This window comes from Tachysurus fulvidraco, chromosome 9 (assembly GCF_022655615.1).
Source record: "Tachysurus fulvidraco isolate hzauxx_2018 chromosome 9, HZAU_PFXX_2.0, whole genome shotgun sequence".
Taxonomy (NCBI): Eukaryota; Metazoa; Chordata; class Actinopteri; order Siluriformes; family Bagridae; genus Tachysurus; species Tachysurus fulvidraco.
In genome coordinates, this window is record NC_062526.1 from 5,571,722 (window position 1) to 5,693,617 (window position 121,896).

At 38.0% G+C, this 121,896-nt stretch overlaps 5 protein-coding genes and 1 pseudogene across 13 annotated transcripts in view; 3 read left to right on the forward strand and 3 right to left on the reverse strand.

Annotated features, from left to right (window-relative positions):
- Positions 1-1,486, forward strand: part of tncb (tenascin Cb) — a 41,100-nt gene extending 39,614 nt beyond the window's left edge. For all 5 annotated transcript variants that reach the window (XM_047818678.1, XM_047818680.1, XM_047818677.1 and 2 more), the window contains one exon: positions 329-1,486. In XM_047818678.1, coding sequence (XP_047674634.1) covers positions 329-439 — 111 coding nt within the window. In that variant the 3' untranslated portion in view covers positions 440-1,486. The remainder of the gene's footprint in view (positions 1-328) is intronic.
- Positions 1,487-3,385: 1,899 nt separating this feature from the next.
- b3galt8 (beta-1,3-galactosyltransferase 8) lies at positions 3,386-6,554 on the forward strand. The gene has a single exon (XM_047818858.1). It carries the CDS (start codon positions 3,957-3,959, stop codon positions 4,950-4,952), a length of 996 nt encoding a protein of 331 aa, XP_047674814.1. The 5' UTR covers positions 3,386-3,956; the 3' UTR covers positions 4,953-6,554.
- Positions 6,555-6,692: 138 nt separating this feature from the next.
- On the forward strand, positions 6,693-34,400 carry zgc:162952 (PKc_LIMK_like_unk domain-containing protein). 3 transcript variants are annotated; one of them, XM_027162902.2, is made up of 10 exons: positions 6,703-6,835; positions 8,243-8,335; positions 19,577-19,770; positions 20,644-20,765; positions 22,849-22,897; positions 24,083-24,232; positions 31,158-31,325; positions 31,437-31,520; positions 31,809-31,895; positions 32,618-34,400. In XM_027162902.2, the coding sequence occupies exons 2-10, from the start codon at positions 8,305-8,307 to the stop codon at positions 32,720-32,722; spliced, it is 990 nt and encodes a 329-aa protein (XP_027018703.1). In that variant the 5' UTR covers positions 6,703-6,835; positions 8,243-8,304; the 3' UTR covers positions 32,723-34,400. The 3 variants fall into 3 exon arrangements, with proteins under 3 accessions (XP_027018704.1, XP_027018703.1, XP_047674815.1); XM_027162903.2 differs by lacking the exon at positions 8,243-8,335 and having other exon boundaries at positions 6,693-6,835; XM_047818859.1 differs by lacking the exons at positions 6,703-6,835; positions 8,243-8,335 and adding an exon at positions 17,893-18,348.
- Positions 34,401-55,863: 21,463 nt separating this feature from the next.
- Positions 55,864-107,694, reverse strand: nsmfb (NMDA receptor synaptonuclear signaling and neuronal migration factor b). 3 transcript variants are annotated; one of them, XM_027162707.2, is made up of 16 exons: positions 107,129-107,694; positions 91,581-91,637; positions 90,524-91,144; positions 89,822-89,894; positions 89,117-89,122; positions 87,584-87,652; positions 77,066-77,118; positions 74,788-74,877; positions 74,055-74,182; positions 72,866-72,949; positions 72,513-72,546; positions 72,218-72,288; positions 71,820-71,899; positions 70,079-70,181; positions 63,542-63,617; positions 55,864-62,922 (listed from the first exon to the last, which is right to left on the reverse strand). In XM_027162707.2, exons 1-16 carry the CDS (start codon positions 107,157-107,159, stop codon positions 62,825-62,827), a joined length of 1,674 nt encoding a protein of 557 aa, XP_027018508.1. In that variant the 5' UTR covers positions 107,160-107,694; the 3' UTR covers positions 55,864-62,824. The 3 variants fall into 3 exon arrangements, with proteins under 3 accessions (XP_027018508.1, XP_027018506.1, XP_027018509.1); XM_027162705.2 differs by having other exon boundaries at positions 91,581-91,642; XM_027162708.2 differs by lacking the exon at positions 87,584-87,652 and having other exon boundaries at positions 91,581-91,642.
- A 5,414-nt stretch (positions 107,695-113,108) lies between these two features.
- On the reverse strand, positions 113,109-115,112 carry LOC113653366 (leukotriene B4 receptor 1-like). The gene has a single exon (XM_027162928.2). The coding sequence runs from the start codon at positions 114,731-114,733 to the stop codon at positions 113,909-113,911; it is 825 nt and encodes a 274-aa protein (XP_027018729.2). The 5' UTR covers positions 114,734-115,112; the 3' UTR covers positions 113,109-113,908.
- A 4,851-nt stretch (positions 115,113-119,963) lies between these two features.
- Positions 119,964-121,398, reverse strand: LOC113653253 (annotated as a pseudogene).
- Between the last annotated feature and the right edge of the window lie 498 nt (positions 121,399-121,896).

Sequence of the window (121,896 nt, forward strand, 5' to 3'; positions counted from 1 at the left end):
TGGCAACTGACATATGCTTATGTAAGCCTACATTCCTTCAAACATTTCAGACATAAAAAAAAGACATTTGAAGCCAACATTCATTTATCATTATAGCAGTGATTATAATATTTTATATGCGTTGCTAATGAGTTGGTAAAGATTCCCCCAACAATGCTTCATAAAACTGCAATAATGTTATATATACTGTATATTTCATTACAGCATTCTGTTTAGAGCATTAAATCTATTCTATTTATTAGAATTATAAGAACAGTTATAATGACTTATGAATATATATGATATATTGATAGAAAGTTAACACCTATAACTTTTTCCCCTTCTCCAGGGTGTCAACTGGTTCCACTGGAAGGGTCATGAGCACTCCATCGAGTTTGCTGAAATGAAGCTCAGACCGTCCAACTTCAGAAACTTTGAGGGAAGAAGAAAGCGATCGTAAAAGATTCATTAAAAAAGAAAGCAAATCAAATGCCCTCCTTTTTGCCATTCTGCCCTTACTGCATCAGTTCAACATTTTCCGCTACCAAAGCAGAAGCTTAGCCGTATCTTCCTCATCTCTCCTCTCTCTCTCTCTCTCTCTCTCTCTCTCTCTCTCTCTCTCTCTCTCTCTTTCTCTCTCTCTCTCTCTCTCTCTCTCTCTCTCTCTCTCTCTCTCTCTCTTTCTCTTCCTCATTTAATAACCCAGTTATAATTGACATCTACAGTATGAGTCCTTGTTCCAGACTAGAGCTCGGCATTGATCGTGTACGGCACCAGTAGCTTAAGTGCCAGTCTACAGCTTCACTCACACTCACAAGCCTATACGTGAAAAGTTCTCTTTCTTTCTCTCTCTCTCTCTCTCTCTCTCACACACACACACACACACACACACACACACACACACACACACACACACACACACACACACACCAAAGACCGCAAGCTCGAGCTAATAAATCTTTCAGAAAGCACACTGTACTCCTCCTGAGTGACTCTGAAAAGCTTTTCAATTTACAAAAATAACATATCAGTTTCTGTACCCACCTGGCCATGTTAATTCAAGTACGGTTTGCGTTCCAAGGGTAGAACGTTTGTTTGTTTGTTTGTTTGTTTGTGTGTGGGTGAGTGAGAGTATGTGTGTGTGAATGTGTTCTTTTTTTAGTGTTTGTTGCCTCTTACTGTTTTAAGCGCCTCATGTAAAACTGTCATGCATCCAGTGGAGAAGTTGAAACCCATTTTGTGAATATTAGCCTCAGTGTGACACAATAAACATCCCCCTGTCCTTCCACCATCATTCTAGCTGTCCAGACAGAAAGGATGGAACGTCATCACGTCATCATGTTTGCACCGGACATACCACACACAAGTCTGTCAGCCTGAAAACTGAGACACTGCTCCATCATCATCATCATCATCATCATCACTATCATCACTATGCACAGTGTGGTGTGTTTCTTTTTAAAACCTATTGCATGCTACATTAAAATGACTGGTGCTGAATCTTTCACTTGATGGCCTGATGATTTTGCAGTGTCACTTCCACTGGGACGCACAACTAGGTATTTCATTTGGTTTTTAGCAACTGTGTCTGCTCCGAAGTAAAGGCAGGACCTATATCAGTACATCACTGATGTAAGCAAGTTCAAACAGGCAGATTAGGAGTGAATATGATCATGAACAAAAGCCATAAATTTAATGTTGTGCAGCAGATAGATACTTAAGAAAGGCCACTTTCATTTTGTAATCAACATTGTACATTTATATAAAAGGTATTGTACACAAAATTAATTAATATACAGAGTGAGTCCTCGTGTCCTCCCCACTGTCCTTCCTTCCCTTCCTTGACTCTGACACCTTTCCTGCTATAGACTAAACCACTGACCCTATAAAATACCTGTGTAAATTAAAGTCTCTTGTTTGGTATTCGAATATGATTTGTTTGTTCGTTTGTTCGTTTTTTAATTGGGTGAACAACAGGTGTTTCTCTGTAACCCATATTACAATAAAATGGATTTTGTTTTTAAAAAAAAAAAGTATGTCATAGTAATTATTTCATCTTGAGTGTACACACGAAGGCTTAATGCTAAGCGAATTAGAGTTATTAGGTATATAAAAGTAAGCAAAACCACAACGTTTGAATTTGATGGCAAAATGGTGGCTATTCAAATTTCTCGTTTTGTGTTTGTGTAATTTAACATCATTGAAACACAAGTCTGACTGAGGTGTGTGAAAAGGTTATGAAGTAACTAAACGATCTTGACTGTAACTTAGCAAACTAGTTCAATATGGAGAATAACTAAAAGTTTATAATGAATCATGTTCGCTGCAGGCTGTTAGCTAAAACCTGGCTAAGGAGCTGAGATGTACACGTTATCAGGGCTGTCAGGTGTCACACATTGAGAGTGACAGTCACGCATTTAGGTTTTTTTGTCACGCTCTCCCGCCACACATCGTATTTCTCACACAGAAATTTTTTTGACTATTTATCATATATTTAATATGCCGCAGCGGCCAAAATGTATCAGTCCGCACCGCTGTCTCTATAGAAACGGGCAGGAATCAAGTGCGTCTCAGTTCTTAGTCGAGCCTGACACTTATCAGCCAATCAAAAAAAAAAAAGAGGCTACACAATAGCCAATCAGAAAATAGCACTATCTGGGTAAGATTTAACGCAACAACCAATGAAAAAACATATTCATTAGAGAGGGTATTTTGAGGGATTGAACAAAACCTCAACACGAAACAGCTTGTCTCTGGACGGGACATTGTCCTCAATCATGACCCTAAAAATGGCTGGGCTTGAGCCGAACTTTAAATGGGAACAACATTACAAATTATAAAGGAGTCCAAAAAGGCAACAAACACTTACAATCAACAACACCGGTCATAATCTCTCTCTCTCTCTCTCTCTCTCTCTCTCTCTCTCTCTCTCTCTCTCTCTCTCTCTCTCTCTCTCTCTCTCTTTTATTATTTTTTTTACAAACACACAAATTAATAAATGGAAATTAAACAAATGGGGGGGACACACAAGACTAATACAAAATGACTCACTAAAATAAGTAATGAATGCTAAAATGAAAATAAAAATATCTCAAAACTACTTTTGTACTCTTTTCTTTCTAGAGATTTTATTTTAACTGTTTTCATAACAATAAAGGGCACGTTCAGAATACATATCAGAATATAATTCATATCTGCAGTTCTGTCAGCCATGTTGAGTAGGGCAATGACAGGTCACTGAGTAGTGACGCTCGAGCTAACGAATTTGGTACTGTATGTCAGCCATGTTGGGTAGGTCAATAAATATTCAAGCGGTTCAGAGGTCATATCACTCAAAGGTCCAGCTGACCAATTGACGTTAACTTTGCCGGTCTTCTTCATTTAAGCCCCGCCTACCAGTGGGGAAATAAAAGTACCTTAGACGGAGATATAGAGCAGATGACGTTTTCCCGTTTTATTAACATGTCTAAAATGACTTTTTTCAAGATTATTTTATTTTGTGCTTGTGGATAATATACTTTTGTAAATATTTAACTTGAGTACCTCACATCCGCTTACGGTGTAAAGGTTGTTATGGGGAAAAACAATTCAGCAGGATATTTTCCTAACGTGTTTATTGCCTATTCATGCAAGTTAAATGATGTGGGAAGGCTTTCAAAGTAAAGCCGCACCCATAAGCTGTGTGTTCATAGTCTTTGCCATGAAAGACAGTCATTTGCGCTTGCACGCGCGTGTCAGGGGTTAGACAGGCGCGTGCAGTTGTTTTTATATGAAGCTTTCTGAGCAGGAGAGTATTTTTGTTTGTTTGTTCTGTAGTATTTGCTAACTGGAGTGGAAACGCAACTGTTTTCGGTTAAATACGGACTGTTTATGGATGAAAAGTGAGCTAATATGAGGTTTGGGAAGCCATGTGAAGAAAGTCTTGAGTGTCCTCAACCTCATCTTCGTCCTCAACCTCGCGCGTGCGTTTTGTTGTAATGGCTTCTGTACGAAGAACCTGGGCAGAAATGTCTCTGAGGTCCAGGCTGCTGAAATGCTTCGTCCTGGCAGTTGTGATTGCACTTTTACTGCATGTTTATAATAAACACAGTGGTTCTTTACCACATAAACGGTATCAGCTTCTACCAGCGGATTTCTACAAGCAGATCTCACCTTTAACTTATACATATCTCATTAACCAGCCTGACTTATGCCACAACAGGAAGCCTCTTCTGGTTCTCATGATCCCTGTGACGAGTCTGGACTTTGAATCCAGAACAGCCATCAGAAAAACATGGGGTCAAGAGAACCTTCTCCCAAATGTGGACATTGCCAGGGTGTTCTTTGTCGGAGAATCTAGTCAACATGATCCAAAACTTCAAGACAACCTCCAGGGAGAAAGTTTGGCATACAGAGACATCATACAAATGAACTTCATGGACACTTATCAAAATCTCACTATCAAAACAATGATGATCATGAACTGGGTGGCGGTCTATTGTCGTTCCGCCCGGTATGTCATGAAGATCGATGCAGACATCTTTCTCAACGTGCCTTATCTTGTAGAGTACCTCCAAAACAAGCCTACGTATAACTACATCACGGGGTCAGTCATCAACGATGGCCGGCCTCGCAGGAACCCGAACAGCAAGTGGTACCTTTCAAATGATGTGTACCCAGAGAGCTTGTTTCCGCCTTACTTGTCCGGTGCTGGATATGTCTTTTCCGTTAACCTGGCCAAGAAGATCTCGATGGCCTCCAGGTTTGTGCGTCCAGTCCCAATGGAGGACGTTTATGTAGGGACGTGTCTTCATTTCTTACAAGTTCAACCCGAGTTTGCATGGACACTGTTGCCTTACAGGAACCTATTCGAGATTCGTCATTTGAACTACGACCGATGCACCTTTGCAAAGCGCATCATAGTTACTGGTTTTAGTCCCACGGATATCATAAACATGTGGGCTGATTTCCAGGGTAGTGGGTATTCATGCTGATGATCCAGAACTTTTAGAGTTTGATGATGCACTAAAATATATAACCAAAGACATCAGAAGAGATCAATTAGCGAACAGTGGCCTTTACAAAGAATATATCCTTTACTTGTTGATCATAGCACTGTGATGTCATGGAAAAATGCCATGCTCTTACCAGAATATCAGGATACATTATTGATCACTTATTAACACTGTACTCTTAATGAATATTTGATGTGCCTTTTTAAGTCTAAAAATTATTTTAAAAACTGCACTACAGATTATAGATTTTATTATTATTATTATTATTTATTTTATTTTTTTATCTTTTTTTTAATTATTATTTTTATTATTTAACAGATGAGGGCGCCCTTTCCCTTTATAATTCCACAGTTTATATGATACTGTTTACTGGAGTGAAATGCAGTCACACTGAATAAACATCATTCATTTTTATGTATTTAGAAACTCTAAAAAAAAGTTCTCTCCGAATGATCTTTTTATTTATTTATTTATTTATTTATTTATTTTTGAACCATTAGTTCAACTGATTCAACTTGGTTCCAGGGAAATTAATATAAAATACAATAAACAAAACCCAAACAATTACTGAATTATTATTATTATTATTATTATTATTATTATTATTATTATATTGTATTTTCTGTTAATTTGTTTTTATTTATTTATTTGTTTGTTTGTTTGTTTATTTATTTTACTTTGCTAATTTTCTGTTCTATCCTTCTGATTTTGGATTGTTACTCTAAATCATTACGCTTACTACTACTGCAAATAATATTCTAAATATTGTTCCATCTGACTATGGCACTTTCACAAAGTCTCTCCAAGACCTGGACATAGAGGTTAGCTTCTTGCGGAATATAAAGACTGAGACGATCACAATTGTCATCCAAACACTGGGAGTTGAGACGAGAGGACTGAAAAAATACACAGCCTGCATTTCAGGAAACATCAACATCCACATACTATTGACAGTCATGCTCTTCAGGATGGGTGACATTCTCTGTATCTATTATAGCTATCAATCATCACATAGATCATCATCATCATCATATCATTCCCCATGATTTGGATCCAGCGCTGATGGACGTAAACAACCAAAAGTAAAGGAAGACTACTGATAAGAAAAGTACTGCTATTATTTATTATTATTATTATTATTATTATTATTATTATTAAGAACCCTGCTGTAACCTACCGTAAACGTTTACAGTTATTCCTGATAAACACGTGTTGAATACACACATGTGTATGAATACACATGTTCTTCACAGTTCTGCTCGAAATACTCAGGCAAGATTGTAACGGTGTGTTAGTAAGTCTCATCCATGCTCTTGCTTGGTGAAGGTACAAACAGCAGAAATAGCATGATGAATCATTAGCACTGCAGTGTATGTGTCGATCTGAACAGGTGGCTATAAGACTGATGCATCACAGTGAAGGAGCACGAGCCAAAAAGTGAACGTGCTATTTAGGCACTGGCAATCATTTATTTATGGGGATTTTTTAAATAATATTAATGTTATTACATTTAATAACATTTTTTGTTGTTGTGTGTTTTTATGTACACATCTGTAGCAGGAATAAATACATTTTAGAAAAGAAAATACTGAATAAAATGAGTCTCTTGGTGAGTCTTAACAGCCACTGGTTTCTATGACAACTGATCAAAAGTGTATAGTCATTAGCATATTTGTTCCTGCCCACGCAGTGGTTTGTGTGTGTGTGTGTGTGTGTGAGAGAGAGAGCGAGAGAAAGAGAGAGGAAGGAAGAAAGACAGTCAGAGTCGATGTGTACTTGTGGTCGTGCTGAAGCAATGCTGCTCTAATCACACTCCATCTTTCATCTAAACACTGCACTTCACACTGAACCTGCACTTCACGGTAAGTGAATGCTTTCTCTCTTCAACCCATTCCATCCAAAATCACTTGATCACTTAGGAAACAAAATTAAAGGTTGTCCAGTTGAACAATTATACTGAATTGTTCATACTGAAAAAGTGCATTCTCTGCCATATGAACAGGGAATGACTTAAAGGTTAATTCTGACATTAAGATGCCTCATGGATATTTCACAAGAATGATTTTTAAAAGTATGAGGTATCATTGAATTAAAAAACAAACAAAGCTTTGGAACAGGAATAATTTTAAATCAAACAGAATTCAAATTAGACTGAATCGTTTGGAAATGCGATACGATGTTATAGGGAGGAAAACACATCAGTTAAAAGTGTGGAAACTGTTTCTAGCTGTTTAAAAGTCATTTATAACAGAAATGTGACTTTCGTGAGAACTCCACAACATTAAAAGTGACTACTGATGGGTAAAATGAATGCCATCCTTTTTTTTTTCTTTTTATAGGAAATGTAAATGCATTGAAAAAAAAGTATCATTTATAACGGACATAAAATTGTTTTAAAAAGGCTTTAAGGTCAGTTCCACAACATTCAACTTAACTATAAAATGAAAAAAAAACAAAACAAACAGAACTAGACATGATTAAAACAATGTAGTCGTACTTTAATAAGTGAAATTCGACAGTTCGTTTGTAGTAAAAGCGCACAAGCGAAACCAAAAGTCGGTTAAACACTTACTCAACTGTCTAAATATGGTTAAAGCCACACAGTAAAATTAATCATTTTTCTTTAAACTGTGAATAATTTGTGATAGTAGAAGTTTGACGTAAGACTAACACTAAAGTAAGTGTAGCATGAATAAACAGGATTATCAATCTATCTGTGTGTCTGTCTGTATCTATCTATCTATCTATCTATCTATCTATCTATCTATCTATCTATCTATCTATCTATCTATCTATCTATCTATCTATCTGTCTGTCTGTCTGTCTGTCTCTGTCTGTCTATCTATCTATTTGTCTGTCTGTCTGTCTGTCTATCTATCTGTCTGTCTGTCTGTCTGTCTCTGTCTGTCTATCTATCTATTTGTCTGTCTATCTATCTATCTATCTATCTATCTATCTATCTATCTATCTATCTATCTATCTATCTATCTATCTATCTATCTATCTATCTATCTATCCTTAATTAGGTTCAGGTTTAAGGCCCAATGTGTCCCCCAGAAAAAGTCTTCAACTTCAGCACTAGGTTGATGTTCTTGTGTTAGTCACTTCTTCATGTTCAACACTGTGCTCAGCTTTCATCCTCCATCAGTTTCTTCACTGTGCTCTTCTGTGTTTTGGTGTGGTGGACAGTTGCTTTGCTTGTACACGGGGTGTGTGTGTGTGTTCATTGTTGCATATGTGTCTGTTTTTCCTCTGCGCTCTTTCATCAGATCTCCATCAGCTGTCCTACACTGTAATGCTCTGACAGACCGTTTCTACATCCAGCCTCAAGATGAATGTGAATAGCTTATTAAACAAATGGAGTAAGTAATTTATACCTGAACTGTGATAATAAAATTAACTGCTATTCTAACACACATTATACTAAAACCAATACTTCTCCAAATATCATTAAAGACTTGACCACTCTCTAATATATTACATACAGTATACATAATAGCAGGATAATCAAAGTATAATAACTTGTCCCTGTACCACAGCACTATTAAATTCTCTATTCTGATTGGACAGAAAGTGTTGAATACGTTCCTATAACAGCGGTTCGGACAGTAGCATGGTTTATATCAATGCACTGGTTTCTATAGTAACCATTTGTTATAGAAAAATAGTTAAGGATGAAGGAGAGGGAGCATCTTGATTTTTACAAATACAATACAAATACATTTTTAATTTCGCTTAGAACAGTGCAAGACAAAAGATAAAATTATATATGAACATGTTGTAGTTTTATATTATCTGTTTATATTTACATTTACATTTTAAATAAAAAAAAGGTCAAAATCTATTTTTTATTTCACAAATACACAACCATACGCCATACGGCATGCAAAGAAATGCTCTATCGACGGTTTGCGTCGTGAAATATAGTAAAATCAATTAAAATGACATAAAAAAATTAAACAAAAGCATAAAAATATACTAATAGAATTTTAGTACAATTACAATAAACATATTATTGACTATATTATATCTTTGGACATTGTTCATACTATTTAGTATACTTTTAGGATACTGTATGTTGTGTGTGTGTGTGTGTGTGTGTGTGTGTGTGTGTGTGTGTGTGTGTGTGTGTGTGTGTGTGTGTGTGTGTGTATAGTCTAGGTGTCTTTCTTGCATAGTGCAGGTAAGCACGCAGTCAGCATTGCTTTCTTCTTATGTTACACAGAAGTGTTGGCTCAGTAGGTTTGCAGGTATCATTTCCTGTGTGTGGTTCATCACACTTAAAGGGCCAGAAAGCACATCACTGTCTGTTGACGTTGCTGTTGATTTTTTTATACTATTTAGTTATTGACACACAGCTACAGTAGAAGGTTAAAGGAGCAGGTGATTTCGCTGTAGTGAAGAATATAAAACAGAAGTGATGGAAAAACACCTTCATTACAAGGACTATAACGAGTCTCTGTATAATCCTTCATTATTTGTGTGTGCTTCCTAGTCATGCACATATTAAACCATTAATATAATTCATCTCTAAGTTTGGTTTAGTTGTGCTGTTGAGCTTTTGATACTGATTGGTCATTACTGTTTCTATAGCAACAGCTCATTTACATGGATTTGGATGTCTGAAATTCCAAATAACCTAAACCTAATAATAAACCCAAATAATTTAATATCCATGATTATACAACCAAGTAAAACTCTGAAATTGTTGATATGGTAAAGAGATGTTTATTAACTGTTAGAGCTGTCTTATTAACTTCAGGAGAGAGCGAAAGTATGGCTTTTTATTGCTGCTATAGATAAAGAGATAACAGGAACTACCTTCTTTCATGGACATTCCGCAATATATAATGCAACTATATTATAAGTTATTAGCAACTATATTATTATATATTATATAATAATAATAATATAGATTATTATTATATATTATGTTATATATTATGTTTTTATAGCAATATACCTGATATATTTTTTTTATTATTATTATTATCAGGTTCAATCTGGAACCTGATTGGTCCATTTTATGACATCACAACTCTCACTATACAATAGTTCTTTACAATAGTAGAGAGAAAATACTATGCAAAAATATGACTCTTGCTCTGTGATGACAGATTTGACCCCCAAAAAAACAACAACAAATCAGCCAATAAAGTCATAATAAAAATCATTAAAATTAGTCTGTTAAATATTTGAGAAGATCAAAGTATTTATTAAAATGATGGCACTGATTCTTTAACACTCTCTTTGATATTAATGTCCAGAAGCCAGGAGAATTTTCTCTCGTCACTAACACCAAGCTAATGACGACCTTCAGAGAGTGACAGTGATCCTGTAGCCTACCGTGAGCAGTGACCCTCACATTTCTCAATCATTTCTCACTCCTTCTCTCAGTCCTTCTCTATATCTGTATATTTGTTTGTTCTAGCTCTTAATTAATGAAGGCAAGTTCCTGCATGGAGTAAGAAGTATTTCACTCGTCGGTGTGCGAGAACCTCCCAGTCTGTATCCTGGACAACCTTTCCCTGTACTTTAGCATTAGGCAGGAAAACATACTGTCCTGCATCCTATTTCCTCACATCTCACCACACACACACACACACACATACGACCACATATCTGTATCGCTGTATGAGTTCTGACCTCTAAAGCATTTCGTGTTCATTCTGTCACGGTTGAATTCTTGTCAAGGTTTAGCAAATACACCTTTCATTACATTACAATATCAGTGCTAACATGCGATAAGGCTGTGCTTGAGCTCTTGTATTCATTTTAAAACATGGTCCAAAACACTATCCACTACATTACACAGTTTTTTTTAATGTAATTCTTAATGATGAAGAGATTTATCATTCTTTCCAAGATGGTAGCAATTGAATTCAGTTTATTGCATCATCATGAATAATAACTGAAGCACAACACAAGGTGTACAAAGAGGATTAAAAAAAAACTGATATTTTTTGACTTCTGATAGTAAGAGGAAGACTCAAAAGTTCCTACTGTTACCGCTTCACTTTTTTTGGTTCTTGTTTCTATTTCTCTACCTCTCATTCGTAAGCAAGTGTAAGTCTAACACCATTCAGGTATGTAGCAAACGCACGTCATTGGCCGACCTTTCTCCACCTTCTGCCTCGTTCCAACTGCACTGATGCAGTCTGACTCTCAGGAGTGGAACAAATGCATTTAGCACACCATTGAGCCCAAAGTGAGGACCTTTGGCTGCTCATGCTGTTGGTAACAGTACTGGCAGTTTTAAAAAGGAGGCTTTGTGAGAATGAGCTAAATGCTTTAGGGTGTTGTAAAGAGTGGTGAAGTAAGAGCTGGTTGCTGTAAATCTCTCCGCAGATAAGAGCGTATTGAGGAAGTGCATGACGTGCGAGTGTGTTAATCAAGTAGACGTTGGGGGAAGATGCAGGAATTTTTGCAATTCGGGTTATAGAGATAGCAAACGGTACCTGATATGAGATTTGTTCATAAAACGGAAATGGTCTTAAATACTTTCACACTGAAATATGTAGCTTAATTTTATTGATTTCTCCTCCATGATTGCTAATTCTGATCCCATGAAATGTGTCATATTATATCACAGCCAGTGGGTTTAAGCTAACGAATTTGTTGTTGAACAAATAGCTAGCTTAGCTAATTCCTTTTCAGCAAGTCCCTTAATCATGGTCAGGATCTGACCTTATCCCAGGAATGTGGGTGTGAGAAAGGAACATGCCCAAGATGAGAAGAAAATTAATGACAAGGAACCAGATCCATATACACAAATGGACCTGGGATTTGAACTCACATTCTTCCGATTGGTAATCCAATGCCTTAACAACTAAACTACACTACCACATCCCTATATTGTCGTTACAATAACCTTCACTCTCCTGAGTAGGCCATGTCTTCATGACTGTACTTTATACACAGGGGCATTGTCATGCTAGAACAGATTTGGGCCTCTTAGTTCCAGTGAAGGGAAATTGTACTTCTACAAATACATCATATACAATTGTTTGCTTCTAACCATGTGGTAACGGTTTGTGGAAGAATCACATATTGGTGTGATGGTCAGGTGTCAACGATATTTTTATATATATATTTATAGACATGGCACACTCAGATTTTTTTGACTGTAGTACCTCTTTACCTTGTCTGTTCATATTTAACCCAAAAGTTATGTCTCTGTAGTTAAAAATCATGAGATCATGTCATGAGAAAATGCACATGGTTTTCAGTTGAAGCCCTGGTCTAGGAGCATCTGATGGATGTAAACATACCCTGAAAAACAGAGAGATTGCGACAGTTGGTGGGAATGTCATGTTCCCTACTGTTGCCCTTTTGTGTAGAGCTGAAGTGGGAGAGAATGTGAGGGGGAGAGAACTGAATCCTCTGCCAAAGCTTTCTCAAACATGTGTGGACCAAACCATGTCACACAAGCTGATCTCTAACTGTAAATGAACTCTGTAAGCTCTCAGGTTATTATTCATTCATTCATTCATTCATTCATTCATTCATTCAATCCTTAGAAACAGTTTTCCCAATATAAATTCCCCCAAAATAAAAGAATTAAATGATACAAATAAGCAGAACAAAAATATTATTATTAAGGCTCTGGGTTGTTGATCAGAGGATCAGTGTTCAAGCCACAGCACTGCCAAGCTGCCACTGTTGGGCCCTTGAGCAAGGCCCTTAACCCTGTCTGCTACAGGGTCACTGTACTGTATAATGGCTGACCATGCGTTACCCCAACTATCAAGGTTGGGATATCTGATGAAAGAATTTCATTGTGCTTTAATGTATATAAAATAAAGGTTTTTATCCATGTAAAATAGAAAAGAATACAAATGTCTTCCCACTTAATTTACAAACAATTTTTTGCATCAAGTGCTATTTTTTTATTTAATTTAAAGTAACAAGTGTAGTTAAGTGATCAATATAACTAGGATTATTCATGTAGTGATATACTGGCAGTATAGTATAATATATATATTTTATATTTTTATATTTTTTTTATACTATATTATATATATATATATTAGTATAGACTCCTATTAGATGTTTATTCCAATGCATGCCATCTTCTCTTTCACATATTATGTATTAGTTTTTTTTATTTTAGAATTTGTAAATTGTCTTGTATTATCTCGTATTATTGCAAGAGTAAATAAACAAAAGAACAAAGACTAAAAGAAAAAAGATAATATAAATAAGTGGTATGTAAAGTTATTAGTATTGCTATAAAACAATCAATAAAATCCCCTTAAATCATCCTACATGGAAGTTCATATAATATACAGTTGAAGCACAATCAGCTAAATCGCTAAAACGACAAAGAGCAAAACGTTATTAATTAATGAAGATTTGCAGTTTGTGAGATTTTCATACACATGTAATGTGTAAGCAATTATTTCAAGCTAATACGTGTCTTTAGGAGAAACATACAGTATGTCGCTTGAGCTGGAGGAGAAACGACGCCGTCATCGCTGACGCAGTCGTTTCTGTCTTCTCATAGCACAAGTTACTGGAATGTCCGTGTTGTGTACAGATGCTTTACTGCCTCTCGGGTACCTGTGAAATCGGCACATCTTTCTCATGACTCCACACTTTTACATGACTGGACTCAGTCTGCATGTCTGCTGTCATCTGTTCACTCGTTTCTTTCTTCAGTTGTCCCTCAGTGACGATGTTATTTTGCACCCAGTGTAGAAATGAAATGATCACAAACAAACGAGGTGGACTGACGAGGCCTGCCATGAGATGAATAGCATGTCCTTAAGTATTATACAAGAACAAATTCAGCATGTTTGTAATTAAAGAACATCACACCATACATTTGACCTGTTCTAAACATCCATTCCCTCTTTTTTACTATCTATTCAAGTTAATAATTTACATTTAGATTACATTTAGCCTTAAATGTTATATGAATATGGGACCTGGAGCACAGGTTTTATCAGCTGACTGTCTTTTGTTGCTTACAATAAATTGGAATGTTGATAACACATAAGCAGTCTTTAATAATGCTCTCAATTACATGTAGATGCATATTTTATGCATTAGTGATTGTGGTGGTGCCTATGGGGTGTCGCTCTAGGATGGTTGCATATGAGGCTGGGGGGGGATCACAGTATACTCACTACAAAAAACTAGACTACACCACTGAGTTTTCCTCTGAATATTAAGTACTGACCCTGGAAACTCCTTCCAAAAACATTCACAATACTGTAGCACCAATTACACATGATAATTTGTGGTGTCTTTTATTTTATCTTCGTTGAGCCTTTATATCTCAATTTTGACTTGTTTACTGATTGACAGCCTTTAGCTTTTCCTTTTCTTGTTTTTGACCCTCTTGTCTTGATTCTTTTGCCTGGTTTTACACAGTTGAGGAGGAGTTCCCTTTTACAGCCTGGTTTCTCTCAGGCTTTCTTCCTCGTATCATCTCAGGGAGATTTTCCGTGCCACCATTACCACAAGCTCTCTCATTAGGGATAAATATACATTTCTATTTAAAATTTTATCATTTATATTCTGTACTTTTATCTTTTATATTTCTGGAAAGTTGCTGTGCCACAGCGTCCACAGTTAAAAACACTGTAGAAATAAAATGTCTTAATTCAACTGAATTTCCTGAGAGACTGCATAAATCCAGACAACACAGTCCCACCCGTTCTCACACCATCTATCACACTTCACAATGAGGGACGTTTATCTGTACAAAAGAACAAGCTTGTAGCTATCACACATCTACAGATCATCATATCAGCAACCCTTCATGAAGAAGTCGATATTTAGTTAGTAAACTGTGGTTTCAGAGCAGAAGCTAATGACTCACTGTGCAGGAATTTTACTCACTTGTGTGCAAATTCTGGGTGTTGTAAAGTCTTTGCCCTTGCCCTGTAGAAGGGTGAAGGATCAGGACCGAGTTAAAAACCAATTGTAAAACATAATGCTGTATAACGTCTTTGCGGACGGATGACGGTAACGTCATGTCTTAATGTAATAACTTGTCTTGTCTTGGTAGTTGTATTTACGTGTCCTTTCTGAAAAGGTGTTAGATCTTGCATGGCGTTGGGATAATAATGTGCCCATGCACACAAAACTCATCATCCGGTATATAGACAGAGAAAATACTGTACAGAAAACATTAGTGCAGCAGAGAACAAGGGACGCCTTGTCTGTTTATTAGCTTATTATTAGCTGCGCTTTGTTTTTTCTAACACTTCTGCCATGTGGGTCTGTGGGTGGGTTTGTGGCTGGGAAAAGAGAGAGAGAGAGTGTGTGTGTGTGTGTGTGTGTGTGTGCGTGTGTGTGTGTGTTTGTGTGTGTGTGTGTGTGTGTGTGTGAGAGAGAGAGAGAGAGAGAGAGAGAGAGAGAGAGAGAGAGAGAGAGAGAGAAAGAAGCAAAAGAGACAGTGAGAGAAACACAGATACTGAGATAGATGAATAGAGAGCAGAGAGAGAGAGATGGACAAAGAGAAAGAGCAAGAGGAATGGGGTAGACAGAGGTGGAGAGAGTGAGAGAAATAAAAGAAAAGAGAAAGAGACAAGTAGAAAGAAAACCGAGAGAGACAGAGGCAGCCAGATTGAGAATGAGTATGTGTGTTTGTGTGTGTGTCTGTTTCTGAGTGTGTGTGAGTGAGTTGTCTACAGAGATCCTGTGCAGCTGTGATTGTGTGTGTGTGTGTGTGTGTGTGTGTGTGTGTGTGTGTGTGTGTGTGTGTGTGTGTGTGTGTGTGTGTGTGTGTGTGCAACCTACTGTCATGATGAATGGCACTCGATAATTTGTCTAAAACAATAATATCAGTTCTCTTGTGTGAGAGTGACAGTGTGTACTGTATGTAGCAGCTGTTAGCGTCTCACTGTACTGTTCCCTCTGATGCTAATGTCTCCAACCATGTGGAATCATATCACCTGCAGGATAAACACATGTTTGAACTCAAGCATTATCCTGGCTAGCAATGTGTGTAACATTGAGCATGCTTAATTGTAGTGGGAAGATTGTCCACATGCTCAAAGAAACATGCTGTGGGACCATATGGAGTGAGTGGATTTAACGCTTGTTACCAAAAGTCTACTTTACACTATTTTTCCTTTAGTGGAAACAACATAAAAAATAAGTGATCATTTACAGTATTTGATAGACATCTTATCCAGAGTGACATACAAAAGTGCTTTTAAGTCTGTTTATGTCTGTCTTAAGTCTATGAATACATTAACACCGTTTCACTAGGTTACAGACTTAGGACACCATAAACCTAAAAGTTTCAGGTATTAATACACACATAAAACAAACAGGGAAAGTAAGTGCTAGTGTGGTGTCTCAGGAAGAAGTAGGTCTTCACCCATCGTTTGAAGACTCAGGTGTTCGGACATCTAGCGGAAGTTTGTTCCACCACCTCGGCGCCAGAACAGAGAAGAATCGTGCTGTGTATCTACATCTTACCCTGAGAGATGGGACCAGTCGAGCAGTGGTCAGAGGGACCTGTTCCATTTTTGTCTTTGTAGGCAAGCGTCAGTGTTTTGAATCTCCCAGAAGTCAGTGGAGGAGTCCAGCAGTGTGGTGGTGTGGGAGAGCTTAGGCAGAAAGTCGTGCAGAAGTAAGAAGAAAGTGTTTTAAAGGACGGATTCGTTATATATGCTTGGTGACATCTGACTTGCTACATTTGTAAACTTGGCAAATTTTGTACTTTTATTGACCATTGTGATCTTTAGACTTGGCAACCATGGTGCCACTTGGACTCTTGTTAATTATTGCTAATTATTAAAGCCACACTGAAAATGATGCATATTAACTTTTATAATAACCCGATCTTCCCTGGCATCCAAAAACTCCAGAGTCATTAGTGTGAGATTAATCTTCTTTCAACACGCTTTCTTTTCACTTTGATTTAAATTTCTAAATGACTTTGTCGACCTGCTAAAATCAAGCCTTGCTTCATCTCCACCCAAAGACATTGATGCAGCAGTGCATTAGTCCTTTAGTCTAGTCTAAGTGAGTACACTGGATGATGATCTGCTTCTAAAGCTGATCTACTGTAACTTATAATACCTGCTTGGAGTTCAAAGTTTGCGGCAATTACTTCCAAACCTCTATATCGGATTTCTCATGTTGAACGTTGCAAGACAATTGTACGTGAAAAAATAAGCTTTTGTGCTGTTGTTTTTATAAGCTAACAGCAAAATCTGTTGGCAGCACTATTTACCTAGAGTTAGCTCCACTTTTTACCTGGAGTTATCTCCACTTTTTACCTGGAGTTAGCTCCACTTTTTACCTGGAGTTAGCTCCACTTTTTACCTGGAGTTAGCTCCACTTTTTACCTGGAGTTAGCTCCACTTTTTACTTGGAGTAAGCAGCACTCTTTACTTGGAGTTAGCTCCACTTTTTACCTGGAGTTAGCTCTACTTTTTACCTGGAGTTAGCTCCACTTTTTACCTGGAGTTATCTCCACTTTTTACCTGGAGTTAGCTCCACTTTTTACTTGGAGTAAGCTCCACTATTTACCTAGAGTTAGCTCCACTTTTTACCTGGAGTTATCTCCACTTTTTACCTGGAGTTATCTCCACTTTTTACCTGGAGTTAGCTCCACTTTTTACTTGGAGTAAGCAGCACCCTTTACTTGGAGTTAGCTCCACTTTTTACCTGGAGTTAGCTCCACTTTTTACCTGGAGTTAGCTCCACTTTTTACCTGGAGTTAGCTCCACTTTTTACCTGGAGTTAGCTCCACTTTTTACTTGGAGTAAGCTCCACTTTTTACCTGGAGTTAGCTCCACTTTTTACTTGGAGTAAGCTCCACTTTTTACCTGGAGTTAGCTCCACGTTTTACCTGGAGTTAGCTCCACTTTTTACCCGGTGTTAGCTCCACTTTTTACATGGAGTTAGCTCCACTATTTAGCTGGTGTTAGCGCCACTATTTACCTGGAGTTAGCTCCACTATTTACCTGGTGTTAGCAGCACTTTTTACCTGGTGTTAGCAGCACTTTTTACCTGGAGTTAATAGCACTTTTTACCTGGATTTAGCTTTTGAAATTATCGTTAGCAATCATGCCAAATATAAAATAAACATCTAAATCAGAACAGCTTGGACTTTTGCTCGGACTGGAGTGATTGAAAGCCAATTGAGGCTGAATCATTTGAGCTCTGTTCAATACCATGTCAAAATTTCACTCAGTTCAGTCCTCCAGCACTTTGTTCCTCGCAGCTCTGATTAAAAAGAATAGTAATAATAAAATAAATAAATAAATAAAATGAAGCTAATTGGGCACTCCTGACATCAAAATCAGGCTTTTGTGTAAGCTCACTTTCATCTGCCCACACTTCCACCTACATGAGTGAAATGTCTGTGTGTCGCTTATGATGAACTGTTCAGACCAAGCTTAAGGTTTGTTTTATTAATCTGCTGCATATTCAGGTCTTTTTTTATTATGTAAAAGTGGTTTGGATGTGGGGGGCACGGTGGCTTAGTGGTTAGCACGTTTGCCTCACACCTCCAGCGTCGGGGTTCGATTCCCACCTCAGCTTTGTGTGTGCGGAGTTTGCATGTTCTCCCTGTGCCTCGGGGGTTTCCTCCGGGTACTCCGGTTTCTTCCCCGGTCCAAAGACATGCATGGTAGGTTGATTGGCATCTCTGGAAAATTGTCCGTAGTGTGTGAGTGAATGAGTGTGTGTGCGCGCTGCGATGGGTTGGCACTCCATCCAGGGTGTATCCTGCCTTGATGCCTGAGATAGGCACAGGCTCCCTGTTCGGATAAGCGGTAGAAAATGAGTGAGTGAGTGAGTGATTTGGATGTTACAGAGCAGTGAGGGACAAGTTTAGTAGTTTAGTAAAAGCTCAAATATTAGCTGAACATATAGGTTTCGACTTTAATCCTAATCACAAACTAGATCACTGTTCAATCACTTGATCGATTTTAGCATTTACTTAATTTTATTTTAATACACAACAGACTGCCTTAAATTGTAAAGTCTGATTTCCTGAAGTGAATTATCAATGATGTGGTGATATGATACAGAGCTGTGTTCCAGTTGATTGATTTACAATAACAGCATATCCTGAAGTGTTATATTTTTCTTTCGGTACAAGTAATTTGTCCTTGATCACGATATTATATCGTAACCCCTTCCACACTGTCCCCAGTACCAGGGGTGAGCCAGGACAGGAATTATACATCCTTTTCTTAATCATACAAATCCTGAATCTATCTACACATGCAAAAAATTTCCAACACCAAGCAACAAATCTGACACAAGCGATCGACCGTTACAACACGGTACAAACACAACCAGATCCTGCAAATTCCAACGGTATAACGATGAACACTGACAGAACCATAAGCAAAAAAAAAACAACACTTTTTTATTAACCACAGTTTAATGGTAATATATGTGTCCCTAAAGTGAGAGTTACAGGAATCTCTGGCAATATATATGATTTTGAATGGAAATATATTGATCGATTTTTCTGTAGGTTTCTGTTAAATTGTGTTATAAGATGAAAAACTCAATTCGGTTAAATCCTGCACACACATAACCAGGTACTTTTAGTCTTGTGTTTGCATCATGTACAAAGGAGTTTAAAGACTTCAACAAAACATCTGTGTCCACAACAGCTCAGATCCACAGGATGTGTGAAGTGGACGTGACGTCTGAACCGAGCAGTCCGACGCTGTACAGCGAGTCGTCAGACGCTTACTATCACGTGGACCGTTGGCAGAAGCTGCGCACAGCCGTGAGGAAACTCGAGTTCTGGGAGAACTTCAGTCATGAACTTATTGGAAGCGGCTTCTTCTCCAAAGTCTATAAGGTGAGAAAAGGATATGCTGTGTGGTATAGATGTTGGGACTTTTGGTGGGTTTGGTGGTTTCTCTCAGATAGTTTCCACTTACGTTTTTTTTTTTTTTTTGGCTAAATTCTTTTCTTGTTTAATAAATGAATGTAATATTTCTACTATTGCTTTATGGCCAGCCCTAGAAAACAATTCGATAAGCATATTTTGACATTTTATCAAAAATATACTATAGACTTCCTTGAATTGCAGTATGTTTTTTTTTTTTTGTAAGCAGAAGTAAAGTTCTAGCGTTTTAAAGTTCGGAATAATTTCTGAAAGATTACATTCAAATTGAGCAGAAGACCTGAACGCACAGTCTAAAAGCAAACACCATTAGTGAAGCATGATATACATAGTGGAGTGCTGGAATAGAAAAATAATCAATGACAGGGTGGTTAGAAATGGCCTGATATGAAGCAGAATTTCAGTGAAATATTAACTACACCCCAGTAACTTGCAATCTTGATTGCAATCATTTATTAAATGTTTGTGTATTTGTTTGTTTATATGTATGTATGTTTTTGGTTTATTTGTTTATCTGTCCGTCAGTCTGTCTGTGTATTTTTTTTTATTTGTTTCTATGCATGTTTGTTTGGTTTATCTGTCTGTCTGTCTGTTTATTTATAGGTATAGTATATATAGGTGTGCTTATTTGTTTGGTTAATCTATCTATCTATCTATCTATCTATCTATCTATCTATCTATCTATCTATCTATCTATCTATCTATCTATCTATCTATCTATCCATCTATCTATCTATCTATCTATCTATCTATCTATCTATCTATCTATCTCACAAGAACAATTTAACACTTGCACATATTAACTGAACTATCCCCTGTTACTAGGTGATGCACAACAACACGCGCAAGGTAATGGTGGTGAAGATTTATAAAAATGACGTGGATCAGGACAGCATCGTCAGAGAAATCAGCCTTTTACAGAAACTTTCTCACCCCCACATAGTCAGGTACAGTAAGTGTTCTTCTATAAATGTGGTAACTCTGCCCTGAATGTTTCATAAGCAAGCCGATCCGATCCGAAGCTATGAGACCTCTCCTGATTTCATCACGACTGCTTTATAACAATACACTCTAAATTTTCTTTTCCTTATCTTAATCATTATCCAGTATAGAGGGACACAATAATGTTTTTTTTTCCTTCTGACTTCATTGTCTCTGAGTTACTGATACATGTGAACAAACAGAGCCTGTGACGCTTAGCACTGCCGCTACCGAGTCGGAGGTCGCATGACATCATGGAGCATTTAATTTGTCTAAGCAATCTGAAAGTGTCCTGTTCTTATCTAACTGTATTGTGGCTCTACGGTTACCTGGGACCAGAAGTACTTTGCCCATGATTTATCAGCCTGGAATGCATTTAATATTAACAGATAATACTGCTTTAAGGCCTTGAGATTGAGATACTAGCTCAAGAAAATAAGACAAGAACAATAATTTCAGCATTTTATTATTTCATTCCTAAACATAATAGTTTTAATATCTCCTTTAGCAGCTTGTGGGAAGAAGACTTAGTAGTAGTCCTAATAATGGAGACTAACAGAGGGCATTGAAACACACCAGCAGTATATTTATTTACAGTAATGCAAGGGTAAAGCATTTGTTTATTTGTTTGCTTGTTTTGTGTCTTCATCTATCTATCTATCTATCTATCTATCTATCTATCTATCTATCTATCTATCTATCTATCTATCTATCTGTCTGTCTGTCTGTCTGTCTGTCTGTCTGTCTGTCTGTCTGTCTGTCTGTCTGTCTGTCTGTTTGTCTGTCTGTCTGTCTGTCTGTCTGTCTATTACGTTTTTATTTGTGTGACATTTTTCATTGTGCTTTATTTACTGTAATAAATAAATGATGATGATGATGACGATGATGATGATGATGATGATGATATCTCCAGCCATTTTAACTGTACAACTGTTCAATCATGTCATTATCACATCAGCCAGTCATGTGGCAGCAGCACAATGCATAAACCCACGCAAAGATTATACCCAGTGACCTTGACCATGCCATGGTTTTCTGGTGCCAGACAGGCTGGTGTGAGGATTTCAGAAACTGCTGATCTCCAGAGATTTCCACACAACATTATCTCAGCTTCACACTGAGGAGTGTGAAAAAAATCCACTCAGCATCAGTTCTGTGGGTTGTTGAAGACTGGAAATAGACCAGGCGATTCTTCACCTGACCAGGCAGATACCTGATCCTGGCTGACAGGACTGAAGATCTTTAGTTTAACTTGTGCATTCTGAGATACCTTTTCTTCTCATTATGCTTCTAAAGAGTGTTTATTTGTCACAAAGTGATGCAAAATTCAAGTCAAGCAGTTTTAATAAACACAAGGTACAGATTCCTGATACAAATTGGCAGCCAAACACAGTAAACAGGCAGTGGTTAGGGCATTGGCTAAGAATGTGAACAAGGACAGGCAGGAATTTATTTAGGAAACAAGTGAGAATCAGCAGCTTGGTGAGTGTGTGTGTGTGTGTGTGTGTGTGTGTGTGTGTGTGTGTGTGTGTGTGTGTGTGTGTGTGTGTTCATCGATAGAGACTTCAAAGCACTTTTGTATCTTGGATCAGTAAATGTAAATGTGTGTGCGTGTTTGTGCGTGTGTGTGTATTTGTGTGTATGTGTGTGTACAGTATGTGTGAGAGTGTGTGTTTTGGTGGCCATGTCTTTAGGCCGCAGTGTACGCTATGAAATGGAGTTCAGGATAATTACCCTGAATAACCTGGTGAGAAAACTGTACCATACGTTATAATAGAAATCTTATGAATGCTTCATTTTGCCATATTATTAACATTGCCCTAAAATATCTTTAGAACACTTTCACTGAAGTGGACTAAAATAATGTGTTAGTCACATGAATTGGGATTCTGATTGGTTGATTCTGCTTCATGACGTGACATCATTTGAGTCATTTTGTTACCGCAGCTTTCCTGTGAGCTGTAGTAGCAGGTGTATTATGATCAGTACTACAGCCCATGATCACACAGGACACACCTGACTCTTTCCTCTTTTCTGTGATTACTTCAGGTATCTTGGTATCTGTGTGAAAGAAGACAAGTTGTATCCCATTCTCGAGGTGAGCTCCAAGTTTTCCCTCTTTTCATTTATCTTGTTTTCATTTTCTCACCTTGTGCGCTCTTTCTCTGACAGTACCATAGATTTTGTCTTGTACGTTTAAGAGTTTTTTTAAAGCGCTTATCTCTTATCACACAACACAGCAGGTTATGTACTGTATATTTTAGGTTAAATTGGATGTAGTGAGGTGTATTTTAAAGCCACACGATGGTGTTTTTTTTATTTTAATTCGCTTCTACTGTAATGACAGGATATGATGTCGTCGTCCTTCGGCTGCTCCCGGTTCAGGGTCACCACAAAGGATCATCCGATCCACATAATTGATTTTTGCACAGGTTTTAGGCAGGATTTAATTCCCGACTCAACCCTCTCACATTTTAATTGGGCACTGAGAGTAAAAAAGTGATAGCGCAGGATGCTAATATTAATCCTCATCATGGTTGGATATGTAATCTGTGATTTAGTATAAGTTTATCTGCTCACATTTTATGGTAGCTCTGTTAGACCAACATGCAACATATAATAAACGGATTAGCTTGAACACAAACAGAACGAACCTTACCCGATAATCAAAAGCCATGCTAACAATGCTAAGGGGTGAAAGCCACAAACAACACATGCTTCAGAGGAAAGAGGTGACTCAGATCAGTAGCTTCTCGATTAGCGTCACTGTGGTGGAAATAATAAGTAAAGTTAGTACAATGTAATTAAAACTTTTAGTGTAGTTGTGGTTGTGGTTTGAGGTTTTTTCTCTCGAACGCAAAGTGTCATTTGTTGTTTTTTTGACTAGTGAAAATAAACACTGCTAATTTTTTTGGGTGAAACAAGGTTGTTTACAAGGCAGAAAGCAAACAATAGTCCAGAAAACAACACTTTCTGTGACTTACAGAGTTTCTTATAGATAGATAGATAGATAGATAGATAGATAGATAGATAGATAGATAGATAGATAGATAGATAGATAGATAGATAGATAGATAGATAGATAGATAGCTTTATTAATCTCAGAGGAAATTAGATTATCACAAGCACAGGTTATAAAAGTCCACCCCCCCCCCCACACACACACACGTACACACATTTTATATTTTACCGCTTTTTTGCACTGAACATTTGATGATTACTAAAGAATTGTTGTTGCAGCGTAATGTCGTTATTATTTATCGGCTTCTATTTATGCTTCTAGTATGTTAGCGGAGGCTGTCTGGAGGAACTACTAGCTCTGAAAGATGTTCCTCTGTGCTGGAGGGAGAAAGTGGACCTTGCCTCAGACATCACCAGAGGAATGATCTACCTTCACTACAAAAACATTTACCACAGAGATCTCAACTCCAAGGCAAGCCATAGAACAAGCATTGTAGCTTCTGTCTCTGTGTGTGTGTGTGTGTGTGTGTGTGTGTGTGTGTGTGTGTGTGTGTGTGTGTGTGTGTGTGTGTGTGTGTGTGTGTGTGTGTGTGTTAGGGTCATTAGTTGCCAGGAATCCCACAAGTGCTCACCAAACCTCTAGTGATGAGAAGCAGATCTAAAGCAACAAGGCCGTTCCATTCTTATGCTAATTCACTAACTCCTACTCTCAGGATCTCTCTCACGCTCATACACACACATACACATACACACACATACACAGACACAAACACATACACAGACACACAACCACAGCCGTTCCCACATCATTTGATAAACGCATAACGCTTGCTCTGTATATATTTCAGTCCAGCTTCACACCCCCACCCTCTCTTTTCATGTTTACGCTGCTCTCGGTTGAGATTTGTCAGCCTTTTAGATAAGAACAATCGAGCAGTGGGGAACAAAACTAAGCACAGAGCTCACATACACACGACTCTCCGACACGCCGGCTACCACAATGAATAGGTGCCTTTCACACACTGCACTGTGCAGTTGCATGAACTTGTGCCAGCTTGTAGAAGAGTTTGCCTTGGCATCACTAAGAATTAAAAATAAAATTAAATAATTTATTTATAAAATATATTTTTAATTAAATAATATATATATTTTATTTTTTATTTTTTAGTCTCCAATTTAGATTAGTTTACACTTGTCCTTGCCTCTATCTGCCTCTAACTGCTTACTTGATACTTGAAAGATACTTGATAGTTGTGGCTGAATTTTGGAGTAACTGATCTTAATATTTCCAACATTTTTAACAGCAGTGTCATAAAAGCTGAACAAGTAGCTGGGAAACTATAACGGTAAAGTCTAACTAACTCAAATAATCTGCGAGTTTAGTATATTTCAGACAAAATACCACTAAAGTTTTTGAACGCACTTCATCCTAGGGCAATTTTCATACAGCTACATGACACCTACAGTACATAAGCGTATATAACAACTGCCATAAACCTACATAAGTCAGGAATAGTCTTGTTATAGGAGAATAATCACCAATAGGCATTTGCAATATAATAATTTTAGTCAGTATAAAATATAATGTTTATTTATAACCGATTTATATAATATTACTATAACAAGTTTATGTATGACTTAAAATACACGATAGAGCAGTAATTTTCCCAAGTAAGTTCTGTCTTCTTCATCTTACTTCGCGTGCTCTTCCTTTCTGTCATGCTAATGTTCTCAAAAATCATTATATATACGTAAATGATATCATTCGTCATAAAGACTACTCCAGTCATTCATAACCCTAAGTTAATAGAATACTTAAAAGCAAAGTGTAGAAACAGAATAAAAAGTATTTATCTCTATAATCTATCCCTAATGTGCAAGCCGGAGGTGACGATGGTGAGGATAAACTCCCTGATTTGATATGAGGAAGAAACCTTGAAAGATATCAGACACAGTAGTGAACCTCCTCCTTATTTTGGGTGACACTGGACAGGAAATAATGTAAATGTAAATAAATGTCCTTTCTACAACAGTTTGTAGTTGGGTGGAATTAAGAAACCAAGAGCTTCTAAGGGAATTGACAGAAACTGCTGAAGTTTTCAAATTATCGCTAATGATGAACCGACCATAATAAGCTAAAAAAACAAACCGACACACATACAGTAAGCTTGTGTTACTATGCTTTACTTTAACCGGCTTCACTTAAGCTCAGTACACGTTTGGCTCGTCAGTCATCAAAACATCCAAACTCAACTCACGCTTATTTAGGTTTAGTGAAAAAATGCACAACTCTGTCATTACTGTCACAGTGGCACTGTAAAAGGTTTTCATTAAAATCCAAATAGCAAAATGAACTTCACTTTATGCAAAGGTCAGTAAAAAATAAACCAAACTCTGTCATTAGAGTGTCAAAGCATTGCCAAAGATTTTCATTAAAAAAAAGGGTAGAAATATGAAACTTTGTTTTTGGGCCAGAGAGAAAATGCATGTTGCTCTGTGATTCTTGTCCATATTTTAAACTTCTCTGTGTCTCAGGGTTATACATGGAGCTTTCGTTTGATAATGTTTTCATCAAAAATTCACCAAAAAGACACTGCAGAGCATCTTTTTATGGAACGCTCTTTACTGTTGGATTTTTGTAGTCACGTTTGGCAAAACTAATGTAAAGCAGAGCAGATTCAAATAGATTAGAATAGAACAGAGCAGAGTAAAGTGAAGTGAAGAAGAAGAAAGTAAGAGTACAGTAGAATAGAGCAGAGAAAAATGAGGAGAGTAAAGTAGAGAAGAACAGAACAGATTAGAATAGAACAGAATGAAGTAAAACCGAGAGCAGTAGAGTAGAATAGAGTAGGGAACAGTAGAGATGAATAGTATAGAGTAGAATAGTTTAGAATAGAGTAGAGTAGGTACAGTAGAATACTTTAGAGGTGAATAGTGTAGAATGGAGTAGTGTGGAGTAGAATAGAGTAGAAAACAAGAGAATAGAATAGTATAGAGTAGAGGACAGTAGAGAAAAGTAGAGGTCAGTAAAATAGAGTTGAAAAGTGTAGATTAGAATAGTGTAGAATTGAGCAGTGGTCAGGTGAATAGAATTGAACAGAGGACAGTTGAATAGTGTAGAATAGAATAATGTGGAGTAGAATAGAGTAGGGAACAGTAGAGATGAATAGTGTAGGATGGAGTAGTGTGGAGTAGAATAGAGTAAAAAAACAAGAGAATAGAATAGTATGGAGTAGAGGACAGTAGAGTCGAATAGAGTAAAACAGAACAGAGGACAGTAGCATAGAATAGTATTGAGTAAAGAAGAGGACAGTAAAATAAAGTAGAGAATAGAGTTGGAGTGTAGATTAGAATAGTGTAGAATTGAGCAGCGGTCAGGTGAATAGAATTGAACAGAATAGAATAGTGTGGAGTAGTATAGAGTAGAAAACAGTAGAATAGAAGACAATAGAATAGAGCGGAGTAGAATAGACTAGACAGAGTTGAATAGCGTAGTATGGAATAGTGTGGAGTAGAATAGAGTAGAATAGAGTACTTTCTAATTCTACAAGGAGAAATTTGGCTCACAATACAACAGTAACTTTAAAGGCTAAGACTTACTTACAAAAACACAAATAATCCAAAATCAGTACACAACTACACAACTCTCCAAGTTCTATAGACTGTGTGTGTTAGACACGTGTGACGAGCATATGCCGTGTGGTGAACAGTCATTAATGAGACATGTGCAGTGACACTGTGTAAACATTTGTTGTTCAATATGTTTGTTGTGCGGTAGTAGACATGTACAAGACATGCACAGGACTACAAAGTCAGGTGTAACAATCTAAGTTAGTGTTACAATATAACAGTGCTGTTGAACTCTCTTTTCTGATTGGTCAGGAAATCCAGACAGCTTCACATCACAAAGAAATCATCTGGAATAAATATTTTCTCTAGGTGACATAACAGGCTTATGGATGCCTTGTGTAGTCCTATGAACATGGTTTTTACTAAACACGATTTTAACAAATATTATACCACCAAACTTACTGAAATGTCTACAATTATCGTCCGAATAGCTGAGAGTTATGTTGCTATTGGAGAATACAAGCGAGTGTCGGCCGATATCAGGGTCCACGAGTTGCTATAAGGGACTAGAGAAATGCACTGGATAAAAATTATAACATTCAATAAAAAGCAAATAAAATAAAAAAGTTTTGGTTTGAAATATCATTTGCATGATTAAAAAAAAAACAGGCCAAAAGTCTGTGGTAAAGTTTAGGTCACTCAGAAGTCATTCATGTCCAACAATGGATCAACCAAAGGGAGAAATTAAATAATTGCCCCTGGGTTCTGTAGTTTTCCTGGTTTACCCAAAACATATTTCATGCAGCTAACATTAAAAAAGTGTACACTAAAATCTGACAGATTTTTTTCCACTTTAAAGTCAAACTCACTCTTCCTCAATTTCCGATTTCTGAATTAAAGGCTGGATGATTCCCCGAGTCCTCACATAATCAGAGGCCACTGCATCTGGAAAGAGTAAAATACAGTCATGCTGCCGACTATAATGCAGAGCAGATGTTGAGCTCAGAGTGAAATCCATTCATCAGCATTTTCCTCCCCAGAGCTCCCATTAGCCCATGTTTCCAGCGGCGCTTTTGGAGCAAAAAGAAAGCTGTTACGTATTTCTGTAATTCTCTCTGCACTCTGATTTTAGACATTTGCTTAATGTCTAACAAATCCAGTCAAATCTCAGTGTCACTTTACTGACTATAGTGCGTATGAATTGCACATAGCTTGTGTTTGTTTAGGGCATTTTTAACGTACTATAGCATGTAGGGGTGTAACAAAAAGCTGAAAAGCTGCATCTGTTCCTTTCCTGCTCTAAATATTCGTATCTGTATGTAAATCTGCATAGCCAAAGATGCCGTGGACTAAACCAGAAGTCTAAATCTAGCAGTCTAACTTAAGTCACCTGAACCCTGCCCAGGCAGTTACTAAGGATGTGATTATGAATGGTGTTAATGCATTAACATAAACATGCAGTAAAACAACTGTTGCCCTGTGAACAAAGCCAAAAGCATCTCCTATTCATATCTGTATCAATTTCAGGCACAATATCTGTTCTTTCTGAATAATATATGTAGTTACATGTGTACAGAATGTGTTCATCAGATCCTTCTGCTGAATGTCCATGCCTGTTTTTCTCACTTTCAACCATAACACATACAAAAATTAGTTAAGCAAAAGCTTCCGTTCCGTTTGTCTAAAACCTCCAGCATCTTTGTTTGGTCCATGTGATGCTTTGTGTCTTAGCATTCTGGTGACTTGTTAATCAACTCCCTCTGTTTCTTTTTCCCACTCCACCATTTTGTACTTGATATTGCTGAACAGTACATAAATCTTTGGCAAGGTCTCACACTAAATTTAGCACTTGAGAGGCTATAGGCCAGATTCCCAAGGTACTCGCATAATCAGAGGCAATCTGGACAATCTGAATACACTAATGCAAACCAGATGCTGCACTCCATGTCTGGCCTGTTTTTCCAGCACCTGTTGCCCCAAAAATCCCATTTGCCCCTGTTTAACCTACCTCAGTCAGGACCAGAGTTTCCCCCTGATTCATGTAATCATCTTTGCCACGCTATTAGAGTCAGAGTTTTTGTGCTTTTTTCATATGATGCTTGTAAAAATAAGTGTCACTACTGATCTTGACTCAGAAATCTCAAGTGAGTCATGTGTCTAGACAGCTCTTTAATAAAGCATGCAAGAACCATGGCTTAGATCGAGGCTGTTAACATGCTCTCGGGGAGCTGAAGAACATAGAGGATAAACCAGAGGGGTGATGAGTAGTGAGGTAGTGAGACGCTTTGGAGAAATACAGGGTCAAGGCTGAATAATTGATGCAGCTGAGAGAGCGATGACGGCAGACTTTATGGAAGCAGGCTGCCTTAGAGAGCGTGTAGGAGTTCTGCTAGAGCTATCAGTGATGATCTAGTCTAACATCTGTTAAGTGCTCCAGAAATCTATTCTGTATTCAGAATTTAGCCTCACATGGACAGGTTGGGCCCCGGTGACCACCATAACACTGACAACAGTTCCTAAGGATGCTGAAAATACATTGCCGAAAATACCCAACACATTCATGCTCATTAGTACAGTCCTACTTCCCACATGCTTGGTATCTGACCTCATATTAAAGATTTTGTTGCATTCCAGGGCATCGTTATCATGTGGATTATATCTGTACACATTTCTCCCTGCCGGATTTGGTCTACTGACCAGCCAGCTCTCTCTTATCATCACATTATCCAACCAGATAGGATAAAAGGATGATGTGCTTCCTACTGTATGAGACACATGAAAATCATATGTATACGTATTAGGAGCAAATGTGAAATATCAATAGGACGTGCCAGTGTGTGAAGTGGCCATGACTGTTCTAGTCCTTAAAAACTTTTGTCTATCTGATGTCCGAAAAGATTTTTTTGACCTCTTGATCTACAGCAATTAAAATGCCTTAGATTAGAAACCTGAAACTGTGTGTAGATGAGAAAGTGAGACAGGAAGTTGGCTTACACTGCACTCTTCTGGCAAAATACAAGTGTTACACTGGAAATTAGTGAGGATAAAATGTGATCATTGATTGGTGAATTACATGAAGTTCCAGGTTAAATCCATCATCATATTATAATCAATTCCACAACGTTCCTAATTTCACATTTGTCATCACAAGAGTAATTATATATTTATGGCCCAGAAATGTTCTGATATTTATTCTACATCTTGGAAACTGAGACACGGATTTGAACAATACAGTAATCCCTCGCCACTTTGCGGTTCAAGTTTCGCGGTTCAAGTTTCGCGGCCTCAGTGCATCGCTGATTTTTCAAAAATATTCATCAAAAAATAAAATACAAACGGTTTCCCAGGATGCCAGAGAAAGAGAGAAACTCTCTCAGAGGCTTTGCACATACCCACGGGCACTCAGACAAGGCACATGATTTGGTTCCCAGCACAAGATCTGAGCTGATTGGCTGCGCATCATCGCATCCTCTCCCAGCTTCTTCCCTTGTTGTATCTCGCCACTCTCGTTCACGCTGTCAACTGTGTCTCGCGTATTGTGTTCGAAATTAACTTTTCGTTAAGCCCTTACAATGCCTCCTAAGTGCCGTGCCCCTGCGAAAGATTCCTCTATTGAGCCCAAGAGGAAGAGGAAGATGATGACCATCAGTGAAAAGGTCAAACTTAGGGCCAATCTTACTTCGCGGATTTTCACCTATCACGAAGGATTCCGGTCCACATTAACCGCAATAAACGAGGGATCACTGTACCTCAATGCACATCTGTCTTCAAACCCTTTTTTTTGTCTTCTATTGTTTTATCTTATGCTTTATGCTTTCCTCCTGCAGAACTGTCTGATAAGGGTGACTGCCCGAGGCAGAGAGGCTTTGGTCACAGACTTTGGTTTGGCCAGAGAAGTAGTTGAACTTCCTGCCAAAGACAGGAAGCTGTCACTAGTCGGGTCAGCTTTCTGGATGGCACCAGAGATGCTGCGAGGAGAACCTTACGACCGCAAGGTACCGACAGACAGACATTCAAACTGCTAATATAATAAAGTCACTTTACGAGTCAATGGGCTTGTGTCTTACTGCTCTTAAGGCTGTTTTGACTTTTTGTGTTCTAATTAGGTTGATGTGTTCTCCTTTGGGATAGTACTGTGTGAAATCCTGGCCAGAATCCCAGCAGATCCAGAAATACTTCCAAGAACGCAGGTATACATCGAAATAATAAATAAATAATATACAGTAACTATAATCAAAGGTTCAAATAATGTTAACAGAAATATTTTTTTATATTATGTGAAAGTCTTTGATTAATATTTAGGTCTGACTTCACTGCAGGATCTTCTGTACATCATCATCTAATACTGTGTGTGTGTGTGTGTGTGTGTGTGTGTGTGTGTGTGTGTGTGTGTGTGTGTGTGTGTGTGTGTGTGTGTGTGTGTGTGTGTGTGTGTGTGTGTGTGTGTGTGTGTGTGTGGGTGGGTGTGTGGGTGTCAGGACTTCGGCTTAGACATCTCTGCATTTAAAAAGATGGCTAGTGGATGTCCACAGCGTGTACTCGACCTGGCGGCTAACTGCTGTTTGGTACGTACCGGGCTTTCAGAACACAGACATAAGTATAGCAGGAATGATTTATGAAGCGATACTGGAGGATTAACTGGAAATTTCTACACATAATCAAGAAAACAACGTGATATTGCCATGTACAAATTTTCAAAACAATTTTGAAAATGAATAATTCCGCAGATTTGTGTCACATCCTCACAGCGATGCTTTCAATCTCTTACATTAATGTCATTACAAATATGTCTTCACTTGTAGGAGTTCTCGTACACGTATGAAATCACCTACTTGTACTTTTGCGAATTTAAATAGTTTTCAGCAAAAATGCTAAGTAACACAAATATTAAAAAAGCAAATTACATCGATATCAAACATTTTCAGCCACAAGAACGACAAAATATCTATGAAATTCTGGAAGAGTTGTTCATAAGACAAAGACTTATATTTATTTTTCTTTTTATGAACATAATTTGACACAGTGACATATTCTGTCCAATATATACAGTACACTGTATATTCATATAAAAAATATGAATAGGAAATATAAAATGTACACAGTGTTGCTCTTACAAAGACATCAAGACGTTTTACTTCCAACAAACATTAAAAAAAGTTTAGAACAGCTAGAACAGCCTTTATCTCAAAGTCATCACAGAGACATCTCAGATGCAGTTGTTATTCTCAGTAGTGGTACTGTAGACTTCACACGTTCACATCACATATCTGTCATATTACTGCTTCAGATCGAGGCGTTCCGGAGGCCATCGTTCACCGAGTTGCTGGACGAGCTGTCTGAGATCGCAGAGACGCTGGAGCCACCTACACACACAGACCTGACCACCGGCTGAGCTTCATCACACATGACGCACAGTCCTTCAGAGAATCCTGCACGTTTCTGTACATACGCCTCATCCGTGCGTCCGAGCAAAAAAAAAACAGGATCCGGACGGACAGACGGGAACAGACCGAGTCGTAAGCCTGACTGGCGTCTTAACGAAATAAAAGATGCAGAATATTCTCTAGTCAGAGTTTTCAGTGCTGTATGAAAGATCAGTTCAGTACAGCTATGCAGAAATATCAGAAATGCTGCTGCTGCTGCTAAACGGACTTCTGTGTATCACCACATTCACATTTCAAGGACAGTATGGTCTAAATTTGATCTTTTCTTCAGTGTGGAACCATTTTTTTAGCCTTAAATAGTCACACTTTTGGGTGTGTCACAGATTTATACCTCATATCTGAATATTATCCTGACCTGGAGGGTTGCAAACAGAAAATATGATGATGATGATGTTCATTTTTCTCTGTCGATTCAGGCGTAAAGTTGAATCTTTGATATTTTTGTACATTTTTGTACATAAAAAAAAGTCATTATTTTTAGAGCAAGTATTTCGCTACACAATCCTTTATATTGTATTTGTATATCGTTTCTTTTTTTTTTTTTTTTTGCTTTTTTATTATAGCCCGCATGCCCGGTCGTGTAAAATATCTCTTATATAGAATTAAAAAAAGACATAATTCAAACACGATGTCCTTCCTTGTGAGGTTTGCTTTAACACTTATATTCACACAAGCGTTCGTGTTTTCTAACCCTGCAGGTCAATCCGTGTTTGTTAGAAAAATCAAGAATTTAATATTATCAAAACGTCTGCTAGATTTTCTCTCTTGCTATCTGTGTAGCACCTTATTGATTATCTCAGCTCCTTTTTTTTAACGTATTGAGTCTATTCATTTTTTTATTCTGTGCTTTACGAATATTGCACAATATTATATGTATAAAATATATACAGACACAGCCAGAACTACTGGCACCCTTGGATTTTATCAAGACAATGAAACATTTTGAAATGAAAAGACCTTTTTGTCTTTTTATTTTATTTTATTTTTTAAATCTATACACATCTATACATCTTTGGTTTGCAGTGAAAGTAAAAGCAAAAACTACTGTAATAAGAACTGATTCTTCATGTTGTCTACGACGTGGACGTTCTTGAGTGGTCTGCATAATATTATTCTTAATACACGGATCTTAAGTACATCATGAATTAATATATATAATATAATATATTCATCCGTGAGGTATTTAAGATCTTGTAACATAAAATTCCTTGTACTGTATACTAAGATCCATATAGGCATCTACGCAAAAATTGGGAGTTACCATTGGATCCTTAGAGATCTATTAGAGATCAGTTTGTGTCTCAACCAGTCGAACCAGTTGGTTATGTTTGGTCTTATTGTGGTGTTTCACATCCCCACATTTGACTAGCAAACCTTTAAACTTCAAAAAATTTCCAGCAGTATAAAGTGGTTCCATGTCCCGTGTCCTGATGATTTATCCCATACTTATCCTGTTACATTATAAATGAACAGGACTGTCACGTTCGCTCTGATCTGAAGAGTAATGATACCCCTTTCATCACACAAACAGGCCCTTATTAGCTTTCATTTCTCATTACCTGCTATTTTACTCCATGCTCTGAACTCTCAGCTATGTTAATTCTGTAATAAACCAGGTTTGTTTTACTTTGAAGCTTCTGTCACTGGACCACTCAATGCAAATCAGAGAACGTATTGTGTGCTATAAGCATCATCTAAACAACCACGTCAACAAAAAATACACTATGGCAAAAACAAAACCTGTGCCAATAAAAAAAGGTTAAATTAGGAGACGGGTAAGCAGTTGCAGTTGTTGTTTTTTTTTAAATAAGACCAAACAAAATCAACGCACATTCCTTTACACTCATTTGATTTCTTACAAATTTTGCTCAAGATCAATCAATTTTTCTGACTTACTGAAAGGGTCACAGATTTTTTTATTCAAGTCCACGAGCTACTCTGATCTAGTCCTTGTCTCATCTTATTTCTCCAACACAAGGATCATTAACGATTTTTTATTAACGAACTTTATTGACTCTGATGCCCCTAATATGCTTACGTTATTGATCTCTGCTATCCTCTTGATACCACTGACCATAACATGCTTATTATTACTGGTACAGCTCTCCTGATTTGCCTCCTACTTCATTAAAAGTCAATATTTTAAATTTGTCACGAAACATATTCTGCACAGTGCCATCACTCATGATGTCCCTCAGGGATCTGCCCTTGGCCCTCTTCTTTTCAGGCTTTACAGCACATGCTTCAACCTGGCTGCATAATTCACTGACTAAATGAATTTTTACTGCTGTGTTGAAGATAAATACTCTCTGCTTCTCTGTTCATGCCATACCTTAGACCTCAGCAAGGGCCTGCATATTAATCACTGGCTGCATTCTAATGTTCAAAACCGGACTTTTGATTAGTCCCAAAATACTAGTACATAGTAAGTGTTGCGTCTTAGTGCTCCCTGGTCTCTGGTTTACGTGCATGTTCTCTCCAGGTCCACATTAATTTCCTCTGGGTTCTCCAGTTTCATTCCACTTCCCAACAATATTCCAGTAGGTAGACTGGAGATTCTAAATTGAATGTTGTCCTGTCGACTCGTGTAGCCAAACCTTTAGACTGACAGCAGAAATTCCAGACTATATAGCAGCTTTTATTGGCAAAGGACTACCCAAGAGGCTGTCTGACTGACATGTAAAGCAACCATTTAGATCAACCATTTTATTTAATGTCATGTTTAAGGACATGAAAATGAAACGTTAATGCCACTACAAGAACAGACTGGCCATTGTCCAACCATAGATTGTTCATATAAGAAAATCCTGCAACTTCACATCCTTCGGAAAATCCAGTGTTTAGCCGATCCTCATAAGTCCTCATTGTTCCAGTTTTAAACATGACTGCTCTCTTCTTCCATGAGAGAATTAGGGCATCATAACCGCTTTGTTTACAGGTGGACCTGTAAAAATTGCGACACACGTCTCTCATTAATCTCGGGATTATCAAACGATGACCTCAAAACCTCTGACCTGATTCCAAATTTGTGTGTCATATACTGTACTTTAGAAGTTCAGCCAACGTCATTTGCATCAGAGGTTCAGCCACCTCTCAGGAACAAGGACAGTAAGGATCAAGTATCTTCTCTGGTGGTGGAACAAACTTCCCCTGAGCAGCAGAACAGCTGTCACTGGTAGTCTTTAGTCCACATGTGAAGTGACGACCTACCACTTCCTGAAATACTTAAATTAGCACTTTATTTAAAGAGAAAATGGTGTCCTTCTCACTTTATTACCTTCTAACATGTTTTAGGCTGATGTTCTTAGTCTGTAATCTATAAACCAGTATCTGTGTGTTCATTGGTAAACATTTCAAAAGCACTTCTGTAAGTCACTTGGGATAAGAGTGTCTGCCAAATGGGGGATGTGGTAGATCAGTGGTCAAGGTGTTGGTCTACCAATCGGAAGGTCTGAGCTCAAATCCCAGGTCCACCAAGCTACCACTGCTGGGCCCCTGAGCAAGGCCCTTAATCCTCAATTGCTCAGTTGTGTAAAATGAGATAAAGATTAAAGTCAATCTGAATAATGGTTTCTGCTGAATCCTGTACATGTCATAAATTTAAAGCTAAAAGCAAATACTGCTAAATAAAGGTTCTAGAGGTATGGTTTGTTGAGTAGAGTTACTGTTGTTGGGGAAGAAAACTGAGCATCACCGTTTTCCTCAAGGCAAAGTGTAGGCTATGTTGATTTGTTTTAGCTCACTACTTTACTCATCTCATGCAACTCCTAAACTCTGAGCTGCTTCGATTCATCCAGTCCACCTTGCTCCTCATACTGTGGACTCTCATATTTCATCTCTCTAACCTTGAAACTGGATATTAAAACTTACTGTAGACTTGTACTATATTTCAACTAATGACTAGGGCTCATACAGGCACGAAGCTGCTCGCCGAAGACCATCGCTCAAATCCCAGTGACTTGAAACAACACAAAAGGCTTCAGAAGATCATAAAAGAATCAGATTCATTTAGAGATTACACAACATCCTCAGCTTTCAGACAGTATTAACATGCAGAATAGATGAGAATGAATAATTAAGCAGTTTTTTTCCTGAGCTTTTTGTGTTTTCACCTTTGTGAAGTGGCAGCAAGGGAACATCAAGAGACTATATTCTTTTCTGCTGTATTAATTAATTAATTAATTCTGTCCTGCTGTATTAATTATCACAGATTTTTTTATTATTATTATTTATTTATTTATTATTATAATTTTTTTACTAAACCACTAATTTCAAATACAGAGCCTGAAACAATCATGATAAACATATTTCAATCATGGGTTAGTTAGTTAGTTTGTGGAAGAGACAAATCGTTCTTTAAAGCCTCCAGAAGATGGCAGTGTCTTTTAAGAGTAGAAGTCAAAACCCATTTTCGAAGGTTCTTGATGACCAGAAGCCAATTTTGTTTTCTATTAGGTTTAATATATTCCGACAAATTGGACGTTACGCAAACAAATCTGTCTCTCTGCATATTCTGCATGCCCCAGTTTTAATATATTCTCAGGAACTTTAACCAGTTTTGAATTCATTCGAGCAATGTTGAAATTTCTGGAGCCACCATTAGTCAGGCTAATGCATTTCAGGCATGAGAAATTTTATCTGAGAAGATGCATACGGTAGTCGAGCATCTCTCTATAACAGTGAACCCGCTCAGTTACGTTTTTTTGAAGTATTCAGTGGATTTTATAGGAAATGTAGGAATGACTTGCAAATGTCACATGATAACTCATGATTCATTTCATTTCACATGTGGAATATATCTTTCAAGATGTTATTTTCTCATACTAATATTGCCTTTTCGTAGGGTTGACTGGTTGTTTTTCCAATTTTCTCAATTTGGTTGCCTGCCAATTCCCAATCTCCCCTATCATATAACAGCTAGTGTGAAGGCAAACTTGCTTCTGTGAATTCAGCCAACTGTACGTCTTCAAATTCACTACACACTCACAGTCAAACGTTATCTTCTCTCGTTAATCCTGATCTCACGGATGGACCCGATTGGCTAGCTTCAGTTTGATTGACAAAACAGAGCAGACAAAGCTCCCACCCAGAGAGCAAGGTCAATTTTGCTGCTGTGGCTCTGGGCCTCGAATGTCTGTATCATTGTTGGGATTCAAACTTGTGAGCTCTAGTGCCAGATTTTTTTTTATTACCATGGCTTAATGTATGGGTTTTCATGCTAATTCTTTTAGGCTAAAATCCCCAATGTTTCATGCTCCACTATAAAAGCACTGATCACTTTCTTGTTCCTTTACCATCATCTAAAATTGCTCCACCGATCCCGGGGAAAGAATGAATCATAACACATGATTAGCCATTCAGGTTCGTGACAACAGCTGAAAAATGAGGCACTAGAAAAAGCTCTATGACCTTAATCTGGCATTGCAATTAAACTGCTGAGAAGCCTCTGAGTGGCTCACACTAAACTCACAGCCTTGTATCACTATCTTAATTAAACCCCTAATTGTCTCTCTCTCTTTATAACCCTTTACATCTCACGTTTCCATCTATAAGCACAGTCTTTCTTTATTGTCATCATAGATCCTCATTAGCTTCCTAATATCATACAGTGTATGACAGTATTTATTTATACTATAAACCGAATGGTGGAGTGATTGTATTTTGAGGTTTGTTTGAATCTAATAAAAGCTTGAAAAAAAAAAAAAAATCAGGGTCTCTTGCTGTGAACTGAAGGCTGCAGGAAACATTTGCATAGCAAAACGCATGATGAATTGCTAGGAGTTTGACTTCTAGTTGGCTGAAATCATATAATCTATTGCTGCATAAACGACTTTAATAGCGGTCTGAAGCGGTGAAGTCTGAGTTACGGCCGATTCACGTGCACATATTCTCAAGCACTTTTGTGCTAGTTAAAATGATATGCAGGACAGATACTGTGTGTGCACTATAAAGTTGAAAAGGGTATGATTTACCTGAAAAGGATAAAAATAAAATGTCGTAAAAGAGCAGTTTCTGGCTGACAAGTATTCTATGGCGGGTCAGTATTATCATCTGACTGCTGTCTGTAGTATCAGAATAATAACGAGGGAAAAGGGCAGAGTATCTGAAGAGCCCCTGTAGAAGAAGAAATCGATGACGAGTGTCCGATATCTTTATTTAACTTCTGATCTCGGTGGTTTTGAATCCCTATGCATTTTAATTGTGTGAGTGGTTCAAGGGTAAGATCACTCTCAGAAGAGTCATGTACTGGACTAAAACAATTCTACTCTATTATTTTAAAACCATTATGGTGCTTCATAGCAGAGGTTCTCTTAGAGATTGGAATAAGCTATTACAAGTGCACATTGCCATAGATAAACACAAATAGTCAACACATTTCACTTACCACTAGACATATCTTTAGTAATGTACAACTCTGTCCTAAGATCTATTGTGTATTGTGTACCACTTATACTTCAATTGGAGAGTACATGTGTAATATTTTTACTATCCATTCTCTTCTGCATACGTGAGGTCAAAGACCCCAATGATTGGCTGTCGCTGTGAGTGACAGAGGACAGAGGAATACCGTCCCTCACTGCTGGCAGGTCTACCTATGAACGCAATTTGTCCTCTGCAAATATTCCAAAATGCAGCTGAATAACGGTGGCTTAATGGTTAGCATGTTTGCCTCACACCTCCAGGGTCGGGGTTCGATTCCCACCTCCACCTTGTGTGTGTGGAGTATGCATGTTCTCCTCGTGCCTCTGGGATTTTCTCTGGGTACTCCGGTTTCCTCCCCCGGTCCAAAGACATGCATGGCACTGTAAGTTGTGTGTGTGAGTGAATGAGAGTGTGTGTGTGCCCTGCGATGGGTTGGCACTCCATCTAGGGTGTATCCTGCCTTGATGCCCGATGATGCCTGAGATAGGCACAGGCCCATGACCCAAGGTAGTTCGGATAAGCGGTAGAAAATGAGTGAGTGAGTGAGGGTATAAATAGGCTAGAAGGGTTACTTTAACACTTCTAGCCTATTTATACCCTGATCTACTGAAATATCAATTGCAAGAGAGAATCCAGGGAACTAGAAATTAAGTGAAATGTAATTGAATAGACAAGCAAAAGTTGAGGCTAATCATAAGCTCTTTGCACCCCAGACAGCATGGAACTTCTTTCAGTGTGTCCAGCTAGAGAAATAACAGTCATCAGACCCAAACTTTTCATCTCCTCCTCTTTATTTTTGTCCCTTCTCCACTTCCCTTCTTTCTCAATCTCTCTGGTAGTGAAGGTTGCCTCTTCCTCTTCCTACTCCTCCTCCTCCTCCTCTTCAGGGTCCAGCCTCCCTGGGGTGTGTTGCAAAACCTGTGATCAATTGACACCTTTTAAATGTCACAGTCAAATCTAACAGGCCTAGAGTTCTGCAGGGAGCCTCATGGGTTGATTTTCAGAAATGCAGACTGATAAATGCTTTAAGAGGACAACATTTAGTTTTTGGTGGATATAAAAGTTAGGGGGTGAAATGACCTTAAAAAATCACTTCATGAATACTGGTTCAGTCTATAATCGTGCTCTTTGCTATTTTGAAGTAGGAATAATACAGTTTAGAGACATACTCTTAGAGGAAAAAAATCAGTAACAGTGTTATGTAAGGTGGAAAAAGTGTTACTGCCCCAAAGCTGATCATTTTGCCATTACATTATATATGATATATTAGGGATGCAGCACCCACTGTACTAAAGGTAATCAAAAATCATGAATATGTAGATACTAGTTTTGCTTTTAGTCTGTCTTTAAAAAATAAAAAGAAACTAGGAAATCTTGAAGCCACAATACAAGATATTGTCAAGTGCTGAATAATTTTAGGGGACATCATCAGTTAAAACTGTCAAATAAATTAATAAATTATAATTTAGTGTTTTTTATTATTATAATATTTAATTAAATGTTTTTCATTATTATTATTATTATTATTATTATTATTATTATTATTATTATTATTATTATTATTATTAGCTAGAGTCCTTATTATAAAAGACTCTAGCAAATATACATATAAACTGATTTACTTTATTGTCCTATTAGTTTTATTATTTCTATTTACCATACACATTTTTTTAAACACAAATATATTTTCGTTGATCTTATTTGAGCTGTTCGGTCAACCTGAACATACTCTACAGGAAATGAATAAAGAAGCATCTCATAACTAAATCTCATAACTAATCTGACTGCAACACTGAATATTAGGAATGTTTCATACACCAAGTGCTATGTTTCTTTAATAGAAGCTTTTCTAATACGGAGCCGTAGTATACCTGATGGGACGCCTTGCGAAAAATAGGTCAAGGTTATGACTGATTGGATGGCGAATGGAGAAAATGCAGTGTTTTTCTAATATGGTGTCCAGCTAAGGCATTATTTTCAAAAAAGATAAGCAGATCTCATTTACAACATGTAAACATGTGGCTTTTATATATATATATAGTGATTTGGAATGAAATAACCATATGGGTGACAGATAATTAGATACATTAGTTTCTGCAAATACTAATGGAAGATTGAGTGATACTCAGCTTAACAGCTTGGAATATATTGATTGTTTTAGTAAATAAGAGGAATGAGCCAACAAGCCTGTAGATCTTGGTTTCTGCTCTGATGCTGACACATTTATGATGATGTAGTGTTGAACAGAACAGCGGCTCACTTCATTGGTATTCCGCAGCTTGGTCGTATAACCCATTAGCATCTGCGGTGCTGAAGTCAACTAATGCTTCCTAAGAAATGTAAAAAACAAAACAACATCCAGCCATACACAGACCTGCTCCACTGATGGATCATGAACAAGGTGGTGAATAAACTTTATTCATTTCATGCCTTAACACTGACCTCCAAGCCAGCTAAGATTGCCAAAGTCACGCTTTCAAGCTTCACGTTGGTGATAGCGTCTACTTCTTGAGATCTATAGAGCCTGTGGGCTGTATAGGCTATAAGATCCACGACTGTGACCCTAGTTCTCTGTAATTTGTATTCCATGAAGCCTCCTCTGTACTTTCTGTAGGTGTAAATAGGGTTGTATATTATCATTGTTTTCTGTAATTGAAGCACAGCCATGGTGAACAATTTACACTTCTCCACATAGTGGGGCTTTGAAAATAGATCAGAGCGAGCAGATTGCACCCGGGTGGATGACACGGCCGTTTGTTATCCGATGACTGCTGGCCAAATTCTTTTAGCCTGCACTTATCTGGCTTGGGAAAAAAAAATAATGGACAACAAGAGCACGATGAAAAGGGATTTGAGAAGGGTGTAGAGGAGGGTAATGATGTTGAGTGATAAGTGTGGAAACCTTTAAAAAGGTCTCAAGTTCAATTAAGTGCATTGACAGAATTGGGTCCTTTTTTCCAGGCTGACCACACGTGCTGTAATCTAGTCGACTCTATTCGAGTATTATAAATTTCTCTAGTCGTACTAAAAACACACACCTTTAGTGATGCTCTCTCCACTTCCTCTGTCACTAGCTGAAGCAGTAAATGAACATCAGGCACCCCGTTAGTTGTGGAGGGAAAAAAATGCACATTACTACGATCGATATTAATCCAAGCCATGTGTGATGAGCAAGAGTGGTGCAGGACTTGACTTCTGCGTCAATAGTAAACAAATGGAGAAGAAGAGAAGGAGAGTCAGCTATAAACAACCCAGTTTCTAGACCAACAAAAGTGTGTCAGGCTAACTCTGAGCCAGGTCGGAGAAAGGACGCAGAAGTGGATCAGTGTTGAACCACTCCATCTCTTTCACGATTCCATCACGCTGCTTTTGTTTGTGTGGAGGGTTTAGAAAGCTACTAAATTTACCACAGGGTTGCAGTACACGGCTGGAGACAATAATCTGTGGTAATGCGACACTCCCAGCAACCCTGATACCAAAATCCTTGCACAAAGAACAGACTCTTCTGCCGGCATCTCTCGTTTGTTAGTAGCGGCTTGAGGCGAAGACGAATGGCCTGGATCAGCCTGTTTTTGGGTTGAGTGTGTTTTTTTTCTAGTGAAATAGATTGCACTCTCCTTTTCTATTGCAATGTTATTGAAATGATGCTTGAGATTTGACAGTATATTGACATTTTATTTTTTTTAGAAATCAGTAAAAAGAACTAACGACCTGAGGACAGTGCTGCCATGTATCATGGATTTTAATCAGTAGTAGATCTTATCTACCATTCAGTCCTAACTGAGTAGATTATAAATACGTGTACCACACACCGAGACCGTGCTTGGAAACATTATTAAACCCTGGTGTGTGAAAGAAAACACATTAATTTGAGGCCTTTTAGTTTGTAACATATACATTAAAGCACAGTAAAAATTCTTTCTTCACATATCCTGGTATTGGAGGTTGGGGTAAGAGCGTAGGGTTTGCCATGATATAGCAACCATGGAGCAGAGAGAGCTAAGGTCTTTGATTAATACCCCACCAGTGGCAGCTTGGCAGTGCTGGTACTGGAACCACAATCAAAGTCCCAGGGCCTTAACCGCTTGAGCAACCACTACCCACTTTGAGATATGGAGCTACCAGCCATCAGAGCCATGAAAGTATGTCAGTGGCTAAGGTTCTTTGGGATCTTAAGTTATTGCTCAACATACTAGTTTAAATCTCAGGTCATTGCTAGACCTTTAACTATCAGCTGGATGGATTACAGACTCAGCCAAGTGTTTAATTTACATTAGATGTAAGCATACATGCAGATATGTAAAATGGAATATAACTGTCAGATTGAGGTTCTTGTTCAAATTGACGTATGACAAAATCTAGGTTGAAAATTCAGATCAGAGTGATTGAATCATTTTGCGTAAACAGATCAACAATATCATCAATACTCTTACACTCCTTTTTCTGTCTTTTTTTCATCTCTACATAGAGATCACACTAAAGACTTGCTAAGATTTGAACAATGCTCCAGATTCCTGGAGTTTAAACTGACAAGCTTAGAGAGGTAACAAGTAACTGGTGAGACTAATGAGTTCAAACATTATAGGGTAACTTTAACAGGCAACGTTTACCATTTATGAAAAGTGACAAAAGTGATGTAAAAAATACACCTAACAGCAGTTTCAGTGTCATCATTTTCATCAAAGATTTCTGCACTGATTTTTTGTCCTGCTTACTTACTTATACTATAGTTTAAAGGTCATATTGTACAAGTTAACACACAAGGTAGCATACTGTAGTATGAAATGAAATCTAGACAGTGTACACACTGTGCACGATTTGAAAGCACTTTAATCTTGTTCCCTCTGCAGAAAATTGTGGAGTACATAATGAAAAAAATATATGAAGGTTGTTTTTGCTACAAAGACATGATGAAAGTGGTACAGCCAGGAAGGAAGGAGGGAGGTTTGAGAAGATCGAGATCGAAAAGGGAATGAGAGTAAATTTGAGATGCTGCATAGAGCCGGTAAAGTAGAATATACTTTCTGCTCATGTGATGAAGGAGTGACAAGAGAAAGCTGGAGATGTAAACAGGCTTAGAAATAAATGTATTTGTGTGTGTGTGTGAGTGGATAGTGACAAGCTTCAGTGTACATTGTGATCGTCGTTGATATCAGTGTACTACAAGCGTTTCATTTCAAACGGTAACAAGAGGGAGGTGAAGAGCAGTTATAAGAATAGTGAATCACCAAACATCTGTTTATGAGTGTGTGAACATGATATAATAAAGGGGTCATCAAGGCTACAGCAGAACAGATTGATTACTAGAAGAAATGCTGTAAAGAAAACAGCTGTAGATTTGTGCAGATAAATCATTGAGGTTTCTATAGCAGAGTCTCTGCAGCAACCAGTAAAATGCATTTATGTAAAATATGTAGCTCATCAGACCAAAGGCGAGCAACACGACTAGGGTTTTTATGAATTTTTCATTTCATTTACCCTCCCTGGTCTGAGCCAACTGATGGGACAGCTTGTTAAATAGAAAAAAAAACAATGGCAAAAACAAACTGCTGAAAGAAAAACTGACAAAGAAGAGAACTTTTTTTCATATAGAATCCTTTATTATTAATGTCACATATTCATTACATCTTTCCATACATATCCTAGCTTTTAATGTTGGGGTCAGAGTGCATGGGTGCCAATAGTGACAGCTTGAACGACAACCTTCTGAACAACAACCCACCACTGCCCCAAGGTTTGTTAATTCTCCCAGCATCACATTTAAAACCAACACATATCATCTGTTCAGAGATCGTTGCAACAGTCAAAAGTGGTAACATGACCAATTCAATGACCAACATGTCACCAGGAGCTTAATACTCCCAGAAGGGTGACAGAGGTCAGACAATCAGTGACCCCACAGAACATTAAAAAAACAACTAGTGTATTTTGCCTGGAGGAGGATTAGCAAATATAAACCCTGTGGGCAGACATGGTGTTAGTGTCCACAGGCAATCCGGCTGGGCAAAAACCTCAAAAATAAAACATAGGGTTGCTGGTCACCAAAGTGGTGGGATGTGGTAGCTCAGTGGTTAATTGTTGGGCTACTAATCGGAAGGTCATGGGTTTGAAACCCAGGTCCACCAAGCTGCCACTGCTGGGCCCCTGAGCAAGGCCCTAAACCCTCAGTTGCAAGTCACTCTGTATAAGGGTGTCTGCTAAATGCTGTAAATGTAAATGGTGCAAGTTGAGGTGGCTAGGGCATCTTACAATAATGCCTCCTGCTAGAGATATATTGGGTGAAGAACCTGTGTGAAGACCCAGGACCTGTTAAAGAGATTATATCCCACAGTTGGCTAAGGTCCATCTGGGGATCTGCCAAGGAGAAGCTGTAATTTGATGATAGACAAGTTTGGATCTGTTAAAGTTCTTGTCTTTGGTGATGAGAACTGTATAAACCCTACAAATACACCTACAAATGTGGTGAAGAGGGATAATTGTAGAAAATTCTGGAGTGTATTGTTGATGAAAAACTGTCACCTAAAAGGAAAAGTGAAGAAACAGAATACAAGTTAGCAGTGGGATGTGGTAGCCCAGTGGTTAAGGTGTTGGACTACTGATCAGAAGGTCATGGGTTTGTGCCCCAGGACCAAGCTTCCAGATTTCTATAAACACAACGATGCGACCTTAACAGAAAAACAGGTCAGAATCTTTTCTTATAGTATATGCAAGATCAATGCAAGCCAAAGCAGTTGCTTATAATCTGGTAGCTTGCCATGTTAATAAATATTTCATCATGCTTCTCTTTAATTAAGCTTGTGACACGATTGCAAATCTTTGCATAGGTCATGTGGGGTCATGAACTGGAGCTTGGCATCAACCGGAATAGATTAAATGCTGCTTGGTATTGGATGTTGGTACTCGGATGGTTTTGACATTAAAACCCACAGAGACCTGTTTTAAAGACTGATTTGAACAGCTTTATGCAAATGCGGGCAAATTCTCTAAAATGAAATGAGGAGGTCCATCACAAAGGGCATTTTTAGCAGAAAAAGACAGAGCTTTTATGCAGATTAGTACTGAGCTTTGAGTCTCTAAGCAGCTTTTATCAGCCTGAGAGAAGTCATCAGTTCTCAGCCCACTAATTGGCTGAAATTAGCATTCAGACAAATACAAATAAAAATCAACTACAAAAAGTAAGCATACATAACTTATCAGTGATAACTAATAAAGGAACTTAAATCAGAAGGGATAGAAATTCTACTCCTCATCAAACACTCAGTGTTTATATTATGAGTCTTATAGCACGGAGTCTAAACATACTGCAGGCATAAAACTTTTACACAGAACACACTAACAGGAAGAGGATCTGCAAGGGAAGAACAATGAAGAATATAGTTCCCGCTAGTTATTTGTTAAGTGTTTCTAATCTGTATTCATGTCGTGTCTCTACTGAATATTAAACAAAGTAACCCGGAAGAGCCATGCTTTCTTTTAGCCAGCTATTCCATTTAAACCACACAAAATTTACACTTCTTTCATGGAATTTGTTCTTGATTGTGCAGATTGCTTAGTTGAAGGCATTACAGTAGCTGAAGGCTAAAAATAAATCAATGATTTTTCAAGATTGTATCATGTGTATTGTACTTCACTAAATACAGTAAATATACTATACTACTGTATATACTATTGGGCCTTTGTTGGGGGTGTGGATGGTTCTGCAAAAAAAACCCTCTTGAACAATTTACGTATTTTTCCTTAAAAGATGCCAGTTCAGATTTTTCTGTGTGTAGTTAAAGAAAGATACCATCGTGCACATATAAAATAGCAAGTTGAATAAACACAGAGAAACAGTGGGTACAGAAAAGTGCTGATGGACTTGTCACGGCATATGAAGTGGCATCAGCATGAATCAATATCAACAGGAATGAACTTATTCCTCCACTTGCACCAGTGTGTGAGAAACCTGGACAAAATGCATGGAGGAGCACTGTGCAACGTTCTTAACGCCTATATCCTACTCGTGTCATCTATCCAACAACACTAATCACAAGAAACTCATTTTGTAAAGTACTGACCATGGAAATGTATTGATTTCTTGCTCCACAGAACATGAAATCAGATGTCCTACAGGTCTACGTGACCAGAATTCGTGGTGAATTTAGCCATTTATTCCAGCAGAACAAAAGCAATGTTCCTGTATAATTGAGTCAAACTACAGCACACACAGTCCCTGCTTCATCATTGTCAAGGCAGAGACTCTGTGTGAGGAGTTTAGTTTAGCACAAATAAACCCTCTCAGGACTCATTTGTGTTCTGTCACAGAGGCTTGATGTCACCAAGTCCTCATAGACAGGCTGAAGAGCAGAACACTGCCTGCTGAGAATGAACCCTGAAGCACCAACATTGCGCCCCTGTTCCTGAGCGGCTGTCTGTCACTCTCTGTGAGGTAGACGTCAAAGATGAACAAACCCGATTTAGCAGCGATGGCATGCCTCCTTGCACAGCTTCTCTTGGGTTTAACAGGTTCAGGAGGCCACATGCTGTGGGACTGCCATAATATTTTATATAAAATCACTTATATAACAACATGCCCAAACCCGGTCAAAAATCAAAGCTGAAAAAAGCTCCTGCTCTTTACTCCTATTTATTAATAAGCACCTTAGATGACCTGTTAAGACACAGCAAGGTTTCTGAATTATTAGGGTGCTTGGCACACTTGGCATTTTACATGTAATCCTATGGGAAGTGCTCATTTGAGGCTCATGAGACTTAAACCCTTTTGGTGAGACTGAAACACTTACTGTATACAAACAAACAGACTTAAACAAACATTTCTCATGAGACCCAAACAAACACTTTTCAGAAGACACAAACAAACAAACACTTCTTATTGGACTCAAACACTTTTCAGGAGCCTCAAACACTTCTCATGAGACTCATACAAACACTTTTCACAAGACACAAACACTTCTCATTAGACTCAAACACTTCTCAGGAGACCCAAACAAACACTTTTAAGGAGGTTTTTACACCTGGTCACTTCATGTGTTGTCTGTGATTCTCCGATCATAAAAACACCAGGTGTAAATGCCCTCCGAAACGGTTTCGAGACAGATATACAGTAAATCCGATCATTCAAACCACTTCAGGAGGTGGTCTGGGACGCATTTCAGATAAAACTGGACAGGTGTAAATGAATGTGGTTGTTCAAGCCACATAAGTCAGCGATATACTCCTCCCTAAAAGAAGTCATGCATCACGCAAGAAACAAACACCCACCAGCGCTGGCTCCAGTCTTTCACCCAGGTGTCTCGTTGGGTCTTAAAATGCTCTGCTGCCGCCAGCGAAAATGCAGCAAACAGTAGATGCCGTTTTTTGTACTGTAGCAACCGCATACACCAAAGTGTGTTCCATTTCAATTACCCCGGAAATGAGGTAAAATATATTTGCATATTGGGCGGGAATAAAAAGATCGGATTGATATCCGATTCACCGAGACGCATTTATGTGGCCTGATGTAAATGGAACAGTTTTAACAAATCAATCGGATCAGAGAAAACACATGAAGTGACCAGGTGTAAAAAGGCCCTCAGAAGATACAAACACTTCTCATTAGACACAAACACTTCTCAGGAGACCCAAACAAACACTTTTCAGAAGACTCAAACAAACACTTTCCAGGAGCCTCGAACACTTCTCATGAGACCCAAACAAACACTTTTCAGAAGACACAAACACTTCTCATTAGACAAACATTTTTCAGAATATTCAAGCAAACACTTTTTGGGAGATTCAAACACTGTCTACGCAAAGGGTCAATAAACGCTTCTCATGACCAATGCCAACTATGCGTAACTCTAACAAACACTTCTATATGGATGCTGTCCATGCATAACTTGAGCAAACAGTCCTCTGATTACATTAAGATTACAGCAATCATATTCAACCTCTCACTGTGCTGGATGTGTCAGTGAATTCAATATGCCTAATAAACTGCTTTGCTCCCAGCGGGTTGGTTATTCAGACCCATGATTACCTCATTACGCAAAGCTATAAGATATACTCAGCACTGGAGGGAATATCTGATTTTTAACAATCTTTTATTGTTTCATTGACAAAGATAAATAACTCAAGGCAGTTACAAGAGAACAAAAGAGCGTGTAAAAGTACTGCACTTGACGGAAGGATGTACTGAGTTCAGCCCAAAATCAACATCAGAAGACACAGCAGGGACGAAACGCAGGCTGAGCGATCACGCGGCGCCATCATAAGAGCGACTCAGACAAGTGGCCGTTAGTATCAGTCTGAGTGATTTAACTGCTGGTTTAAGGCACAGGACTCTACAGGTGATAATTACATAATCAGGAAAGAAGATCACAGATTGCAACTCCAGTGAATTTCTCCAGCTACAGACATGGCAGCACTGAGAAAACTAGACTGAACATGAGCTAGTCTGAAGCTGCATCTATAAGGAAGAAATCCTGAATGAACACACCACACAAGACTATGTTCTTACCTTCCTCATAACTCTACTGACAGCACGTACGCATGCTTAACATGTTACACTAATAGAATTACATGCTTCAATATTTCAGAATTAAAAACCTGAATAAAACCTGCATACCTAAAACATCAGCATGGGATGACAAATATCTTATTTAGCTTACTAGCAATATTCAGTGTTGCCCAGTCCCATGTATTCATTGGCTAAATGAATAGTGGTCTCTAGCATAATGGCAAGTTAGCATAGATAGATAGATAGATAGATAGATAGATAGATAGATAGATAGATAGATAGATAGATAGATAGATAGATAGATAGATAGATAGATAGACACAGACAGACAGATAGATATATTCTTTTAGATAAATAGACAGACAGACAGACAGACAGACAGACAGACAGACAGACAGACAGATAGATAGATAGATAGATAGATAGATAGATAGATAGATAGATATAATTACTTCCCTTCATCATTAGGGTTGTAATTCACATGAAACGAGTGGACACGCACCCCTGTCCCTTATAATATTGATGGATGTATCAAGGAAACATATCTCACATCCCCACTTCTCTGATGAGCCCTCCTGTCACCTTCCCTCTAATCACATTGGACACAGTGATGCCGAAACCAATTAGAGCTAATAAAGTGTGAAGAAATAGAAAATGTCAGTGGGCAGGTTATCTCTCTCTCTCTCTCTCTCTCTCTCTCTCTCTCTCTCTCTCTCTCTCTCTCTCTCTCTGTGTGTCTTAGTGGGAGTAAGTTCCCTGTGCCGGTCGTATTGTATATAGCTTGAAACTTCATTTTAATCAGCCCCACTGTGAAGATGTGGTCCTGTATTAGACCATTAGACTTGAGAAAGCGGTACTTTGCTGTGAAAACCCATCACTCTCTCTTCTCCTCCCACATGCTCTTTTACTTTCTCTCAATTTAGCAGATTGAACAGATCCATACGCTTTAATCCAATTAACCTCTTCACACCCGCCCTGAGCGGGAGACGTGGGCAGGCAAATGTTGAAAGCTTTGCCGTCCAGCAGTTCACACTTTCCCAGCTTGCTGATATGCAGCAAACATCTAGAGTGTGGTGAGAAGCTTAATTTAGCAAACACAGCTTTAAACACTGCATTTATCAAGTCAAAAGTCACTACAGTTCAAAGAGATGTGGTTTCATGATTAGGATCCCGTTTAGTTATTTTAACCCTTTAGCCATCTTACGTTTTTACACCGGATTCCTTTTCTGTGACTTATGGACCCCCATTGTCCAGGGTCGGTTGCCTGGCTGGGAACCAGGCTCGGCCACCGCGGCGAGAGCGCCGAAGTCTAACCACTAGAAATCTTGTAGTGAAATTTCTCATTTCACATGATGTTTTTGCTCTCAGTGAAAGCAGTGGCAGATGTTTTTGCTCTCAGTGAAAAAATGAGAAATTTGAATATTTAGCATAGAATTAGCAAATATACAAAATGTGGTTAGCAAGCTGCCATGCCAATGGTATGATCTAATTGACTACATTTTTGTTTGGATTAATGAATTACTTACAAATTTCTATAATTTGAGAATTTCTTTCTCATGGAAAGTACATTTTTCTTTAAAGCTGTCTAAAACAAATCAATCTTTATTTATGGACTCTTTCTCTTTTTTTTAAAGCTGACTTTATTTTTAATGAATTTTCTGTATGTCAGTGTGAAACAATTGGCAACCCAATCATGGAAAAATAAGACACTATCACTAAGGCATTCACTCATTCATTCATTCATTCATTTTCTACCGCTTATCTGAACTTCTCGGGTCACGGGGAGCCTGTGCCTATCTCAGGCATCATCGGGCATCGAGGCAGGGTACACCCTGGACGGAGTGCTAAGGCATTCTCTTAAAAAAAAAAAAAAAAAGACACAATAGCTAGGCTTAAATGGAGACTTTCCTCATACTTTCCTCCCACGAGCTATGGAGTGTGTGACACTTATTGTACACTTATTGTACACTTAAATGCCACAAGCTTTAGATCGCAGGTTGTAATCTGCAGTCCCTACTCGCCCTCGCACTACATGCACCAGTTAACACAGTGAGCTTTTCAGAGCAAGATATCATCACTAAATTAAACAAGTTCAGAAAATCACTTTCGAAGTTATTAAAGTTTGGCTGGAAAAAGTGGAGGGTAAAAAATGGTTGGCTGGTTCAATGCCAATGTTATTTATTTACCAATTTGTTTACATACATATTAAAATTATTTTTTATTTTTCATTGAAAGAAATAAGGTCTGATATTACATATTACAGAAACCAGCTTTCTCCACTACATTTATATCTTCCTCTATGGGTTAATGACCTATGGGAGCTTGAATATGTTGCGAGAAGATTTAAGCCAGATGCAAGCTAAATGTGCTACAAGCAGATGTACAAAATGTTATTTGAAACAGATGTAAAACTTTTTGAACTCATAGGGAGTTTGTGCATCATAAAGCTTTTCAAGCAGCTGATTAAAATCTAATGGTGATTAAAACACCAACACGTGAAGGAAGTTTGCATGTGATTAGCTGTTTCTACACACACACATAAGAAAAGAAAAAAGAAGAAGATGAAGAAGAAGAGCTTATAAAAAATTAAATAACAAACAAACAAACAAACAAACATACAAATAAATAAATAAATAAATAAATAAATAAATAAATAAATAAATAAATAAATAAATAAATGTAAATATGTAAATATGTAATAATTGATAATAATCCAAGCACTACTACTACTACTACTACTACTACTACTACTACTAATAATAATAATAATAATAATAATAATAATAATAATAATAATAATAATTGGACCTGGGTTAACTGGGATTTATGTTAAGGCACAAAATAGATAATAGATAATAGATAATGATTGGCTGCATTAATAATGATGCCAGTGGAAGATCCTCAGAAAGATAAATGTGTCTGTGTGTGTGTGTGTGTGTGTGTGTGTGTGTGTGTGTGTGTGTGTGTGTGTGTGTGTGTGTGTGTGTGTGTGTGTGTGTGTGTGTGAAAATCGAGGACTATAAATCAAATTATGTAGTCCCAGAGAATACAGGTTTTGTTTGAGTCAGCAGAAAATTGTTTGTATGTGCAATGTTCCAGTGCCACTCACCTTCTCTCTCACACACACACACACACACACACACACACACACACACACACACACACACACACACACACACACACGCACACACACACACACGCACACACGCACACACGCACTGCAGGAGTCTGACTTTTTGCTGACACAGAGCACGTGCTTGCTTACACACGTCCTGCGGTATTCCGATTACACAACAGAACATTACACTGATGAACATCTCTGAGTCATTATTTTTAATGAAGCAAGAAAACCCAAGGGGCAGCTGTTTTATATCACCAACACCAATTAAATGTGCAAACTTTACGAATATGCCAAGAGATTCAGTTCTCTGGCCCTTGTTACTGCAGGCTGGAGTCGCTGTGAGAACTGAGAGGTAGAACAAAAAGACAAAGAAAAAGATTACTAAATTATGTATGCATTGTCCTCCTAAAAGAAGCATGGTGCATCTTTTCTAGAAGATTTTTTTAAAGGTGCAATTGGGATAAAGGAAATAACACTTTAAAAAACACTTACACATGGGGTATAAAATATGAACAGATAATAAATTGAAAGATTTCCCAAGGTTCCACTCCATTACTCTGCTCTGAGGAGATACACGTTTTATATTTTACGTGTGTATGAATGTGTGTCTATAATAAAAAATACTAAATACTATATATGATAATCACATATCTCTGTATATTATTTATATTTTTATCTTTTTACTTTTTTAGTCAACGTATTTTTCTTTGTGTGTGTGTTTGTGTGTGTGTGTGTGTGTGTGTGTGTGTGTGTGTGTGTGTGTGTGTGTGTGTGTGTGTGTGTTTTAATGTATGCACTATGTGTACTAGAGCTCCTGTAACCACAACAAATTCAAAAATGAATGTGTATTCATTTCAAAATGTGTTCAAAATGTGCACACTTGGCAAAAAAGCCGATTGTGATCTGATCAATATGTTGATATTATGATAAAACCATAATAATGTCTTAAAAAAACTTTGATCCAAGTATTTCATTTATATTTTTATTTTTTTATACTTTCAACTGCTTTTAAAGACTGTCGTTATTGCCTTGAGTTTATTCTCCTTTTACATTCGGCTTTTCCCGTTAGGGGGCTTAACAGTGAATCATTTGTTTCCACCTAACTCCTATCCTCAGCATCCTCTACTCTCACACCAATTACCTTCATGTCCTCTTTCAACACATCCATATAATCTCCTCTTTGGCCTTCCTCCTGACCTCTTACCTGGCAGCTCCATCTCCAACATCCTTCTACCAAGATAACCGTCTCCCTCCTCTGTACATGTCCAAACCATCTCAATCTATCCTCTCTGTCCTTAAAGCAAACAAAACAGACAACCTGAGCTGTCCCTCTGATGTGCTCGTTCCTAATCCTATCCATCCTTGTCACTCCTAAAGAGAACCTCAACATCCTCATCTCTGCTACCTCCATCTCTGCCTCATGTTTTTTCCTCACTGCGCCAGTCTCTAACACATACAGCATAATGCCTTGAGTTTATTAACAAATAAATAAGAAAAAGCATGCCACAAATTAAATGAAGTGTGTGTGCTCTGTGTTCATCCCATCATCAGTTTGTCTTTATACCTGAAGTGTGTGTGCTCTGTGTTCATCCCATCATCGGTTTGTCTTTATACCTGAAGTGTGTGTGCTCGGTGTTCATCCCATCATCAGTTTGTCTTTATACCTGAAGTGTGTGTGCTCTGTGTTCATCCCATCATCAGTTTGTCTTTATACCTGAAGTGTGTGTGCTCTGTGTTCATCCCATCATCAGTTTGTCTTTATACCTGAAGTGTGTGTGCTCTGTGTTCATCCCATCTTCAGTTTGTCTTTATACCTGAAGTGTGTGTGCTCTGTGTTCATCCCATCATCGGTTTGTCTTTATACCTGAAGTGTGTGTGCTCTGTGTTCATCCCATCATCAGTTTGTCTTTATACCTGAAGTGTGTGTGCTCGGTGTTCATCCCATCATCAGTTTGTCTTTATACCTGAAGTGTGTGTGCTCTGTGTTCATCCCATCATCGGTTTGTCTTTATACCTGAAGTGTGTGTGCTCTGTGTTCATCCCATCATCGGTTTGTCTTTATACCTGAAGTGTGTGTGCTCGGTGTTCATCCCATCATCAGTTTGTCTTTATACCTGAAGTGTGTGTGCTCTGTGTTCATCCCATCATCAGTTTGTCTTTATACCTGAAGTGTGTGTGCTCTGTGTTCATCCCATCATCGGTTTGTCTTTATACCTGAAGTGTGTGTGCTCTGTGTTCATCCCATCATCAGTTTGTCTTTATACCTGAAGTGTGTGCTCTGTGTTCATCACATCATCGGTTTGTCTTTATATACCTTCACATTCTTTTAATTCATTGTGAAGTTCGTTGTGGTGTATGTTTCCAAGCCGTTTCTTCTTCACTGTTTTCTTTCCCAGGTCTACAGTAGTTATGATTTATGCTTGTTACTGGTTTGTTATCTGACCTCGACTTGTTACTAAAATAAACAATGATTAGTGGAACATCATAATAATTTTCAAACACGTGCCACTCAGCTGCCCTTCTTTTCTATTTCCAGCATGAGATATGACTGAAGTCTCCAGACATAATTAAATTGCTCATATAAAACATGAATAATAAAATAAAAGGAATCATACATTCACACACCAGTTTGATTGGATGTACTATCCACGGATTAATCAGACACTGCATCCAACCTACTAGCTAAGAGTTCATATGGATCGTCTATGCCCAGTGGATTGCACATACTCTCCGATTTATTTCCTCAGTCCTGGAAAAGGTTGTTGTGTGCTCAATAACGATCACTGACATGTTATTACAGATAAAGAGGGAATACAGATGAGTGAGATGAATTATACACACCCTGGAGGAACATGCTATTTCTATTTATCACCTCATTATTATCACCGATTCCACAGCTAGCAGCTCACCTTTAGCATCCGAATCCTCCATTAAGCTGTAAGTGTATGTTATTTATGAATCTAATAAACCCGTGTTTATTCTGAGGTGTACTCCAACAGAATATATCCAAGGTCAAAAAATGAAAATAAGACAGATATAGACTTCAACCTAGATTTTTATTGAAAAATCCATTTTAGAAACATCTTTAATGCTCAGTGCTGTACTGCTACAGGACAAGGTAAAACCATACAACTGTGTAAGTACAGCGTTACAGTAAATCTGTAGATTTCTAATAGAATTTCTGAAATAAATAAATATATTGGACTAATAAAGATATAAACCATGAGTTAGCTCATTGTATCAAAATTACCAGAGGAGTCGTTAAGTTCAACGTCGGACGATTCTAAGTGTCCTCGACTCCTGGCTTTTCATTCCTGTGAGCCGACACCATGCAGCGCATTCACGATACTGCCAATCAGTCAGGAATTTAATCCAATCAATATCCCTGGAGTCATTTTAGAAAAGAACGTTATGGCAACAGGACAACCAAAAGGACCTTAGTCTTCGGGCCTGCTTCAGAAGGTTTCATTTGCGATTCGATTATTCAAGGCGCTGATGAGAAATGATTTGATTTGAATTTCTGCAGTCCACTTTTCCAAGAAGCAATCAGATGGTCAAAAGGACCCCAGTGTGATTTCTTTCCTGACATTGAACATTATCGTGAACTTTTTGCCGTGCACATTTTATTCCGTTTCATCGAATATAAATGCAGACCCCTTAAAATCAGTACGCACTCATCCTTGACATCAAACCTTATGCTATATGAGTAACGCTTTATTTTGTAAAGTGAGTAGTGTTCATAGAGATTTCTGACACCTCAATAACCCGTGGGATACAGTAAACCTATAGAAATATTTATAAAGGGTTATTTCATTTCAACAGTTCATCATCAATTCTGTGATCAATTCATCATCAATTCTGAGTATCAGCCAAAAATTATTTTTCTGTTGTTTTTTTTTTTGTTTTGTTTTGTTTTTTCCAAAGTTCATGCTGAAAACTACTTAGTGAAATTGCAAGGATGGGATTCTTTCTTAAACTTCTTCTGGTGAAAACACATATGCAATGAATTTCTAGCTAAATGTGCATTTTGATGACATCGCTAAATGCATCCTGGCTCAAATTTATGGAAAATCAGAGTGAGAACTTCTCAATGTGTTAGCTTGATTTTCACAGAATCCTGAAGAGACCGATCAACTTTTTGGTCTGACTTGAAAGAAAATATCTATACTGAATAAACAATCCATATGTCATCATGAGTGGTTCAGTTGTGTTGATTTTTTTGTGTTTTTTCATTAACATGTTGGTCCATTTTCACTCAGCTACTGGTTTACCCACAATGCCGATAGACCATGATTTTTAGATTTGGATTTAGCCCTAGCTTCAATTTGACATATAAAGTGTGATGAAGAAGAGCTTTAGTCTGTTAGTCTGTCCAGCTCTCTCACTTCCTCGTGTGTACAATCTTCTCAAGCAGTTCAGTTTGAATTCTGGATCTAACATCTAAAAAAGTGCTAGTCATCTTAAAACTCTAGCTAGCTACGCCTGGTCGATGACATAACGCATCATAGCACAACATTTGTTTCTGCTTCACTGGACTTCTCACTGTGATTGTGACACTGAATGTAGTAAGAACAGAATCTAACCCTTATGCTTGAGATAATTCTCTATTTAAAATAGACAATTATGAAGATACAGTATTTTTACTGTGGTTCAAGGTGAAGTTTTCTTTTGAGCTGTCAGGATGTCGTGACACAGACACATAATGGTGACGTGACATTGATGCTAATAAAGGTTCAGCTGGAAAGTACTAGGCACTTGGTTTTGACATTGACCTGAAAACCTGTTGAGTCACATCGTTAACTACATCGTAAAAGTTCAAGCTGATGTGTACTATAACGATTCCATGAAACACAATGACAGATGTGTGTATTTTATGAATCTTAACGGATCTTTATGAATACTCAATGGCAAAACCAGGGTAAGTAATGTATATTAGCGCTGACGCTAATATTTGCTAAATTAGAGCATTGCGTTAGACAGATAATATCATCACCATTATGGGACTTATCATACCAGAAGAGCAAAAAACTACAAATTGTCTTTAATATTTAAGGTAACACTTTACATTAGTAGCACACGATTAATCCTGCACTGATAGCTGAATTAATACTAACTTAACTATTAACTAATGATGAATTAAGGCATGTACTATTCATAAACTAATGATGAATTAACTTAACTCACAATATGAGTCTTGAGAATTCAAGCGTAAAAGAATGTATAACTTTGTTAGTTGATGTTAGTGTACACGTTAACGTCACACTGATCCTCATCCAGAGCTCTACACACATTTATTCATATACATAATCTAACACAGGACTTTAAAGACAATTTAAATGTTAATTTAAATCAGTGTTCTGATTATTTTCTGTTGGTTTAGTCTTAGATCATATTTAATTTAGTTAGGGTGGGGCTAGGGTTAGGGTTAAGGGTTGCAGTTTGTGGTTGGGATATGAGGTTTGGGTTTGTGTTTAGGGGTCGGGGTTAAGGGCTGGAGTTTGTGGTAGAGGTAAGAGCTTTAGGTTTGTGCTCAATGGTTATGGGTTGGGGTTGGGGTTACGGGTTGAAGTTAGGTTTGTGGTGATACAGTTAGGTTTGTATTCAGGGGTTGGGTTAAGGGTTGGAGTTTGGGGTAGGGGTACCTAACCTAAGTTAGGTTTGTGGTGATAGAGTTAGGTTTGTATTCAGGAGTTGGGTTAAGGGTTGGAGGTTAGGTTTGTATTTAGGGGTTGGGTTAAGGGTTGGAGTTTGGGGTAGGAGTAAGAGATTTAGGTTTGTGCTCAGGGGTTAGGGTTATGCATTAGGGTTATGGGTTAAAGTTATGTTTGTGGTAATAGACTTGGGGTTGGGGTTAAGGCTTGGGGTTAGGGCTTTGAGTAAGAGGGTTAGGGTTGGAATTAGGTTTGGGTTTAGTAGTTAGGGTAACATTAGAGAATAGGGTAGGGTTTTGGTGTTAGTATTGAGTTAGGGGCTAAAGTGTTAGGGTAGGAGTTAGTCTCTTCATTAATTAAAACTTAACTCATGATTAGTTCATATTTATATATTTAAGTATTAATTCAGGTATTAGTTCATGACTTTTATTGTATAGTGAGACCATTTAATATACATCAGTCCTAAAATGTCAAACCATAATCTTATGTCAACAACAATTCTAGGTTACGTGGCTGGATTTTGTCATTTCTTTTCAATTGAGGAAATAATACTTTACAAACATTTTCTGTAGGTTAATATTATTTGTCCTGAAAGGCTTCTGCAGGTGTTCTGTAGCCCTATGAACACTACCCTGTTAGCACTAGGTATCAATAACATATTAGTAAAGTCAGTTTATAATACCTTCTAAAGTTAAATCTCACAATAACACTCACAAAGGACTTCTCTAAACAATAAATAGTGTCCTTAGTGTAACGTTACACTATTAATACAATACATCTATAATTACACTTATACACTATCTGTTATCTGTTATGCATTTTAGTCCTGAGTCTGATCCTAAACATGTTTCTCACACACTCTATTGCGACGCCGATGTCAGTGACTGATAAACGATAGTCTGAGATACACATGAAAACACATTTCACATACAAATATTCTACAGTTGATGTCACAATGTCTATTGCTACCAAATAAAGCCATGAATTCAAAGATGTCTATTGAGAGACATGCAGGTTTAAAACTTCCTCTGAGCTCAGAGTTCAGTCTCGTAGCCGACGGGGGCGATGTAATTCATGACTCAGAACAAACTTCCAGACATTTAGCGATCTGCGAAATCTCACAATCTCATTGGAATATCACGCTCCAGCTTTAGGTGAGGCATGTGTGGAAGTCACAGTCACATGGTGTCCTGTCCAAGAGATTAGCGCCCAACACCCAGATGGTTCTACATCACTTGCTGTGTCCTTATGGTTCTCGCCTTTGTGACTGGCTCCGAGCCCAGGCCTCTGATGAGCTCATTAAGGTCAGCGCTATTGTTCTTGTTGACCTATATATCCTTGGCTCGTACATACATGGATATATAATAAATGCAACCAAACGGCAGAAGAAAATCAAACAGCACAGTGCTGGAAAAAATTAAATGTCTGAGACAGGAGCTGGAAGATTAAACATTCTCCACTTATTACAGAATTGATCAAGAAAATTGATCAGCAAATACACAGGTGGTCATTTTTAAAGCTTATACCACGGCATTGTTGAAATCTCAAATTTGATTCGTCAGAAAGTTTAAATACAAACAATGTTTCTATTAATGAACTTGCTCTAGCTAACGATCTACCTAAATGTAATCAGTCCCTCTGGGAATTTCCCTCCTGGAAAAATGAGTTGGGTTGCAACCAAAAACATTTGATTTTGCTGTGTTTCTTTGCAAAAAATCAAATAAAATAATGTGAAAAAAATTGTTTTATTTTGCATTTTGATAAAAAGGTTGGAATTTTTTTTTAGTGGGTTTAATCTAACCCTATTATAATTTTAAAAGCAAATGTGATTCAATGTTTGTTGATTATGTATGTAGTTTAAAGTTACAGATATTTATCATCCGATTTGTTTTAAATTTGGAAGTGTGGTGCTGTGTCTAACCGAACGGGGATGGCACTTTTAAATCTAGAACAATTCCACCTCTTTTTACCTCATTAGTTTTTCACCAAAATTTGCAAAGCAACTTGCAGATTTTTATGATTTCTTTTTCTTAAGAAAACTACTTGAGCTGGTGAAATTGCAAGCACGGGATTCTCCTTTTGAGCTTCTTTCAAATGAGGGCTTTGACTGAATACTCGGTGATGACGTCAAATGAAATGTCTCAACTCAAATCTGTGAAAAATTTACAGTTACAGACTGCCCCAGACACTGCTTTTGGGTTGATTTCTGCGATCGCAAGAACGTGAAATCCTAGAGGGCCTGATTAAAAATGAATTGTTTTGTGTTTAACATTAACGGAAGGAGTCTCCAGTGTCTGTGTGTTGTAACAGTCAGAGAAAAATCTGTGACTAAACTTTTAGACACAGAAACCTTCAGGAAGGATCTTATATAAACTTAAAGAGAGAAAGAAACATAGACATAACAGGAACTTAAAACAAAATTAAAGGAATTAACAGTTAAGAGTATAAACTATTAACTATAAACAGATAAATCCTACAACAATGCTATGGTATAAGACCAATCAAATTAATATTATACTACAGCAGGATTAATATGCAGTGGTATAAGATTAATAAAACAATCAACTTTGGTGTAGTAAGAATAGCTCTTTTTCCTATAACTGCACTGACTGTATTGTATTATTTACCTTATTACTTATTTTTAGGCTCATTTGCGTACAGACAAACCTCCAAATCTTTTATGGCAAGATTAAAAGTTTAATTTAAAATCATGATCTAAAATCTCTCACAGCAGCATTTGTTTGTTAATGATTATGATCATAAAAGAAGTATTGCGAAGAACAGCGGCTTTTAGCCTTATGTTATAAAGAAGCATTAGCTCTGGTACTTCCCTCTAATGTTATAGAGATAAAGGTCTACATTAACAAAGCAGCAGTAGACATCTGAACATGTAGGAATGCACACACGTGTATGTACGAGAGGTTTTACAACAATATCACTCAGGATGAACTTCAGGTTATCAGTACACCTCAATAATAAACATGAAACAGATTTAACTAATATTATCATCTACTCTATGAAATATGCTTTTCATTTAAATGACCTAGCTTTTTATCACATACTTCGCACAATATCACCACACTATTGTATTTGGCAGCATTTTAACTGTTTAACTTTTAATAGGGTTTTTATTTATTGAAAACTTACCAAATTTTCAGGTTTCTAAATTAAGCTCAATTTTTCATTCGTTCAGTGGACCAAATTCTCCGCAATTCAAGGATTTAATCTGATATTACTATAAAAAATATTAACGTTACTACAATGAAAGAAACCTTCGATATAAGTTAAAAAACAAAATATAGCTAATTTTTTAATTAATTTTGAAAAACAATATCGGAACTTTTTTCAGCATGTGAACCTAATCCTGTTATAAATTTCTAAATTTATCTGATTTGTATTAAATTTGTAAGTGTGATGCCGTGTTGAACCAAATGCTGCTCTGTCACTGGCACATACCTACATCTGACGGAGACGGCGGTTTTAAATCTAGCATCTGCCCTGAAATACATAGCAATACCCAAAAATTTTACGCAAGCATTACTCAAGCATTAAAAATCTAATTTCTAACTCTATGAAAATCTAGTGCGCACACACACACTGACTCAAAAGAAATTCTACATTATATGTTGTCTGACCTCTCGTTTTCCACAACTCCCATTACTCCTGTTAGTAATTATGAATCATTGTTGTCTACCAGCCTGTTCTCTTATTGACTATGGAAGAAGGTCAGGGAGGTTACTTTATAAAACCTGAGTTCTCCTCCAGAAAAAAAATCAGGTCGTATGTCAAAAAATATCAATGCTCTGAATAAGTAAGGAATAGTATGATGAATTTGTTGACTACAGTACTATACAGAGTCCTGTGAGATTAGTAAAGCATTTTACTGTCTCTACCTGATAAAGAACATAGAAGTATTTTCTAAGTTGCTAAAGAAGACTGAATCGCAAAGACCAAAAATGGTCCCTGTTGGTTCATTACAACACAGCTACTCAACAACAAATGTGGCTATGTTAGTTTCCTTTCCTGGGATGTCCCATAAGAAAATCCATTTCCGTTCAAACAGATCATTAAGTTCTAGATGAACCTACCATCCATCAGCATTATCCATTATATTTCTCATTCCTAGGCATGAGTTCAAAAGGTCTGGACATCAAATGACACCAGCAATGGCTGAATCTCCTGCCTTCGTCCGCATGTCGGCGCGAACGATTCCAACAGCCATCTTCATGCTTCCTCATCACCTTCCTCCAGCTTCAGAGCGTTTACACTGAGGCTCTAGAGGGGAACACAGCCACGATAGGGCCCTAAATGGAGCTACGCGCCTTTCTCGGGCGCTCTAAAGAGAAAGGACAAGATGTCACAAGAGGTCATCGTAGTCGAGGAGTTTGGAGTGCTGCCGGCTTTTCCACAGCCGGAACAGACGGAAGTCAAAGTACATCTCGATCATCTCCTTCCCTACAGCAGAGGGAGGAAGAACAATATCACTTGCCAGGAACACGAAAAAAGATCTGCAATGTAAAAATGTTGTGTAGTTGGTTCATGCCATTAAAATGTAGAGTTGAAATACAACCTCATTTAAAACCCAGCTAATGATTTACAGAAGTAGGACATCAGATCAAGCTGTGCATGAAACCATAGGAGATTCAGTAAAATAGAGACTAAGCAAATGAGGGAATGAAGAAGAACAGTTAATCAGACGATGAACAGGGAGCTCTCGTGGGTCCAGTAGGGTAGTCTAAGTCTATAGGGGAAGATAATGAAAGTTTAATTGGAATGTAATTAACAACCAATCGATAGTCATGGACAAAATGATAACCGTGAGTTCTAATCAACGTGTGCTGACCGCCTGCCGTAAACGCACGTATGATTCAAGTGTGTGAATCTGCTTGTCTGTTTTTCTGTCTGCCTGGCAGTGTGTGATGGATGAGCATTATTTACTGCTCCACAACGTGATTGAGTAGAGATATTGGAAACCTGTTAAACAGGAGACATGACTGAGCACCACATCATGTTTTCTTTTGGGTTTTTTTCGTACATGATTATGTGAATGTATGATGGAGATGAGTGTACTCACCTTGTGCAGAGAGTTCCAGAGGACTCTTAAACTCCACAGCATATGGTCTCATCAGCCTCTTGAGGTTCTGCACAAGCTGAAAGAACAACAAAATGTTTGTTCTTCAAAAAAAAACAAAAACCAGCAAATCAGCATGCACATTTAAAACAAACTGTTCAGTACATAATGTCTAAATTCCAAAGAGCTGAATTTTGTTTTCCAGACAGTATTAGATGAACCTACAGAAGAACGTGATGGTTATCAGTGTTGTTGGGAGCCTGAGGGAAGCGGAGGAGGTATGTTTGTCACGGAGCAGAAGGAGTGAAATTACAATGAACAGTAGACTGCTGGTTTTAGTCAGGATTATGATTGACCTTTGCTGGAAGGGGCTCTGATGTAACATCTGTGATAACCTGTTCTCTCTGGATCACGATTTCTCAAGATCCAAAGGGAGAACTCACGTCTTCACTTTCAAATGTGTGGTCTGCAAGGCTTTACTTCCCTGTTTGGATGTCAGTCTTTGTATGTGAGGAATAAAACACGCCGAGGAACACTGTTATAGGAAGAATGGCTTTGTGACCCTAAAGGTTTGAAGATTATTTTCTTTTAACAGTACGTCCCAAATTCACAGCAAATTGCTCACAATAACATTTCACTTATTTCTTAAATAATAAAAAAAAATAATTTTAATCAGTTTATAGTTGATTCACTTTAATATACTGTTTCATCCATGAAACAAGTTCCTGTTGTTACTAACTTTCCTCCAGCTATAAATGCTGTTTCTATAACTGCAACCTGTGTTTTCTCACTATTATGAGACCTATAAGGTAAAAATAAAAAAGTTTTAGCCTTACTCCAAACTGTTACAAGGCACTGAAACTGGAGACTCCTTCCAAAGATCCTTCCTCTCAAAACACCATTATACGAAGGTTTTTTTTTACAGTTTCAGTGGCATGTCCCTGTGTGTTATTATGTAGAACGAGCGTATTAATAGAAACCTTACTGCCGGACTACTGTTGTAACTGTAGCCGGAGGCGAAGGCTATGCAGATTATTTCTTGTGAAAAGTACAAAACAAACAACCCGTGACCAAGAAAACAAGAACTATAAACCTGAACAGTGGAAACAAGGCAAAAACATCCAGAATAGAACACGCATGGAGAAATACTGGTGCTAATGAGGAGGAGAATGAAAAAGGTGAAAGTGATCCTTGACATGTGATGTGGTCATGTGACTCGCTAAGTCTGATGGATAAAGTCTTTCAGCCCTGACTTCGGCAAAAGTATGACGACTGCACGACACCTTCTAAACAATCAAAAGCAATTCAACAGCACTGTGTTTTACAAGCCCTTAATGTAGCCCGGTGCATGGTGTAAACTGAACAGTAGTTTTTTTTTCCAAAACCCCTGGTGAAAATGCATTTTTTCATTCATATCATAATTAGTTTGCAACATAAGACATCAACAGATATACAAATTTTGCAAAAGACAGTCTGTAACTACTGAGTACTGGATAGGTTCCTGTAGGATTTAAAAAGATGATGTGTCTATTTTACTGTCACTTGTTGACTTGTTGATAAATAACGATTTAAAGCCAGCTTTACCCTATAATATTTAATACAGAGCCAATCCATAGGATATAAATATATTTTTTTCCACCATGGTACAACATCCATATTTATTGTGAGTCATAAGTTTTATCATGTTATTTCTCTTCCAGTCAATGTTATAATAAATTGACTCATTTCATTTGACTCTGAAGATGGAAAATGTCTCCCAATCATCACCCAAGCAGTCGAGAGAATTATGAAACACCAAGTTCAACAACTTTTGTTGTCCCACTTGGTCACTTTTCACACCTCAAGACTCTCGATGTTTTCGAAGTGCAGATTGGGAAAAGGATCATGGGGCTCGTAGCCCTTTACTCTCTGAATGCTGTGTCTACAATTCTGTCTATTCTTCTCTTGCACATCAATCACTTGAGCCATTACCTTGTGAAAGGGCAGATGAGTTCAAATCGATCACACCAAAAGTTTGTTGACTAGTGAACAGAAGTCCAGATGCAGACCAAACGATGTATTTCAGTGGAAGAACTGAATACTTAGAAAAAACTGTAGCAGAGACAATAGTATAGTGTTCACTATAGTTCACTGGCTATATTTTTCTTAAAATGATCAGAAGATGCACAGATGCAAATCATCTATTGTGGATTCCAATTCCCATTAATTTAACCCTTGTCTCATGTTAATTCTTTGGAGCTTTTGGTACTGCTATTGTCACATTGACCCTGGGCATTACTGGGCTTTTAAATCACTACAGAAAAAAAAAATACATAAAGGTCCTTTACACAAAAGTCTTTTTTATCAATCCGAAACAATAGTTAGCAATAGATTCATGGTTAATGTTTGTAATTACTAGATCACATTGAACAGTGAAAGTGTTATTTTGTTTTTTGTGATAAAAACAATTAATAAAAACCTTGGTGGAATAAATCTAGAAAAATATATAGTAGAATAGAACAATGTTTCAATGAATGCTTATTATTTTGAACTGATAATGACCAATGACAGAAGCACGAGAAACAGATGATTACTGCTGTCACTGGTTATGAAATACAGCTCTCAAAAATGCATCTGCACGTGTGGATAATTTACAACAAACGTAAAACACTTTTATTAAAAATATAAAGTGGGCCATTTTGACTTGAACACCACAGAAGTGTTCATTAAATCACTGGGCCAGAGACTAGTGACATGGCTGCAGATATTGTGTTAAAAAATTGAGATTTTGTTTTATTTCCTCTCTTGTATGATTAGCAAACCGACATTGTGGATTATTTAAAAAAAATTTAAGACAAAATGTTTAAAGAAGAAGAGATGCATGCCTTGATTCTTCCTGCTTTAAATAAACTTGTCTCATTTAGTAATGGCGAAGTCAAGGTGAGGCCACACTACAAAATGAAAATATATTCACTTCAGTCTTATTTTTAGTTTTAATGAAGTCTTAAAAATGCAGTAACTGATTATGTAATGTAATGTAATGTATTTGGCAACTTCATAACCTTCCCCCATTTATCTAGCAGATCCAGACAAAACATAGAAATACCAACAAACAAACACAACAGTTGTATAAACAATACCACTGTTCCCAGTCAAAACATCAGGGCCCGTATTCATAAAGACTCCAAGAATGATCTGAGAGAACTCCTAATTTAGATAAAAATTTCTAACTAGGAATTCAGGACCAATCTCAGTGCAAGTCGAAACAAGGAAAATACAACAACTTTTATCTTAGATAGGAGGCGGGGCTTAACCAATTACTAGGAGGTGGGGCTTAACCTGTTGCTAGCCTCATTCTTTTGAAGACTGTGATTGGTTAAAATAGGACCGCTTTTAATGTCTGGTCTATTATAAGCCTTCGCTTTGTCTCTATGTTAAGATATTTGAGACTATACAATGTAGGGATTACGTTCGTGTCTGAAAAAATTAGAGATGCGATAATGTATATAACTAATGTAATAAATGTAATGTAAATGTAAACATCTCTGACACAGCCCAGAAATGTCATAGAGACAAATATTATATAATTTCTGCCACAATGGCATTTCAGCTCTTTTTCTGAGATGTTAGCGTATCTCTAAATGCCACAGCAGCAGATATTATATAATTTGCGCTATGACATTTCTACGCTGTGTCAGAGATATTTTCTCTAATATGATTGGTCACTAAAATATTCCCTATCATCTTATTAACTCAGTATCAATTTTAAATATTGTATTCTTCACTCTTCATCTTTTGGTCATTTTCTCCTCTGATAAAGAAAATCTTAAACCTCTTAAAAGTCCTCCTCACTTCTCCTAACACTTTTTGACCTTAAGAGCTCCTTTAAGGGTTAAGATGCTTTATGAATAACTTTTATCTTTACTAGGATCTTTTCTTTAATTTCAAATGGATAAGCCCACATTTCTAAGAATGTTCTTAGAATTTTCTCAATAGGAGCAACTCATAATTTACACTAAGAATTTTCATGAATATGAGCCTTGAAACATCAGCCAGAAGTCTACAAACCCAGAACTCAAACTGCCATTTTGATCAGTGTGTTCAATAAAAGAAAGACTTCTACAAATAAATATAATGTATTTCTCTACTAAAGCTTTATCAACATTGTTCTATAATAATAAGAAGAAAATAATTTGCAAGACAAATGCCTCTATGCTGGAAGCTTGGCTCGGAAAATGCCATGAGATTGAATTCTAAGAATACATTACTACACAAGCACCTAGCATTCTCTAGAGAACAAAACGTCATGTCAAGCGCAGTGTGGCATGGAGCTCTGAAGTGCTGCAGATATGTAGATGAAGCAGGGGATAGAAGGATAGCTGAATTTCCCACCTGCGACGTTCATTACTAAAGAGCTGAGGTAGCACAGGTGAGAGCATTTAGGCAGAAAAGTTGCAAAAAAACAAGAAATGGCCATGTTTCTTTCTCTACGTGAAGCTTTCAGGAACGATATAAGTGCAGAGGTAAAGGAGAGAGCTTTAAGTTACAGTATGTGTTCCCTTATACATATATGACATTAATAATAGTATGTGCTATAATATTGTAAATATTTCTGAAAACGTTTGAGATCCATTAGCATTGGTTAGCGATGATGATGTCAGTTCCTGTAGATTAGAGCCGCAGAGTTGAGCATTTTTCACTTTCTAGATTAATTAATTAATTAACGTTCTCAAAGGAAGTTACTGGAAAGTATATTTTGTTTAGCTCACGCTGGCCTATTAAAGAGGCAGATTTTTTTTTAGATTTTGTAAGGATCACGCTTGGACAGTTTCCAGGGGGCGTTGCAGCAGTTGTGTCTTGTGCCATGTGTTTTTGTTTAAGTGTTGTGTTCACGAGTCTACCCTGCCCTAGTCGTCATTCCTTCCCGCCTCCGCACACCTGTTCCTTATGTATCTAATTGTCTTCCCTTTTTATCCCGGTCACATTGCCTTGGGCAGTGCAGATTTCTTGTCATTGTGTTGTCTTTATGTTTGTTTTCCCTGTTGAGTGTTTTTGAGTTCTTTTAGTTTTTTAATTTAGTTTTTTTTTTTTTTTTTTTTTCAGTATTTCCTTTGTGTTATTTTTGTTAATAAATCATGTTTTTAGCTATCCCTGCATTTGGGTCTGGTATTATCCATGACGAGATCACAGATTTTCTGACAGATTTTTATTTCAGTACATAAAGTATGATAGTAAACGATTTTTTTCTGTGTGTACCATGTTAGTACACATACTAAACACACTAATCTAATATTTGAACATGTGTATAGCCTGGAGAAACAAAGCTTAGTGGCTGAGCAATATCCTTTAGCTGTTAGCAAACGACTTAAAATTGATTGTATTGAGGTTTTATGGAGGTCCACCAATGGCTTTAAGAAAAACACACAGAATGGTATGAACAAGTACAGATAATGATCACATATACAGTGACTAGCAAAGCCAAAATGACCAGAGATCGTTCATCTTTAATAAGATCTACCAACTTTTAGTGACATGAGCGACAATGTTCAGAACAGTTTCACTTTATTTAATGTATAGAGAGACTCTATATTCCACCAACTACAGTTAAAGTCAGTATCAGTAGAACACACTGTGATCCCTGGCAAAGAACACACACTACTTCCCCTTCATTTCTTATAATATGATGAAGATATATATATATATGTAAACACTGCTGAATTCTATATACAAACACCAAATCTCCCTCCAGAATGTTTCATTGTAGCAGCAAAAAAGTGATTTAGAATATTAGCTGTTTCACCTAGTGATAGACATTATTACTATGGTGACCATAAGAAAGATAACGTACTGACATCTTCTTAATAGAACGACTGCCGACTGCTGAATGTAGCATAAGACTGAATTCTTTCTTCCCAGACTGTATCATTAACAGTAATTTCTGGTGGTTTCCTGAAACATCTATAAGACATTAGCATCCTATGTCCTATTAGCCACATCCATAAGACATTAGCATCCTTTAACCTAAAAAATGTCTTTAAAGATAAAGCATTAAAGGTGATCGTTTCAGGTGCGGGTGCCTCCGTGGGAACAGAATCGGACACAAATGAAGATTCCAGTTCGTTAATGATCCGTATATTTATCTCTGCATTGTGATAAACCTTAAAACATTAATAGACTCCTAACAGATTAGCGGCTAAATGTGAAGCTCTGGTAATCAGAGGCAGCCGTGTATCAGTGTATCATGGTATGTGTTTGTGTGCATCTTTGTGGGGAATTTCATACAAAAAAGAGATACAGACAGAGATACTGTTATAAAGCATGAACATGAGGTGCAGAGGTGGGCAGGTCAGTGGTGACAGAGTGAGTCCATCGGTCACAGCCTGTCTGTGTCTTCCACACATCTTTCACACACCTCCACCTCTCCATCACTCAGGCTTACATAAGAGCCGCTATAGACTTCCTGCACACTAACATTATTAAATACCCACATATCTAAAATGCAGTAAAATTGGACAAGGCAACTAATGTAAACCTTAACATGATAAATAATAGATTCTGTACCTTCTCTCCATTTGTATTGCCCAGCACATAACAGCCCATAATATGGATGAGATTTGGTTCGGGATTCAGCAAACTCATAAGCCGAGCAAGTTTTTTCCAGAACCTGCACAAGAAGAGATACAGAATTAAGCAACAGGATTTAAATAATATTTAAAAATACCATCTTATAAGTAAGGAATAAAAAATAATGCGACGTGTTGTTATAGGACAATCATCAATGATGCAGCCCAGGGATTGTGATGTAAGCCGCGTTACAGGAAGCCTTACTGTTACTCAAGATGCTGAAATGCTTTATTCCTTTATTAGAACAGCAATTTGTCAGTGATTACTTTTTTTAGTTGATTGCTAAAAGGTTTTTTCTTTTATTATTTTTCTTTCATTTTTTATGATTTTATCATTTTCACAATAACATGCCAGCAGACAGCCAACTTAGTTCCCTGAATTTGACGAATTTATACTTACATTTCCAACATTTTGCAGACACCCATATCCAGAAAGGCTTATCATTGATCTCATTTATAAAACTGAGCAGTTGAGGGGTAAGAGGTCAGGTTAAAATCTTTGCTCAAGGGCTCAGTAGTGGCAGCTTGTTGGCCCTGGGATATGAACCAACAATCTTCTGATTAAGAAGGTTGTGTTCTTCTTAACAATTTGCCTTCATATTGTCTTCCCTTTGACCATGAAACGTTTATCCTCTTGGCCCAATATTAAACTTGACTGATTTTACAGTTTTTAAAATATAAAATGTCCAATTGTCATCCAATTCAGTTAAAATATACAATTTCATTAATATACCTCATTTACAGGGAATAAAACACATTTGAAAACAGGCTCAATTTGACATTGTGAAAAAATTCTTATGAGCAAAACATAAACAAGATTGCTGACTTGCGTCGTTTCTTATCGTATGGAAAATTCATGTAAATTGTTTTAATATAAAATATGATAATGCTCTGGACATCCATCTTTCTGTGTTTTTCCCAGAACTTGGTGGGAAGAAATCCACTTTATGAGCTCTGAGTACAATTCATTGCAGCATTAGGTCCTGTTCCACTTCTGGTGTAACAACTACAAATGATTGTACTGTCCCTATCCTCTCTTCTTCTTCTTTTTCTTCTTCTTCTTCTTCTTCTTCTTTTTTATTAAATTTAATAAAACAAAAGTGACAAAATAAAGTCCTGTTTCTTGAAGGCTTTCCTGAAAGATTTCACTCTGACACTTAAGCATTGACATTAAAACTGGATGCCAAAGATTCTAGTTGAATGTCTCACCACAGAAAATTTCACAGTATCAACCAGTAAATCTTTTTTAATATCCATGTATTTGGAGGATCCACCATTCAAGTTCCCATGTAAGATATTACTATTCATCTGCTGCCCGTCTGCCATCTGCTGTCCGTCTGTCCATCTGCTGTCCGTCTGTCCATCTGTCTGTCTTACTGTCTGCCTGTCTGTCTCCCTAGGATTGCTAAATTATTTCCATTGTAATCATGATCATGTTTCCTCAACGAATTCAGCCTAATCGACCGTTTATATAGGCCATGATGACGTTTTTTTTTTAGATTTTTAAGTGCATTCATTATGTCATGATTACAGTAATTATGAGATTGAGTAGCTCTTCTTCATTTCTGTATATTTGGAAAAAGAGCTAATGGAAATAATAAGAGTTTAGTCCTGAAATTAAACTTGATGTGTGTGTGTATGTCTGTCTTTCTGTGTGTCTGTTATTGAGGGGGACTCACTGAATCATGTCCTCCTCCTTCTCCACTTTAGCAAATGTGGCCACTTTGTTCTTCAGGAGATAAAGATGTCCTGGTCCTCCCTAACAGTTTATAGAGGAGTCATGTAGTCACACACACACACACACACACACACACACACACACACACACACACACACACACACACACACACACACACACACACACCCACATTAGTGATTTGTGAACCACATTAGTTCACATATTTGTGCACATACACACAGACACACACAAAAGAATATGTATACTCAAACATATGCACACATACACAAACACACATACACACACGCATACACTCACAAACAAATATGCACACACACACGTACATTCACACACATACATACACACAAACAAATGTTAACACACACACAGACTTCTCACCTGACAGAAGATAAGCATGTTCCAAATTTTGCAGCCTTTCCTGTAGGCGGTGAGTTTCTTTTCAATCTCCTCTGAGTTTACAAGAAGTGAGATGAGGACAGAGAATAACAGGGAGGCAGAGCAACAAAGAAAATGTAGAAAAGACAAAGAGAAAAAGGAGGAATGAGGGCAAGATTGAGACCTACAGAATGAGTTTGTTAACAAGAGTTAATAATCATCGCTTACATTAGATGAGAAAGCTTCTCACAATAAACATCAAGCAGCTGATAAACAGGTCGCAGTTATTAACACTCACCCAGTATATCATCAAAAGTCGCATGCTCGTGGTCCTGCATGAATAAACACAAGAGCATTTCAGACGAGAACATGACCACTTACAGTACTGTGCATTATTGTTTTTAAAATCCCGAAGCCTAATAAATATGATTTATTCAAAATGCCTGAATGATTCTCTTCCCACTTGTTATGTTAAAGTTCAGTTACGGCGGCTTTGCAAACACGTCCATTTACATGACTAAAACACCCCAAAAGCATGGACGAGCGTCAAACCATCAGAGCATTAGCATTACTGAGCATCTTTCATAACATGCTGGACAAAAGCTGCTTTGATCTGTATGAATAACAGAGCGTACACTGTGAAAGACTCACATAGAGGATAGGGATGATGGATGGGTCGTTTCTACGTATGATGTTGGGCACATACTCCGCCTTGGGAACCTTGGATGAAATCAGCTATAAAAAACAAAACAAAACATGACAGCGAATACAAGATCAATCAGTGGTATTGGTGGAGGCAATCATGCTAAAGAGGCTTGTGTTCAAAGGAAAATGATGAATTTGTATAAGGCATCTAGATAAGGAGTAACATTATACTCCAATGGTGCAGTGCAGTGGTGGCTCAAGAGGTTAAGGCTCAGCGATGTTGATCGGAGCTGTCAAGCTGCCTCTGTTGGGCCCTTGAGCAAGGCCCTTAACCCTGTCTGCTCCAGGGGTGCTGTATTATGGTTGACTCTGTGCACTCTGACCGCAATATTGGATGAAAGATTTTCACTGTGCTGTAATATACATGTGACAAAGTCTTCTTCTTCTTCTTCTTCTTCTTCTTCTTCTTCTTCTTCTTCTTCTTCTTCTTCTTCTTCTTCTTCTTCTTCTTCTTCTTCTTCTTCTTCTTCTTCTTCTTCACCACTGTATCGGGGATGTGGTAGCTCAGTGATTAAGGAGTTGGACTACTAATCAGAAGGTTGTGAGTTTGAATCCCAGGTCCACCAGGTTGCCACTGCTGGGCCCCTGAGCAAAGCCCTTAACAGTTAATTGCTAAACTGTATAAATTTAAGGATGTCTGCCATAATATAAATGTACTGTTTTCTATGTATTTCATATACAGTACATTAATAAATCACGTTTTTATCTGTAGTAATCTGATATTAGCATGAGCCTACATGAGTCACGCCTATCTCGGGGTCTTTCTTTCTAAATAAATTACTCTGTGGACAGAATCAAACTTTCTACATGGAAACTAACCCCAATGCAAGAGTATAAAGGTCTTTTACATTGGCAGTTTAGTCTAACCAGGGTTTTCCTGAAATATTGATTAAGCTGTAATGTGGACCATGAAGCATACAGTGGAACCGAACCCGAGACTACCTCTAGGAGGTGGAGTGAGGTGGGTCATTCAGAACATAAAATAAGCTGTGTGTGTGTGTGCCGATAAAGACATCATTCGTTTCTACAGCACACGTGTGTCACCACCATCAGGGGCAACTGATATAAGAGATCACAGTACGCTAACATTTATTAATGACCAGATTATTAGTGTGAGTGTGACATTGTGCCTTACCATGATTTTAGGAGGAATGAAGTCATCGCCTTCACAAGCCAGACGCTCCAGCTCTTTCTCCTCCTCCCAGTCCACATCATCGTACTCCCCCTCATCAAGAGTGCCTGAGGATGCCTGCAGATCTCCACCTGAAACAGAGAACCAGAAAAAACAGACATAGAGGTACGCATAGACAAAGACAGAGAGCTCCAGAGTGAGGATAAAGAAAAGAGAGCCGCAGTCTAAGATTTCCTTCTGTTTAAAGCAGCCGTCTGCAATTTTCGAGGCCCTCTGGTAAGTGTCTGTGTGGATAATAAGATTTATAAAAAAAAAATATACTAAGACAACTCACTTCACTCATCTGTTAAACCTATCACACTATATATGCTACATATGAAGCCCAGAAAACTGTACAGAACAAAAACATTACAAATTGCAACTTTAAGAAAAAAAGGGACGAGAAAATCAACAGGACAAACACCAGATCGATCGCTCGTGTTCTATATAATATAGAACACACAGACAGATGGAGTATGTAGATGAGATGAAATTACACACACACACACACACACACACACACACACACACACACACACACACACACACACACAGACATACAGACAAGCACACACGGGGCCTTCAACAGGAGTTTATGTGTAATAAAAACATGTAAGCACTCCTGTTGATGTTTGTGTACACACACTCCAGCACATTTTTAATTTTTATACTTGGTGTGTGTGTAGGTGAGACTCACTGTCTCTGGAGTCGTGGAGCGAGTCTGGCTTGACGGGTGTAGGGTCACTCCAGGAGCGGCTGAAGCTCTTCGCTTTGCGATCGGCGAATGCTAATAATGGAGCGGAGGAGGAGAGCATCACACACACTGCCGTTCACATCACACACACATCACACTCATCTGGCAGAATCCCACTGTTGTGGGTACAACCGTGAGAGTGATGCGACCTGATAGGACTTCCTATCAAGCTGTCAAGCGTTTACAGATGGCTGCTTGGAATTTACATCCAAACCCTTAGGAACTCTTAAACAACAAAAATGCTCTATTTTTGTGAAGGTGCAAGTGTGGCTTAGTAAAATACCAGTTTGTTAACAACTACAAGAACACTCTCTTAGCTCAAGTCCAAAAACAATTTTTTGACTGTTTTATTGCAAGATCTCTGTCCTGAAGAACTTCCCATGGAAGAAGATTGTCACAACCAGAGGAGGAAGGAAGCGGACCCGTACACAGGATCGCTTCAAAGGAGTGGGGTTTAATAAATGACATGGACAAAGACAGGACAATGCCATCGGCAACGCTGCTCACATTTATACACAGGACAATAATGACACAATGAGGAGAAGGTGTGGTGACAGGGAGGAGCTGACGAAGGCTGGGCAGACACGTGACGAGGAACAACAACAAACACACGTGGCCGAAAGTCCGTGCTGATCCATGCTGATCCCTGACAAAGATATCAAGCTACAGCTTTACTTCTGTTACAATGCCCTGAAACACCTTCCAGAGGAGGTGAACAAACAAATCCTCAAGGAAAACTCCCTCATATCCATGATCAGTTATCTGAAGTGTCGTGCTACTGTGATGAGTGTTTAAAGTCTTTGTTTAAGTGGAACAAGACCAACTTTCTACAAAAACAAGAACATCAGAGTGTTTTAAAAACTATGAAACACTCTAACCCTTTATATTAGTAGACTTTTGTTTTATTATGGTCTACTAAAGGGAAATCGACATATCAGACATTTTTAATCAGTATAAACAAATGAATTATTGTCTGGCTGTGAGTCTGATATAAAAAGAGTCAGGATTCTGTTGGCTTTCGGTGTGTTTTTGGCTTTGTTGATAACCTTACTCTGAATTTTAGTGAATTTTAGTGGTTTAAATTAAGATTTAGACCTTCAGATATTATTTTCTTAAGGGCATCTCAAGAGAAATGGGTTTGATATCACCGTTTAATTGAAGATTTTAAAAATTTGTTGGCAACTTTTCTATGATTATATTTTCTTTAGTAAGCAAGGTAAATAATTACTTAAATAACAATACAATTATTAAACTACAGTGTCTACAAAGCAGGAGGAAATTCCATTTTTTGGACATTTTTTGGCCTGGCTCAGGTTGGCTGTTTTGAGGACAAGGTCACAGAGGATAGATTGAGATGGTTTGGACATGTACAGAGGGGGGAGATGGTTATATTGGTAGAAGGATGTTGGAGATGGAGCTGCCAGGTAAGAGGTCAGGAGGAAGGCCAAAGAGGAGATGCTGTATATGGATGTGTTAAATGAGTACATGGTGCGAGAGTAGAGGATGCTGAGGCTTGAGTTAAGTGGAAACAGATTATTCGCTGTGGCAACCCCTAACGGGAAAAGCCAAAAGTAGAGGAAGAAGATATAATAAATCTGTGATTTGAATTCTTACAGCTGATCAATCAAATGTTTCAACAGATCAATATTTCTGTACAGATCTCAGCACACCTAACCACACCTTTTTACAATTATGCTCCTATTAGAGGACCAACCAATTTCCCTGTAACTGGTACTAAAAATAAAAATCAGGGGATGTGGTAGCCTAATGGCTAAGGTATTGGACTTTAACCCTCAGATGAATAAAAACAGATATAACAGGTAAGTTGCTATGGATATTGGTGTCTGACAAATAGCATAAACATCTCTTTGCCACACACATATGTATATATACTGTATATATAATTGCACCTTATTCATTGTTTGGGTCATGATTACAAAAATAGAGCTTTCAGTCTGGTGTAAAAACAAAAAACAAATGCAATGTAATTGTATTAATGCTTGAAAATAAATTTTATTTGATTTATTTTCAGAATTACAGTTTGGTTTTAGCAGCATGTAATCCAAATGACAATAAAAATGGACACAATTACTGTATATACACACACACAAATGCACACACAAACACACACACACACACACACACACACACACACACACACACACACACACACACACACACACACACACACACACACACACTCCACGAACGCGTTACTCACACTGGGCCTTCATCCTCCTGCTGCCCACCATCCTCAGGTGCTTCCGGAAGTTTCTGAAACGTTGAGGATATAACGTTGAGGTTATATCGGTGAATATAAAGAGGGTCGAAAAGACAGAAAGGTGAAAGAACAGAAATAACAGTAACACCAACACACACAGAAAGAGAAGACAGAAGCAAGAGGAACGTTTAAAAATGATTCATTCATATGTGGTCAAGAAAGTCACATGAGAAATGCAAAAGGACGAGTGCTTGAAGTTACGGAACTGCATTAGATCTGAGTTTACACTTGATTTGTAAAAGAAAAAAGTAAATCAGATCCGATTTTGTCCTACAGCCATATTAACATAAGCTGTAGCAACCATTTAAGTGAGGAATCAATTAAGAACACCTTTTATAAATTGACACATCACAGCTTAACAGGAACACGGATATAGATTTACAGCGACAAGGAAAAACTCCATGAAAAGTCATGAGGAAGAGACCTTGTGAGGAACCAGACTCCATGGACATCTTGGTGGCACCAGATTATAAACCGTTATAGTATGCAGGTGTAAAAGATTAACACCAAGTGCTTTGGGTACTAAACAGAAATAAATTGTTTTACAGGAAGTTACATTTTTATGTATCCATGTGGGACCATCCAGAATGATATGCTTGTGATCACTACAGAAACTCTGAGGATAACAACTTCAATAGTCTGTTAAAATCTAAAAGATTATTTCCAGCCCAGAAAAGTGGAGTTTGCAAAGCAATCCCTGAAATAAAAAATAAAAAAACAAATTCATTGCAAGACAATTGTTAGGAGATACAGAGACAGCATTTCATTATAGCAGGGCTTTCGGTTTGTTGTTCAACACGTGAATTATGCTTTCCCCCTCCTATTGTTACCCATTTGCCCTAATGTCTAACCCTCTATTAGCTCTTTTCTATCTGTCTTCGTCAATCATTGTTTTGTGTTTACACGGTATGGTCGAATGTGTTTCCAGGTTCTAATGATTTTGTTATGTTTGTTACCCGTGTTGTATCTGACCCATGTTTGGTGTACATCTCATTGTAGTTTACTTTTGTTAAAACCTGTTCAGCGAAAGGCTTATTTTTGAGCCTCTTGCTTGAAAATGACATGCTCAGTTAAATATGAGTATATCTTAAAAACTACAAGGTGTATTTGTACAATTCCGGTACTTAGAACGTCAAAAGGTCCCAGTAAGATTAGAATTTGGGTCTGATTCTCTACACTCAGGTGAACATGGTGATTACCGTGGAGATCCGATTTGATCCCAGTTTCAGATTTGATCTCCTGATCATTATAACAATATTGCTGTCTTGTAGCTATGTATCATTTTATTAAGCAGATCCTGATGATAGATAGGAACTGTACAGCGTGTAGCTCAATGTGAGCGAGATCTCACGTCTACAGACAGCACACTGGAGAAATCTGACTGACTTTCCAACAAGCGAAGCACTGCCAAACACTTTGGCAATGCAAAGTGGTGATAGATTTACAAAATGATTTCTTCAGTGCTGAAAGTAAATAAATAGATTTTAGTGGGAAAAAAAAAGTCATGCTGTCTCGAGCAGCTATCAATATCGCTTCCAAAAATAAGACAAACTTCAAAGTTCAAAACCGTGCATTTATCAATACATTTACAAAACATTATAATAATAAAATAGTGTTTTAAGAGAAACAAATCGTTCCCAGTCTATGCATTCAGTCTATGTTTTGTGTTTTTACAGGTAAGAATGATAAAGCAGAAAAACACTTCAGTTCTATAAAATCATCTCGTTCCTACTACTCACCCTTCATTAAAATAACAATCCAAAAAAAACAGCCATTGTTTAGAAAGACTAATTTACTGGTGGTTTGTTTTTCTTTTGTTGCTTGTTTTTCTATTGTTTTTATCTAGTGTCTTAAAATGAAAGCCTATTAAGCCCCATCGATCGGCACAGTGATGAGTATTCGATGTCCAAACCCATTCCGTTTACCTCATTGTTTTTATGAGGGCTATGTTCAATGCTGCCTGGCAGGTGTAAATAAATAATGCACAAACAAATGAGGAAACACACTTTTCCCTTGTGAGTGCTGATCCTAATCAAAAACAAGCAGAGCTGCTCTGTTTTCTAGCGTTTCGCCTTCTGTCTCTTTTCTAACCATCTCTCTACTGAACATGAACAAGAAATAGATAAAAACAAACACACAAAAAACCTAACTGTTTTAATCTTACTTCAATTACATGAAACCGATGGACGTGTTTAAATGAATCTTTTTTCTGTTTTCTTTTTATTTTCTAGAGTATAAAACCACAATCGCGGATAAGCGGTAGAAAATGAATGAATGAATGAAAACAACAATCATAAGCGTGTTAACATAATTTCTAGACATTTCCAATCAACGACGTTCTACTACCAGACGTCCTAATGTTGCTTCTGTCTAGAGTAAAAGTATGATGTAAGCATCATCTACTGCCAGAAGCACAATATAACGCTGCTCTACTGCTTGGCTACATTAAAATGGTAATCACTCCACCGCAGTGCTGCACAGCAGCTGAGCCGCTCCAGCAGCTCATTACCTTTTCCGACGTGAACACTTTTAACTATAGTAATGTCGACATCCTCAAGTCCTCCTGCATTTCCATCCTCAAGTCCTCCTGCATTTCCAGCGCTGATGGATATATGCACAGGACCAGCTTCTAATAACGCAGCACCGATCTTCTCCCAGTGGCCTAGCGTTATTAATTCCTTCCTTTTTCCTTCCGAGCGCTGTTAGAAAACATGATCGGTGATAAGAAGCGTAGATCTTTTAACACGTTTCAGAAATAGAAGGCTCCTCAAGAAAGGTGGGTATTTTAAGAAAGAGTTTTTAATTATATGCTCTAATGATCTGTCTGAGTGAGAAACAGAGTGCAAGAGTTTAAAATAGAGAGATGACTCAGTCTCTCTGCGTGACTCTGTGTGTCTGACATGTTCATTGTTTGCAACCGTGGAGTCTTGGAATAAAGACAGCTTTACTTCCACATAGTCTTGTGGAAGCATTTAGACAAGGTCGGGGTATTTATGTGTGTGTGTGTGTGTGTGTGTGTGTGTGTGTGTGTGTGTGTGTGTGTGTGTGTGTGTGTGTTAAAATGCTGTCTTGCTACAGATTCTGATAAACATTTTCTCACCTTTTGCAGCAGTCTATGGCAGGATCAGCTAGTGCAAACAAGCTCCTTGTCTTGTAAACAAAAACAACAAGAAAACAAAGCTCGAATTTTAGCATCTACGTTGTCTCATGTGTTGTGAACAGCACGTTAGGATTGAAATCTCAAGAACTAAGAACAACAGCATCACTGATGTATGTAATCATGGTCGGTTCCAGCCAGTTATATTAGCGAGGGTACAAATAATAGGTGGGCAATCAGTGATAGAATTTAATATTGGTTGGAATCGGTCGTTATTCGAATCTCTAACCACCTGGACTGGGGCTGAAATAGCCGCGATATTGTCTGCTAGATTATATTTATATAGTTATGTATGTTGATATTTTACGTGCATTCTGTAATGTTTATAATTGAAGGAAAATCTCTCCTAAATACAGATGTTACTTAAGCAGCCCGGGTGCAAAAGCAGTCTAATTTTGACACATCACTTTTTTTGATGTGATGAGCGAAGACCGCAGAGACACACCACAGCAATTTACCCCATCTGGCAGGCATTTTAACAAAATAACACCTTTTTACTAATCAGAACAGTGGACATTGTTGAGCTGTGTAAAAGCATAAGCACTCGGTCCTGGCTTTCAGATGCACTGTTAGCATGCTACCACTTCACTCTGTCTGAAATGTACAGCACGCTCAGAATAGAAAGCTCCATGTGCGACACAAGTCAGTTCTTGCCAACACGCTTCTCCTTATAAAGTGCCCCTGAGTGTGTTGGGCCCCTGAGCAAGGCCCTTAACCCTCGGATGTATAAAATGAATTTCGCTTTGGATAATGGGGTCTGTGACTAAAATGCAATAAACCTGTGCAGGTGCAGGTTTATTTACAGTTAAGTGCGAGAGAAATGATGTTGTAGAACAGCAACAACCAAAACTAACAAGAACTGAGAAAGACAGATGTGAAAATAAACACTAGACCATAAAATGATACGGAATAGGAAAGAGAACGCAACTACTACGAAATAAAATAAAGACAGAAAAACTGACTGAACTATAAACTTTAATGACAAACTCATCATTTTCTCGTCTATTGGCAGATGCTTCTTTTTAGGAAAATTTAAATTGTAATAAAATACTACTCATGTATCCAGTGGCATCTTATTAAATGTGACAGCTTGGGCAGAGCTCCAACATACGTATGAGCCGTTCTACAAATATTACGTACAACATATTGAATATCTCTTTATACCTCTGAGTGACCACCGACCACTAAGCTGATGATCCATTGATTAGCTTGCCTTTCTAAATGTCATGTAATTAGTAGTGTGCTCAGCAACTTATTTAGCTCCATGGAGGTTTCACTCCAGGGTCGGGGTTCGATTCCCGCCTCCGCCTTGTGTGTGTGGAGTTTGCATGTACCCGGTTTCCTCCGGGTACTCCGGTTTCCTCCCCCGGTCCAAAGACATGCATGGTAGGTTGACTGGCATCTCTGGAAAATTGTCCGTAGTGTGTGAGTGAATGAGAGTGTGTGTGTGCCCTGCGATGGGTTGGCACTCCGTCCAGGGTGTATCCTGCCTTGATGCCCGATGACACCTGAGATAGGCACAGACTCCCCGTGACCCGAGAAGTTCGGATAAGGGGTAGAAAATGAGTGAGTGAGGGGTTTCATTAAACCTTTGCCCCTAGTGGTAAAAACAGGAGGTGCAACAACTACTAAGAGAGTCCACTAGGACACAACTCACGCTGTCCCAATGTCCAGTGGGAGCAACAAAATCCTTTAGTATCCTTTAGTAGACCAATAACTAAATAATAATTAACACATTTTGCCAGAGATATTTTCTGTTGGTTTATAAAAATTTCAACTCGGTTAACTCAAATTAAAAGCTATGTTTTAGCTCAGTAGCAATCAAAAACAATACATTATGCTAAGTTTTATGATTCGAAATTTTCAGACTTCTGATTTCATGAAATTTAATCATATTTTACACTTTTAACAATGTATATTGTCCCAAATCAGCTTTAGAGAAATGTAGAAATCCAGGTTACAAATGCTAATTGCTAAATTTATAACTAAAGAGAAAGCCCGAGGCAAAGGTGGTGAGGAAAACCTACCCGAGACAATATGATGAAAAAACAGGCTCAAAAGGAAAGCCCTCCTCATTTGGGGGACACCAGAGAGTGAGATTATAAATCCCTTATATACATAAATTGGACAAATAGTGCAATAGTGTAAGCGGGAAATTCATTCTAGTTTTAACGTATAGTTTATTTTGTCAAAAACTTGAGTGCAAAACTGTTTGTTCGTGGAAATTACATCTCACAATCCGATTTTAATGCAGGATACGGAATCCGAATTCATTCTGTGAGCTAATCAGAGGCTTTATCAGGTTGATGTCAGCCCACAAAGCATTACGAGCAAGTCCTTTGTACAGAGCCACAGATTTATCTCTCTAGTGTGTAGCTTTGTGTGTCTGCTTTTTATTTTACTACACATCTGTATAAACGGGATAACCATATATTTATAAATGGACATAAATTCTGACGCTTATCCTCATCCTGTAATGAGCTACGTTAATTAAAGGAGTCCTTGAGCTCCATCCTGCTGACAGATACCTATTGATCTGCTCATTTTCTCTCACTTGCGTCTGTTTTCTGAGCAGCTGGGTGCTGATTGCTGATTTTACAGGCTGTTGCCTGCATAATAGGAACTTTATCATTAGCATTAGCACAGCTAACAAAGAATATTATGAGAATGTTGAGTAAAAAACATGACAGGTTTTCTGAAGGTTGTGCTGTAAACTCTACAAACGCTCTGACCGCAGTGTTACTTTTCAGGTATATTAATACACAAGCTCTAAGAAATAAGACTTTACAACTTACAACAACTTACACACAGACATATATATAGAATGCGATACACATAAACTAAGTAAAATACCATCTGTCCTTCATATAGAATTCCATTTATGGAAGGAGTCTCCAGTGTCAGTGGTTTTTAATTAACAAGTGGTGAAGATTTTCCGCCATCTTTTAACTTGTTTGCCTGCTCAACATTAAAACTAACTGTAAATGGATAAAAATGTTTTGTTATGTGTTGTTCTTTTTTTACTTTAAATACCGTTAAAAAAATCTGTGAACAAAAGTTTAAATCATTTTGAGGCTCTTATAAATAAAAAAGTAATCAAGTTATCAACTCCGCGTCACGTTACGGCACATCACATCATTCTGTTGTTAATTATTTTCTTATAACTATTCATACAGGCATGTTATTTTTTCTGAATTGTTGTAATAACAATGTTATTAGAACACCGATCACACAGCACCATTATTAAACCCATTTTTATCAGAACAATGGCGCTTCGTTTCAGCTACTGAACGGAAATGGACTTATCCGACATTCTCAATCTCAGTATAAACAAATGCATTATTTTCTGGCTGTGAGTCTGATATTAAACGAGTCAGGACTCTGTTGGCTTTCAATTTGAGATGTGTGTTTTTCCCTCTCTAGATAACCTTTGATAAACACCATCAAATTGTAGATTCTTATGAACAAACACATGGGTCATATCAGAGAGCAGAACTGGGTTTGATATCACAGTTTAATTTGTAGATAGAAACATTTGTGTGAAACAAACTAACTATTATTGTGTTTTTTGTTTTTTTTTACTTTTCTATGAAAATATTACCAAGAGATATACCAGCTCCAGTTGGATTCCTCTTCATGAGGATTTCGGACATTCAGAAAGAAGATGCTGACTACATGTGGTCTTCAAGGACAACAACCTCCAATCAATACACAGTTGTTGGACTGTATCTGACTGTAGAAAGGACATTATTCAGAATAACACTCTGGTGTTTATAACAGTTTACAATCACACCCTCTACTGTCACCTAAATGACGACGAGGTTCACTTCTGAGTCTGGTTCCTCTCAAGGTTTCTTCCTCTTCCATCTAATGGTGTTTTTCCTCACCACGGTCACCTCAGTCACCAAAGTCTAATATTAAACTTTGACTTTTTATACTATATTTATTATTTTCTGTAAAGCTGACACAACGTCCATCTACTTTGGGATTGGATGTTAAGGAAAAAAAAAACTATTTAAATCCCACTGCTAGAGTGATCCGAAAATTGAGTTCAGCTAGCATAAAATAATCATTATAAATACAATAAGTTTTATGAAGATTATGTCCTGTATATGTGTCAGACCTCCGCTATCTGAATGGATGTTATGTGTGTGGATTTCCATGAAACACTACAATCTAAACATAATCCTGTACATTTACTCTGAAGATCTGAACACATCGCATTCCTACAAAACCTTGAGTAGCGTCAAGCTCACAAAAAACACTACAATGTACAATGTGATCACTATAATAAAGCACACGGACCACTTAAAGGCACGGTGTAACCAGTCACACACACACACACACACACACACACACACACACACACACACACACACACACACACACACACACACACACACACACAACCACTGCAAGCTAATTATTCAACAGACAGCTTTTAAGTGTATAAAAACACAGGTCTCATTGCTCTTAAGCATCAGCGCACCACCTGCTTGAACAAATTTTACTGTCAAACATTAGCATTAGCTATTTTTTTGTCATTTCAGCCTTGCAGGAAGAAACAAAGAGGCACTTTGAGGAAGTGGAGTGGCACTAATCGAGCCAGCTGGAGTGAATTCATTTACAGTCACGCAGCTCGACTTAAAAGGCATCATGGCACAACATTTCTGATTAAAAGAAATCGACAAAGCTTGCCAGAGGATACGATCCATCTTACTGTACTTACTTTAAATCATCCATCGTAGTAAATTTTCTATAATGTCATAAACACATTATACTAATTAGACCAATTGAACCATTATTGTCCCTGTTACATTTAATGATTTCATTCATTCATTCATTCATTTTCTACCGCTTATCCAAACTTCTCGGGTCACGGGGAGCCTGTGCCTATCTCTGGCGTCATCGGGCATCGAGGCAGGATACACCCTGGACGGAGTGCCAACCCATCACAGGGCACACACGCACTCTCATTCACACACACCGTGGACACACACCCGGAGTGTGTCATTTATGCTGCGGCACCCAGGGAGCAGTTAGCGGGGGGTTCGGCGCCTTGCTCAAGGGCACCTCAGTCATGGTATTGCTGGCCCAAGACTCAAACCCACAACCTTAGGGTTAGAAGTCAAACTCTCTAACCATTAGGCCACAACTTCACCAGGAATTCTGGGAATTGTAGTCGAGCACCGATTCATGAAAACTATTACAGCAACAATATCTGTAATGTTTTTTTCCTTCACTTAGTAACATTTTCCAGATTTTCTTTGAGAGTTGTTTGCTAAATAGTGACTATAAACAGTGATTAATTAGCCCTAATATTATTAACCCTCTGTGGTATGCATTATGACATCAATGAGGAAAAAAATATATGTGATTTTTTTTTTTGCTCAATATTGGACACTATAACAATATCTAATCTAATATCTAATATATATCATTTTCATTATTGTTAAACATATTTATTTATTTGTTTATTTATTTGTTTGTTTGTTTGTTTGTTAAAGGTTGTTGCCTCATTAATTAGTTGCCTCAAGGCAACATTGTACCATGACGGATAAATTTCAACATTTATTTTTACAGAACTTTTAACAGATTTTTACCGATATTTTTTACATCTAACACTAGATTGATGATGTGATGTACTGCCGGTGATGAAAATGTGTTTAGAAAACAGAAAAAAGTACAAAAATCAGTTGCACTTTTCCCCAAATCCCAATTTCAAGAATTTTCAAATTAGATCCGGATATGCCCCGCCCCTTTCCCGGCCCTCGTTTTATTTATTCCTCGTACGTCCCACCCATGCCTTTGTTCAATAATAATTTCAATTTGTTTGTTTTTTAAGCTCCCTTGTATATTTTAATACATACTCTGTGCACTTAAATTACTTCCCCCAAATAGATGTACTAATAAAAACATAAAGTCAAAGGCAAAACAGCAGCCGTGCAATTAATATCAGTGAGCACTACAAAACAACAGCATCCTCTGGACCAGAGGCGTTTACACTGGGGGCCAGTTGTTCTGTAAGATCGGGGCAGTAAAACCCTTTTGTTCTTGTTATATGATGGTGTTTAAATTACACAACTAAAAAGAAAAAAGAAACATTTTGCTCATCTTTATTGCTTTATTTTCCTGTCTCAAAAATCTTCCGTATTTTTTGCGTCGATCATGTTTTGTTCCACTTTATTACAACTTGGTAAAAAATGAAATGCATTCTGACCTACAAGCAGACCAGGACCAGTGCATTAATAAGTCTGGGTACAGAATGTGCCACTGCGTAAGTACACACAGTAATGAGGTTATATAGGATCATTATATAAGAAAATCCACTTTAGCGAGCAGCTTTTTAGGTTGTGGATGCAGGATCACTTCCTGACACGATCCCCAAACACCAGCCCCAACCCCTGACCCATTCCCAGAAACGCCTGTTTATCTGTTACTCTAATGTTATACAATCTCAAAGACATTATTATTGATTTGATATATTTAATCTTATTCCAAATAAGTAATTTATCAGCACTGCCAAGCTGCCACTGTTGGGCCCTTGAGCAAGGCCCTTAACCTTCTCTGCTCCAGTGGTGCTGTATCATAGCCGACCCTGTGTTCTGACCCCAATCTATTCTATTAATCTATCTCTCAGTGTAAAAACCAGGCCTAAATGCAGGGATAGCAAAACAAATATGATTTATTGACCAAATAATAAGAATAACAAAGACAGGAATCACTGGACAAAAACATAACTGTATTAGAAATCAAACCAAAACCCAGAACAAGGAAACTATATACAAAGGCTAGAGGCACCGAACAGAAACAGACAAAAACAAACAAAATTTGTGCAGAAGTGTGAAGGAATCGAGGCTAGGGTTGGGCAAAGACATGTGAACATAAAACAAACAAAACAACAACAACACTTAACATGATACGTGTAAAAACACACTGCCGGAACGCCCCATAGAGTATCGACAGTGAATGTACAAGTATTACTCTGACACTTCTGGTCCATAGCACTTGTGATGTTTGTCTTGTATATAAGCCAAGACTCTGTTTTCAACCTCTTCTGCAAAGACATTTCAAAACTTTAGATGAAATCCCATGATCTGCTCCTGCCCTAGTAATGTCTGGCTAAGACGTCGCGTTCACGGCTTTTTAAATGTCTCGGTGCGCACAGGGAAAAAAAGAGACACTGAGCTTCTTAAGTTTTTGAAGGTATCACATTTCCATAGCAAGTAGGTGTGTGTGAGTGCGTCACTGTGTGTGTGCGTATGTGAGTGGTGTGTGTGCTCACAATTAGTGAACAGTACCTCTCAATCAGTGTGGTGGCCTCCTGCTCTCTTTTCCTCCTCTTTCTGTCAGCAAAGCCGCGGAAAGCCCTGCCAGGACCGGTCACAGTGTTAATGGACATGACCGTTGGGGTGTATGTGTGTGTCTGTGTGTGCATGTGTGTGGGTGTGTGTGTAATATTTGTGTGTGTGTGTACACAGTGGGCAGTGGCAGATTAGTCGAGGGGACCAAGAGACCACAGAGTGTTATAACCACAAGAGGTATCAAACCACACACAGACACACACAGACACACAGACACACACACACACATACACACACACACACACATACACACACACACACACACACACATACACACACACACACACACACAATGCCAGGTCAGTAGTATGAGGAACAGAGAGCATCAAATGTAAATATATTTGCATCGATAAATAAATAAACACACAAACAAACAAATAAATAAATAAATGTTTATTAATTTCCTTGATTTAATCAAATATTTATTTTATGATTTATTGAAGTATTTAAATCCTGGAATTATTAAATCTGTGAAAAAAAAATGAGTTCTTCTATTAAATGTTAAATGAGTCATAGTAAATTAGATAGATAGATAGATAGATAGATAGATAGATAGATAGATAGATAGATAGATAGATAGATAGATAGATAGATAGATAGATAGATAGATAGAAAGAATTGGTATAATATGGCTCTTTCCATCCCTCATACACTAGTGGAATTCAGACAAACACACCAACACTGAGGTTCAGTTGCTTTTGGACTACCACTGTCAGCTATGTGAGTGCAGGGGTTCACACACAGAGACACACAGACAGACACACACACACACACACACACACACACACACACACACACACACACACACACACACACACACACACAGACTATTACATCTAATACACTGAATCATTGTCTTTGACAGGATGACAGCCCTTATCACTGACAGTCAACAACAAATTTCTGCCCTCGAGTGATGACGTTAATGACAGACTATGCTACATGTCCATGAGTAAGAGAGAGAAAAATCTGCCACCTCAGTGTGACAACAGCAAACTATCAGTTACTGAACACTTCAAATTCACCACCGGAGATTCTTAAACAATATTAATATCCCTTTGTTCCTGTACTGAGCTATGTATCTGAAAGCCTAGTGACAGTGATCTTATTACGGTTTCATTATTGTTAGCACCACAAACCAGACAAAATAGCAATCGAATAAAAAAAATCCAACACTACTAATAGATTCCTGTTGCGCTACTTTCGCCACATCGATGCATGTAATAATTCCACTGTTTACTTCCCGTCCCTAATTAATCTCTGTTAATTAGTAAAGCATTAATTAAGCAGGTTGATTAAGCTGAGAGCAGGTGTGAATATTCTGTTCACGCTCCAGTATAACTTCAAACACTCGGTGATGGACAAAGGAAGGGGAGCAGACACCAGGGGACATAGAGGACATCAGCACAGAAGGACAGCGGCTGAGGTGGTTTTCAGACGGTTATTTAAAAAAAATTCACTGTTACTCACGATATTCTGTCCGGAACAAGCATCAGGGAAAAAAAGTGGAGGAAAACAGAAAGAAAGCGAAGTTAAGTGTAACAGCCGTGAATATTCATCGTCACAAATTACGGGTCAGTCAAGGGGAAAAAATATTACTTTGAAAATTTCACGAATGAGAGAAAAATCAAGCTAAATCAAGACTGACACTTTTTAATGAGATATAATAAGGATTGGACATTTTTGATGAAATGATGAGGATGAAGAAAGACAGCTCTAAGCATGTCTCCTTCTGGATATGAAGCAGAAGGAAGGAACAAATGAGTATGTCATGATGCAGAGACAGACAACCTAAATGTAGAAAGAGAGAGAGAGAGAGAGAGAGAGAGAGAGAGAGAGAGAGAGGGAGGTTAGAGTGTCAGATGGAGAGAGAAAGACAGTGGCTCAGCAGGAGGCTCGGTATGTGGGGGTCTGTCATTAAGGCATCCAGCGGGCAGGTGATAATTAAGCAGTCAGGCCTAGCGAGAGCCTCAGAGTGCTCAGAATAAGCCAGCTCTACTGTGAACCAGAAACAGAAAGACAAACAGAAAGACAAACAGAAAGAGGGAGGGTGATGACCTGAGAGGTCCTGAGACGCTTCTACTCCTCCATGATGATGAGATGTTGGGGATTGGTGATTACAGATTTCCTGATTTTTCAGGATTTTGTATCGTGAGCATCATACTGTATACTCACGCTTGCATGGTGGTGGTGGCGGTCTGGAAGCTAAACATGTTCTCTTTGGGTAACCAGTTGTTGGTGTGATCTTCTAAAAAGATAAAAAGTTACAGAAGTTATTAAGTTTAAATCTCGTACAGTATTTATCTCAATTGTACACAAAGTTAAGCAATTTTGCAGAACATATTAATAACTATGTGCTAATAAAGTACACCACGATTATACGTTAAGTTAAAAAAAATAATGAATGTATAATGATAATAACAGGTAGAAAGGACAATGTGTGTTAAAGCGACTGATGTTCTACATCGGCTGAGCTGCATTTCTATTATAAGATATAGCTCATGTTGTGCTTAGGAGGTTGTGCTTTTCTTTATTTAGCAATCATTCAGTCATTGTCAGCGCTCTGTCAACTTTGCATTGTTTGGGGTGGCACTAATTTGACTAATTTGCTGTGCCTTGAACATTCAAGGTCATTTACAGATGATGGTGATTTATCTGCATATCTGCAAGAACATGAAGTAAATTAGCATGAAATGTTTTTTTTTTATATCTTGCAAGGTATTGTTATTTTTGGATTAGGTTACACACAACTCTACTAAAGGTTTTATAAATGTAGCCCATTAAGAAAGAAGAAGGACAACACGATTCTTGCATGTCCTATTTCTCTATCTAGATCTCTTTCTTTCTCTTTTTTTTTATTTTATTTTCTCCCCTCACCTCGGTCCTCAGTGGACACCCGATCCTCACTGTACATCCTCTCAAGTTTCTTGCGCTGCTTAGAGGCATCTCTTGGCACCGTTTCAAGGTCGAGTGAACGCTGGCTGTGACATGGTGGCCTCGGAGGACAGTCCTCTTTCGAACTGCTGCGTCTCGAACCCCAATCGTGGATGTTATGTGCACTTCCTGAGCTCTGTAATGGCTGAGACGATGGAGCATGATGGTGGTGGGCATGACCACTGCGCCGGCTTGTCCTCTGGTGGTTGGTGTGAGTTTGGGGGCCCTTTAGGACCTCAAGCTCCAGGCTCTCCTCGCTACCCCTGGCCCCCAGCATGCCACCTTCCCTACTGATGGTATAGACGTGTGCTGGCTTCACTGAACTCTGTAGTGGCTGCTGGGATTGCGGCTGATCCTCTGATGAGAGGCTGCGCTCCACAGAGAGACGACGCTTGGCACTGGTGGACACAGGAACTGGCACAAGGCCCGGATCTGGCTGATCTTGCGTGTGCTTGGCTACGGGAGATGTTCTAGAGTACGGCTGCAGATGGTTATTGTTGTGCAGGCAGCTAATGCTTGGGGATTCAGAATCTTGGCCAACAAAGGTGTCAGACAGCAGGTGATCTGAGTACAGGAGAGCCAAAAAAGAGCGAAAAGGAATACAGAGAGAAGAAAAGAGACAGAGGGAACAAGTCATCATCTGTCAAAAAGAGTCTCGGGAGAAGTTGACCCAGGCATTCTGAGCCAGTAAAGCTCTTTACTAATGAAAGAGAAAAAGAAGGCTGGCACAAGACAGAGTGGAAACTTAAATGACAAAGGTTGAGGAGGACGTTAAAACATTGCGGTCAAATGTGCAGCTAATATAAACAGAAAAAGCCTTTCAGAAATCGTCCTGTTATAAAGGAAGGCTGAAATTGTCATAAAGGATTAGAACAAAGAAAACTACAGAGCATAGATGTGTGGTGTGTGTGTGTGTGTGTGTGTGTGTGTGTGTGTGTGTGTGTGTGTGTGTGTGTGTGTGTGTGTGTGTGTGTGTGTGTGTGTGTGTGTGTGGTCTGACCTGATCCGTTGCGGTTTTCAGGGTTGCTTTGCGACAGGCACTCTCCAAATGCTCGAGCTGCTCTGGAGAGACACAAACACAGGACGATTATCAGACCTATAACATCACAACTTAACTGTCCAGCTCTCATTAACTAGCCATGACATGACTGTAAGTAAAATTTACATCTGGGCTCATGTACTGATTATACCATCTGGGCTCATGTACTGATTATACCACCTGAGCTCATGTACTGATTGTACCACCTTTTGGCAACATACATTGTGTCCTTTTCACATTTAACACTTCATTTCATTCAACACTTCGGATCATTTTTATAAAGCTACACAACAGTCTGTGAGATAACGGACATTAGATTTAGTGCTGAAAGTGTCACAGTGATCCCTTATGCTAAAAAACTCTCACTTAACTCTGGTGTTTTGTCAGCGCGTGTGTGTTTTTATAAAAGTCTGTGACAAACGTGGCCTTTCCAAACATGCTGTGTTATAATGAATTTTTCCCCATGGATTCATATGCACGCATTTCAGTTTTCAATACTACTACTAAAACTACTACATTTACATCTACTACTACTACCACTACTACTACTACTACTACTACTACTACTACTACTACTACTACTACCACTACCATTAAAACTACTACATCTACATCTTCTACTACTACTACTACTACTACTACTACTATTACTACTAAAACTGCTACAGTACATCTAATACTACTACATCTACATCTACTACTACTACCACTACGATTACTACTACTACTACTACTACTAAAACTACTACATCTACATCTTCTACTACTACTACTACTACTACTACTACTACTACTAATAATAATAATAATAATAATAATAATAAAACTACTACATCTACTACTACTACTACTACTACTACTACTACTACTACTACTACTACTAAAACTGCTACATCTAATATTACTACATGTAATACTACTACTACTACTACCACTACTAAAACTGCTGAAACTACCAAATCTACTACTACTACTACTACTACTACTATTAATAATAACATAATAATAATATAGCACTCCTGAATGATTATAAAAAATAAACAAATATGTTATTATACAGTATATAACTATAAAAAATTATCTAACGTTAAAAAGTCGCATTGTGTCTTTTTCAATGAACGCTTCAAAATGGTGTAATATAAAGAACCACACTCTAAAAAAATTAAGATTCAAGAAACTACTAAAAAAGGGAGTTTTCACAGTGATGCCATAGGGGAACCATTTTAGGTTACCCATGGAACCTTCCAGTCAATAGTTCTTTTTATAGTCTAAAGAACCTTTTGTGTAATGGAAATGTGGCATGGATTGTCAAAGGTTCTTGGTAGAACCCATACATCCTGACAAAAATATACTGTATAGTTAAAACATTTATTATCTAGTTCATACAGTGTGTTGTACAGCAAGTGATTGAATCCAGACCTATGAGGACATGGTGCAATGACTGTCTAAAAAAAAAAAACAAGTATATGCTGAATTAATGGACCAGGAAGATCCAGCATTGAAAGCGGCATGTTCTTAAAGAAATTCAGGCACAAGCGAGAATTTTAGAAACCCATTCTGCAAGGTTCATTTCATTAGCGTGTCCTTGCATTTCATCTGAGCAGTTTTCCAGTGTCCTTTCACTGAACAGGAACTACATAGAGATATGATGTTTCTGTTCCTGCCAAAGGAAGCGCTGCAGCCCGTGTTACTGATTAATGTGCCGTGTATTGCTTTGGTGCATTTTAGGTTATATTATGATGGATGACAGGCACAAGTAATATAACCTGCATATGGCTGTGTGTGTTTTTATGCTTCTCAAAAAACTCGATGCAGATCATAATAAATCTGCTGAACCGTATCATATCTAAAAAACAATATTTTATCTGTTCACTCCCACATCCATTCGCAGCATTCACCCCAGTGACCTGGTCAAACCACAGGAGAAATACATGATCACTGATGTATATTTGGAACTCATCAGATTTTTTTTATTATAGCTTTTCAACAACTTTAAATAGATCTTGTGTTTTTGTTCTATTGTCTTCAAAATGTCTCAGAACTGCTTTAATTGCTTTCATGCACTGCTTTGGAACAATCTGTCCCTCTCAGCTTCTCTCTCACAGACCATCCAGCGCTAATGCTAATATCTTCCCACACACACATGCTTTTCCTGTAGGCACAGCTCCATACACACACACACACACACACACACACACACACACACACACACACACACGCACACGCACACGCACAAACATACTCCTGCACATGCTTACACATGCAAACATTTACAGATGTGCAAAGACTCAGCCCTGGCATTCCTTATGCTCTCCATTTTAAACACACACTCACACCATACACACACACACACACACACACACACACACACACACACACACACACACACACACACACATAAATGTAATCGTACAGATGTGCAAAGACTCAGCCCTGACCTTCCCTATGCTCTCCATTTTAAACTAACACACCACACACACTCTGACACTACACACACTCTCCATTCTATACACACAGACACACACACACATATATATAATTGTACTCCTACAGATGTGCAAAGACTCAGCCCTGACCTTCCTTATGCTCTCTATTGTAAACACATAGACACACAAACACACTAAAACAACACACATATACACTCTTTATTCTAACCACACACACACACACAATTACTTTAGGGACAATTGTGCAATCTAGGCACTATCTGGGAACACAGGGAAATGGAAATGTCGGTGGAATGACTACACACTCAATAATTAAATGGCAGCCTGCACGTGCATGCAACACTCACCCACTCCCTCACTCGCTCACTCGCTCGACCTCCCTCCATTCTTCCGTCCCTCACTACACTCTGTAAAACTGTGTCACATTTTTGAAAAAATAAGTGTGAACAAATCGTAAGTGTAGCTGTGTGTAAGAGAAAAACAAGCCTAGTCATGTCCATTCCCTGACACATCGCTTCATCTTTGAGTTCTTCAGATTAGTTTTCTGAGAAACATCTGAATCATCACAGCAGACAATTTGTACTCTGAGAACATCCTATACACGACTTAAAGGTGAGTGTTGGACTTATGTAGATTAGACATTAAAGGTGCAATCCAAAATAATGAGTCAACACTTCACAGTCATAAATGTCATAAAATTGTCTTCACAAATCTCAGTGGTAGAATAAATTACCTATGTTTTTTTACTAATATGATGCAAATCCATGACGTGCAATTACATAAAAATCTACCCTGGTGTGCTGTGATGTGAGCACTGTATACTGTTCCCACCTGTTTTCCCATAACCGCAATGTCCTGAACTATTTTCTTCGGCTTATATCACAGTGCTTTTTATCCATTTATAGTTCCATTATAAGTAATCAACGTATTTTCCAATAACAGAATGTCAGTCTGAATTTATTACAGAATGATGTCATATGTCACGTCGGCGATGGTGTGGCAGAGATTTAACAGATAAAGACAAATCATGGTTTATTAGACGAAAACATAACAAAAGATGACTTAAAATAAAGCAGGACATAACTAAGACAAAATCAAGGTTACTTGAGACATGGAAACAACACATAAACTCGACTGCACACGACGGCAAACATAGCGCATGTTGTGAACAACGACTCGACAAAAAATTCGGAAGGAAATAAATAACAAACCACATTAGGATTAATGGGAAAATGGTGAACTCATACAAGACATAATCACATAACAATAAACAACAAAACACCTGCCGGTGCCCCCAAGTGCTCGAACAGGGCATAGTCCCAGTCTCAGACATCAACATTTTTATCCATATATAGATACTGTACATTAATTGTAACATCTATGAGAGTAGTTAGTTCATGTTTTCACTTGTTACAGCAGCTATAAACGAGTCTCCAATGAGCAATGTAGTGTATTTCTCTTGCTTATCTTTTAACTTCTAAAATAGAACCCATGCAAATGACATATTCATTTGCATATATCATAAGAGACAGCTTCATTTGAAGCTAATCAGAGTTTCCAGAATTTCTACTTCCAACTTCCTAAATAACAACCGACACTCAATTAATAGAGACAGAAGTATGGCTCAAAGTGAAAAAGCCTACACAGGAAACTATATATACTTCTGTGTATAAATGCCCCTCCGGTTGATTGACGAGTTGGCAAGGTCTCAATCTTTCCTGCGAGATTACACACAAGACAGACGTGACCCTGTTACAGACAGATGGAGATCATCCACGTGGAAATTAAAGAGTAAACCCATTTAAATTCATTTAAAACAGATTGAATAGGTGACGCACTTACCGAAGTTCACATTTACAACCTTTAGATTATTAGTGATATTTAAAAAAGCACAATTTTTGAATGCGGCAAAACATTTTAGTCATTAAACAAATAAAAAAAAGTAACACTGGAAGTTACTGTTTGAATGCAGTGAGTTCATTTGTAAATGAAGTAATTAGTTTAAATACATATTACTAAAATACTAAATACGTTAAATACTAAAATACATCTTACTAAAATACTAAAAACGTCGGATTTCAGACGTATATGACCACAAGCACAAATCTCATCAGAACACGGTGTAGATAACTATCAATAGTGATGTCTATTGATATACGTACATAATTCTGCAATATCTGGCAGCCACATAGTGCACAGGGATGAGTACTAAGGGAGTGGCTTTATACATAACATTTAATACAAACAGCATAGGTTTGGATTTCAAGGAGAAAAACCTTTAGCTTCAATAAACTAGTTAGGTTTCGTTTGTGAAAGAATCATTGCCTTTGAACGAAGCTTTTACGGGAATCATTCTTGTTTACTTTCATCTGCAGACTCATATTTTTTGTTCACTTACTGTAAGTCATGCCACAGTGTAAAACATGTGGCTGCTTTGGCCGAAGACTGCATTAGAGTACTGGCTGTAAATGAGCGTGTCATTGGATGGACATATCGACCGAATCCACGTCTTTATTGGATGAGGCATGGTGTCAAGTCTGAACTAGACCAGTACTGATTCTGTACAAGCTGGGACATGTGGTTAAGTGTGAACTGAAGCTACTTGTTCATGAACGGTTCAAGAAGAGAACGAACGGTTCATATCAGTGAACGAATCACCCAAACAAATTATTTGGCGAACTGAATCAAAAGATTCGAATCACTGGGATGAATCAAAATTACCACTGATACAACAAACTTGGCAAAATCGCTGACTCTAATTTTAAATAATAAAGTCTGCAACCTTTCAGAGGCAATTATTCTCTTGGCTGGTCCTCTCATACTGTGGCATTGTACTAAACTCACGCTCGCTGCATAATAACAGGACAAAAGCAATTACCTTGCATTAATAGTGGATCTCCAAAGGATCCTGACTTTTGAGAAGACAAAAAAAGCCACTCCAGCAGAACGAATGAATAAAAACATTAATAAAACATAATGTGAAAAGGCAGAATGCACCGTACTTTATATATATATACACACACACACGCACACACACACTTTCTCTTCAGCTTATGCTCTTGTGTGTAGAAGGCTGGGAGCATCTTGCATCATGTTTGCAGTCATGTAATAGAGGCAGAAATGTAACGAAGGAAGGACTGACGTAATAAAAAAAAACGAGCTGAGTGTAGAAAGTAAGAAAAGGAAGACGAGATCCAGAGAAGGATCCAGTAAAAGCTGAAGTGAGTAAGTAAATGAGAATGAATTCTGGGACTGATGTATGCTCCTGGTTGAATTTGGTCCAGCACCAAAATAGCTTTGATTGAAAATATGCAGAAAAATGGATATGGTTCAATCACACATATCACACAAATCACACAGACTGCACAAATACTGCACATGGACGCATGGACAGATTTTGTCTTGCATTTCTTGCATCAGTAGCCTGCAAGCTTCGAGTTAATTCTCTTCAAATCAGTGTGTTTGCTCTGAGCACCCCAGCTCTGCCGTACACTGAGCATCTACACATGACATGACCTCTTTTTCTTCTCTTCTCCACCTCCTCACACACTCACGCCACTCTCAGTCTCCTAGCCGGTGTAATTGAGCGTCAGGGCCAACTGAACTGGTAAACACCAATTTGGCTGCTTGGCTCTCTTGATCTGCTGTCCATATAGCCTCCCACTTCACTCTTTCTCTCCGTCCCTCACTCTCTTGCTCTGTGTTCCCTCTTCATTTCTCTCCCACACTCTCATCGTACGATATTGCATTTGTGAGAGTGTAATATCTGTAAGATTATATTGAGACCCGGGTGCTGAGTCACGCTGGATACATGCACATTTCTCATCATAATCAATATGAAATAAATAATTTAGTAAATTAATAGAGGTAGACAGATTCTCTCATGATGACCTGTTTCTTTTTAGGACATAAAGTAAAAAAATCTTGTACTGATGATTACAGAACAAGATCCTAAAACAGTCACATGTTTTTTGGTAAACATTCTGTAGTACATTTTTTAACAGAACAGAATAAGGGCATGAAAGCCTTTATTATCACCACGTATACATTACAGCACAGTGGAATACTTTTCTTCACATACCCCAACTGAGGAGATTGGGGTCAGACTGCAGGGGCAGCTATGATACAGCGCCCCTGGCTCAGAGAGGGTTGAGGCCTTGCTCAAGGGCCCAGCAGTGGCAGCTTGGCTGTGCTAGGCCTCGAACCCCGAAACTCCGATCAGCAACCCAGAGCCTTAACCAGTTGAGCCACCACTGCCCCTTTAATTTAATAATTAAGCCTATTGAATTTAATTGCTAAATTTCTGAAAATATAATACTGTATGTTAATAAGGGTAACTTTGTCATGCTGGCTGTTATGGTAAAATAATAAACAATACAATGCTTAGTTAATATTCCCACCCCAAAGAGAATTATCTTCCAATAACAGCACATTAAAACCAATAAAAGTGTTTTTTTCCTTTTATACCACAGTATACAAAGTTTTTCAAAGATTACAATTACAAGACGACGCGTCACATTTTATCTATAATGCTGTAGAACAAACATGAAATAAGTTAGCTCTTGTTATCGGCTAGGTTGTTAGGTGGGTAATTAAGGTTACGACTTTACTATTATCCATTGATTATAAAGCACTGACACTGGAACAATGTGTGTTGTTACTATAGAGTTCATAATATATTTTAATAAGACATCAACACAAACCTGAACCATGCTACTGCTACTGTCAGAGCTGCTGTTACACAAAAACAACCAGATCCTTCTGACCAATCAGAATTGAGGTCGAGATGACGAAACGGACAAAAGAAATAAATGCACCTTTTTTTTAAAATGACTCTAAAACAAACTTCATACAACATGGGTGAAACTGATGAGTGGGGGGTGGAGTTAAAGCTGTGTCCAAACAAAAAGTTCAGGAAGAAGAAAAAAAGGTGCTTCAGTGACATATATAAACATAGCTTTCTCTAAAAAAAAAAAGATAATTAAGTCCTATTCCATTTAACACTGGTACATAAGGCACATAGGGACTTACAGATATAGACAAACACCATAGCATTAAGAGGGAGTAACTATTACAATAATAACATCAAATCCTGACCTTGTGCTTTACACAATGACAACGAGACACAACCGTAATTACAAGCTTCATCTGAGCTGAACAAGAACAATCCGGCTTCATCCTTTAATTAGAATAATTACTGTACATCCAGCTTTTTTTTTCTTTCTTATTTCAACATCAGCTTGGCATGGCACTTAAGGCCACATTTAGATTCACATTTAGTGTTGAGAATAATAACAGAGTGCTCAAACATGAAGTCTGATGCACCAAGAATCATCTGGGTTCAATCCTTCATCTTTAGTAACTGCCTGGTCTGAGTAGCAGTGATTTAACTTATGCTATGTTCATTTAGATTTACATTTATGGTATTCGGCAGACGGTCTTATCCAGAGCGACGTACAAAAGTATGTTTAAGACTCTATTGAAGAGTACATTAAGACTGGTTCATTAGGTTACAGACTTATGAACCCATCAACCTAAAACTCTCTTCAGGTTTTTTTAATATACACATAAAACAAACATGGAAAAGAAGTGCTAGTCTTAGTGTTTCAGGAAGAGCTGGGTCTTCACCCATCGTTTAAAGATAACCAATGACTCAGCTGTTCGTACATCTAGAGGAAGTTCATTCCACCACCTCGGTGCCAGAATACAGAAGAGTCTTGCTGTATACAGTATCTACATCTTCACCTGAGAGATGATGGGAACAGTCGAGCAGTGCTGGTATATCTGAAGGACCGAGTAGTGATAAGAGCTTTGATGTAAGAGAGATCTGGTCCATTTTTGACTTTGTATTTAGCATCAGTGTTTTGAGTCTGAGTGTTCTGGTGTTTGTATCTAAAATTCTTCAGCATATATCTGCATCAAATCATACGAGATGCAGCAGAACCGGTGTTGTGCTCTTTACATAGATCGCATGCTCTCTACCATCTTCACTCCAATTGCACTCCATGTTTGCATGAAGTTAAACATTTCTTAACTTTGTCACATCCCTGGACACACCCACATCTAGTCTCTAACGCTAGGCTGTCGCTCATGTCGCAGGAAATCGCCAGCTGAATGATCTCCTGTTGCTTTGTCTCCATGAGTCGCCGTATGTGTGAACGCCTCTTTAGGCTATGTATTTATTTATATTTTGGGAGCATGCAGATTAAAATAACAACTCGAGGGATGTAGCTGCGCTCATGAATTTCACACGCTGTGCTGACAGCACCGGCCAATTACAGGTTTAAATCCCAACTCGAATCCGAACACAGATACAGGTAAGGATGTTTGAGGCACTAAACAGGCAGAGATACTGTACAGACAAAAAGACAGTACCGTGTTACACCCCAAACGAAGGGGTGATATAACCACAACAAAAGATTCAGCTTGCAAATGTGCTACTTGTACCAATACTCTGACACGTACATGATTACGTGATGCTCATTATAGCCCTCAAAAACCCTTTCCATTAACTGGAAAGCAATTTATCATAAACCAAAAATAAATAAATAAATAAATAAATAAATAAATAAATAAATAAATAAATAAATAACCATGAAAAATCTAAAAATCAAGTGTGATATGAGTTTGTTTGCTATGCAAAAAAAAAAAAGTGGGTGCAATGTTCAAAAGCTAAAAACTGTGAAGTGGAATTACTGAAATTTATTATGACAGAACAAACTGTACAAACCGAAATTCAGTTACAAACAACCGAGAAAAGTCCATTTTCCAATGTTTACTGTTATTTCATTTAAGATGCATCACTCATCTCAGCTGCTTGTGCTCCGTTCTCACTAAACCGCTATCGAACGAGTGAAATGTTTTAACCACTTGAGTATAAATGAGGAGCCAAGCACAAACTCACCATTAGTGGTGTATCTCTACAGTAACAGTAAGCCAGGTTGCTGTTTTCCTCTTTGTCTAGCGGAGTATCATGCAGTGTTCTCGTGTACGAGCTAATGTTCGTACAGTATCCTGTTAAAAGTCAGTCAGTTATATTTCATCACTTCATGAATGACAGAATGAAGGATTCATAATCATATCTCTAGATCATCTGGATTAATGTTAAATGAGCTCTCAGAGGGTGCGCTTGTCATCGCATGTCCTGTAACAGACACAAATGTTCTCTTTTGTGTTTACTTACTCAGACAACTCAAACATTTTTTTTTTTTTTTGCCAAAATGATAATCAGCCCCTTTTTAACGCATTACCTAAGGTCAAGTAATTACAACACCAATCATCTCTAATTGATTCTCTTTCTACATTACAAAAAAAAGGCTTTCTTTTCAGAAAGCCATGTTCCCACAGGTCAGCAGTGTAGCATCCATATTAAATCTGTTACACAGTGATAACAATAACTTACCATTCCATGACATTACATCATCAGCTGAGAGAGACGAATTAGAGATATGATTGTTCCGTGGTTGAAATATGGGTGGAAAAACTAGTACTAGTACAAGAGTAAGAAAGACAAAACATTTTACATTGTAGTTATATGCAAAGTTATATTAATAATATATATATATATATATATATATATATATATATATATATATATATATATATATATATATATATATAAATACAAACAATAATAATTGTATATATATATGTATATATATATATATATATATATATATATATATATATATATATATATATATATATATATATATGTAAATACAAACACATTTAAATGAGTCTAATATTAATCTTGAATTATTGTATCATATTAATCTTTGTATAATTTTTTTTATTATATTCTGTAAAACTGCTTTGAGACAATTTCCATTGTTATACAAATAAATTTGAATTGAAATTTTATAAATGTTACTAATATAATCAACAATCTTTCTTGAGAACTTAACACATCATTCCCTTTTTGTCGTCCATTACAGGTTAAAAAATAAGGTAAAAATGACATTTTAGCTCAATTAGATTCACTCATAATGAGCTCCTGAACACTTTTACTGCTGGGAAATTTTTGGAATCAGTCACATGTTCAACACAAAAATGCTTCATCTGAATTTTTAGCATATTACAGTGATTTCACTGTTATCCAAGCATCCCTGTTACACAAATCTCATACATAAAGTAAATACAATTTCCTGGAATATATTAATAACAATTTACAAGGCACTTCATAACTATATGAATTGATGCTAGTTAACCAATTTAATTATGTGTTTTTGTTCATTTTATATATGCTACAAACTCTTTATAGTTGCTGGACATTTGCTTAAATGCAAGTTTTCTTAGATATTAAAATTGTAGGTTTTTTTCAGTAAAGTATTTTTTTTAAGTTCTACATGGGCTACATGGGATCATAGTCATAAACTCAACTTTCTAAATATATGTCCAGGTTTGAAAACACAATAAGGACTCCATGCTACACATTCACTAATAAACAACATTCTTCCTCTTGTACTGTCTGCCTCTGCATTGTGACACGAAGACAGACACGCTACTGACTGGTGTCATGCGCTACATCACGCTGCTCACGAAGACGATTCTGACGAAGCCCAGCCAAGAGAATGAATTAGAGCGAGAGGATGAATAAAAGACTGGCAGCTTATAATTAGTGTAATTGTGTAAGTCAGTGAATTACTGCGGTGCTGTAAAGGAGCAATAGAGCAATGTAGTCTAATAACTTAAGCAGCTCTGGTTCAGTAAATGAGTACGTGAACAAATTAATAACTGCTATCTGACACAGTGATAACTTCTCTGGGCCAAATGCTTGAATTTTTTTAAAAAATGTCCCAAATTATACATTATAAATTCTACCAAATATCTTGTTGAATGGAAGTTGAAAAAATTATGTTATTATTATGAAACCATTGCATGCAATGATAGATCGGTGTTAAAACATGGAGTTATGGGGTCATATTTTGTTTTTTTTTATAGTCTATTATCATGCAATACCACTTCCCTAAACAAAGCTCTTTCATTCAAACTAAACCAATTCTACAGCTCTATCATTTGTTTCTATGTGTGTGACTGGACAATGTTTACTTAATCTAGTTTCTCCTCCAAAAGCGTTTTGAAAAATCGATGATTGGAAAAGTTGCAATGTAATAATTATGTAATATTTTAATAAAGACGGATGCAATTGCAGGTCATTTTTTACAGTAATTACCAATGGCACTGAGTGAACACTTTCGAAATGTGAAGCAAAAAACCATTATCATGTAAGTGTTAGATGAGCAAATCAAAAACCCAGAATTTAAACAAAAAGGTAAGATCAAAAACCAGAATAATGAGATATACAACACAAGGGTTGGGAAGTCAGCTGAAAGTGCACAAAGAGTCTTTGCGAGAGTTCATGTATATATAGGGTGGCATGGGAATGGAAACAGCTGTGCATGATCACGAGTTGGCTGACTGTGAATGTGAATGTGTCAGTGGAGAATTGCACTTCGGATTGTAGTCAGGGGCGGTCAAGTTTATGGTCTAAGATGTGTTCTGAGCAGTGGCTTTACTGGATTGTTGGATAAAGATTCTGGTGTGACACTGTGTGCCTGTCCATCGTTGCTGACGAATTGTTTTGGACATATTAAGTGAAGGAAGCTTAAATAAATGAACCCTAACGCATATAAAATCTAGGATGTGCTTTACCCGTTGCTGCATGACCACTTATGACCACTGGTGGTGCTGTTGTTCTTAATTCAAATAAATTCATAGATCTATAGGAACATTTTAAACAGCACTTACATGACACAGATGTTAAAAACAGATACAATATTACAAATTTATTATGGGTTTTTCTTGTTGATGATTATATCGTCATATATTTCTGTATTTTAAATTTGTGATGATTGAAATGAGAAGTTCGGATAAGCGGTAGAAAATGAATGAATGAATGAAATGATCTTGCTGGTTGGTGTACAAAGGGAAGAAACTGTCCATTGACATTTCTATGATTTTTCATATAACTCTACAACAGAAGCTTGGCTTGATTATGAGAAAAGCATCTTTATTCTATTGCTCATATAAGACTGCTAATTGCTGAGTCTGCAAATTCAGCGAAACTACCACCACCATGTTTTACACTTTTTTAATCTATATCTTTCTCTACTTTGCTTATGCTTTTTAAACTTGTCTATCCATTAAAATGTATTTTAGAAATCTTCTAATCTGATAAAAAAGAAGTCATCTTTTCTCAATAGCATCATGTCTGTTGATTGCATCTAATTTCTTTCTATTTTAATGACTTAAATTCGAAAGGTTTTTTTGCAGTACACATTGTGCCAGCACGGAGATATCTGAAGAAAGCTGAGTGATATGTATGACTCAAAGATGGCATCAGTGCCAGAGAAGTTAAGCTGCCATTCTCATAGACAGAGAGACTGGGAGGAAAGAGAGCCTCTGAAAAGAAAAGAAACGGTATTAAGATGGATTAAGGAGATAATCTGACTCCCAATTCGATCATAAGAGAAAGCCAAGCCTGAGCCCCTGCTGTCTGTGTGAGATTAGACATGCCTCAGTCGCTTGTTTATGTTTGTCTATAACCTTTTATGGTGACTTCTTTGCGAGACTCTATGGCCACTTAATAAGATTAAGTAAGGCGTCGATTTATTCTATAGAATGGAAAGAAAGAAGACTGAAAGAGAAGTAGTTATTTTATTACCCGTTTGAGGTCAACTTGGTTCAGTAATCTCTCAGGTCGAGCAAAAGAAAATCACAGGAGATGTCTAAATTGAAAAAAAAAACGGGTTGGTAATTGGCTTAGTGTGGAGCCTCTGAGGTGACATAGTGGTTATTTTTAATAAGAAAGACATGGCCATGGATTACTATATCAGGACCACAAGTTAATATTTGTAGGTCACACATCACAGGTCTACACATCTCTTGGCTGCACAATTAAAATATCGTGGTCATGTAATCACAAAGTTGTAACCACTTCAGCACAAGATTTAATATATAGCAGTAATGACAATTAATATATGGTCTCTGGCTAATTCTTTGGCAGGAACTGATGAAAAAGTCTAATTGCTTTGAGAATTCCTACTAATGCTATAATCATATTGCATCTGGTGTGTCTGTATGCATCATAGCTTGAAGTGGAGTAATATTAATCATCTCCATTCTTATGTTATTGTTGCTACATTCGTTTAATTCGGTTGATTTCGCTCGGTGTCTCGCTAAATTTAAAGCAGTTGTCATGAGTTAAATACTTTGTAGCCACAGAGTAGATGTCATGAAACATAACTGGTGGCTAAACTAAAATTCCTATCCGCACGTTTATAAAAAAAAGTCACGTCACATCTTCATAGTCATCATAGCAAAAGTTATTGAATATATTGTTCTCATAAAAGGAAGGATGGAAAAAGTATTGGCACCATTAAGCAATATTACAGAACACATACATATTTCCTTCCATAGGAAATGTTTTATTGCAGTCAGTATCCAGACAATTTATTGCTGACTAAACATGAGGTCAAACACATTAAAAACTTGCAAAATACACACAGAGATTAAAAAATAATAATAATAATAATAATTATTAAATTAAATAAAATGTAAATAAATAAATAAACTGCAACAATTTATATAGAAATATATTTATTATATTTATTTATATTTATTTGTATATAAATATTAAATCTATTTATATTTATTTCTATATAAATATATAAATATATATATAATATATATTTATATAATATAATATAATATAATATAATATAATATAATATAATATAATATAAATATAAAATATATATATATAATATATATAATATAAATATATTTATATATATTTGTCAGTAAGCATTGCCATAAATAAAGAACTTCCCCAAGATAACTGCCTCACCCAGATTTACACAGGAATATATATCAATGGATTAGCACTGGCCAATCTAAATCTCTTGATCTGAACCCTATCTAAAGTCTGTGGTGTGAATGAAAGGATGTAGTCTTTATTTGCACCATCCTGAAAGGTGTAAAAGAGCTTCTGATAGTCAGTGTGGATGAAGATATACATACAGTCCTGTTAGGAAGTACAGAAGTTGTTCTTCTCCCTAAGAGAGATTTTTTTGTCTGGAACTTATTCATTTTATTCATATTGATGGAGCCCTAATGATAAAATATACACAGCTTTTAAACACCATATACCATATGGTGGACCTTTGATGGACCACATGTGCATAGATTTTTCTTTCTTTCTTTTTTTTCATTTTCACATATTTATTTAATTTATAATTTAACACATTTAATATATTTTCACCTATTGATTTTTCAAATGTAGACTTAAAAGTAAATAAATAAACATTTAAATCAATAATAATAAGAAGAAGAAGAAGAAAAAGAAGAAGAAGAAGAAGAAGAAGAAGAAGAAGAAGAAGAAGAAGAAGAAGAAGAAAGGACTTGTAAAAAGTAGTGTTTGTGGAGCTTGAGAAACATCTGCTGAAATGTGACTAGAATATTCAACATATTATTGCAGAGGTTTATGCACCATATACAGCTTGCAACTTTTGCAGAATTTAGGAATTAATTTAGGATAAGATTTATATATAATCTAGACATTCATTAATTCATTATTTATTTGGCCTTTACATTACAATAAAGATCAAGACCAAATAAAGAAACACTGATGCACTAAGAAAGCAGACCTTTATATTACATTATCACCTCAGTGTATTTTAGAGATATTTAATCTAAATCCTTAATTCTTGTTAAAAGTTATTATATTTAAAATATACAAATCACCTGCAGAAAAAAAACTGCCATGAGATGCAATGATGTTGTTAAAGACAAGAGGATCATTACACTACAAACCTCACACTTTAGTTCAAATTATATATATATATATATATATATATATATATATATATATATATATATATATATATATATATATATATATATATATATATATATATAAGGGCTGCACTAAGGAATTTGTTTGCATGAAGATGATAAACACACACACACACGCACGCACGCACACACGCGCACACACACATCAGTATCTGGTTAAGGACTGACCTGTCCTGAGATTTGCGCAGCGGCTCTTTTACTCACCTAACTTTTGCGGCGACGGAAGAAATGGCATCGTTCCTTAAATTCTTTCTTTTGGACACGGCAGTTCCCATACTGCACTGGAAGCAACAGCGGAACAAAAGCAGCTCATTCCACTAGTCCGCAGTACAAGAAGACTGAGAAATGTTTATATACCAAAAGATGGAGAAAGGTCCTCAGGATGAAGGCGCACGTCCGCCTCGTCCTGTGTAGTTCTCCGACTGGATTGGTGAGATATCCGGCTAGTTCCTCACTCTGAGCTGAGCTTCATGGCTCTGTGCGTTCTCGTGTCCAAAGATAAGTGAAATAATGCGCAACCTGGAGCTCCGGTAGTCAAGTACCGCGCTGCCAGCATCATGCTCTCCGTGTGCGCGCACGCGCCGGCGTGTATGTGTGTGCGTGTGCGTGCGCGCACGCTCCGTTCTTTTACAACTAGAGCTATGACAGATCAGTAAACATTGCTGCAATAGTAGTAATAACACCAATAAGAAATGATACTGAACACACAGTGTCTAGATTTAAAATGGCAGCATTTTCGTAACAGTTAATCGATGCTTGCGTTACGGATCACTCACTGCAGCTACTGCATGAGTTGTACAGGGAGTGATGAGTTATACAGGGAGTGATGAGTTATACACGGAGTGATGAGTTATACAGGGAGTGTTGTATTATACAGTAAGTGATTACTTATACAGGGAGTGATGAGTTATACAGGGAGTGATGAGTTATACAGGGAGTGATGAGTTATACAGAGAATGATGAGTTATACACGGAGTGATGAGTTATACAGGGAGTGTTGTATTATACAGTAAGTGATTACTTATACAGGGAGTGATGAGTTATACAGGGAGTGATGAGTTATACAGGGAGTGATGAGTTATACAGAGAATGATGAGTTATACACGGAGTGATGAGTTATACAGGGAGTGTTGTATTATACAGTAAGTGATTACTTATACAGGGAGTGATGAGTTATACAGGGAGTGATGAGTTATACAGGGAGTGATGAGTTATACAGAGAATGATGAGTTATACACGGAGTGATGAGTTATACAGGGAGTGTTGTTTTGTACTATGTACTTTTACACAGTATGCTTTGAGCAAAAAAAAAACCTTCCCCTGTAAACAATAACAGCCCAGTACCTCTTCCTGTGATTGAAGCTTCTTTCTATAATTAAACATCCATTCAAAGCCTTCAAAGCTCTTCTAAATTCTTCAGTTTGGACTTGCAAAACATTCAATATCCCCCACACATTTCCTCCATGAGTTGATTGACACATGATCATTATCTTTTGTTAAAAGAGTTATCTATAGTCCTTGGACAGAATGAATGAGCAAATGAGCAGGGAAAATGTGAGGGATGAAAAAAGAAGGTTAACAGGAAGAAAGGATGGAAGAAAGGAGGTCGGAGGGATGACAGTAAATAGACAAAGCAAGAAATAAGGTCTGGGGGAAGGGTGATTGGAGGAATGAATGAAAAATGGAACAATATATTAAGTGAGAAGGAAAGTAACGGAGGAATCTTTGTATGACCAATAGGACTGTAAATAAGAATGCTAATGTCTAGTCTAAGGACCTTTTTTCACCTGGTCACTTCATGTGTTTTCTCTGATCCGATAGCTATCTGATTTTTTAAAACTGTTCCATTTACATTAGGCCACATAAATGCGTCTTGGCGAATCGGATATCAATCCGATCTTTCTACTCCCGCCCAATATGCAAATATATTTTACCTCATTTCTGGGGTTATTGAAATGGAATATGCTTGGTGTGTGCGGTTGCTACAAAAAACAGCATTTACTGTTTGCTGCATTTTCACTGGCGGCATCAGAGTATTTTAAGTCCAAAACGAGACACCTGGGTGAAAGATCAGAGTCAGCGCTGGTGGGAAAACATATTTGTTTCTGGCGCGATGCATGACTTGCGAGTCACCTGCAAGCGACGTACTTCCGTTTGGGAGGAGTATAGCGCTGACGTATGTGGCTTTAACAACCACATTCATTTACACCTGTCCAGTTTCATCTGAAATGCGTCCCAGACCACCTCCTGAAGGGGTTTGAACCATCGGATTTATATCCGTCTCAAAACCGTTTCGGAGGGCATTTACAGTACACCTGGTCTTTTTATGATCGGATAGCTATCCGATCACAAAAAACGCATGAAGTGACCAGGTGTAAAAAAACCCTAAAACAGGTAACAGGACTGAGTCAGATCAAGCTAAGGTAAGAGTCTTGAAGTTAATGTTGATTACAAAAGATAGTGAGACATAGTCAAGACACTAAATACCAATAGATCCCTTTTGAGGCCAAGCCTTTACTTCAACTAATTGATTTTATTTGTTCATTGCACCAATTAGACAACATTCAGGCATGCAAACTGAAAAGCCAAAACAAACATTTATTTTATAGATTTCTGTTTAAGGCCAAGATTATATTCAGTCTAAGACAAATCATTGTCTAATCAGAAATCTCAAGACTAGATTTGGGTCCTACAGCCCAAAATGATTTGTCTCATAATGATTTTTCAACACTATGAACTTTTATTTTAGCACAATATATTTAGCACAAAGTTCCCAGCACACAGAATCTTCCGCTTCCTGTTATTTAAGGGTAAGGTTCACAAAGAGATCTTGAACAATGCACTAACAAAGCATACAACGCTCTACTATATTCTTAGATCTGGTCATCTAAGACTCTTAGATTTTTGTCTTGAGTCCTAAACAAGATCTCAAGACCAGTCTCATATCCTACAGCAAAAAATAAGACTGTCTTCCATAGGTGTTCAAATAGGTTGCAATCTGGTGACTGTAAAGACCATAGCATGAGATCTGCACCCTTATTTAATCGTCATTTAACCAATCAGTGAGCCCCCATGCATTGTGGAAGGGGGTGGTGTCATCCTGTTACAGAAATGTTTCTGTCACGGTGTGACACGGTGAGACAAAGGTGAGTGAGGATCCAAATGCAGTTTAAGGTTTTAATAAACAAAACACAAACAAACAGTAGGCAGGCAAAACAGATCGGGACACTGAACAGGAACAGAGAACGACACAGACCAAACACCAACACAACCACAAACACAAATACAAACACAAACAACGACCAACAACAGGGAAGTGAACAGACAGAGTAAATATAGTAGACAGGAGCCAATCACACAGCAGAGACGATTAGAGACAAAGACAAGACACCTGGGGAAGAGATGGAATGTAATTAGTGTCCATGGTGAGCAATGAGTGGGCGGGGCAAACAATTAACATCAGGGATAGACGGCAGACAGAAACAAGGGGAAAACACAGACAGACACATTACAGTTTCAACATAAAAGTGATGATCAGTGAGTGATTTAGAAACCATTTGTGAATCATTTTCACAGAATTTTATTAGAGGAAGTGTGAATACATTCCAGCTATTTGAGTGAAAGAAATGTGAATCATTTTCTAAAAATATTTTTTTGCCTATTCTCTTCAAGAATAAGAATATTTGTGTGTTTGACTGCATATATACTATACTATATATGTGAATTTTTAGGCCATCACAGAGGCCCTGAATGAGTTGGCCTAAGAGAATCAGTTATTCACTCTCCCTCAGGCTATGACAGGCTGTGGGACATTTTCCAGCAATGGCAGCAGTGTGGACTGTAAGGTCTTGCTTGTCATGACGTGGGGCAGGAATCGGACCCAGACGCAGGATAGCAAAACAAAACAGGGTTTAATAACAAAGGGAACACGAAACATGACACAGACTGAAGACAAGACAGGACAACAGTAGATTCCGCGCTGCCATCGGCAACGCAGCACACTTAAATACAATACACTAATGACACAATGAGGAGCGGGTGTGGTGACGGGAAGGAGCAGACGAAGGTGGGGCAGACACGTGACGAGAAACAAACAAAACTGCACGTGGCCAAAGTCCGAGCTGAATCATGACAGAACCCCCCCCCCCAAGGCGCGGCTCCCGAAGTGCCAAATCCCGACAAGGTCCAGGAGGGGGGGGCGAGGCACACGGAGAAGGCAGGTGGGGGGAGCAAGGCACACGGCGAAGGCAGGTGGGGGGAGCAAGGCACACTTCGGCGCAGCCAGCGGGGGCCGAGCGACGTTCACAGCCGAGCAGAGGGGCCGAACGACGTCCACAGCCGAGCAGAAGGGCGAGCGACGTCCACAGCCGAGCAGAAGGGCCACGCGACTTCCATAGCCATGCTGAAGGGCCGAGCGACTTCCATAGCCGAGCTGAAGGGCCGAGCGACATCTACAGCCGAGCTGAAGGGCCGAGCGACATCCACAGCCGAGCTGAAGGGCCGAGCGACATCCATAGCCGAGCTGAAAGGCTGAGCGACATCCACAGCCGAGCTGAAGGGCCGAGCGACATCCACAGCCGAGCTGAAGGGCCGAGCGACATCCACAGCCGAGCTGAAGGGCCGCGCATAACTCCCGACGCACCGCTGCCAGTCCCACCCCTCAGGAACCAGGAACAGGAAGGGAGGGAGGGAGGGCGGGGAAGAAGAAAAATATATATATATATATATTTATATCCTCCACAGAACAGAAAATCCAAAATATACAGGCCTGCAACACCCCCCACGGACAGGAAGTGGGGCGACGCCCTCCACGGGAACAAAGCGTGAAGCGACGCCCCCCACCGGACAAATGCGGGGTGATGTCACAGGACACTGAAAAAACAAAACAAAACTCGGGCTGGCGACATGGCCCGCAACCCGGAAGTGAGGCGGTGCCCCCCGCGAAGAAACCGGATGCGGAGCAGCGTACGTCACCGGACCGATGTCACCAAACCCGCAAAGTCCGGGGGAGAAAAACAAAAACAAAAACAAAACAAAAAAGCTCCCACAATCAGCCGGTCCAAGCTGCTATCCTGCTGGGTCCTGGTGCGGCGGAATCTTCTGTCATGACGCGGGGCAGGAATCGGACCCAGACACAGGATAGCAAAACAAAACAGGGTTTAATAACAAAGGGAACACGAAACATGACACAGACTGAAGACAAGACAGGACAACAGTAGATTCCGCGCTGCCATCGGCAACGCGGCACACTTAAATATAATACACTAATGACACAATGAGGAGCAGGTGTGGTGACGGGAAGGAGCAGACGAAGGCGGGGCAGACACGTGACGAGAAACAAACAAAACTGCACGTGGCCAAAGTCCGAGCTGAATCATGACATGCTGCATCTTAACTGGAAGTCATTCAGCGATTTTACTTGGTGATTCATTGGCGATATTTCTTCTCATCTGAGATATTTGACCGTGAACATGTGTCAGCTTCAGCACTGACAGTGACTACATCTCATCCCTCACACTCATACACAATCTGTTGCTTCTATAGTGTACAGTCAATATACATATATACGTAACATTAAACCAGCAATATCAATTTATACTATAAACAACAGTTACATTTACAAAACTCTCTCTCATGTCCACTCATGGTACATTGGACCCTGCCTTGGACATAGACTTTAGGTCATGTAGGATTAATAGGCTCGGATGATAATAGCCAAAATCTGTGATGAAAAACTATGCAGAAATTGTTCGATTATTTTCCCAGCTGCACTCTACCTATGTCAGAAAAGATACACAACATCATCAGCTCTTATATAGAAACAATACAGAGAACATCATTTGAGATGCCAATAAATTGAATAGCAAACTGTCAGACAGTCAGGAAGGAAGAAAGGAACGATGGAAAGAATTAAGGCAAGTACAGTAGGATGGTTTAAGGGAGAAAGTAGAAACTAAAGAAGGAAGAACCAGAAAGGGGAAAAGGTCAAATGAAGAAAAAAATGAAAGGTGGAAACAAACAATGAAGAAAAGAACAACAGGAGATTAAAGAATGGATAAAATAAGGACAAAGGGTAGATTTGATTGTTTCATAATTGGCTCAGTTGTTTATTATTTGTATTGGCAAATAACATGACCTGATTTTTATACAAATATTTTATATATAAATATTTTTATACCTGATTTTTTTATTTTTTTTATTTTTAAATTTCACCATGTTAACAGATCATCTTATTTAAAATGTACCCCTCTTATCTCTAATACAAGATTATGTCTGATACAATTTAGAGATTAACAGGTTAATGAACACGATCACATGGATAACAGATACACAACGTTTCATGTAACCAAACGGATATGGGTTGGTGATACTGTACTCAAAGGCTTTCTTTTTTTTAGTTTTAAATCTGACTGAAAAAGGGAAGCATGACTGTGGTTTCAGTGTAAGGAAAAGCATTTCTAAGTTACAAGAACTGCTTTAGTCAAAAAGACAGACAGCACATCTTAAAAAAAGGAGAAGAATGTTTTTTTAAGCATCAAAACCACAAAGGCCTCACTGTCTATTAAAGGGAGATAAAGTAATCCGTCTAAAATAAATTTAACATTTACAGTGCAGACTTGGAAAAGTATGAATAAATAGTAACTCAGAATTGAATAGACCATTCACTTTTTATAAAGCTGTTACAGATCATCAATATTAAGCATAATCATCTGAGAAAGGGCTTGTATTACAGTTACAGTACATGGCACAGTAAGATATTTCCTTTCTTTAATCTGCAAACAATATAATTAATAAAAGACACAAAAAATTCATTCAAACTGGCTAAAATATTAAGCAGAAGTGGGTTTAGGTCTAAATGGATATTTGTACAATAACTGGCTTTCAGGGTAAATCCATAACCTCTCTCAAACCTCTTCATCATTGTCTGAGTTTTGACGTAGAGCCCGAGCAGAAAAAGCATACAGGAAGGGGTTCACACAACTGTTAATGAGTCAGAGCTGCAGTGATATTGTCTCCAGATTCTGCAGATCTTAAAAGACTGTCATTCCCAATCAACACCGCAATGATGAGCAGAGTGTTTTTGATGTGAAATGGGATCCAAAAAATGAAGAAACACACAACAATTCTGGTCACCAGCTTTGTCAATGAGTTACTGCTAAAGAAAGCTGAGTTATTAACTCCTCTGTACAGATGAAAGTAGAAATAAGATACTAAGGTGAATGAAGCCACAAATATTATCATCTCCCAGATTAAAGTAGCCACTCTTTCAACATCATACCGATAGCTTAGCCTGCACTGAAGACGTCCTTCTCTGTCCAAGCTTAGATTGCGCTGTACAAGAGCATAGCTTGATAAAACTGCACTTAACATCCACATCCCACTCAAAAGGATCTTCTTTCCTTTTTTGCCAAGCTTCTTCCATTTCTCTGGATGCAGCACTTGGATGTATCGCTGCATGCTCATCAACACCACACACAGTATGCTGCAGTAGAGGCTTAAGTAGACCATGTAAGAGAGAAGCTTACACAAGACCAAGCCAAACACCCAGCCATGCAAAAAATCCCAAATCCAAATCGGCAGAGAAATCAGAGTGAGTAGATCTGATATGGCCAGGCTTAGCATCAGTCTCGGGGTGAAACTGCCTCTCTTCAGCCATCCAGACAGACGTACCATTACAGCAATATTACCAGGGACTCCCAAAATGAAGCAAACTGCCAGCACACCACTTGCAATTCTGTTCTCAGTAGAGACAGGAGCGATGAGCGAGCTGTTGGATGAGTTGAGCTGCTGCATGTTTAGAGCTGTCATGTAACAGGGTGTAGCAGGTAATAAATGAAGCAGAAGTCTGTGGTTTCTTATGTGGAAAAAACACCATGGTGTCAAAACATGCACATCAACAGGATATAACACAAAAAGATCACCAATGTATTTTGCATTACTTCATGTATTCATTTTGATACTATAATAATTTATGCTTTATAAATGTATTGACAGTTGGTAAAGTGGTAAAGACAGAAAGGAAAAAAGTAATTGTTTTCTGGAAATTCCAGACGACAAATTAAAGTAAACCAGTTAAGTCATCTGCATTAAACTCCACTCGGAAAATTCTTCTGTTACTCTTGTAGACCAGGGGAGGTGGGGGCATGGTTAAGTGGACGTGAATGGAGGGAGGAGTTGGGAGCGTGAGTGTTAAGGAGGTGACCACACCTGTAGGAGATTTACTATCAAAAGTTCTAATTTAGTGAGTGACAACAAAGATATGCATGAGATATGAGAGCACAGGGACACAACAGAGCACAGCTAGAGCTGAGCTGAGCAGACCTGAACTTTAGGTGACATGACATACGGCTAAGTAAGGTGACCCATACTCAGAATTCGTTCTCTGCATTTAACCCATCCAAAGTGCACACACAGCAGTGAACACACACACACGGAGCAGTGGGCAGCCATTTATGCTGTGGCGCCCAGGGAGCAGTTGGAGGGTGCCTTGCTCAAGGGCACCTCAGTCGTGGCCAGCCCGATACTCGAACCCACAACCTTAGCATTACGAGTCAGACTCTCTAACCATTAGGCCACGACTAGTTGGTGTGTCTCCTGTGAGCGTGACCATGATTCAAGAATCACTGAAAATCTCTCCCTGGGGAAGAAAGCAAAAATAAATTTAAAGAGATATGTTTATTTGCCCCAAGCCTGCCTCATTTCCTCTCTGAACAAGGGTGTGTCACACTGATGTAGAGATTTGAGGTAAGTGTGATGTTCGAGGCCAAAAACAAGCAGGACATATGAGAAGATGAGAAGAAGGTTTATTCCTTTTAACAAACCAAATTAGATGGAGGCAGATATAACAAAAGTCAAGTCCAACAAAGTTCCATACAAGAATCAAATACTTAAAATAATATTACCAGGCCAAAAATATATAGGTAAATAATTAAATAAGTGTCCCCTGTTAATAAAGTAACATTCATTCATTCATTTTCTACTGCTTATCCGGACTATTGTCGGGTCACTGGGAGCCTATCTCAGGTGTCATCGTGCCAACCCATCGCAGGGCACAAACACACTCTCATTCACTCACCTACTGTACCATGCATGTCTTTGGACCAGGGGAGGAAACCGGAGTACCCGGAGGAAACCCCGAGGCACGGGGAGAACATGCAAACTCCACACACACAAGGCGGAGGCAGGAATCGACCCCCAACCTTGGAGGTGTGATGCGAACGTGCTAACCACTAAGCCACCGTGCCCCCCTAATAAAGTAACAAACAAAAATAAAACCAAGAAAGCAAACAAACCCTAAGGTCAGCAGCACATGGTGTTACCTGAAGGTTTAGTCCAACTTTCGACAATTTTCCTGTGCAATTTTATCTCCAGCATTTTTCCTGACATTTTCGACGTTCATACCCAAGCGATTTTCACTGGCGATGAACTGAGTGAACGTACAAATTCACTTCCTGATATTAGATGGTGCTTAAAAAAAAAGAAATTCCCTTGTACGGAAGGTGGCGTTGCACTTTATGCTTCTCACACTCGCTTGTCACACAGAAGAAGATGAAATATCTTATCGAGATTTTCGTAGCCGTTGTTGTGTTTGTCATAAAGCTCTTTGTTTTCAGTAACCAATGAGACCAGCAGCTCTACATTTATCTTGCCTGTGCTCAGCAAGAACGTTTTGTGCTTGAGCACCACCAAGTTACAGCAGCTCCAGACACATGAACAAAAAGCGCCAATCTCATCCATCTGCCAGTTTTTAATGTGGCGCATCCAACCAAATAAAGAAGTCACAGATGTTTTTTTAATGCTGCTTTTAAGGATGCCATAAAATGACTCGATGGTATTAGATTAATTTATTTTATTCATCCACAGGAGGGCTTGATGATCAGTCTCTACAGTAAAATGCCTTCCCAAGAGATAATATAAGCCACAGGGTGATGATTCCCCACTCCCCACTTGCTGGTTCAAAGTTGGTTCCACTGGCGAACCTACTAAGAATCCATTTGCCTTTCCATCGGCTAGAGAGCCATCACAGAGCCAAGTCTGACGTCACTGTATACTGTCACGTTTCCCGGCAACATTAGCGCAGCGTCAAAATCAACAATGGCGTATGTTGCTTTACTGTTAATTCTCATGGCTTTGCGAACCTACATTGGCATCCAAACACGGCGAATCCAACGTGTACATGCAGCTCCATGTATTTTGTAAAAGCGGAGGTTGTAATCGAGAAAGTACATAACATTATTTTATCATTAACACAGAAAAACTTTAGCCTTCGCATGTAGCTAACTACTATCGTGTGTGCTGATAACTGATCATATTGCGGTAAAGTAAAAGTGTATTAGACATTAGTATACTTAAGGTACATTATCAAAGACGCTAACAGTAGCCCTGCCCCCAGCTCCCAACGCAAGCGGTTCTTACGTCTAGACCAGCAACGTTTTGGTGCTACATAAGAACCACTTTTCCTGGCTCAGAGCCGGTGCTTTGGCTGTCGAAAAAGAAAGAACTGGTTCTAAATTAGGCTCTGGCTCCGACACAGCACTCAAACTGGTAGGTGACCTCTCAGTTACCTCAGTAAAGTCAGATCTCATCAAGCACGTGCACCCACATTCCCTTAGTTCCCATCCTTTTAACACGTAGAATGTTTATGGCAGGAACACTTGTTGCAGGAATGTTTATGGCAAGCACATGGGTCTCCTGTTCTCTCTCTTCCTAGTCTGACACACAGAATTTACCATGAAAGCAAATACAAACACTCATGTTATTTAAAATTTCCACTACACCTGATACATCGGCCTTTGGAAAGTGGGTGAAGCCCCATGCAGCTCAAAAGGCATAGTCTAAAAATGATCTAGGATCCAAAACATCTGTAAGGCAGTCAATTATTTAAACTTGGAACTCAGGCATTTCTGAGCTCACCGCTCGAGCGGTGGTTAGAGCTTTGGTGTAACAGGGTGTAGAATCAAAATAAAAGAAGCAGAAGTATAGGTGTCTGTGGTTTCTTAGGTAATAAGAAACAGCATGGTGTCGAAAGATACATTTCAGAAATTTCTGGTGAACAAAGTTAAGCAATATATTTTGCAGTTCTTCATGCATAATTTATAAACGTATAGACAGTAAAGTTAAGCATGTAGGTGTTTAAGACAGATAACAAAATATATTTTTTAGTCTGAAAATTCAGTAAAGCCAGTTCAGTCAGCTGCATAAAACTACACTGCAGAAAATTCTGCTGTTTCTCTTGTAGACCTGTGGAGTTGAATGGAGGGTGGAATCAGGAGAGTGATTGCTAAGGAGGTGGCTACACCTGAGTGTCAGCAGAGATATACATGGGAGACAAGAGAGCACAGAGACACAAGAGAACACAGCTAGATCTGAGCTGAACAGAACTGACTACTGTGTATGTGCTTAAGTTGGTGTGTCTCCACTGAGAGAGTCCATGATTCAAGAATCACTGGAAAAGCAGAATTAAAGAGAATGAGGGAGAGTCACACTGGTGTAGAAACATGAGGATTTCAGGATAAATGTGATGATCGAGAAGAAGATGAGAAGAAGAAGATGAGAAGAACGTTTATTCCTTTTAACAAAAAAATTCAACAGGCTTATATATAACAAAAGTCACATCCAAAAAGGTTCCATACGAGAATCAGAAACTTTAGATAATATAACCAGGTCAAATACACATCAATGATTAAATAAGTGTCCCCTGTTAAACCCCTTTAAGCATTGCCCCCCTTTTGCAGGTTTTTCGCCTACATGACCTACCCAACAAAAAGTGGTACAGCTCCCACATACTTTGACACACAGGGGTGAGATTTCAGATTGATTCTAGGCTTTACTGGAACAAAGTTACAGGGGTTAGAATGCAGGTTTTCCTGTCCGCCTGGGTTGTTTACCTGATAAACTGATTAATCTTATTTTTCTGGAACATGTTAGGGACCAAATAACAACTGAGAGTCATAGCCACATGTCTTGGCTTTCACCAAAAAAAAATTTCAAGTCAAAAGACCCAAAAATGGCTTCAATAAAAATATTTTTCTACGGACATGGTCGTCGGGTGCAGCATTTTTGTGTACTTGTTTACTATATAACTTTGAAATAAAAGGCTGCAGGCTCAGTCTGAAAGGCCATAAACAAGCAGAGACTCTCTCTCTATCACTCTGGTGTGAAAACAGGCCCGTAACTTGACACCCTGAGCTGTGAGAGGGACAAAAGGTCAGGGATTACGCAAGAATTCTTCTGCGCATCCAGTTCACGCAGACACAGGCAAAGAACATAAGACATGCCGCATAGCGCTGGAATCATCTGCTTATTGGCTAAACGGCTGTATAGGTCCCAGCCCATTTCATTGCTATTGGAAGGAGTAATTGTCAGTCAAAGGCGGGTTCCCAAAAATGAGGTCATGCCATCATTGGCTTCTCAGCCGTCTATCTCTGCCATACAAGCACCGATTGGCTCAAATGAGGGCTTATTTGATTCGTTAGGACCTGGGCTATAAATATGACGTAGACTTTGAATTTTTGAATATCCCAATTAGGAGTTAGAGCGGCAAAACGAGATGATGGCGCATTTCTGTTTCCAGTTTTCAGAACACTAACGGAATATTTACGGCGCGACCAGAGCGTTTTGGATTACAAGGCTTACAGATTTCAATTCCTTGGACCTGTGTGGATTTTTGTGGATTATTTGTGTTGGAATATATTACCCCAGTGAAGAAAGAGACGCGTCTAAAGGTAAGGGAAAAACCGGTCTAGCGCCACCAAGGTCAGTTTTGTCCAAAATTTTTTTCTAATTGTATGAAGGCTGTGAATCATATTGTGCTTTGTGTGTGGGCTTAAATAAACTTTACTAGGTAAATATGTTTTTTCGTGTTTTTGGAGGATTTGATGCTTTAAAGTTGAATTGAAGCTTGTTTCTGGGTCATCCCCTAGTGGTGACTTCGGCGACCCGTAAGAGGTTGAAACAAAAACAAAACCAAAAAAAAAAAAAAGAAGGAAACAAATCTCTCTCATGTTGTCTCACAACTGTGCAAGCAGAAGTACAGTAGCATTTTTAAAAACCAGAAAACTTTATTTTGGTTTATAGCTCGAAATGTAAGTGTTTTTATGTTCAGAAAACAGCTTTTAGTTTCAACCAAAACTATATATAAAATCAGCAATGTAAAGCAGAGACACAAAAATCTAACAAACACAAAACTGTACTTATAATGAATGTTGCTAATATTGATGATCACATTTTTGACTGATTAACATTTTTCACTTTACAAATTTACATTCAACATTTGGCAGATGCACTTATGCTGAGCAATGTACAAAAGTACTTTGAAGTCTTTAGCAATGAATACATTAACACTCGTTCACAAGGTTACAGACAGGATACATCGACTTTAAGCTTTTCTTTTTGTTGTTTTTTTTAACACAATACAAACAGAGAAAATTAGGTAGATATAAAGTTTAAAAAATCTTACAGACTCACTTTAAATTGATTAAATTAATTTGAAAAAATATTAAAACGTGTTATTAAAAAAAGAATTAGAAGGTGCAAATAAATATTCTCTCTCAAACCTCTATATCTCCAAGAAACTAAGGATCATCTGTACCAGCTGTTCCCTGTTGAAGAGCCCGAGCAGAGAAAGTGTACAGGAAGGGGTTCACACAACTGTTAATAAAAACCAGAGCTGCAGTAATACTGCAGATCTTAACAGACTGCCATTCCCAGTGAATGCAGCAAAGATGATCACAATGTTGGAGATTTGACCTGGGATCCAAAAAATAAAAAAACACACCACAATTCTAGTCACCAGCTTGGTCAATGAGTTACTGCTAAAGAAAGCTGAGTTAATAACTCCTCTGTGAAGGTGAAAGTAGAATTAACATACGATGGTGAATGAAGCCGCAAATATTATCATCTGCCAGGTTAAAGTAAACACTCTTTCACCACCGTACCGATAGCTTAGCGTGCAATGAAGACGTTCTTCTTTGTCCAAGCTTAGAGTGCGCTGTACAAGAGCATAGCAAGAAAAAACTGCACTTAACATCCACATCCCACTCAAAAGGATCTTCTTTCCTTTTCTGCCAAGCTTCTTCCATTTCTCAGGATGCAGCACTTGGATGTATCGCTGCATGCTCATCAACACCACACACAGTATGCTGCAGTAGAGGCTTAAGTAGATCATGTAAGAGAGAAGCTTACAGAAGACCAAGCCAAACACAAAGCCATGCAGAAAATCCCAAATCCAAATCGGCAGAGAAATCAGAGTGAGTAGATCTGATATGGCCAGGCTTAGCATCAGTCTCAGGGTGAAACTGCCTCTCTTCAGCCATCCAGACAGACGTACCATTACAGCAATATTACCAGGGACTCCCAAAATGAAGCAAACTGCCAGCACACCACTTGCAATTCTGTTCTCAGTAGAGACAGGAGCGATGAGCGAGCTGTTGGATGAATTGAGCTGCTGCATGTTTAGAGCTGTCATGTAACAGGGTGTAGCAGCTAATAAAAGAAGCAGAAGTCTGTGGTTTCTTATTGTATGTGTATAAAAAAAACACCATGGTGTAAAAACCATGCACATCAACAGGATATAACACAAAAAGATCACCAATGTATTTTGCATTTCTTCATGCATTCATTTTGATATTATAACAATTAATGCTTTATAGATGTATTGACAGTTGGTAAAGTGGTAAAGACAGACAGGAAAAAAGTATTTGTTGTCTGGAAATTCCAGACAACAAATTAAAGTAAACTAGTTCAGTCATCTGCATAAAACTACACTGGGAAAATTCTTCTGTTACTCTTGTAGACCTGTGAAGGTGGGAGCATGGTTAAGTGGAAGTGAATGGAGGGTGGAGTTGGGAAAGTGAGTGTTAAGGAGGTGACCACACCTGTAGGAGATTTACTATCAAAAGTTCTAATTTAGTGAGGATCAGCAGAGATATGCATGAGATATGAGAGCACAGGGACACAACAGAGCACAGCTA

Coding starts and splice junctions, on each gene's coding strand:
- nsmfb (XM_027162705.2), bottom strand. CDS start 107,199: ATGGGAACTGCCGTGTCCAAAAGAAAGAATTTAAGGAACGATGCCATT. Junction 91,643..107,128: donor TCCGTCGCCGCAAAAGTTAG/GTGAGTAAAAGA, acceptor GTGTCTCTCCAG/AGCAGCTCGAGCATTTGGAG. Junction 74,183..74,787: donor GCTCCACGACTCCAGAGACA/GTGAGTCTCACC, acceptor TCTCTGTTTCAG/GTGGAGATCTGCAGGCATCC.
- zgc:162952 (XM_027162902.2), top strand. CDS start 8,305: ATGAATGTGAATAGCTTATTAAACAAATGGA. Junction 20,766..22,848: donor TCTCACCCCCACATAGTCAG/GTACAGTAAGTG, acceptor TGATTACTTCAG/GTATCTTGGTATCTGTGTGA. Junction 31,326..31,436: donor GAGAACCTTACGACCGCAAG/GTACCGACAGAC, acceptor TGTTCTAATTAG/GTTGATGTGTTCTCCTTTGG.
- b3galt8 (XM_047818858.1), top strand. CDS start 3,957: ATGGCTTCTGTACGAAGAACCTGGGCAGAAATGTCTCTGAGGTCCAGG.
- LOC113653366 (XM_027162928.2), bottom strand. CDS start 114,733: ATGACAGCTCTAAACATGCAGCAGCTCAACTCATCCAACAGCTCGCTC.